The sequence below is a fragment of the Mya arenaria genome, chromosome 6 (genome assembly GCF_026914265.1).
Source record: "Mya arenaria isolate MELC-2E11 chromosome 6, ASM2691426v1".
Taxonomy (NCBI): Eukaryota; Metazoa; Mollusca; class Bivalvia; order Myida; family Myidae; genus Mya; species Mya arenaria.
In genome coordinates this window covers 44,648,933-44,793,111 of record NC_069127.1, presented here as the reverse complement: position 1 = coordinate 44,793,111, position 144,179 = coordinate 44,648,933, and the positions used below count along the sequence as shown (strand labels likewise).

Sequence of the window (144,179 nt, the reverse complement as noted above, 5' to 3'; positions counted from 1 at the left end):
ACGCAAAACGGAAATCCCATGTGACAGCGCTTTACACTAGCATATGTAACTTCGGACAACCAGGGTAGCTCGAACAGTTTTTGGTCAAAATATTATAGTCATGTTTTCAGTAGCCTGTCTAAAAAGCAGGATCGGAGGTAGGAAAACGTATGTTATTCATAATTTATTTTAATCGTTCATCCAGAAAAATGAGAAAACAACCTAATTGTATGCTTTAGACGATGTCACACGACTGACATTGTTAATCGCTCATTATTCAACATTAAAGAAATCGCTCAAAGCTACTGAAAAGTTCAGAGTATTGGGCAAAAATATTGAACGGTCGGACGACCGGAAACATAACTTTTTTTACTCCCTACATCCTGTATGCCGTACAAGTTAACACGACTAAATTTCTAAAAGGGCTCTTGTTAAATGGGCTTCGTTGTCCCATACGATTATAAAATGTGAAGTGCCCAGATAGCCTTGTGGTAGAGTAGAGCATTAGCTTCTGGTTCTAATGAAGAACATGCAAGGTGTTGTTGGGATAAGCAGGGAAAACTATAAGCAGGAATGTTTGATAATTTTATAAAAATTACAATTCAATAACATTTATTTTGCGGATGCCATTCTTTCTTCTACAAAATTGGAACATTTTGGAATTAGATTTTATTCTTTTAAGAAATACCATACTTAGATAGTATTTAACTTGAGAAATTTTGGACTTTCTGAAACTATGGACTCTTAGGTCTATTTGAGACACTACAAAACTATTTGAAGAAGTTGTAATTTTATTTCACCTTATAAATAACTTGAAATGTTCGAGCCGCATTCTTTGTGTAGCCCCCACCCCCAACAGCGGTGGCGCAACATTTTAAGGTGGTAGCGGTTTGATCCGTTTTCCATAAACGTACAGTGACCTTTGAGTGAAACGTAGCCATACCCATTGGGGGACTCGGACCTGCGGAGAGCGACAGCGGCGCTTGAGAACGGGTTGTATCGGATCATCGCAGTAGCAGCGCAGGGCAGCTGCACCTACCGGGGACCAAGGATGGCGCAGTCGGTGGTGCGGTACAAACTCTGCTGTGGGAGACGGAGCTCTACGAGGGGGCAGTGCGCACTGTTTGGAGTAGGTATCGTAGATTGGGGCTGTGGGGCGACGTAGTTTGAGGGTGCGCTGTGACGGATCGGCTCGGTATGGGGAAGCGCTGAGTAAGCCGTTTCTGTTGAGTTGTAACACCAGTGAGAAGTGTATACATGTAATTGTGCTGTAGTGCATAGTGCATTGGTCATATAAATTGAGTAGTATAGAAGTAGTCGTATATAAGTGTATTGTTTGAAGTTGTATCATATTCTTAACGAAATCAAGTGGAATTCTAAGCATCGTTCTAAACTGCCGCAAAATATGTGAGTATTTGGTTAATATTTAAGTGTATTAAAAAGTGCCGTTAATTATTTTTACATGAGAAATAATAGAAAAATACGAAACACTTCAACGTCAGGAGGGGCCGGCCGCCGAATTAGCACTTGGACAGTTACCACGGGAGGTGCTTAACAATTACCGGGAAATCAGGCCAGAGCTCTTTAAGCAGGTTTCGGGTGTTGGAGTCAGCAAGGTCATTTGCTGCCAAGTTTAGTTGCAGGGATCAATGTGACGCGAAGAATGTCGAGGCATACGCGGCACAGCTCAAAATGCTGTAGTCCCACACCGAGATAGGCGAACACAGGAGGAGGGCTTGGTCAGATTTTTGGACGGTCTCGACGATAAAGACGCTAATTTTGATTTTGAAGAATTCCAGAAGGATCCGAGCATAATCGATGACGCGGTATGCCACGTGGTGAATTTTCTGCAAACAAGATATCGTATTGGCGAAAGCTTAAGGGGAAGTCGCATTGTAAGAAGAGCAACTGAAACGAGAAAGCCCCATTTATGGTTAAACCGAAGTTGACGAAAAGCGCGAGATTGAATTTGGTGTAAACCTCAATGAAGGAGTTCTGATGTAAATTATAAAGCGGTTGGACAAGGGATCGTTTCAGCCGAGTAACGTTGGCAAACATATTTTTGAGGGGCGACATCAACTGCGGTATTCATAGTAGACACTTGAAGTTCCTTAATCATGTCAAGGATGCTGGAAGTTGGCGAAGATTAGTCGGCGACACGGACAGATCTGAATGGGCGGAGGATCAGGGTTCCTCAAGAGCGCCTGGGAACAGGGTGGTTCCATGTAGTTCTAGGCTCGCTTGAAATCACAGTCACATGGACCCAGTTGATATTTTCTTAAGCAAGAATGAAATGATACCGGGTGGCGTTGCAATTCCGTTGATGAGCGTCTAGAGGTCTTGCTCGAATCGGTTCGTGGACATATAAGACCAGGGACACATCAACAAGTCACACGCGCTATAGTGTGGGAACGGCTGTTGAGTGCCCTGCAATTCTTCGTTAGGAAGTGATAACGTGTTTCTTGCGACAAAGAGGACAATGACTGCACCCGCTACGCTTTTTGATAAGTGTGCCGCTCAATCGGCGGTGGTAGAAACCCATGAGGTTTTATTTAAAATATATAAACAACTAAAAACTATTTAAAATTCTGTGAGAGTTTGTAAGTTTTAAAGCAGAAGTGTTTACATTCACCGCATTTGTTACATTCACCGCACCGCGTGTTAGAGAGCCCCCTTGTTAAAATGAATTAAACGAGATTTTACCGAAAATAAATATTGTTATTTACCGCATAACAAAAAATACTTAGTTACCGGAAGTAACATTAGCGACATCGATTTTGGACAAGCACTATCGATTGTCGCCGACATTGCATTGTCAGCGACGATTTATCGATTGTACTCGATTATCGTTTCATCACAAATTCATAGTATGTTGATGTCCTAGATTAAATATGCAAATTAACATACCAGGTCTCTGTTTGGAGGGAGAATATATGTATATAAAAGGGTTATGCATGATTTTCTCTGAAGGGATCTGTTGGCCTTGAACATTTCAGTAATATGGCTTGTTTATATTGATCTTTTTTAGACATACATGTTTGATGCTTGATAGGCATACCAATTTTGTTTTCATTGAGTAAGACCCTTTTGGGCTATTTAAACACTGTAAATATCCGTAAAGCTATATACATGTATACAATATTGATATCCCCAGCATGCAAAATTAAGTTATGCATTATCTTTTACCATTGTTAATTTTAACATACAAGAAAATACTTTTATCTACACTTACCTGAAAAATGTGTAGTCATATACCCGAAGTTTGGACAGCGGGTATTATTCGGCCAATTTATAAAAATAAAGGAAGCCCGCAAGATTGTAAAAATTACAGACCAATAACAATTCTAAGTCATCATGGAAAAGTATTCACATCGCTGTTAAATAATAGATTAAATAAATATTTGGAAGAAAATTCTATACTAGAAGAAAATCAAGCTGGTTTCAGAGCAAAATATGCAACGACTGGTCATATTTTTGCTTTGTATAAACTTATAGATCTACTACGTGCTAGAAAGAAAAAAATATACTGCTGTTATGTCGATTTTACCTCTGCATTTGACAATATTAACAGAGTTTATTTGTCGCAAAAACTACTCCAATATGGCATTTCAGGCAAATTCATTCGTATGATATACCATTTGTACACCGATATCAAATCCTGTGTTTCCGGTGATAATAACATACTATCACCATTCTTTGAAAGTAAAAAGGGGGTCCGACAAAGAGAAAAATTTTCACCGGTAATGTTCGCAATTTTTCTGAATGATTTGGCATCCTACCTTCTTAATCTGAACAATACAGGAGTCGAAATAAGTGTACGCAACGAACAAAATTTGGTTACCTATTTAGAAATACTCGCCCTACTTTACGCTGACGATACAGCGCTACTTAGCGAAACTGAAACATATTTGCAAAAAATGATTGATGATTTTGATAATTATTGCAGTACTGTAAGTAGTTTGTAAAATGTATGACTTTTTGATGATGCATGTGTTGTTTAATTTAATAATTTTCAATTATCATGGCCAGTATAAAACTTGTAAATCTTAAATTTGTAACAAAGTTCAAAAGGTCTTTTTAAACTGAGAACAAATGTCTTACATGATAGAAATAAGTTGTTTGTTACTTTTTGGAAATGTAATGCCTTAGCGTTTTACAAATGGAAAAGGAAGCTAGCCAGTATAAAAATAGTCAAACCTGAAGTATTGCATTGTAATGTACTCCCGAACTTCCTTTCCGGACATGTCATCGTCATGGTTCAGAACAGTAGAGGGCTGCTGGTCATCCTCGGGCGGAAATTCCTCGGGTTCTCCCCACAGCTTTGCAAGGTTGTGTAGTACAACACAACATACCACAATCTTACTTACTTTCAGTGGCTTCATCCGGATCTGATTTAATGGAAAAAAAAGATACAATGTATTTATGATTCAACAAGTATAACTTTTACAAAAACAACCATGATTGACATATGTTGTGCATTTAATTAACAATAATTATTAGTACATAGGCATTTGAAAAACATTGGAGTTCATAGAACATTGGTATACCTCTGTATGTAGTATATGAAATCTCCTCTTCAATACACCAAAGGCTCTTTCTATAACAATTCTTGTGGAGCAATGCGCACCATTGAAATGTTGCTGTGCTTCATTTGCTGAAAATACATCATCATCATCATCATCATCATCATCATTATCAGCATCATCATTGTCATCATCTTCACCACCACCAACACCATCACAACTGTAAACATAATTATTATCACTACCGTAATCACCATCGCCATCACCACTGTAATCATCATCCTCATCATCATCATCAACGTGACATAAGCAGCATGATAATCCTCAAAATGCCACAACTACCAAAGCACAACAACAACAAGAACAAACTCCATCATCAACATCACCACCACCAACACCAACACCATCATTATTATAACAAACATACATAAGCAGCTTGCATCAACAATGGTAACTTAGCTGCCTTAATTCTTGGGTATCATAATCAAATATTAGTCCAAATTGAAATAAAAGAAATAAGGATAAAAATGTATGCCATCTTCAAGGCCTGGAAATGAAATATATGCATGTAAATACAATTTCTATTTTTAAGTACAATTAATTAAATTTATTTTCATGAAACAAACATGATTTAATTTCAGTTCATCTCTAACATATATTATATCAGAGTTAAGAAATCAAATAATAATTATAATCAGTACAAGCTCATACATTATATTAGTAAGTTGGAATGAGTACTTCATGAATGTGACATATACTGGTTGAGAAGCAGTTTCCGACGGAAAGCAGTTTCCGATAAATCGCTTTTTCGCGTACCTTCCTTAGATCTTCATAAAGAAGGTACTGCAATTCAACTTTATGGTAACTAGGCAATCTAAAGTTGAAATTCTTACCGAGACACGTAAGAAACTTTTATAATTATTAAATGTTTAATGTTTATTTTTCATTTTGTACACAAAATTGCACGTGGGGGATCTGCACGCGCAGCGTATTGCGCATGCGTGTGAACCTAATTTGCATATCTATGAATAGCTACAAGGTTTTCCTTAATTAACTTATACAAACGATGATCATTGTGTACATATTTGTGAACACTGGTGTCATGCTTGTTTCGCATCTACATTCACTTAAATGTAAACAAACACAAGTTTCCATCAGAAATGAATAAAAAAATCATTGATATTCAGTCTCTGCCTGATTTTCGAGTATGAATTGAATGTCGTAAATTTTAAGGTTTAAATTTTTCGTAAATGCTGAAAAATTAAATAACATTTCTCTTATTACAGTCTTATATTTACTTTATTAAATAAACGGATAATAAAACACACAACAGGCACCTTAAATATGCCCCGCATTCAAATTGTCGGAAACTGCTTCTCATCATAAGCTAATCAGAACAGTGTAAGTACCCTCTTTGCGCCCCTATTAGATACACTTTATGTGACGTCACACATGTAAGAAATATATCGACAATAGCAGCTTGAGCTGTAGTTATATAAAATATTAACAATTTTAGTAGATATTTAAACACGTTTAAATAATTCAATAAAAACGTTTAAAAACTGTCGGAAACTGCTTCTCAACCAGTATGCCTTAATTATATTCAATAACATTTACCATGATGATGTGTTTCCATGAAGTGGAACAATTCCGAGGTCCTAAATACATGGACATCGTGCGTACTGCCCGGCCAGATGGCATTTATGCTTGTAAATACACCTGTGAAACACAAACAATACATTATCATACTTTACAGATTTTCTTTCTTTCAAGATTACCATGCTGTAAACCGTACATAGTACTTAAATAATAGTACAATGCAAATACCCCATATGGTGCCCCTAACATTTATAGAAAAAGACTATAGATAGCTGTTGAAAAATAGTACATGGAATTCAGTAAAAAATACGTCACAACCTCTACACGTTTGAGGTTTACATCAAGTGAAAAAATTAAATCAGCCAGGCATGTTGACTGTTGTAGACTGTAGTGGCGATTCCTGGGATATTTTGTAGGCATCGCCACTACATGATCTTCCGAATAATATTCATACATGGATTCATAAGAATTAAGGTAAATATATTTGTTTCATATAAATCTTACTAGTATAATAAAGTTGCTTTTGTTATTCAGAACTAAATTCATTATACAGTACAATGAAATTTTCGTTACCTCTATGGTCGCAGCTGGCTTGCACGTTAATGCTGTGAAAATGTTTTCTATTGACATACTGCTCCTCGTCCTCACTGGGCGTTTGTATTCTTACATGCGTTCCGTCTACCGCTGATATCACAGACGGGAATCCCCTTATGGCATGAAATCCAGTCTTAGTCCTGTGTCGATGTCTGTCTGTCGTCGGGAATTGAATCGCGCTGTCCTTCATATCATAATTTGTTGCCGTGGTGTCAAGGGTTGATTTCTGCGAGTCGGTCGCTCAAGTCTGTGGCCTATCAGTCGTTCCAATATGTCTATGTTGTGCGGAGTGAATCTATACCGTTTACGTACTTCCTCGTCGTTGTCTTCGTCCGTTTGTCTACCTATCCTGCGAAATTGTCGAAGTCGCCTAGCGTTCACTATGTCAAGGTCGGCCGTCTTTGTTTTGGTTAAATCAGCTAACCAAACTCTTCGAGTCCGGTTAAATTTTGTCCAAAAGTTAGCCGAATCACGCGCTGGTTAGGATAACTTAATTTTTATACAATCGGTTCTCGGATAACTTGACCAAACCAGGGAGATAACTAAAAGATAACCGCTGGTTAGGACTTATCCACGTTTATACAATTGGCTGAAGGAGCGTGTTGACCCTCGGGCTTAGTTTACCGGTCAGTTTAGCAAAACTTTTTATTGTTGTTCTACTCCTAGAAAGCATGTCTCTACATACTGCGATAATATCATGGTAATTTTCCGACGTCAACTTTACTGCCATTGGAACTGAACACAATACAAAGCCTAAAATATTATCTTTGTACATGGAATAAGTACGGACATTTTTACATTTACAGTTAACACAGATTGTCCATCAATTGTACGGTATCAATTACATTCTGTGCACACGGATCGAAGTTATCTACGGCCAGACACGAATCATCGATGAAGTGAACACTACTGTGACAAATGGACCTGAGATAAGCAAATACTGGTTTCATCAAATTTGTCCAAAATCCAGGGCTGCATGAGTATCCCATTACTAGCGTGGTAAACTGCCACTTTTGACCCTCAAAGATAAACCGGACATATTCAGAATCTTGTTCTCTGATTCGAATTGAAAAGTAAGCGTCCGTTAAATTTACAGATGGCAGATAACAATCTTTCCTGATGATGTTATTTGCCGCTTGTAAAGATTCTTTAAATGTATTCTTTCAACATAATGTTCATACTTGAGATTTAGTAATTTTATTGTTAGCAGACTGGTAGAAATGAATTCATTGTTTGAGTTTTCTGATACCTTTTCAATTATTCTACTGTTCAAAAACCTATTTAATTAATTATTGTCATCGTCCGTAAATTTTGGTACATATGTCTGCTGCAGAATGTCGGATAGTTCTATACTGCAACCTGTTATAGTATTAAGTATGCATTTGTCTCTAGTAATTGGTTCCCATACATTGACCTTATCCCCCGTTTTTCCAGCTAGAAAATATTCAGCTGTGTTGCCAAAACGATCATTTATATCTTTACTTACAGATATATTTTGGGTGTACTTGTAGCTGGCGTTTCAACGGACGTTGATATTTCCTCTGTGCTTGATAGTTGCGCGGAGGGTAAGCAGCGAACTTCCTGTTGTTGTATGTTCGGTGCCCCTCCTCTTTTCGATAAAAAAGCTTATTTGGTTGAACTGGTGTTAGTTTTGCGTTTGTTTCTTTCATTTTCTTATATATTCTTCCAGTTTTTCACGAATAGCATTTCTGCCGAGGTTGGATTGTCACATTTTTTGTTTTGTATGCAGATAGCAAATGGTTTTTTATTATTTTGTCTCCGGTATTGTCATCAACTAACTCTTTGTTGCCATCTGTTTTCATAGTTTGAATCAAATTCACAACTGGAACAAGAGTACGGCTTGTTATTTCTGCCCACAATCGTAGGCCTTTGTTTCTGGTTACTTCAAGTTTTTTTGGTCTTTTGTGTGTTCTTTCGGAGATCTTTCTTTTTTTCTTATTTTATTTTGGATCTCAGTGATTTGTTTACCTCCGTGGTCATATCTTATTGTGCTTGATCTCGATGTTCCATGTTCTGAATGAAAAACTGTGACAGGGCATCTCATTCATTCACTTCCCCTCGGAGACCCCTTTATACTTGTCAGTGAAGACTGATCAATATCCTCATCATCCGAGCCTGAATAATCATCATCAAGGCAGATCTGTTTCGCACACGGCGAGGGGTCATCGTTTTATTTGGAGTTTACCCGTTTAAATTAGCTGTCCTTTCATTGCAAGCATTTCATGCTTTCCATCATCGTCTTCATATATCTTGATGATTGGTTCCATTCTGGAACCCGAATCAATGAATGACGTGCTGTTACAACAGTATACTTAAAAGCGTCAAAAACGCTACGTCGAAAGGCAACATTTTGCTTTAAATGAAGACAAAAAACAAAAATAACTTTTCCATTTTTAAACCATTTTCAATGAAACAAAAAGCAATCTATGCCACTTAATTAAAGAGCCTCACTTTCGTTTTATTGCCGGAGTTTGATTTGGTGATTAGTTTCCTCAAACACTTAAACAAACACTCAAAAACAGTAATTCATCAGGCGGCGGATTTGTGAAAAGGTTTGTCGAAGTCTTTTAAGAAACTAAACTCTAAATCAATCAAAATATCAGAGGCCGGAGGCTCTGTAAGCGTGTTTGCCTCTCCAAATTCCATTGTTTCAGAAAAATGAGTGGTTGAGTGATATCTAGGAAGGACTGAGGTCCAACTGACCAGGATTTGGTAAGAAATGGTAAATCATTTTATTCTATTTTTGTACAAGAAATCATAAACAAACTAAGGATAGCATAATAATACATACATAACTGTACAGTAAACACTAATTCGGACCTGCTGTAATTCGGAAAGAAAAACAATCCTTATGGTTAGGATTCTGTTTTTCGGTACACCTTTTTATTAATTATGTGTTCTGGTTAGAGAGCAGTATCCGGTGGAAAGCAGTAGCCGGCAATTGTCATTAACTCAATATTTTTCATGGCAATGGTATGTGTTATTTTGTAAAATGTGCAATTTTGCCTGGACTGTTAAAAACTAAAAAATGCCGGGTACTACTTCTCACTTATCTTAATTAGGTCTAATTGATTGCTCAATTTGGGGCGAGCTTCATTACATCACATAATTGATAATAAACAATTATATTTCATTGAACCCTGGTTTCAAAAAGTATTTTCATAAATAGCTTTTTTAATGAGGAGTCTTTAAAAACCTGTATAAACTGCCTTTCACTGCTGGCCAGCAAATAGTCACAATGTTGTTGTTTTTAAACAGCCAAGTCAACCGCTATTCTCAGCCCGGTCAGGTTTAATTGAAATACATGTATACGTTCTATTTCAATTATTTATTTCAAGTTTGTTCGAAACGTTTTGCAGATCGATAACCATCCAAGGAGAATAACCTCCCGAGTTGGACATGGGCTTCACCCCCCTGCTGCATTTTCACTACACCTTAGTGTGTACTTTGACAGAGCTGTCTTTTGATGATTAATAAACTTACACAACAATTGAACATTCGATTTCTGCCCTAGCACCATGTCCTTTTCAAATTCTAGCCGGAGCACTGTGCATACACAGTGTAGTAACTATAGATTGTTTAAAAACGATTTACCATTTTTACAACTTTTTTTACTTTTTGTCTTGGAAAGAGCATTTTTTTGCGTAAATATTTGCAAGCCAATAATATAAGATTGCTGACAAAAAATCAGATCGTATTTTCATATTTCCGTTCGAAAATTAATGTTTTATGGCCTAAACCGTTACTAACGGTTTAAGAAAAATGCATAAAAGATCAATTTTTGAACTGAAATATAAAGTTCTGCGATCTAATTTTTTGTCAGCAGTCTTATTGTTTTGGTTTACATGAATTTTTGCACAAATTGGCTCGTTCCAAGACAAAAATAAAAAAAGTGTCAAAACGTTCAATCTGTGAGAGTGCAGCTTTAAGATTAATATTTTATTTTGAAATTGTTATTGCCACACAGCTACTTGAATAAAAACACTTCAATGTTCCTTATTACCTTCACACTATATCGTGGCCATATTTAACATTGAAGTATTTAAGTATCTGTGTTTTTTGCTACATTAAAGTGAAACAACTGTTTTGTATGTGTGTTTTCTTATAAACATATATTTTCAACTAGGCGATTTGTAGTGTCGTAAAATTATTTAGTCCTGTAACATTGATCAAGCTACATGACCTCGTATCCTGTAACAATTTAAATTTTCGCAATGACTCACTGTAGGTTTAGCCTTGGACTGAATTTGCATGACATTGAAAGGCTATTTAGTTTTCAAGACTTATGGCAGCTGTCATATTATTTTGTGGTATGCTTTCATGAAATGTTGTATGCAAGTATTAACTCAAGTTCACATTCATGATGGGAGAGCTATCACGGTGGATCGCCGTAAACCGGATATACCAGCCCAACAATGCTATTTTCAGAGGGACGGTAAAGGTTTGACCTGTTTTTGTTATAAATAACCTAACTCAATGAAGTATCAGTTTAACGAGTGACATGTCCAGGTCTACAGACATCAGCACAACGGTGGTGCATGGGTTTAAAACATTAGTAAACTGGTGGTCAGTAGATAGCTCACGGGCAAAGGCAGGGTTTTAACAAAACTATTTTAATTATTTGTCTTATAACGTCAAATAACAAAAATCAGAATCGAGGAGTTTCTTTATTTGTTAGTCAAGTTTCTCTGTTTCAAAGCATTTTAAGAATTTGCCAGCAATACTTGAGAACTTTTCGTTTAATTTCGCAGTGGTAATGTACAGAGGATACATATTTTACTTTAGAAATATTCCAACTTAGGGGCTAGTTCATAAATTGCAGAACAATGCTTTCACAATAGTTTCCACGTTGCATGATAAAATATGAAGTTTCGTTTGTTTGATAAAACTTTACACTTTAATTGATAATGAAACCTTAAATTAAAATAGCCCTGCTTATCATTTTGAAAATTTTGATTTTAAATACCAACTCAATCATAACAACTCGGCCATCTCCGAGATAGATACAGGCCGAGGTGTTCCGATTGATATCAAATAGATGAAGGTTACACGGTACTATTAAAATATCCTTTATGTTTGTAAACCTCCTCCGCAGTAATCTCCCTTGGTGACAGCAAAAATGCCGAGTTTTGAAAAATTAACCTTGAGCTTAATTGTTTGTTTTGAAAATGTCATTCGAAAGAATGAACTCCAGATAATTCCCCTCTGATGTATAGTATTTTTTATCCCCGTTCTATATACTCATATGAGTGAAATGTGTTTCAAAAACATATACAAAATGTAAATCAAGGAATTCACATAACATGCCGGTATAAATAAAAGATGAATTTCATGCTATTTAAATTTATGTATAAGTCCATTGACTCTATTTCATCCGAAGAAACGTATGTATATTTCTGTTATAATTTAGTTTTAACCGGAGGATTAGCTTGGGGGAAAAACAGAATATCTATAATTCCGGGCTTAAACTATTGTGACAATATTATTAACCATAATGTCCTTCGAGCATATGTACACCCATCATAAAACAAAATATTATCATTGAAATAATAACCATTTTCGGTTGTCTGCATGCACGTTTTTCTTCTAATTTCATTACGCCGACTTGATGCTATGCATCAACTTTTTTCTTGTTATGCAGGTAATTGATAACCAATTTCTGTCAACAGGGGCCCATTAACCACTCTTCCCTGATCAGTTTGGGGGTCAGAAGGATATTTATCAGAGAACAACTTCAGTATGATTTCTGCACTAAAAACAATTTATATCATTTACTTAAGTTTTAAACTATTCATGAAAATGAGAAAAAACATAATCATTGATTCCATATCAAAGAAATGAAACATTAATGTAAATAAAAGAAAAATGTTCAGTCTTATCGTTTGATTTAATTTCGAACGGAATAACTTTTTACATGGGATTTTTATTTGTACTTTTCATTAAGATAACGTAAGCTATCTACTTACTACAAAAGTATCAAGATCAACCCAATTATACTCAATGACATGTACAATTGAATGGAATGGATATTTAGGTTTTATAAAATATAATAATATATAATAATTTATGTATTACATGTTTATCTAACAGTGTCAATCAAGCAGTTATGATAAAGTTTGTTATATATGGTTATATGTAAATATTATTTTTTTTTCGCCATTTTCACAAGAAATGAAAATTAATACTTGATACATTGCTATTTTTCACTTTAGGATGATTACGCGTAATTCAACATTATTAAATCATAGCAACATTATCCAAATGCAAACAGTCTCATAATTATAAAGTATAAAGTTGGTAAACTCTGAAGTCATCACTTGGATTGAGGTTCGTATATTTTCCGGTGAAATATTTTTTTGATTAAATTATAATAACTCTTGTTCTTGTTCTTGTTACCAAGTGCAGTGGGAAACGAACCCCAGATGCAAAACTTCCTTACCTAAATAGCGCCCGAGGTTTCTGGACTTTAGGTGACATTATCGAGTTTTAAGTGACACAAGTTGGCATATTACCTACAGGCGGAATCACAGACAGACGGACGACCAAGGGCAAATCTATATGCCCCCCATTTCATGGGGGCATAAGATGTAATATTAAAAGAAATGTAATATTTTAACCATTTGCCAAGAAATAAGGTCATAATTATATTGATGTACTTAGATATTCTTATTACTTTGAAAAAAGTAACACAGCTTACAACCTATTTTTTTTAATCTGACCACTATGTTACCTTGATGTTGAAACTAAACTTTCATAGGTTTCTATTGATACATTAATTGACATTGTGGTCTCTGCTAAAATGCATTTAAAAAAAAACATCATTGCCCACTTTTCATGTGAATTATATAAGCCCTCTTTGTGTTTGTGTATCTTTGTTTATGTATTTTTCTAGAAAATTCATTTCCTAAAATGTAGCTTTTGAAACAGCGCTTAAAATCTTCTTGACTGACACAGATAAATCAACGTTTGTTTTCTTTGTAAGATTTCTCTTGTTAATTTGCATGGTTGTGTGAGAACATTCTTCATTAGAAGAGTGATTAATCATTATACACACTGCATGTAAGCTTTCCATATGATATATATATATATATATATATATATATATATATATATATATATATATATATATATATATATATATATATATATATATATATATAAAAGGAATTATCATAAAACATTGCTACCTTATTTCAATATATATGATACTTGTATTTCAAAGCAGTATATATATCATCATTTGAGAAATGATCACAACAAAGCAATAATGTATCTTAAACCTCTATGTCCGGACTTTTGATATCATACCAGTATATTTGAATGTTATATGACTCATTTGATTTTATTATAATATTTAAAATTATCCAACTACTTCTGATAGTTTGCACTCCTACATGCACAGTTAATGGAAATTTATAATCACAGCAGTCACTGAACTTGTATTACATGTTTCTGTAATACAATGTATGTAGAGCATTTTTCCAGAAGTATATATTTTCTCCATATTATTTTCTCTTTGCGAAAAAGGAAACATACATATTAAAGAATCGTATAATAGGGTAATAACTTATTAGTATTGCGTTTTGATCAGGGAGATGGAACTCGACTCAAGTCAAGATGGACGTCAGTATAGTGGATTTTGGACTACCGTATATAATAATAATAATAATAATAATAATAATAATAATAATAATAATAATAATAATAATAATAACTATGATATACAAAATTTATACAAAAGCATTCGATAATAATATTATTTTAATAATCAAGTTAGCGAAAGTTGAAATACCAAGAAAAACCTAACATAAAATGGCCCAAATCTCAAGACAAGAACAGCTATTACTCTCAAATTAGTCAGGCAAACAGCTCCCAGCAGGGATCGGGTCGATTGGTCAGTTTACAGCTATGGTAGATTAGTTCCACTGATAAGCCCGAGCATCAGCTTGATGCTCAGTAGCGGCATAAACTGTAGGACTGTATAGCCTTTCTATGAACTGAGGATAGTTGTGGCATTGACAAGCCCGCTGTATCTGTTCTTATCATTGTCTTTATAGTTGGCATTATTAGTTAAAGATAGCAAGTGTTAAGGTAACAAGTTACAGAAATATATGTATTTTTTATACATATGTAGATGATTTCCCCCCTACTTACAGTGCTTTGTGATACTTTGTTTCGTAATTAAGTAATTAGTAGAAAGGTATTGTGATGCAATAATGACGCTGACAATTACTGGCCATGTCTAAAGTTCTCGCCACCATTTTCCCTGATTGGATGATAGATAGATATGCACTCCATGAAAGCATTTTTTTTTAAAATATAGGATTTTAAACTATGACAAATGCATAGTTTATCCCCACTAACCAGGAACGAACTATTGGTTCCATGTGCACTGTCATTTTGACGTTGTTTGTATTTGTTTTTAAAGCTGTATCGTGATTTTACGTCATCTATTGATGCGATAATACCGGTAATATTTACTAGCACACGTGTTTTTAAGAGTGAGTATTTTTGGATATGCAGGATTTCGTTGTTAAAATTTTATTATTATTGCATGAACGGTACGGCCCCTTGTGCGTACACATAGGCCTTACTAGAATATAGCCATAGACGTATAGCTAAACGTAGAAAGTCCATTTACGTTGTATTTCACAACCCGTAACATCTTTATTAAAAAAAAAAACAATATTCTAGGTAAAATAACAACATGTCACCGTGATTTTTGTCAATACTATAGAAATACAATATTCGTCATCGTATCCCTAGAGTGTCATCTAGAAGTAAACCATTACACGTTACAACAACCGGTAGAAGGAGGTCATTATATGCTCAGCTCAGACCTAAAGTGTCTCCTAAGGTAACAATCAGTAGGTCGAGGTTTTTATATTCAGCTCAGGCCTAATATGTCCAAGTGTTTTCTCTTAAGTCGATAACCATTAGGCTGAGGTCACTATAATTATGTTCAGCGCAGGCCTTAAATGTCCCTCAAAAGGTCTCTTAAAGCGACAATCAGTAGGCGGAGGTCACTATATGTTCAGCTCAGGCTTTGTTCCCCATGTATGTGTCTCCTTAGGTGACAACCAGTAGGCGGAGGTCACTATATGTTCAGCTCAGGCTTTGTTCCCCATGTATGTGTCTCCTTAGGTGACAACCAGTAGGCGATCATTATGAGTTCCGTTCAAGACCAGAACATCCGTATAAGGGTCCTTCAAGGCGATAACCAGAAGACGGAGGTCATTATGTGTCCAGTTCAAGACTATAACGTCCATTTTAGGGTCTTTCAAGGCGAAAACCAGAAGACGGAGGTCATTATGTGTTCAGTTCAAGACTATAACGTCCATTTTAGGGTCTTTCAAGGCGACAACCAGTAAACGGAGGTAACATTATGTTCAGCTGAAGGCTAGTATGTCCCTGTGTCTTTTATGGCGACAACCAGTAGACGGAGGTTTTTATGTGTTCAGCTCAAGACAAGAACGTTCGTATAAGGGTCTTTCATTTCGACGACCAGTAGACGGAGACAATAAATATACAGTTTAAGACTAGAATGCCCCTTTAGTAAATTGTAGAAGGCGACAGCCAGTAGACAGGTACTATATGTTCAGCCGAGGTCTAGTATGTCCCTTTTATGTGCCTATTTTGGCGACAACCGTTAGACGGAGGTCACTAAATATACAGTTTAAGTCTAGAATGTCCATATTATGTATTGTATAAGGCGATAACTAGTAAACGGAGGCCGTAAGATATTATGTGCCTACTAGGGCGACAACCAGTAGGCGGAGGTCATTGTTCAGCTGAGGTCTCGTATGTCCATATTATGAGCCTAATAGAAAGACAACCAATAGGCGGAGGTCATTGTTCAGCTGAGGTCCCGTATGTCCATATGATGTGCCTATTAGGACGACAACCAGAAGGCGGAGGTCATTGTTCAGCTGAGGTGACATATGTCCATATTATGTACCTATTAGGATGACAACCAGAAGGCGGAGGTCATTGTTCAGCTGAGGTCTCGTATGTCCATATAATGTGCCTATTAGGACGATAACCAGAAGGCGGAGGTCATTGTTCAGCTGATGTCCCGTATGTCAACATGATGTGCCTATTAGGACGACAACAAATAGGCGGAGGTCATTGTTCAGCTGAGGTCCCGTATGTCCATAGTATGTGTCTATTAGGACAACAACCAGTAGGCGGAGGTCATTGTTCAGTTGAGGTCTCGTATGTCCATATGATGTGCCTACTAGGACGACAACCAGTAGGCTGAGGTCATTGTTCAGCTGTGGTCTCGTACGTCCATATTATGTGCCTACTAGGACAACAACCAGAAGGCGGAGGTCATTGTTCAGTTGAGGTCTCGTATGTCCATATGATGTGCCTATTAGGACGACAACCAGTAGGCGGAGGTCATTGTTCAGCTGAGGTCTCGTATGTCCTTATTATGTGCCTATTAGGACGACAACCAGTAGGCGGAGGGCATTCTTCAGCTGAGGTCCCGTATGTCCATATCATGAGCCAAATAGGAAGACAACCAATAGGCGGAGGTCATTGTTCAGCTGAGGTCTCGTATGTCCTTATTAAGTGCCTATTAGGGCAACAACCAGTAGGCGGAGGTCATTGTGAAATTAGTTAAAGGCTATAGCTTCCGTATTAGAGTCTTCCCATGCGACATTATATTTACAGTTTAAGCCTAGAATGTCACTTTAATGCCAGTTGACGGAGGTCGCAATATGTTCAGCTCAGGCTTTGTTCCCCATGTATGTGTCTCCTTAGGTGACAACCAGTAGGCGATCATTATGAGTTCTGTTCAAGACCAGAACGTCCGTATAAGGGTCCTTCAAGGCGATAACCAGAAGACGGAGGTCATTATGTGTCCAGTTCAAGACTATAACGTCCATTTTAGGGTCTTTCAAGGCGAAAACCAGAAGACGGAGGTCATTATGTGTTCAGTTCAAGACTATAACGTCCATTTTAGGGTCTTTCAAGGCGACAACCAGTAAACGGAGGTAACATTATGTTCAGCTGAAGGCTAGTATGTCCCTGTGTCTTTTATGGCGACAACCAGTAGACGGAGGTTTTTATGTGTTCAGCTCAAGACAAGAACGTTCGTATAAGGGTCTTTCATTTCGACGACCAGTAGACGGAGACAATAAATATACAGTTTAAGACTAGAATGCCCCTTTAGTAAATTGTAGAAGGCGACAGCCAGTAGACAGGTACTATATGTTCAGCCGAGGTCTAGTATGTCCCTTTTATGTGCCTATTTTGGCGACAACCGTTAGACGGAGGTCACTAAATATACAGTTTAAGTCTAGAATGTCCATATTATGTATTGTATAAGGCGATAACTAGTAAACGGAGGCCGTAAGATATTATGTGCCTACTAGGGCGACAACCAGTAGGCGGAGGTCATTGTTCAGCTGAGGTCTCGTATGTCCATATTATGAGCCTAATAGAAAGACAACCAATAGGCGGAGGTCATTGTTCAGCTGAGGTCCCGTATGTCCATATGATGTGCCTATTAGGACGACAACCAGAAGGCGGAGGTCATTGTTCAGCTGAGGTGACATATGTCCATATTATGTACCTATTAGGATGACAACCAGAAGGCGGAGGTCATTGTTCAGCTGAGGTCTCGTATGTCCATATAATGTGCCTATTAGGACAACAACCAGAAGGCGGAGGTCATTGTTCAGCTGATGTCCCGTATGTCAACATGATGTGCCTATTAGGACGACAACAAATAGGCGGAGGTCATTGTTCAGCTGAGGTCCCGTATGTCCATAGTATGTGTCTATTAGGACAACAACCAGTAGGCGGAGGTCATTGTTCAGTTGAGGTCTCGTATGTCCATATGATGTGCCTACTAGGACGACAACCAGTAGGCTGAGGTCATTTTTCAGCTGTGGTCTCGTACGTCCATATTATGTGCCTACTAGGACAACAACCAGAAGGCGGAGGTCATTGTTCAGCTGAGGTCTCGTATGTCCTTATTATGTGCCTATTAGGAAGACAACCAGTAGGCGGAGGTCATTGTTCAGCTGAGGTCTCGTATGTCCTTATTATGTGCCTATTAGGACGACAACCAGTAGGCGGAGGGCATTCTTCAGCTGAGGTCCCGTATGTCCATATCATGAGCCAAATAGGAAGACAACCAATAGGCGGAGGTCATTGTTCAGCTGAGGTCTCGTATGTCCTTATTAAGTGCCTATTAGGGCAACAACCAGTAGGCGGAGGTCATTGTGAAATTAGTTAAAGGCTATAGCTTCCGTATTAGAGTCTTCCCATGCGACATTATATTTACAGTTTAAGCCTAGAATGTCACTTTAATGCCAGTTGACGGAGGTCGCAATATGTTCAGCTGATGTCTGGTATGTCCTTATTATAAAATTATGTCTCCTATGGCTTCAACCTGCAGGTGGATGTCACTTTATGATCAGCTAAGGTAGAGTAGTTCCCTTAAATGTACCTATGCCTATTAGGGGGACACAGTAGACGGATGTAATTATTTGTTCAGTTCGAGGCTAGATCGTCCGCATTAAATTCTTCTCAGGCGAAAGCCAGCAGACTGAGGTCATTACATAATACAAAGACTAAAATGTCTTTATTATGCTTTCTATAAGGCGACAAGCAGTAGGCAGGTCTAGATAGGCTCATCTTTGACTCGATATTTAAGATGTTTTCCGAGGACATTTGTTCTTACCTTGTAGTAATATGGTGTGATGTCAATAAATGTTAGGCATTATTCTATTAACATTTTTTCCGTCTGTCCATCAGCAACTGTAGTATTATCATCACTTCATATCCCTTAAAAGGGCCTTGTTATTTTCGTTTAAATGATGCTGTTCATGAGTCCGTACTTATGATACGGCTTTAATGTGGTGAAATGGTGTACACCTTAACTCCAAGTAGTGAGGCTAAATGTTTCCGTAATATTTCTCTTTTTGGTGACAACCAAGAAGCAATCATGAGCCTTAAATCATATGCAAATGGCCAAGTGATGAAATACAATTGCAAATGGTAATAAAAGTTATATCGTTTTATTGGTTTTATACATAATATTTATACCATCAGGTCTCAAGTTATAACGTATATGATAGGCTGTGAATGGCAACACGAGACAGAGGAAGATAGGAAGAGGGAAAAAAATAGATGAACGAATAGAAATAGATAGAACAGACACACTAAGAAGGAAAACAGAGGAATAGAACATACACCTCCAGTTCTTGTGCTTATATACACACACCCACTCACACACAGATAAAAAGAGGCAGATAACATAAAAATGCATAAAAGGTGGACGAAGTACACGCACGCACGCACGCACGCACGCACACACACACACACACACACATTGTTGTGGTAAACAGTAAAAGTACCAGTTTCCTTGTTTGCCTTTAACTTCAATTAATTTAATTCATTAGGAAGACAATTATGCATGGTGTTTATTGTCATATAAACCATGCAAACATGCAACAACAAATAGACGATTTAAGAAAAAACAAATTCTATGCCGATAAGAAAAAACAAATTCTATGCCGAAAAATAGGTAATATATGTCAATGAGCAAAGACAAAATAAATACATTTTTGAAATGTGGGAAACTGATTTCCTGAGCATCGATAAATGTAAAATGATTTCACTGCAAATAATGCACAAAAGATCATTCCTTTAATATTTTTGGTGCCCGGCAATTGTGAGGTTTGGCGCTACTAGCTGGTTTAAATCCTCCTCAAGTTTCACTCTCCGTAAAAAAGGGAAATTACGACATCAATCATGAAATGGATTCACTTTGGTTTGTCCTTTCGATAGCTCTGAAACTCCCTGTCCATGATTACCTCCACCTCCTCCTTAGTGCACCTCACATTTGTTGGACATAAAATATGTAGATAACATAAGGATTAAGACATTCAGAATATAACAGTTATAGTTAATAATATTCAATAACAATAATATCTAATTTACTTTATAACTTTTCATTTCCATTTATATAGAAAAAAAAATCAACCAAATAAAACATTCTTAGTATCAGACTATTTTTAAAGACAAAGGAATACACAGACCAAAACAGTTATTTCCACATACTACTTGAGATATCACTAGAAATTATTCCTACACAATCCATGGAGCCCTTGTTAATGTACACGGATTTACAGTTTAGGTAGGCTAGACAGACAGACAGACAGACAGACAGGTTATAGTGTTTCCTGTATCGACTCTGACAAAGATATTTTCTCAGGATGTAATAAAAATTGCAAAATTATTTTTAATAAATACTGATCCCAAACCCTAGTTTGCATAATTTATCTTAATTGAACATTTCCTCTGCTTTTGCTTTCGAGTACCCTTTCTTCTTGTAAAACATCATGGTTGCCTGGAAAATTGGACATCATTTTAAAAATCAAAAACAATAAGGACCCATTAGTTAGTGACAGAAAAATACTAGATATGATCAATATACAAGACCCTTTAGTCAGATTAAATACTGTCAGTGTTCTGTCAAAACAACATTACTTATCTGATAATCATGAACACTTTACACACAAACACATGTGTAAGACAAGCAATTTCACACTTCTAAAACTAAGACATTTAACTGTACCTGTGGTCAACAAGAGCTTGGAGTTCAATCTCTAACACATATTTCAAAACATTTACAAGTGTTAACTTATAAGAATGATAAAAGCTGAAGAGAATCTAAATTCTAGCAGAGCTCACCTCAGGGACCCAGACATCAAACACATTAGTCAATGTGTTTTATTGTGTCTAGTTTCAGCTCTTCAATATATCCAATGTATCCCTCTACTACACATCAATCTGTGGGGGCATATAATATAATCTTGTATTCCTTTTACAATACCCTTATGCAAAAGAATCAACTTTTTCATAAAGCCCTGATCACACAAGTGTGATAACAAGAACATTTCACAAATAGGATACAAATAAGACACATATATTGCCTTAGAAGGATCAGATAGCATTTTTATTTTAGAACTAAAACTCTTACACAAAGGATAACAAAAGCCAAATCTACCCATAAATGTTATCAAATTCAGTAAGACAAGTCAACAAATGTACCTGTTCATCATCATCATCATCAATAGGACAACATCCACTTTGTTTTATGGCTCTCTTGGCTCTCTGTGACAGCCCAGTGAAGATAGTGTAAAGATTGCTTGCCTGTTTGCCTTGCATAATCTTTAGTAGGTATGCCTGAAATAAATAATATGAGGTTGCTATATTGTAAATATCTGTTTCTTTGGATAGTGTAAACTAGACCTATAAATGAATATGAGTATTATCCCTGCCACACTGAATTAAAAGTCATAAGTACCATATACTATTTTTGGAAGCATTGTGTGCCCTGCACTGTTGTCCGGCCTTTTTCTTATAAAATAAGTGCAAAGTTTCATTGCTGTTTCTCTTAGGCTATTATGCTATTAATTATTTCGTAACGGAAAGACAATGTGATATGTACTTGATTCAAATAATTCACTATGTTAAGCAGGAGTATAATATAGATTCTGTACACATGTATCATGTGTTACATTGGACTTATTATAATTCAACAAATAGCCAAATGGGCTGAGTGTATAATAAACATGTATGTATAAATATGGTATGTACAGTAAAATCAAACAATTTTGGTTCAACATTCAACAGCAGGAGTTGAAATGTAAAACTATGAAAAATTACATTACCTTGACTTCCTTAGACAACAAGAACTGCACTATGGTTTCATTCTTTTCTTTCATGTTTCTTGCAAGGTAGATTTTAAATTGCATTAACCAACCAAGAACAAATATAGTTTGAGGCAAACCATGTTATTCGCTGTGTTTATCATCCAAATATTGTTATAATTTTTTATTGCCATGGCACCTTACACATAACAAAAGCCAAAATGAATCAAGACCATATCCACAAACTTAAGATTAAAGAACCTTCCAGAAGTAATAATACACTTGTGGTTGATGTACGTGAAGTTAGCGGCCTAGCGGCCTAGCGGCGTGAAGTTAGCGGCCTAGCGGCCTAGCGGCGTGAAGTTAGCGGCCTGGCGGCCTAGCGGCGTGAAGTTGGCGGCCTAGCGGCCTAGCGGCCTGGCGGCCTAATTATCTTTTCTATGTCCAAGCAATTGTTAATGCGTTTTTTTTTAAAACAATGATAAATCAAGGTTTTTTATTCATATAGTTACATAGCGGCCTTAAATTGTTATCTATTCAGAATATTTTTCTTTACCTTTTATTCTAAAACAATTTAAAATTAACTGTTTTATGCACAAATTATCACTCTGAAGCGTTTTTCAACTTTTTTTCAAAAAAGTCGATATAGCACTTCAGCGGCCTAGCGGCCTAGCGGCCTAGCGGCGTGAAGTTGGCGGCCTGGCGGCCTAGCGGCCTAGCGGCCTAAAATGGTATCCTATTTCAAACCATGTATACATGCATTTTCTTCTAAAACAATGACATATTAACTGTTTTATGCACAAATTAACACTTTGAAGCTATTAGCGATTTTCAACAGTTTTTTTTAAAAGTGTCGATTGAGCAGTCAGCTATTTCAAAGCATTAAACATGCCTGTTCTTCTAAAACAATGATATATTTACTGTTTTTATGCACAAATTATCACTCTGAAGCGTTTTTCAATTCTTTTCCAAAAAAGTCGATCGAGCAATTCAGCGGCCTAGCGGCCTAGCGGCCTAGCGGCGTGAAGTTAGCGGCCTGGCGGCCTAGCGGCCTAGCGGCCTAGCGGCCTAAAATGGTTTCCTATTTCAAACCATGTATACATGCATTTTCTTCTTAAACAATGACATATTAACTGTTTGGATGCACAAATTAACACTTTGAAGCTATTAGCGATAATCAACATATTTTTTTTTCAAAAAGTCGATTGAGCAGTCAGCTATTTCAAAGCATTAAACATGGCTGATCTTCTCAAACAATGATGTATTTGCTGTTTTTATGCACAAATTATCACTCTAAAGCGTTTTTTTTTTTTTTTCAAAAAAGTTGATCGAGCACTTCAGCGGCCTAGCGGCCTAGCGGCGTGAAGTTAGCGGCCTGGCGGCCTAGCGGCCTAGCGGCCTAAAATTGTTTCCTTTTTCAAACCATGTATACATGCATTTTCTTTTAAACAATGATATATTAACTGTTTTTATGCACAAATTAACACTTTGAAGCTATTAGCGATTATCAACAGTTTTTTTTTCAAAAGTGTCGATAAAGCAGTCAGGTATTTCAAAGCATTAAACATGCCTGTTCTTCTAAAACAATGATGTATTTACTGTTTTTATGCACATAATATCACTCTGAAGCGTTTTTCAACTTTTTTTCAAAAAAGTCGATCGAGCACTTCAGCGGCCTAGCGGCCTAGCGGCGTGAAGTTAGCGGCCTGGCGGCCTAGCGGCCTAGCGGCCTAAAATGGTATCCTATTTCAAAGCATGAATACATGCATTTTCTTCTAAAACAATGACATATTAACTGTTTGAATGCACAAATTAACACTTTGAAGCTATTAGCGATAATCAACATATTTTTTTTTTCAAAAATTCGATTGAGCAGTCAGCTATTTCAAAGCATTAAACATGGCTGATCTTCTAAAACAATAATGTATTTACTGTTTTTATGCACAAATTATCACTCTAAAGCGTTTTTTTATTTTTATTTTCAAAAAAGTTGATCGAGCACTTCAGCGGCCTAGCGGCCTAGCGGCGTGAAGTTAGCGGCCTGGCGGCCTAGCGGCCTAGCGGCCTAAAATTGTTTCCTATTTCAAACCATGTATACATGCATTTTCTTTTAAAACAATGATATATTAACTGTTTTTATGTACAAATTAACACTTTGAAGCTATTAGCAATTATCAACAGGTTTTTTTTTTCAAAAGTGTCGATAAAGCAGTCAGCTATTTCAAAGCATTAAACATGCCTGTTCTTCTAAAACAATGATGTATTTACTGTTTTTAGGCACATAATATCACTCTGAAGCGTTTTTCAATTTTTTTTCAAAAAATCGATCGAGCACTTCAGCGGCCTAGCGGCCTAGCGGCGTGAAGTTAGCGGCCTAGCGGCCTAGCGGCCTAGCGGCCTAGCGGCCTAGCGGCCTAAAATGGTATCCTATTTCAAAGCATGTATACATGCATTGTTTTCTAAAACAATGATATATTATCTGTTTTAAGCAAACACTATCACTCTGAGGCGATTATCAACCTTTTTTTCAAAAAGTCGAACAAGCAGTCAGCTTTTCAAAGCATGTGAACAAGCCTATCCTTTTCAAAAATATGTTGATAATCGCCTCAGAGTGATAGTCTGTGCATAAAAACAGTTAACATATCATTTGTTTAGAAGAAAATGCATGTATACATGCTTTGAAATAGGAGAGCATTTTAGGCCGCCAGGCCGCTAGGCCGCTAACTTCACGCCGCTAGGCCGCTAGGCCGCTAGGCCGCTGAAGTGCTCGATCAATTTTTTTTGAAAAAAAAAACAAAACAAAAAACAAAACGCTTTAGAGTGATAATTTGTGCATAAAAACAGCAAATACATCATTGTTTTAGAAGATCAGCCATGTTTAATGCTTTGAAATAGATGACTGCTCAATCGACTTTTTTGAAAGAAAAAAAATATGTTGATTATCGCTAATAGCTTCAAAGTGTTAATTTGTGCATTCAAACAGTTAATATGTCATTGTTTAAGAAGAAAATGCATGTAAACATGCTTTGAAATAGGAAACCATTTTAGGCCGCTAGGCCGCTAGGCCGCCAGGCCGCCAGGCCGCTAACTTCACGCCGCTAGGCCGCTAGGCCGCTAGGCCGCTGAAGTGCTCGATCGACTTTTTTGGAAAAGAATTGAAAAACGCTTCAGAGTGATAATTTGTGCATAAAAACAGTAAATACATCATTGTTTTAGAAGAATAGGCATGTTTAATGCTTTGAAATAGCTGACTGCTTTATCGACACTTTTGAAAAAAAAAACTGTTGATAATCGCTAATAGCTTCAAAGTGTTAATTTGTGCATAAAAACAGTTAATATGTCATTGTTTTAGAAGAAAATGCATGTATACATGGTTTGAAATAGGAAAAGTTTTCAGGCCGCTAGGCCGCTAGGCCGCCAGGCCGCTAACTTCACGCCGCTAGGCCGCTAGGCCGCTAGGCCGCTGAAGTGCTCGATCAACTTTTAAAAAAATAAAATAAAAAACGCTTTAGAGTGATAATTTGTGCATAAAAACAGTAAATATATCATTGTTTTAGAAGATCAGGCATGTTTAATGATTTGAAATAGCTGACTGCTTAATTGACGCTTTTAAAAAAAAAATGTTGATAATCGCTAATAGCTTCAAAGTGTTAATTTGTGCATAAAAATAGCTAAGATGTCATTGTTTTAGAAGAAAATGCATGTATTCATGCTTTGAAATAGGATACCATTTTAGGCCGCTAGGCCGCTAGGCCGCTAGGCCACTAACTTCACGCCGCTAGGCCGCTAGGCCGCTGAAGTGCTCGATCGACTTTTTTGAAAAAAAGTTGAAAAACGCTTCAGAGTGATATTATGTGCATAAAACAGTTAATTTAAAATTGTTTTAGAATAAAAGATAAAGAAAGATATTCTGAATAGATAACAATTTAAGGCCGCTATGTAACTATATGAATAAAAAACCTTGATTTATCATTGTTTTTAAAAAAAAACGCATTAACAATTGCTTGGACATAGAAAAAATAATTAGGCCGCTAGGCCGCCAACTTCACGCCGCTAGGCCGCTAGGCCGCCAGGCCGCTAACTTCACGCCGCTAGGCCGCTAGGCCGCTTGGCCGCTAACTTCACGCCGTTAGGCCGCTAGGCCCTAGGCCGCTAACTTCACGTACATTTGTGGTTGTGTATTCAACGTTTACTTTCAATTTGTGTTCACATGTAGCATCCAAAGAATTGGCGTCATAAAAATATAATATCATTATCTCTATAGAGCCATCTTCGTTTACTTCCACAATATGTTTGGGGTTCTTGCACAATCCGGATTTTTTATGTGAAACTTAATATAATTTATCAATAAAGGCTTATCTTTTTTTACCTTTCTTTAAAAGCACATCCTTCGGTCTTTTTTGCCTTGAATTCCCATTTCTCTGGTGTTTCTCCATGATGCTCTCTTGATCTTAAAAGGGTCAAAGATCAAAAGCTTATGGGTCTAAACTCTGACACAAAAAAATGATGGTATATCATGATAAAAAGTATTTTTGTACTTGGCACAGAATTTTTGGATGTGTGCTCACCCATAGGATTAATGTACAACAATCATTTTGCATCTGGAACTATGATCTGAAAAATTGGTCAGATGATCAGGATACCCCCTGAATGCCACCTGAACATAGGAATGGCAGACTAATTCTTTGAAAAGAAGCCATTACTCCAAGATTATGGTACACTGCATTTTCCTGCTTTACCAAAGTATGTAATTTAGAAGTTACGCTGCTGACAAGAATAAGTAACAAAGGGCAATAACTCTGTTAATCTGAAATAGAGTTATGGTTCTTCTTGTACACAGGAAATCAACTCATTGTGCTTAACTGATGTATAAAGTTTAATTAAATTTCATCTATTAGTTTTCAAGTTTTCAAGATTTGCTCTGGACAATAAAAAGTACCAAAGGGCAACATCTCTGTAATAGGTTGAAATAGAGTTATGGTTCTTATGCACTGCACTTTCTCTCCTTGTGCTTTACCATTGTATGAAGTTTAATTTAACTTCATTTGTAGGGCATAGAACCATGGAGTACAATGGGGTGTTCATAAAGAAAACGTATGCTGAAAAAACACCAACAGAAACACAGCAAATGGGTCTTACAGAAACATATTGTATAATGTCTTTCTTACCATTAATAACCATGAATCTGATTTTCATTGACTCTGACTCCCCTGCGAAAAAGGTTCATGAAGTTCATGAACAATTCCAAAAGTTCATGAACAATTCCAAAAGTTCATGAACTTCCAAATAAGTTCATGAACTTTAAAATATTTTTTGTGAAGTTCATGAACCAATTATTGAAGTTCATGAACTATTATTGTGATAATTTTTTAGGTCATGAACTTTTGACCAGTTAACTGAAAGTTCATGAACCACAATTTAAGTTGATGAACTTTTGAATAAGTTCATGAACTTTGAAAGATTGTTTGTCAAGTTCCTGAACATTTCATTAAAGTTTAGCAGAACTGAAACATAAGATTCAAGTTAAACAGGTCCGAGGTAAACTGGGAATAGCCGGGGTAATGTGCCGTGTTTTTACCTTTCAGGTGGCCCCGCAGTGCCGGGTGAATGCGGTGTTATTGTCTTCGCTTAAAATATAGCTGGGAATGGGCCTAACCTAGGGTCCCTGGGGTGTGGGGGCATTTGGCGGGGATTTTACTATCTGTTCGCCCCGCAGGACGGGGATTTTAGCCGGGGTTAGCTGGACCAAAAGTCAAATATTTTGATTTTTCCCCAGACCTGTGGGGGCCGTGGTTACAAGTGACTGGTGCATTAATGCTACAACGCCCGCCTCCCAAACTACCCCCCCCGGGCCGGATTGAGAGGGGAATGTGGCGTTTTACCTTTCTTGTTCATCAACTTCGTATACAGATGATCTGTGATTTGTGGCTGAAAGAATATGCTTAACAAGGTGTTGAAAACCAAAAGAAGATTTTCTCATATACCCAAACAACTGGTTCTGAAATATTTTTTGATTGGTTATCCATGCTAGATAGTAATACCATGCTGTACATACTTAATTGATAGGCATTCATAGTCGTTTATATGATTTTTAAACTTCAAAATTGACTTACGTTTTGTTTAAGTAAATGTCTGGAGTCTTTGGTTTGCGATGGCGTCAATGTGCCAAACAGTAGTTTTTAATCTCCACTATTAGACAGTGTGAAAATGCAACACATTGGCTGATAGCTGGTGATATAATTAATAGCTACGATTTCTATCCCCTAGAGTAATTCAAAGTCCATTAATTGTCTTCAAAACTGACAAAATTTGCAAACACAGCGGAATGAAAACAATAAGCCGCCATTTTGAATTGAACCGGAAGTACAGTTCTGCAGACGATAATGGATGAAGCTTTCACTGTGAGGTCATTAAAATGACCACGATGGCAAACTGGTGAGTTTATACCTATCACTTGTAAATTATTGTTGAACTAAATTGGTTTTAACTCCTCACTAATTGTACAACGTTATTCAATGACAATATCAAGTGACTCTAAATTGTAATTTTTGGAAAGAACATGTCAATCGTCAGTTTGATTTTTCTTATAATGAATTATATGTTTTTAATACCAAAAAATCATTAGAACTTATTGTCATTTCGCTTCATCATTTTGAAATGTGTTTACTTAAGTGTAATACTTTCATTTAATCGGAAAAGAGATAATTTAAAGAAGTCGCGAAAATATGTGACAGTTTAGAAATGTGATATGTGACTGCATTCATTAAATTTGACTGGAGACAACGCAAAAACAGACATCGAGGGAAAAGACAGGCCTTCGGGGTCTAATAGTTTCCCTCAAGAACCAGGTAGGTAAATGTTCTTGAGTGATTGGGTGAAGAAAACATGTCATACACATAATACTAATAGTTTATGATATTCACTAAAGTAAATTGTCCATTTCAGATACAATGAAGACGAGTAATACACAACCAGTTATGCAGTTACTCAGCTATAGATGTAGCGAAAGTGAGGATGTCAACTTTCCTGTTACCAGTAGGCCTGAACCCTGATCATGTTGCCACCATACAGAGCCCCAACCCACCAACATGACATGTACAATTTCTGCAGGTGCTCACGAGTTCATGACACTACTGACTAGAGTGACTGGTAAGGGTTTTAGCTAAAATAATTTTAAAAGTTATGAAGTTTTTTCTTGTCATGACCGCGTCAAAGTGGATTTTAATGGAACCAAATACATATTTGACAGAAGTGAGTGTTAATACAAAGTCATTTATTGTTTTTCTCGGGAGGACCCATTTCTCTAAAACATAGCAATTCTACTACGAGAGCAATGCCACTTAACTGTCATATGAATCAAGAACTTGACAGTAAATCACAATTGGTATCACTTTTTACTTTGAGGCTTAAATGTGAATCGTCCTGTACCTACAAATAATACTTGCTAGTTTTGTTTCAACTGCATAGCGAAACTTCAATGTGAACAGCCTAAAATCTCATCAATTCTTTAATCTTCTAAAGTTAAAATGATTTAAAATTGGCCTTATTTAAAGATAGAAGACTTTAATTATGTATTTTAAACTTGCTTCTTATCATCAAAAGCTAAATTCAATTTCATATATTTTTCAGGGAAAACAGACTTAAAATAGAGATGACAACTGCCGGTTGAGAAAGAAAAGGAGGACATGGGCGATACATATTAATGCACTGCAGTATACAATCAAATCGTCTACCAAATCCATGTTAGTTGCTGTGGGCATCAACATTGATACAGATGTAATTTTGGAAACTGTTCAAAAATATGAGTTACACTATCTTTACTAAAGACGAAGTGAAAAACTGTTCCTGTATAGTGAGGGACTGCTTTACAAAAACTAGATCAAGTCAAAAGAAGTTTGGCAAGTCGCAGTGATTAAATAAATTTGAAACTTACACACATTCTACCCTAAAGAAGAAGAACCACCATCATCTACAATGATTACATCATTTGGCAAGGTCTTAGGTGTATATACTCACAGCAGTGTTATGTGTCATAAAAAGTGGAAGTGTTATAAATGGACGAATTCTTGACAAAACCATAGAACTGTCATATTTTATAATGATTAGTCTTGTTTCATTATAACTTCTTAAACCATTATGAAAAACAATGAAGTAGTATTATAAATTAGTGTGTGTTCAATTGCATAACTATTGAAAGTACTTTCATAAGAATATTTATGAAAAAGGTCAAGTTCAATCTGCTTACAATCCACTAATAGATTATTACAGTTGTGATCATCACATTTCTACATGTTTATTGCATAACATTCATAGTTTTCAATTATTGAGTATATTGCTGTGATCAAAGTGAAATTTTGTTGATGAATATTCATGAAATTCATAATATTAATTTGCTGCAAAAAGTTCATGAAAGAAAAATGACCACTTAATATGATGAACACTTAGTTCAGTTACTTTAAGTTCATGAAGTTCTTGAAATTTGGTTCAAGAACTCTAAGTTGAATGACTTTTAGTTCATGATATTCATGAATAAATTGGCCATTTTTCCTTCATGAACTTTTTATTGAACTATTCATGAACTTCATGAACCTTTAGTTCATGAACTTCATGAATAAATCGGCCATTTTTCCTTCATGAACTTTTCATTAACAAGTTCATGAACTATTCATGAACTTCATTAACCCTTTTCGCCAGGGTGCACCAATCAAAGCATCACACTGATGCAAGGGTATCTGAAATGATAGGAGCATGGTTAAAATTCAGACTAAGAGTAAATTTGATTTTCATATCAATATCATACACATGTTTTAAATAGTTGTAAACATTTGCAACATAATTAAGCCAAAAATATGACAAGAGATTACGTGTTCAGTTCTTTGTTAAATTAATGCCCAACATGTTTCCTTTAATTCATTTTGGATTAATTTGGGTAGCAAAATGCCACGCAGATACAAATAACTCTTATCATACTTTTTACCGCATAAAAATTCCTGATGAAACAACATATACCCCAAAATCAAATTAAAAAGTAAACAAGAACCCCGATGTGACAAAACCGTTTTTTTTTTAATGATTGCCAGAAGAGATTCAGTTTCAACTGATTTCTTCTATTTTTTGTAACACAGACCTTGATCCTAGGGGCCCAAACATAGTCCCATGGAAGTCCCCCATAAACTCTTTCTACATATCAAGTTTGGTCACCGTATGTCAACCATAACTAAAGTTATTTAGTACCAAACAGTTATCTATTTTTAGTAACAGTGACCTTGACACTAGGGGGGCAAAGCCAATCCAATGAAAGATCTCCACAAACTTATCCTATATACCAAGTTTGGTCACACTATGTCAACCATTACATAAGTTATTCAGTACTAACCATTTTTTCATTTTCTGCGAAGTATTATGTCGAGTGAATGAAGGGTATAGAAGTTTTTTTTATTAAAATCCCAACTTGCCCTGCTTGAACCTGCCCTAAAACTTTAACCTTAGTTCATTAAGGGGCCATAACTTGTATTAAAGATAATATTGTTACCTTATTGTGTAATAGTCCCGAACAACTGTGTGAATTATTAATAAAGTCAATTGAATAAAGGATAAAGAAGTTATTAATAAATATCCCAACCTGCCCTAAAACTTTAACCTAAGTTCACTAGTCAATCAGGCGCCATAATATGCATAATTGATAATATGGAGTTATCTAACCTCATTATGTGATGGCCTTGAACAATTGTGTGAAACATTAAGTGTATTGAATGAAGGGTATTGGATTTTTAAGTGAAAATCCCAACTTGCCCTAAAACTTTAACCAGACGCCGACGCGAGTAATAAAGTCCTCCTTATTCTTCGAATAGTCGAGCTAAAATCGGACAGGATAAACACTTCATGTTTGTCATCTTCAAAAATGCTAAAATCTTACCAGATCAACTTAGCTCAAGGAATCCACGAATAAAGTGATGTACATAGCTTTTTCTCACATTAATTACTTTATTTTCAAAAAAGAATAACTATACATTTGTAGTTACCTTGATCAGGACTGCCGAAGGTCACTTCATTTTATTTTTTTTTCCAACAGAAACGGCTTCAACAATCAATATGTCAGTTTGTCCAGGCTGCCAAGGGAATCTACTTTTAGAAATGGCTCCAGTGAGGTCCCTCAAGCCAATATCTCCATCTACACCAATCAGATTGAGTAATACATTTGCAATGTCCACCCCAGCATCCTTGTAACTTCCTGTTGTCACAGCAACCACATAGCGTAACACTGAAAATCATGGTTTAAATTTCAAAATCAAAATTAAGATCCAATGAGAGGCTGATAACAACTATACGCCAAATGGCGACATGTGAAAGAGACTTTGACGCAGATAATTATCTTCCATGCAATTGCATTACAGAATAACATGGAGTTGAAAAATACATGAAACCTGCGACACTACGCCTCAGCATGGTTTTTTGAAAATCCTATAATGCATGGTAAAGTTACAGCCCTGATATGGATTAGTCTAAACCAGTCCCATCAACAGTACTCATTTTGACATTTAAGTTGTAAGTGGGACTTTAATCTTTAATGAACAGATCTTGGTCTTTTGTGTGACACTGGTGTACCTTCATGGCAAGTTGTTTGAGAATCGTATAATGCATGGTCAACATACAACCCAGACAAGGATCATTTCAACCTTTGAGCTCTAATCATGACCTTGACCTTTGACATACAGACCTGGGTCTTGTGCGCGAAACTCACCACCTCACCATGGTGGACCTTCATGGCAAGTTTTTAGAAAATCCTATAATGCAGTCAAGAAACAGCTGGGACAAATTTAGTCTGCATTTACGTACGGACACACATGCATGCACGCACAAACACGGAACCACCATTGTGACAACTATGTTTCACTCACCGCAAACAGGCTTGTCAACAAATGCCTGTTTACTAACACTCAAGATTTGTTTGAGCGTTTATACTGTATAAACGCAGTAGAGCACACCAGCAAACTCCAAAAAGTCAACTGATTTCTTTCTTGATACAAAGTTTGAAAGCAATTAATATTAATACCAGTACTTAATACCTGGGAACTTTAAAGCTGCACTCTCACAGATTGAACGTTTTGACAACTTTTTTTTAATTTTTTTTTTGTCCTGGAACGAGCCACTTTTTGCGAAAATGCAAGGAAACCAGTTATAAGACTGCTGACAAAAAATGAATCGCAGATTTTCATATATTGATGTTTTATGCATTTTTCTTAAACCGTTAGTAACGCTTTAAGCCATGAAACATTAATTTTCGAACGGAAATATGAAAATCTGCGATCTGATCTTTTGTCAGCAATCTTTTATCATTGGTATGCAGATATTTACGCAAAGATTTGCTCTTTCCAAGACAAAAAAAATAAAAAGTTGTAAAAACGGTATATCTGTGACAGTGCAGCTTTAAGTACAGTACAAGGAATATTTATACAGACCTGGCAGGCTAGGGGTGCTTTTCCGTACTGCTGGTAGTTCTCTACAGATTGAACCATCAACTTTGTCAAGGGCAAGCCAGCGGTCGACGTAGTACATCAGCTCATCACTGCTATCCTCATCATACATTCACACCTGAGTACAAAGAAGTTTTGATATGACACGTTTGCAAGACAGAGATTAGTAGAGAGGCTAAATAACAATCTCAGAGGTCCTGTATTATTTAAAAAGAACTATGGCCCATTATAGGATTTCAGGGCGATGTATGTTAGTACAAATCACGATTCTCATAATGATCATTATACTTAGTTTGTAGTGGCTTAAGTTAATCAAAAGGAATGCACAATAAAATCAGCAATATCATACATAATCAAGCCTCCAGTCAGGTTTAGAGCCAGAGTTGTCACATTCTAGTCGGATCTTGGTTACTCGGCAAACCTGCCCGGTGCTGATATGGAACTCAGATTCGGCCCCGGGAGTGAATGCCAGAGTCCCAGGGTCTGGAGATGAAAGGTGGAGGGCTGCAGTGTGGCCACTGGTGCCATATATGGTGATTTGAACCTTCTCTGTGGTGGCCGTCCTTTTACCCTCGCTTGTCTTCACAGTCACTGTCCATTGAGCCACCTAATTTAGGATTATTAGTCATAAAACAACTGTTGAATGGCTAGTGAATAAATTCTTATTCCACAATCATGATGGGGTGCATGATTAACTTTTAATCAAAAGGTGGTGATCTACCTCAAACACTCAGTTTTGTTTTGTTTTTGGTAATCTTCGGTTAAAATGATTTTTGAAATTGTAGCGAAATTGGGCCGAGCGATACGTCGTTAAACTGTTGTCTGCTGCTTTTACAGTAAGGCATAGGATTTTGCTATTGTACACTTTCACTTTCATTTTTAATAGATAGAAAACCGCTGTTTTCAATTGTTTTAAAAGTAATATATTTCAGTAGCAAGAATTCTTTAAAAGAACAAGAGGAAATAGTAAGTAGTCATAAACAAATAGTATTTGGATATCTTTCATATGCGCTCAATGCTAAACTTTTAATATGGGGTATGAAATTAGTTTAGAGAGTGAATTTCTCAATAAAAACAACAGCTAATGATACATCATGATCGTAAATTGAAACAAGATGGTTGAATATTAACAATCATGATGCGAACAGCGATTTATACTTAAAATGTTGTTTTCTGAAAATATGAAAATAAAAGGCGAAACCCCTACGGAAAAGACTTAACGTTGAAAATGGACTATTTTAACTGGTTAGGACGGTCCAATGTGGTCACGTGATATCGTGAGTATAAATAAAGCAAACCAGCGGATATTATTCATTCTTGTGCTGGCTCCTGCGAGAGAAAGAACTTGATAAGACAAGGTGTAATATATTTATTGTCTCTAATAGGGGTTAAACACTATTTGTCCTAGCGGCAAATATACATGTTAATTCCCTAGGGGTTTATACCGAGCTATCTATATCAATATAGATATAAGTATGGTATAAACTGTGAACCAAAGAATATTAAATAGAAAAGCGCATCCTTAACAAAAGAAGTTATGAAAGTAAACTCAAAAGTCCTTACCGTACATTGATATAATACTATTAGAACAGTTTTTCAGTGGAAAGCTATGGAAATCGAAAAAGTTGGATAATTTGATATGTGCGTCTATGAAAACTGTAAATATTCCAATCTTTCTTGATTTATCATTGATTGAACGATAATTGTTTTCACTATCCAGTCATTTAAAATAATCATTAGTGCAAATTATTTGGCAAAGTAGCCAAAGAGGAAAATCTTATTTATAACAATTTGAAAGTTAGCCCCGGCACGTTACAAAATAAAAGTTTATAAAGTGTGAACTGGATTTTTTTCTTTTCCTTTGCTGATGGTTGTTTTTTGTGTTAATGACATCTGAATGTTATTACTTTTATTCCCTAAAACATTATTTTTCAATTCCACCTAAGCATCACAAAATTTTCGAAGAGCAGTACACTGCAAAATAAAACAACGTTTCTAACACAAGTACAGCGCATAATCTTTATAAATAAATTTGAGCCTAGTAAGTACCGATCATTCTAAAGAAGTAGCGAAAGTAAACTCAAAAGTCCTTACCGTACATTGATATAATACTATTAGAACAGTTTTTCAGTGGAAAGATAGGGAAATCGAAAAAGTTGGATAATTTGATATGTGCGTCTATGAAAACTGTAAATATTCCAATCTCTGTTGATTTGTCATTGATTGAACGATAATTGTTTTCAATATCCAATCACTTAAAATAATCATTAGTGCAAATTATTTGGCAAAGAAGCCAAAGAGGAAAATCTTATATATAACAATTTGAAAGTTAGCCCCGGCACGTTACAAAATTTGGCGCCCAACGAGGGTCTATTTGAATTTTCATATATATGCACAAACCTTTTTATTTAAATGATACTTTTCGGCATGCTGTTGAACTAGAGTCCTTTTACCGTGCAGAGAAACGGCATAAAGGAATGGTACGGGCTACCACCCATGATGAAGACAAACACTTCCATGTCTCAAATGAGGGAAGAAATTCGACATTTTCGAGCAAAGCTGAACGCTCAAACACAATCGAAATCGTTTCGTAAAAATGAGAGTGGTAGTAGAAGTTATCAGCTTACACCGTACAAGAAACAGTTTTATACTGAAAACAGATCATTTGGTAAACAGTCGAATGAAAGACAATTTGACAAAAAGAAAGCATGTTTTGAGTGTGGGTCAGAACAACATTTAAGGTGGGATTGTCCAAATATTAAAAGTAAACCTTATGACGGAAATATGAAAGCGTCCAGGTGCCAAAGTGAAAAATATTTTCCAGTATACTATCTCCTAATTAGGAGATACTAACTCATAATTATGACTTAATAAGTCCTAATTATGAGATACTATCTCATAACTCGGAGATACTATCTCCTAATTACGACTTACTTAGTCATAATTAGGAGATACTAACTCATAATTATGACTTACTATGTCCTAATAACGAGATAATATCTCATAATTATGAGATACTATCTCCTAATTACGACTTATTAACTCATAATTATGACTTACTAAGTCCTAATTACGAGATACTATCTCATTATTAGAAGATACTATCTCATAATTATGAGATACTATCTCATAACTAGAAGATACTATCTCCTAATTACGACTTACTAAGTCCTAATTACGAGATACTTTCTCATAATTAGGAGATATTATCTCCTAATTATTACTTACTATCTCATAATTAGGAGATACTAACTCATAATTATGACAAAAACGATGGTGATGACGTTGATGATGATGATGATGATGATATTGATGATGATGGTGGTGGTGGTGGTGGTGGTGGTGATGATGATGATAATGATGATGATGGTTGTGGGGATGATTTTGGAGATCATAATGGTGGTAGTGGTTATGATTGTGGTAATGATGATGTTGGTTGTGATGATGTTGTTGATAATGGTGATGATTAAAATTAAGGCTTTGCATATTACTGTCGTTTTTAAGAAAATATTGGACCAGTTGGCAGCCAAGTTGAGCCAAAATGGCAGTTAATAAAAAAAACCTTGGAGTGTTCAAATGACTAGTGCATAAAAACACAATCAATGAAAGAAAGAAGTCCATGATGACCCTATTATTAGTTTGAAATGACGTTGAAAGTATGTACGTGAAGTTAGCGGCCTAGCGGCCCACCGGCTCAGCGGCGTAAAGTTAGCGTCATCGCGTCCTAGCGGCCTAGCGGCGTGAAGTTAGCGGCCTAGCGGCCTGGCGGCCCAAAATGCTATCCTATTTTCTTAAAAACAAAGAAATATTAACTGAGTTTTAAGCACACACTATCACTCTGAGGCGATTATCAACATTTAAAAAAAATCGAACAAGCAGTCAGCTTTTCAAAGCATGTGAACATGCCTCTCCTTCTATTTTTTTATATGTATTTTCTGTTTTTATGCCCAAATTATCACTCTTAAGCAATTATATTTTATTTTTTTTTAAAAAGTCGATCGAGCACTTAAGCGGCCTAGCGGCGTGAAGTTAGCGGCCTGGCGGCCTAGCAGCCTAAAATGGTTTCCTATTTCAAAGTATGTATACATACGTTTTCTTCCAAAACTGTAATAATCGCGAGTTAGTATCTCGTAATTAGCACTTAGTAAGTCCTAATTACGAGTTAGTATCTCCTAATTAGGATACAGTAAGTCCTAATTACGAGTTAGTATCTCCTAATTAGGAGACAGTAAGTCCTAATTATGAGTTAGTATCTCCTAATTAGCAGTTTGTAAGTCATAATTATGAGTTAGTATCTCCTAATTATGAGATAGTATCTCGTAATTAGGACTTAGTAAGTCATAATTATGAGATAGTATCTCGTAATTAGGACTTATTAAGTCGTAACTAGGAGATAGTATCTCCTAATTATGAGATAGTATCTCGTAATTAGGACTTAGTAAGTCATAATTATGAGTTAGTATCTCCTAGTTATGACTTAGTAAGTCGTAATTAGGAGATAGTATCTCCTAATTATGAGATAGTATCTCGTAATTTGGACTTAGTAAGTCATAATTATGAGTTAATAAGTCGTAATTAGGAGATAGTATCTCCTAATTAGGACTTAATAAGTCGTAATTATGAGATAGTATCTCCTAATTATGAGATAGTATCTCCTAATTATGAGATAGTATCTCGTAATTAGGACTTAGTAAGTCATAATTATGAGTTAGTATCTCCTAATTAGGAGATAGTATACTGGAAAATATTTTTCACTTTGGCACCTGGACGCTTCCATATTTGGGATTGTTTCGCAAGAAAAATTACAGTAATATTCCTGATGTGGCATTGTTTTTAATAAATGAATTTGAACATTCTGGCAAGCAACACGGATACAACATGATGCACATGAAGTGCGTTCAAAATGGTTACTGTGTCACGCAAGAGACAATCAGAGAACGCTTGCATATTTTTTTATCCTACTGGCATTAAACATCGACAACAACGTCGTCTGCAGAGAAGAGTATAATATTATTTGAACTTACCTGTGGCATATTGATGGGTACGATAAACTTAAACCATTCGGTATTTGAATACACGGTGCCATTGATGGTTTTTCGAGATGTGTTTTGTGGTTGGGAGCATATAAAACCAACAACGATCCGAAGCTGATAACGGGATACTACACTGAGACGGTAAATATGATAGACGGTTGCCCATTAAGAGTAAGGGCCGACTTGGGTACAGAAAACTGCTATGTGAGAGACATACACATGTATCCGAGAGGTATTACAGAAGATCATGATGTACAAAATTAATATCTGGTCGGTTCTAGCAATAGGAACCAAAGAATAGAAAGATGGTGGGGCGTACTACGAACGCAGAATGTCCAGTACTGGATGGACTTTTCAAGCTGTTAGAGAGCACTGGAAGTTACACGGGGGACCTTTTAGACAAAGCACTGCTGCAGTTCTGCTTCATAGATGTTATACAGGTAATGTCTCAATGTTATTTTGGACTAAATTCATTTAATATACATGTTCATACCAAGTGACTATGCGATAGAAGGCTGTTGTCGTAAGCTTCTAATTTCATATCAACGCAGACATACTAGTTAATATGATATGAGTACTATTTGTTAAATTTGCATCGATGAATTATATAAACAAATACAATTTCTGCGTACATCGTTGTGCATTTAAAGCCTTCGTGTTTATATATCCAGATCGATCATGTACAAGTAGAATTGTTCTTAATGTGTCAATAGCACAAGACGCTATATCAACAGTAATTTGGGTGACTTTAGACCATTTCAGGTTCCCATGATTTCCTCTTTTTTACCATTCATATGGGCAATATGACGATGTTTCAGGTTTTAATTATAAAAATAAAAGAGTTTTGTCTCCGGCGGGAATCTAACCCACAAACACTTCACGGTGAGATAAAACGCTGTCCGACACGTTTACGCCGGCCCGGTAAGCGCAGTTGGTAAGCGCACTAGACTCCCAAACCGAACGTCGTGGGTTCGAACGCCAAGACTGCCGGCAACGGACTTTGCGATGTGTTGATCAAAGGCGTGTGCCTCCCACCTCTGATGCAAACGGGAAGCTGTGGGTCGCTTGAGAATATCTTAGGAAATCACTGGTTATCGCAACTAGGAAGCCGTAATGGCCTAAAAGGAGTTCATAAGGGCGTTAACCCCCTTAAGAAACGGAAGCGGTTACCACTGAGCTAGTGTGCCTCACTTAACTTTTAGCGTAAATTGACATTAATTGATGATGAAGACCGTTTATTGAAAGCATAAAAATGAATTAAAATGAATAAAGTATATGCTGATTAGAGTTTTAAGTCTTTAGAATATACCGATGAGCATAATTATTGGAATATTTTACATTTTTCTTGTTTGTTTTTTTTTACATTTCTTCAAGTGGTGTTCAGTACCTTTAATATCAGTAAATGGGTTCAAGTAGACACAGTGCATTATTCACCTGTGATAACATGTTCTGTGAGTTCAACATGACGGTTTGTTTATTTCCAGGAAGAACTTGATGAAGTTTGTCAACTCTGGAATTGTCATCGCATAAGACCTGTTCGCAACAACATCAGTCCAAGAGACCGCTCGGTTACAATGTACACTTGTCCAGAATTATACGGCGCTCAAGATTACCTGTGCGCAGTACCTCGAGCTAATGTTGATTCATGTTTGGAAGAGTGTGTGCTTAGAAGCAACATTACATGTGCCGCAACTGTTTTTAGACTGTCGGCTGCAAGCCGACAGTCTTTAGAGAGCGGTATTTCAGAAACGCGACTAGTCGCCTGACACGACATATTGAACATGAATATATTAATACACACCACCTGCGTAGCAACAGAACTACTTACGTGAATGTGGGGCGTCAAGTACCTGCTTATGTGTATTTAACGCGTTATTGCCTTTTTTATGACAAACATTGCGTGTTACTCTTAGTATAGTTGTACCGTTGCAATTTGGTGAGTTTTATTGAACAAAATAATGAAAAATAATGAAAGTATAGCATTTACATACGAAGTCATTTTACCCTACATCCAATAGTAAGCTACACCACATGTTTGCACCCCCTGTGACGTCGCACATATCCCGGCATTCAAGACTGACCCGGCAATGAACTTATTTCATGAATGAAAGCTATTAAGAAATAAATCATACGCGGTTAAAGAGTTCATGTCATGTAATATTTTGTGAAATAGCTTTTATGTTTCAAATGATTTTTTTCAGCAGCAATCGAACTAGTGTATTTGTTTGAGTAAATTATTTGGATTATACCTATCACAGTGTGTCAACGTTATGCCTATTGTTATTTTTGACTATAGGGTGTAGTTTTTAAAGTCATACACAATATGGCGGCGATTATGCGGAAATGAAATTGAATGGTATTTCGAATACGTTCTTCTACAAAATAACCGACCTGTATTTAGTGCTATTGCTTTAACATCAATCGAAGCAAAAATGGCATCAATGTAAGCGTCTAAAAATGTTAAATTTAGATGGAGACAATCCAGAAATGAGCTGCCAGGAAGTGATCGATTTCGGACACGAAGGTACATGTACATTAGTCTGAAATAATAGACGTGTTATACGGGATTCTTCCGATCCTTAACGTCTAAACGGTTTTGTGCAAAAAGCGGGGGTGTTTGAAAAATATTGAAATTGTATTAAGTGAAGTATTTTATGGTTGAAATGGATAATAAAGTAAATATTTATATTCATATTTTACCATGGAAGTGCAAAGCTATTTTGCAAAAAAACAAGCATTTAATGCATTAAAACACATTATTTACCTTTTCATTAAAAGGAAAGTTGACTGACACAGACAACAATTATGCCAAGTCAAGTGGAACAACTTGACCCAATCGTAATAATTCGGCCACCTCCGACAAGCTTCGAGATTATACAATCGTAACATCTCGGCCTTGGCCGAACAATCTGAACACCTCAGCCAGTATCCAACAGGGATTGACTATCTCGAAGCTTACCGAAGATGGCGAGTTGTTACAATTGATGGCCGAAATGTTCCGATTGTTGTAAAATTGTGAACTGCAGCCTTGCAGGTGCCCTTCATGTATATATTGTTATGTTTTGACAGAATGAAATGAAGAAAAAACCATCAAACTCATAATTATTTGCTTGATATTACTTTTTGGTTACGGAATTTATATAAAATAACATTATCTGGTAATATTTCTTGTTTTTATGATATGTTATAGATGCAATATGCTTTAACCCGGAATCCCGATTGGAATAACTACCCACTTTTCGTACAAAACAATTTGTGAAGGATTTGCTGTATCAAAAATCGTAAAAAAATCTGTCAACATACAATTATTTGGACTAGAAGGTACATTTAGCTGATCTACATCTCTTAGTCTAAATATTTGTACGTTGACGGACTCTTTTTACGATTAAAAAAAAATGTGTATATATATATATATATATATATATATATATATATATATATATATATATATATATATATATATATATATAGGGCAAATCCTTCACTACAACATCTTCATGTTACTTTCAATTCAGAGTTGATTATTCACTAAAATTATTTCGCATTTTTAATTGTTGTTTAACCTGAAACGTCTCAACCATCAAGAAAGAACATATATGCTTCAATAGTCTAAAAAAAAAGACGTGTTGTATGGGATTCTTCCAATCCCTTACGTCTAATCGGGTTTGTGCAAAACAGGGTGGGGGTTGAAAGATATTGAAATCGTAGTTAGATAAGTATTATATGTTTGAAATAGATATTAAAGGTTTATATACGTATTCTAGTTATTACCATGTAAGTGCAAAGATTTTTTTCACAAAACAAGCATTTAATGCATTTAAACACAACCATTTTACATCTATGTAAATCTATGGACCACAGCCTTGCAGGTGATCTTCATGTATAACAGTTTATATCATTATGTTTTGACAGTATGAAATGAAGAAAAACACTCATCAAACTCATAATAATTCGTCAGCTTTTATTTTTTGTGTACATAACTCATATTTTAGATATATATAATTATCTGACCCGGAATCCCAATCGGAATAGCTACCCACTTTTGGTACAAAAAATTGTATGTGAAGGATATGCCATTTCAAAATTTGTAAAAAGATCAGTTAAGTTACTATTATTTGGACTAGTGCTTCAAGTGTTTGATTTATTGTCTCTATAATGTATAATGCACCTGTCAATTGTAGAGCCAAGCTGGGCTCAGTTTGACAGATCTCCATGCAAGTGTTCACATGGTCGTGGGTTCAAGCACCAATTCAGTAGCATCTTTTCTCAAAGGTTTACTTTAGAACCCATCATTCAGGAGTAAACAATTAAGATTTTTTTTATTAAATATTACAGGCCATGTTCTTTTGTAAACTTTCAGATTGAGAAGTGCCTGGATACAAGGCTAGTATTGTTGACATCATCTGATACAATCAACTGGAACAAAGCTGAAATGGCTGCCTGACCTGACTTAAAAATTGGATGGCAGTACATCAGACTAGAAGATTACAAGTATTGAGGTGGACAAAATAAAACCTGAGCCTACCAAAGCTGACAGATTGCACAAGAAACACATACATGCAGGTATTTACTGAGATATTGTAATTATTTTTTGAGACATCTCATTCATTTAGGAAGTTCAGTTGAAACGAAGTTGGCAAAAAAAAGAACAAAGGTATATACATTTTGAATTCTAATTCAAATGAGAACTTTACTGGCCAGCACAGAATGGTAAAATGCTAGTCTACCAATATAAATGTGCCTGGTTCGAATCAGTAAAGCTGATGAATGTACTGGTTGTGTAGCCAGGATAAGAGTAGGTCTGCACTTGGCTGATAATGCATATCATATGTTTAAGCTGCACTCTCACAGATTGTCTGTTTTACCAACTCTTTTTTTAATTCTTGGTCTTGTAATGAATTATTTTATGCGAATTTCTGAACACTGGACATAACAGACAACTGGAAAAAGTGGATCGCTGCTTTCTTATATTAATTCAGTCAAAAAAGACAACTGAAAATATTGGAATGCTGTTTTCTTATTTTAATACGGTCAAAAGATGATGTTCTATTTAAGTTCAAAATGTTTTATGCATTTTTCTTAAACCGTTAGTCTGGAAGTCTGCAATCTAATATTTTGTCAGTAGTCTTATATCACTGGTTTGCAGATATTTTAGCAAAAAAATAGGTCATTCCAAGACAAAAAATACAAAAGTTGTAAAAACAGTAAATCTGTGAGAGTGCAGCTTTAAATGACTAAATGTTTTGATTTGGCTCAATTTTCACCTAAAATCTTATACATGTGCATATGTATATATTTGTTCTTAAATTTGTAATTTAGATTGGAAGATTCATTCTCTGGAAAGTAGAAAAGGGCATGTTACATACTGTTATCACTGCCATGACAGAAACCATATTGAGGAGCTGGTCCACCTGTAGGAAGAATTGCGCTATTGGTTGGGGCAGCACTATTACCCAGCCATACACCAGCACTTAGTTTGTCATAGGAAGCATTTCTGAGCAGTTATGGAGACCACTAACTATGCAGGTATGTCATAATCAAAATCTTGGTTTATATATTTTTTTATAATTTAGCATCTGTTGAGAAGAAATTTATTTCTAGATTGAAGGCACACACTATAGATTGATGCCCAAAAATATATTTCTTATTTTAATGCATTATCATGCCTAACTCATTTGACTTAAATGATCAAAGCAAAAGAAATGCAAATGATTAATCTGCAGATATACAAATGTAAGCTTTTTTAACTGGGAAAATTGTTGCCACTTGTCTATTAATTAAAGAACACATTTATAATTAATAATGTTTAATCTGTACACAAATCATATGCCTTCTTTGTTTTAATCATCAATGTCAAAGAGTCCAGCATGATAATGGATTAAATTGAAAAAAATGCATTAATTTATATGAACCCTTTAAAACAAAGACATTTCCTAAATCCAATAAAAAATAATTTAATATTGATGCAGAGTTCAGTTAGAATATAATATAACTTTTTTTGCAGTTGTTGCAGTGAAACTTGCGCCAGTGTGTTTTCTGTGGAGATAAAGAGATAGTGTCCAGCAATGAAGACCCAACTCAAGATCTGACCTTGTAAGGCCAATATGAAATAACTGTGTGGGAAAAAGGGAAAAACCTGCAGTCAGGAATGCATGGAAATCATCAAAAGAACAGTGTTAAAATAATCTTGAATAACTTGACATTTATTTTGTTTGACATATTTATTCATGGTGCAGTGAAAACATTCTTTTTTTCTCATGGTTATTTAAATTTAGAATTGATAGGAGGGAACATCACTATGTAGTTTTATGTTCATAGTCAGATCAAAACCCATGTACATGCCCAAATGAGCATTCGAAAATATCAAAACGGTACTTGTTGTATGTAGTGTAAGTTAATTAACATAATAAACAAAAATATTTAATCAATTTCAATTTATTATGCCCCTTTCAAAGAAGAGGAGTATATTGCTTTGCACATGTTGGCCGCTACGTCCGTCTGTCTGACAGTAGACCAAAGCTTTTCCGGGTGATAACTCGACAATTCCTAGACCTATTGTCAAACTTGACATGAAAGTTTGGTTTAACCAGTAGATGACCACTTTTGATTTTAGGGGTAATATGGTCAAAGGTCACAGTGACCTTAAACAGGAAGGTGTCAAACCATACATTTGACTGATAAGTTGACAATGCCTGCACCTATGGCCCTCAAACTCAACATGGAGGCTAAGTCTGACTATTAGAAGATCCTATTGATTTAAAGGGTCATTGGGTCAAAAGTCAAAGTCACAGTGACTTTGAATGCTTTAAGGTTGTACTAATAATGACTGGACAAAGCCTGCACCCATGGCCCTTGAACAACTTGACTTTGGGGTTGGGCCTGACCAGTAGGTGAGCCCTATTGATTTGTCACAGACCATTGAACGCAAAAAGCTTGCCTGTGTGACAACTCGACAAAGTCTGCACCCATGGCCTTCAAACTTGAAATTTAGGTTTGGGGTGACCAGCAGATGACCCCTTTGGATTTGGAGGTCAAGGTCACATCTCCAATATTGGTCATGAAAACTATGTCATTTACTTATTCCCTGCTGCTAAGAGGATACATGTTTATCAGCAAATATCAGCCATCATCTGAATATGAGTGAAAACTGTACCAACTACCCTCATACTTTGAATAGCATAATCTTAAAACTGCCTCAAAGGCATCTTTTGTCAATGAAAAACCAGCTGTCATTTCGGTCCATGCATATTTCATTCAATTGTCCAGATATTCTTGACAACATGGCGCTAATTAATGCTGCAGGTTTGAAATTTAAGATATAAGTTTTTTTCTTCAGCACCATGCAGATTTATTAACACTTTTATAATAAAAACAAACTAGAAAACAAATTTTAAAGATATTAGTTTTTTTCATGGTATGATGCCACAGCACCATGCAGATTTGTTTTCACTTTTATATCAAAGAAAGTAACTCGAGCACAAATTTTGTAGATATGTGGACTCTGTTGATAGAAGTTCTGGCATTTTTAGGCTTGAAAGAGCATCATTTTAAAGTTATATTTTTATTATGTCCCTTGAATCTTGGGTATAGTTTGTATTGTATTTGCATTTTAAAGACATTGACTTCAACAGACCCTAATGAAATGAAGGAATGTAATTGCTTACTGAAACTGTTATAAGCGACGTCATAAATTGAAGCAATTTTAACATAATGAATATGCATTTAACTAATTTAAAGCGGTTCAAAATTAGGAAATTTTAATTAAGAATCTTGTAGGCCATTGGATACATGATTAAGTAGGGCCAATATATTTGTGCTTATTATAATCACATTTATCCTTCTTCATCTACCTTAAAGAGTGTTCATCATTTGTATGAAATCATTTGATCACGTTTCATTTGAAAGAACTTTGCGGTAGTGTTTGCTTGCTTCAGTTACGTCACCGACAGTCTTGCAGCGCTTTCAGCGCTTTGATTGAAATTTGCACCATGATTATGGACGACCATGACCTCCAGAGGCCGGATTGTGGTGATTCGGCAGTTATTCTCTACCAAACACTCCGACGTGAAATTCTCAGTGAAATTAGTCGCACATGAAGAGGATGTTTTCCAAATACAGACCGATTTAAAATTCAGAAAATTAACTTTTTATTATGGTATGTGTTATTTAAATGTTTGGTCAGAATACATTTTATATATTTACAATACATTTATATTTATAGTATCTGTTCTACAAAAACATGTCTGTTTGATATATATACAACATGTACATGTATTTCTATTCGGTTAATACACATGCATTATGCATCGCGCCATGTGTACTGCATATGTGGTTGCTTTGTATTTTCAACGTTAAGGATGCACTCTTATTCCCAAATAAGATTTACATCAATTAATAATATTGTTTTATTATTCCCAAAAAGATGAATAAATGTTAAAAACAAATGGTTCCTACGAAGAAAATCGAGTTCAATTTGAAAGAAATGAGCATAAAACACAGTATTTCTACCTTATGAGACCATAGTAGACCACAGTAAATACTTTAGCATTTACCAATCTGTTCTTTTTGCACTTTCTGCTAATAAATTCACGGTTACAATCGTGTTATCAGTAGTTAATATTTTCCATAAATGCATTATTTAGTAAGCAGTTTAACGTTTATCAGTCAAAATTTATGTTTGTTATACACGTGTACGTATTGATTTTGAATAAGAGTTTCACTTTCAATGTAAGCCCATGAATAAGCACTGGTCAATTAATGCATAAATGTAAAATATGCATTAGTTTTTTCTAATCGTTTTTTTCTTATATCTACAATGACTGTTGATGTTTAAACCGTCATGTTTTGTATCCTGGACCCGTCTTCACTTACGTTTTAAGTCTGAGTTTAAGACTAAGAGTTTGAACTATTACTCCTCAATAAGGCAAAGAATAAATTTAAATATATCAATATTATATGTCGATACAGATGGAAGACGGGTCATTCCATCTTCTTGTGTGTAGAAAATGGATATCAATAGGCTTGTGAAAGCCGCAGGGGAGAATGGTACTCGCCCCGGACATGAATGCTAGTAATTCTCCCATGGATGCAGGAACAGTCTGATCTGAATCAAAAATTGTTATCTGTTAAATATTGATCAGATGCCGGTTAATAGAGGAACAATGAGATTTATTTTGCATAATGAAATATTGCTTAATATTGAATAAATTGTTATGATTTATATATTGTTCATCAATTTTAAGAATTTTTGAAAAACTTGTTTAATCCCTCACTTCTCATGAGGTTTCGGACTTATCGAAAGTGACCGTTCCAAGGCGGTGCCCATTTTCTTCTTTACCTTTGTGTCTATGTATGTTTAACCAGTGTTATATATATAAGCCATTGTTACTTTGTGTTTAATACTATGTGCTCATGTACTGTGACGTGGGTAACTGAAATAGATTGCAAAAGTATTATTAGTGGGAAGATATGAAGTTTATTATTTCCAAGGGTTCTTCTTATAAATTTGCCAATACTGTTGGTCAAAATGCTGTCTGATATTCGGTCAGGCAAAACTGATTTTTTCACAGGACCAACTGAAGAATCACCAGTCAGCACTTTTTTCAGAATGTCTGCCAGAAGATTGAAGTTTAGAGCAAATGAGAATACTTTTTGAGCATGAACAGAACTTGCTATAAACTTTGTGTTTAAATTAGTAAGTCATCAAGAATCTTGACGAATGAAAAAAAATGATACTGTATCATATTATTTTACACAGTCAGCTCTCAATTTTTCATTAATCAATTATCATATTTCAATTATCATTAAATTTAATCACCCCAAGCGCACAGACCGGTATGAAAAGTTCGCGTCTGCGCACCCTCTTCATTAAAGAGAAAATGCCTTATGGTTAGATTTTGATACTGATACATACATAAATGTATTTTGTTTTCCTTTAAATGCCTCCTCCATAATACATGTATTATATTAATATTGCATGACACATTGACATTGATTGAATTTATTGATTTTATAGATAATGACTTAAAAATGTTAAGACTATTCTCGTTCTTTACATAGTAATATATATATATATATATATATATATATATATATATATATATATATATATATATATATATATATATTTCAATACCCTTTTTGTCATGCTTTGTGGAATTAATTATGCGGATTAAACTTGGAAACTTGGAATATTTAGCCAAATTAAGTGTGCATTAGTTTCGATCCGAAACCTCGCATGGTTAAACGTGTCCGAGTACGAATCCATCAATAATAAACAGATTAGTTGTAGCGAAAATGTAACGTTTCCGTACGAGTTATTATGATTTAAACTCTAAAAGGCTCACCTTTTCCTCGATCAATCGATTGATGTCCCTTTCCGGTATGCCCTTACTTTTTAGAAAATTAGTGAATGATGAATCGTCTGGGTCTAACTTTTCCGCCATTTTGGCGTGGTAACACAAAGGGGTGTAATCTTTGTAATACTCCAGCTGTAGCCGATGTAGTAACCGTGAGTTAGTATCTCGTGTTAAGAACTTAGTAAGTCATAATAATGACTTAGTATCTCCTAATTAGAAGATAGTAAGTCGTAATTAGGAGATAGTATCTCCTTATTAGGACTTAGTAAGTCATAATTATGAGTTAGTATGTCCTAATTAGGTGATAGTAAGTCGTAATTAGGAGATAAAATCTTGTAATTAGGACTTAGTAAGTCATTATTATGAGTTAGTATCTCCTAATTAGGAGATAGTAAGTCGTAATTAGGAGATAGTATCTCATAATTAGGAGATAGTATACTGGAAAATATTTTTCACTTTGGCACCTGGACGCTTCCATATACAAAGCTTAATTCACACGATTTTACTAACAAATATAAGTCGCACTAACGAAATTAACATAATTTAAATTTCACTGATACAAAATGAAAGTTTAAAGGGGTAATTCACACGATTTAAATCAAACATTAATAAATAAAAGTAGGCCGAAAAGGTTCAGGCCGAAATGATATCTCGGCCGAATCGACCCGACACCAATAATTTTATCGGTGATAATGCAAGGTACCAGTCTAAATATTTTACGCATGCCGGAGACGACCGAGTAACTACGATCTAGAAAGTTGATAAAACCGTCATAGTTCGGCTATGTCCGTGTTTATTCGGAATTTTTATATTCAAACTTTGTCAGAATGTACCCCTTATTGAAATATCGACAGCTTGTAAAAGTTGGTCACATGGGGTCAAAAACTACGTGACTAGGTCCAATCTGGAACACACTAGAGGCATTATGTTTGGTCTAATATTCATGAAACTTAATCAGAATGTTTCATGAACATCAATAGATATATATTAATATTCAATAAAACCCATTCAGCAGCGTCTTTGATGCCTTGTATCAACATTCGTCTTGTTTTTACTTTTGAATTTCATTGACTGAAACAAACCGTAAATGTGCCTCGAAACTCGCACTCCTCGGGGATATCATTGTGCCATGACCTGACAAGTGAAAATGTCCCCTATTAAAATAATATATTTATTAACCCTAAACTCACTAAAAGCACTCTATTTTTTAATTAAAACAGAATATCAGAATTGGCTTTTAATAAAACAGTTTACCCGCTTGATTAAATGCTTTGTAAGTCTAAACAATATTTACTATAACAATGCTGATAAGGAGATTTCTGTTATTCTATACTTGTAATGCTATACATATGTCGATTTCATAATAACTATTGATGGGCCGATGATCGCCGATAATCGGATATATCGGCAGACATTCGTAACTCGGCGTAGGCGACCTCATCGTTTCATAATCGAAAAAAATGTTTTTTTAAATCTAGTTAATTTCCAACTTTATATAGCGCAGTAACTTAGAGCTAAGGGAAGTAACCGCTACTTTGAGTTTTAACAGTACTTTTTTTGTTTTATTTGCGTTCAAATCGCTTTATGATGGCAGCGACCCCGATCTTAAAAAAATTGATTACCTTGGAAATCGCTCGTCCAGGTGCTGGAAAAGAGTAAATAATTCCATCGAAATGGCAAGGGTTATTTAAGCTCAGATTTTTATGAAACTAGACTTGGTCGACCCTAGCTGTGCTCAAATATTGAAATGAACGTCAAAATCGGTCGATGTAACAACAGGAAATATTTGAAGACTGGAAATATTTGCCGTTTAATTCCAAAAATACTTGAGAAAAGGTTTGCTATTTCAATTTCCAATTATTAGTTATTTTTTAAAGCTAATGCCATCCAAAAACCAATTTGTTATGTCTCATGTTTTCAATTTAATTTTCAAATCCGGTAAAAGTCATTGACAAATGACAAAGCATTTGTATTATACAGAATAAGACACGGTTGACCATCGCTTTCGCCCCAGTGAAAAAGAACTACCCTCGTGCAATAATTCTTCGGACTGAGACAATTATCAACCAAACGCCATGGTCATCCATGTATTATTTTATACAGAACAGAACAGAACAGAATATTTATTAGACTTAAGCATAACAAGCTTATCGTCATAATAGCATATACAAACAAAAAATACATATATATATATATATATATATATATATATATATATATATATATATATATATATATATATATATATATACATTGCTAATTTTCTAATGAGTATTTTATTACTACTTTGCATCAATAAAATATATTTCATCAAACTAATATGAGTATAAAAGTACGTAGGAATATACTGGCGTCTAAGGTCTGCATACACAGGGCATTTAAGAACAAAATGGAATTCGTCCTCAATATCATTTAAAATACACAATGTACATTTTCTTTCATGTCTAGGAATTTTATTATGTCGACCTATCTCTATATTTAATTTATGCGAAGAAAGACGTAATTTAGCCAAAACATTTCTATAGATAATAGTCAACTTAAGTAAACCTCACCATAAAATGTTCCCTTTCTTCATAAACCTTGGAATATTTTTTTTTTTTTTAATTTTTAGAATTATTCAATTTGCCGGAAATAATACCTGTTTTCCGACTGAAGCATTGTTAATAAAATATACCTGAAAACTAAGGTCATTATAAATTTATATCAGAAATGATTCTTTTGAGATACTGTCCGATTTCAGCTGAATAATCGATAATCGGATAATCGATCGATAAGGGTCTCCGATTAATCGATTATGAAAATCCAAGCCGATTGCCCATCACTAATAATTACAATGTAATGAGATGTATTACAGTTTAAATTTAAGGCTGGTAGTTAGGTAACCTAGCCAGTTTAGTAGTCCACCTAGCTGTTTTTGTTACCGAACCTATTCGCTTTCAATGCCTACTATGTTACGAAAATTCATGATATGCATTTCTTTATTGAATATGTTATACAGTATCCTTGCCTTTTATGGCTCAGCACGGTGGTTACCTATTCTGATTTTTTTCTGCCAATTTCGCCTACTTACAAATGACTTCTGACAAGTTAAACATACTATGTTAAAAAAGCTCAATCTGCTACAAGTATGCTATTGCTATGGAGTTCAGTGTTGTATGAGTATCTTTGCCTTGTTATGGCTCAACGCGTAGTAACCCATACTTTTATGCTTGAATGATCGTCTGACAAGCTTAACATTTAATGTCAATGAAAGCCCTTATGCACCATAGTCCTATTGACTTTTTTATTCAATTTTTGGTCGTCAAAAAAACTTTTATTTATCTTTCTACAACCACATCACTATGATTTTTAGGACAAATTCAAAATACTACTTTGTATATCTTACCTAATCGTTTACTCTCTCTTTTTCTTTCTTTTTCTTCTGGCTGGACAGTTTGTCTTCGGGGATTTCCCTTTGTTATGCTACGTTGAAGGTATCACACGACTATTGACTTGGGCACATACAGAATAAGAGTAGGCCTATATTATACTTTACAGCTATCATACAAAAGTCTTATCTGATAAATTTTGTTTGAACTTCTCATTTGGCTGTCCATCATTCTATTGCACTGTGGTGCATTCAAATCCTGGACCGGCATATACAATTAATTCTTCATTAAACACTGACGTCACGGGATCGTTTTTAGTAACCTTTCTCTCCTGTATTATAATGTACAGAGCTTTTTTCAATAAAAAAGACACCCATTATGCAGAGCTAAATGCATATGATGTTCTTTCCTTTACTGAAACTTTGTAAAGAACGAAGACCTACTTTTTCATGATTATTCTGTTCCCTTTAAAAAAGACAGGATGGATAACCATGGTGGCATGCTGGTTTATGTCTCTAGAAAAATCACAGCAATATGCAGAATATACCTTGAAATTCCTTCTGTTGAAAGTAAATGGATTAAACCGCATGTCAAACGTTGAAAAATATCTTTTGAACCTTTTATAGGCCGCCAAACTCAACAGCTTCAATTATTCCCGACACTGAGACATCTATTGGATTAGCCTTTGGCACTGGAATTACAGACAAACTTATAACTGGAGATTTCAATCTTGATGTACAAAAACCTCATCTTGAGGCTAAGATTTTAAACATAGCTTCCCAATACGGACTGGACCAACTTATCTCACAACCAACTCACTTCACCGAAACGTCATCGTCCATCAAAGATCTTTTCCTAACCTCAAATACTAATCTTGTTACAGTATGTGGTGCTGGTGAATCCATCTTAGATCACTTACTTCGCTACCATTGCCCTGTGTTCTGCTCCCTTAATCTATCAAAACCTATTCAACTACCATTTGGACGCTTAATTTGGAAATTTGACCGAACACCTTTGCCGGGGCAGGACATGCGATTTTACAAATGTTAGTGAAGTCGGCAATCAAATTCAAATAATGAAACAACGATAATTTAAGTTTTGTGATGAACATTTTTTTCTCTAGACAATAATCGACATAGCCGTCTTTAGCCGTATCTGTCTTCCATCGACCGTGTCTTTTAAGGCACCGGTCTGAAACTCCGTCAGCATTTGCTGCTACAATAGCTCCACTGCCTCTTAAAGAATGAGTCCCCAAGTTTAATGTTGGAGCGACTAATTGTAACTTTGAAACTATGCATTCTCTAGCGCGGGTATAATTAATATTTTTGTTCTTTTTTAACAGAAAACATTTTTTTGCCTGATCTGCATGCTGGCCTGAATAAAAACATATCTGAACCGACTACTAACCCGGCGCATTTCATGAAACGCTCCAACATAAAAACTGGACAAGCCGATGTCGAACCCTTTGCAATTAAAACCTCTTTTCCCCCACGACAAATGTCTGTTTTGCTCTTCTTTATGCTAATAACTAATTGTTTACTTTCAAATTTAACGTCATTTCAAGTCAGTGCACTAAGCTCATCTAAAACGTAAAAATCCAGCGTTAGAGAGGAGAAACATTGTGGGATCCCTCGGAACTGTCACATCCGTTAATTCAATAAACATGTCACAAAGCTTTATCATATGCTCAGAATTTACAACGTCTTTTTTCTTAATGGGTTTTGAATTTAAACGCACATTCAAGAATTGAGTTTACTACATTATTCTCAGTTGGATCTGTAAAATCATTACAGAGTGGTACCACTTGATGGCATAAAACACTACCGAAATTACACTGGCAGATTTGTTATTGTCTATCAATGATGATAGTTACATTGCAATATGAATGGAATGCTCTGGAATCCTTTCTCTATAAAAAAAAAGTCTAGAAATCCCTTTACTTGGTGGTGATATTTCAAAACGGTGTTATTCACCCTAGCAGCTAAAAGGTGGCTTGCCATTCTGTCGACCACATGTTCAGAATTGTCAACTGAATCGCGCCGGCTTCCTCAGACTTTTGTTTTAGCGTTTGTCTCAAGCCAATACATGCAATACGTATATATCATGATACAACATGTACGTGTTCCGTATTCGCGTATGATTTTGAAACGCGTACGTCAGTCTGTACCTGTAAAACCATAACTAAGAGGTTTCTTCTAAACGTCATGCATATCACAATTTAACGCCAATAATCTAAAACTCAAGGGATCGTGCATAAATATCCCGTCGTTCCCTTTTCCCTGTCAGACTGTGCCTGTAAGGGGAAATTCATAAACATCTTTTACAAAACTTCTAAAACCATGTTTCCCAATAGTGAGTAACGGCCAAAATGGAGCCGATATCCACTTAGGAACAACCATTGTTCCTTTGCATTTTTCAGCAACCATCTTGTTCAAACCTTTAACGATACGATTCAGCGGTGGAACAATGCAATTCATCTCTCCTACCCAGCTTTGCGTGAAGCCATATGGCTTCCTTACCTGGTACCCATCACCTTGAATTGAAACGATCACATTTATTGTTATAATGTGACGCAAATCTATCAACTGTTAATGGTCCCCATTTTGTGTCTAAAATTTTAAAATTATTATCACTTATTGACCAATCATCTGAATCTAAGCATCTGCTTAAATGATCTGCTTCTGTGTTATCCTTCCTCGGAACCCATTCAACAAACACAATGATGTGGTTAACATCGCATATACGATGAATATCAAGACATATTTCGTGTAAATCGTCTTTATTGCTTCCTGAAATCAGAATGTTCTTTACATTTTTGTTATATGTGTAAACCAGAACATTCTTACCCACAAAATTGTGCAGATTACTAAGCATGATTCGGCGTACAGCTTCCAATTCCCGCCAGGTAGAACGTTTTACATTCTCTGCATCAGACCAAGTCCCGTGAACTTTTGAATTTTCTTCTACATCAGGAACTTTAACGTGTGTATTCATTTTCGATAAATCTAAAAATTTAGACTCACAATCGGGAGACTCGAATCCGGGAACATTTCTTTGAGACGTAAACCGAATCTCGCTAACATAGCGAACATACTCACTTCAGGGAGCATATCTCTGAGACTCGACCGGTCTCGCACTATCTGAGCGCACCTGCCAACTTCCGGGAGCATATCTCTGAGACTCAACCGGTCTAGCGCTATCTGAGCGCACCTGCCCACATCCGGGAGTATATCTCTGAGACTCAACCGGTCTCGCGCTTTCTGAGCGCACCTGCCCTCTTCCGGGGGCTATGTTCGAATAAGCAATTATTCTGAAAATGCCTCTTTTCTGAGAGCTAACCATCGCAAACGAAGTCTGTGCGTGAGCTGCAATCCGTTTCGTCATTTGATGACGTCACTTCCATATCAACTAGTAAACCTGAATTACAATTACCATCATGATGGAAATCTACACGTGATCCCTTACCAAAAACTACTTTACTTATCACGAATCCGCCGTAGCCCAAACTGCTTGCGTCTGACCAAAGACTAAACTCAGTGGTTTTGCGGGCACTCAATTTTCCAATGGACAGACTTCCCACACATGTAACACAATCCGGGGCGCTGCTTGCTCGGCTGTGCGATGTGCAACGCCTGTTGTAATCCCGGATGCTGTTCCGGTCGGCGATACGGTCAGTTCTTGTCCGACTTGGCCTTCCTACTGGCTGGAGCTTCGGCCTGGTATATGCGCTTCTCGGCCACACTGTCGTCTAAAATGGGATTGGCCTCGTACTCCGAAACAACACGCCAACCCAACTCGGACGTGTCTAGCAAAAGCACCAGTTTCTGGCGGTGTTTCAGCAATTCAGTAGCTAGAAAAACACAACATAACTGGCGTTATAATGCGCTTTATATGCAGTACTTATTATTTATACATGTGTATATTGACTAATATACGCACTGCTTCCCACATCTAATAAATGACCATGAATGTGGTCACCATTATCTGTGTTATGTACACAAACAAATTATAATAGAAAAAGAAAATTATCGATGTTATGTTTACCTTGAACAATAGCCTCGTTATCAGCGGTTAAATTTTGTGCCTGGACGTGCGACCCTGCAGTTTCAATTTTCCCTAATACCCTTGAATTAATATTGTACTGTTTCTCGTTACTTTTTCTTTTAAATTTAGGAAAGTCAAGTTAAGACGAGGGTTTATCACTTATCTTAAAAATCATCCCCCCGATGCTTCCGAGTAACTCTTGGTTGTTCGTCTTCATCACTTCCATGATTTTTTGTTCAATCCTTTTGTCCATAACATCTGACATTTTGGCCGTCGCCATGTTTCAAGCAAAATAAATGTTGACCGTTTAGATCGCTGTCGAGCGTAGAACTAATCGCCACGAACATTATCCCAATAGCCATTGGTCACCTGACTTCTACACCCGATTAAACCGCGCACTAATATTTGCGCGCCAAAATGTTAAGACAAAAGTTCTGCGCTATACTACTTAACGCACAGAACTTGTAATCATTCGCAGACGCAAACGTGCATACGATGAAGCAAAAGTAACAAACACCCGAACTGACTGGAACTCATACGACATCTTAGAAACCAATCATTACAGACAATTCGAGCAGCACGTTCAAAACACACAGAAAAGCTTGCAAATAAACTCACTTATCCACAATTAACATAACTCAAGATGATGTCCAAACAGTTTTTAAGTCATTAGCTACAGGCTAAGCGACAGGACCTGACAAGGTAAATAAGTAGGACTCTGAAGGAAATCTCAACTGAAATAGTGGTCCACTTTCAAACTTGTTTAATTATTCACTCTCTACATGTCAAATTCCGACACAATGGAAATATATATGCAAAAAGCTACAGAAACATGCTCAGTAGCAAAAAGTTTAAACATAAACCCGGTTTAGTGGCAATGGGCAAACGCCAAAGACATAGAAGACAAATTCACAAATAACGTGTGCTAACGTCTGTGCAATCTTTAAAAAGAACAATCCGCATGAGGTTAGTAATTATCGTCCAATAACATTGCTCTCCGCTATCATAAGTCCCTTGAAAAGATCATTCAAAAATACTTGTTCAACTTTCTTATTTCTACAAACGGGATAACCTCTCTCCAATCCGGTTTTGTACGATTCCACAGTCAATCAGCTGTCTTTTCTCTATCATACACTCTGTCAAGCTCTCGACAAAGGAAAATAGGTTAGAGTAATATTTTGTGAAATTTCAAAGGCTTTTGACAGAGTATGGCACAATGGGCTTTGACATTAACCTGAATCAAAGGGCACTTCTGGTTCCCTACTTCGTTGGTTTTCAACTTACTAATATGATCGCTACCAACGAGTTGCAGGTGTTCCATAAGGATCCATCCTCGGGCCAATGCTATTTATTGTTTTTATTAACGACATTGTTAAACAGGTTCAGTCAGCAATATGTCTCTTCGTGGACGATACAAGTTTATATGTCATTGTCGACGATCCTGTCACCACCTCGCCATCTCTTAATACGGACATTCACAAAATATCCGAAAGAGCAGAAAAATGGTTAGTTTTTTTCAATCCACAGAAAAACAGAGTCACTTATTATGTCACGAAAACAAAACAAACCAATTCGTCCTCCAGTTTTCATGGATAACACATAAATACAAGATGTTACCTCACACTAACATCTTGGTCTCACTTTTTCAATCGACGGCACCTGGACGAAAATATTCGTATTATAACAAAAAAGATATGGAAAAGAGTTCATGCCTTAAGATCACTGAAGTTTACCAAAACAGATGTTCCGTCATTTTATTGCAAAGGCACTCGCAAGGACACAATAATTCACGCATTAGGAATCACTGTAGCAACCTTCGAGAGCATTTGTTTTCAAATGTTTTTTTGTTCCAGATCCAATGTGTCAATGTGGCCAAATCGAATCAACAGAACATGATTTCTTTCATTGTCAACTCTACCACCAGCAGAGACAAATCCTTTCCAAAGTTTCCAACCCACTGAACATACCACTATCCAGACTCTTCTATTTGAAAACTCTCGATTAAAAGAAAATTCAAATAGAACCATATTCAAACATATCCATAAATTTATCTCCGGCACGAAAATATTTTCTTAGATACAAAAGGCCTTCTCGGGATTTCCCTTGAATTCGGACATGACAAATCTAAACTCTAACTTGATTCTTTCTTTCTCTTCTTCCAATCCACTTATCTAATTCGTTTCTAATACCTCCGTGCTAATTCAAAAAAAGAAAGAATGTTACTGAAAATATCTTTTCCCTGCCTCAGATGTTTGCTTTCATTAGTACATCAAACATTTTTCTTGTTACAACAGACACAACTATTACAACCCTTGAACTACATTGCCATATATTTTATTTTGATAAAATGTTGTTTACACTTTTGCATTTAAAAAAATGACAAATAAGGAGAGATGTACAACTATTAGCTATCAGCTATCTCCTCAATCCTTAGTTATAATGTATGTAATGTATGTATTTGCTAAATGTACTTATATATAATAAATATTGTTTAAACCAAGTTAATCAAAAATCACTGTTTTATCGTGTTAAATGATTTTCTTTCGTTTCAACACGGAAACGGAATCTAGTCATTGTGGTCAGCGGATTCTACTGTTATTGACACATTTGAAATTACTGCGCTTCATGACGTCAGAAAACAACGTCGCATGCGCTTTTTGGTGAAATGTACATAAGGGCGTTTTATATGTCATTGTTACAATTATGAATTGTATTCAATGATACTAAATATATCTAAAATAGATTATTTCGCACTTATGCAGAATTATATTTTTAACTAGTTTTATAAGGGGAATTAAAAATGGCCGATTTCGCTTTAGTTTTTGTTTGTTTGTTATACTTTAAACATTTCTGTTCTGTACCATGGATAAAGTTTTTGCCTTTAAAGCGAATGCATTTTAGATACGAGTCCGTTCTACGTCTGATCTTAACCTGCGACTAATAAAATGAAAACAGGTGTTTATAAAAAAAATGACGCGTATACTTAACACCTTTTTCTTAAGGATACTCTCATTTCAGACTTTGCAAAGATGTTCTCGTGAAATGTGAATAAAATACGTGTTCCAATGTCGACACGTCATGAAAATATCCAGTATTGAAATTTTTAAAAAATGTTTTCGGCGAAACGTGTTAGTAATGCGACTTAAAATTGAACAGTTAAGGACTTAGCACGTCTTTCGACTTTTTGAATGTTCAATGTCCAATGTCGTGCCAGCACGACCTTCGTTTTTGAATATCCAATTCGTTTTTGAATGTCCAATGTCGTGCAACACGACTTCCGATTTTGAATGTCCAATGTCGTGCCAGCACGACTTTCGATTTGAATGTCCAATGTCAACTGTTGTGCCAAAACGTCTTTCATTTTTGAATGTCCAATTCGTTTTTGAATGTCCAATGTCGTGCCAGCACATCATTCGTATTTGAATGTCCAATGTCTAATGGCGTATGTTTAGCTTACTTCACACAGCTGAGTGAAAATTAAATAATGCGAGATAAGTTCTGGTTTTACCATATTTAAGGAGTGAAAATTCTTTTTGTCGTAAACACACATACAATGATGAAATTTACACAAGCGTGTTACTCATAGCGCACATAGTAGACGGGTGTTTCGTGTTCAAATTTTAGGCGGCAGTATTTGGCTAAAATCGTATCAATTTTGAGGCACAGTCCATCATCACGGAAAGCAAAAAATGTTTGTTTATGTATGAATACTTAAAATCGACGACGGCTGATTATAATGATCAAACTTATCCGACTTAGAAGCCAAAATTTAATGTCCCGTCCTTTTAAACTAACTAAATGGGAAAAGAAACTCAACATAAAATTAAACTTCAATACAGATGGCGATTGGAACGTCTGCAAGATAGTTTGTGCAGACTGCGTATCAGACTTCCTCAAAACGTTTTCTATGTTTTAAATGGCACATTTAAGGTAAATAAGGTTTCCACGTGGATCATTTTGTACTGAATTGGCCATTTGACACTCAGACGGGATAAATTAAACATAGTATTGTCAAATTTTATATGACTTATATGTTCATACATGAAATTTGTGGTGCATACATCATGTTTGAATCCTGTCTCATGCATATTTATTTTTTCAGCTTGGCATTAGCTATATAACATTAATTATACATTAATAAAATGAAACCTCGAGTGGCAAACAACCCCCTATTATATTCTTATATACCACAGCCCGAAAACCTCGTGCATTCCTACCAAAATCCTTCCGCAAACCGTCTCTTCACTAAAAAGGATGACAAATGGTCATTGTTTGAAACGATAATAACTTTATTTACTCGCCAAGGTCGAGAGTAAAACAATAAAAATAAACTAGCAGGTAAAAAACGTCAATAAAACTATACATAAATGGTTTCTTCAATGAGTATGCATTTATTTATGTTTATCAACATTATAATCTACATGCGGTTTATTATACTAACGAGCCATTCACGAGCTTCATCCCATACAAAATGACTTTTCGAAAATTATACGTTCTGTTGCTGACTCTTTGTTTCATATAAACTATGCCTGGGGGTTAAGTGTGAATACATCAAAGACAATAATAAAGCGTATTCGTAAAGGGGTAGAATACATCAAGATGAGCATTGGCCTCACATCGATGTTGTTGAAAATCTTAACTGTTATTGTTTAAGGATTAAAATTCGACCTTTTGCATTTTATTGGGGTATGGTATGCAATGGGGCTGTTCAAAATGGGTGGAGACCGAAGGACTCCACCAGCATTTCGAACTGCGCCATTGCATACCATAACCCAGTGAAATGCAAAAGGTAGAATTTTAATACTTATATTTACATTTATTTAAATGAACATTTCTGCTAAAATAAATAGATTATTTAAGAGCTTATTCTCTTTTTTCTTTCTCTCGCTGTTCTCAACGGTGGGTAAATTCGAACAGCTACAGCAACCTAAATCTATGAAACAATAAATGCGCAGAAAAAATAGTTCCTTATTCACATGATTAATCTCTATATTTTCAAGGAAAAGTATATTTTAACAACATATTATAACTGTATTACAGCTAGAAAAATACAACTGGAGTTAGGAAAAATTAACAATAACAAGAAAGCAACAAAAATATCGCCACCTACAAAGTTCTCATTATATCTCGCGATAATACGCGATACTATAGCGTTTGTTAGTTACGAGTTTTCAAATTGGAGAGAAATTCCAGTCAATTTACTTGTTGAGCGTTATGTTTAAGGATCAGTTGGTGTATGAACCATGTTGGAATACGGTGTTGGACAAATCAGGAATTGCATTGTCATTTCTTTGGACGTAAACATCGGATGAAACGACAGTTATGCAGGTTGCCAATAATTTTACTACGATTTCATTGAAAAAAAAATAGTAGCGTAGTAAATATGCCCCGCTTATTATTATTATCGCGCCCAATGACAGGACAGACGTATCGAACAAATGCACGCGATTTCGATGGGAAATGCCATCGCACTTTATAAAGAAATAATGTGAAATTGATAAACAACAACCATCGTTAAGGAATGAAGTGTTAATGTAAATATATTGTGATAAATTACACTGGAAGCTTAACATGGAATAAAGTGCATTCGGTGGGCAATGTCATTAAGGCTATGAATACTTTATCATAAGAATGCCCTAAACCTAAAATACTTTGTCAATTATTTGATGCTTTTGTTGGCTCAACATTGAATTATCCCAGTGAAGTATGGAGGTTTAGTGCGTCAACAAGTACGTATAGTTTTAAATGTTGTAAACGATTGCTACTTGTTAAAATAAATACATGTAATGCTACAGTATATGGAGAACTAGGTTGATGTCATGTGAATAAATCTAGATATGTAGGATTAATTAAATACTGGTTTAAAATTTACAAAGTCCGTGTAACCATGGTTATAGCAACACACCATATGTTCCTCCGAAACCTGTATTAAACAGAATTGTTGGTATGCCGCTGATTGTATTGGTTGCGCTTATGGCGCAATGGTTTCCGAGCGTGATTGTGAATTCAGCCAAAGAATGGATGAGACAATAGACTCATGCAGTGTGTGTATACCACGTGATAAATTGCGTCAAAAATGCTACGTCGGAAGGCAATATTTTGCTACGAATAAAGACTTTAAACAAAGATAACGTCACTATTTCTTCGCCATTTTAAATGAAACATAGCGCAGTCTACGCCGCTTACGGAGTCCCGCCTTCGGTCCTTTACGAGAGCTTTATTTAGAGTTTAGTTTCTTTAAACACTTCTTGTCGCGTAATACTACAAACCTTTTCACAAAACGGCCGTGTGACGGAGCATTGTCAAAACATTATTTCGAATCAGGTCTGTCGAAGTTTTTTGACGAAACTAATCATCTTAACAAACTCCGGTAATAAAACGAAGGCGGGGCTCTTTAAGCGGCATAGACTGCCCTTTGTTTGATTTAAATTGGTGTTGTAAAACAAAAGTTCTCTTTGTTTTAAGTGTTCATTTTAAGCAAAATGTTGCCTTCCGACGTAGCATTTATGACGTAATTTATCACGTGGTATACACACACTGTCATGGGCGACTTGGAATCATCGGAAATCCTCGTCAGAGTTGGTTCTTCTACGCTGTTTTGTGATACAATGATAATGTTTGATTTACTATTAGTTTCCATTTACTTTTACTTGGGAATATGAATGTTTATGGTACACATTCAAGGAACCAAATATTTCATATTTAAACAAATACAAATATTTAAGACAATCAGAGTTTTGATGATAAAGTGTATTGATATTTGTTCAATTCAATGATTTTCACTTTGATTGTATGGTAATAAATTTATTAAATTCGTGACACCAACTTTTAACGTTAAACATGCTAAATAAGATGTTTTTGTCTATAAATGTATTGTTTCCAAACAAGTATTGCTCCTTCTCGTAAATATAGGAATATCTTTTGATGTGACATTAATTTGACCCTGAGGTCGCTTGTTTCGAGCCAACAGAATAGGACAATTGCTGTGCTTAGCACGCGTGCTATGACATAAGCATTTCCCTAATTCACGCGGTATGTCTTTACGCACGCGTGGTAATCCCTTTCGTGTGAATGGGTATTATATGTTTAACACTTTATTGGCCATAGTTAGGCCTATTGTCAAAATTGGGTTGGTTTGGGATGTGTTCGGCAAAAAGTAACTTATATTTCTTTTGCAAAATTTCTTCCACACAGATGAGGAAAACAATTTTATTATTTAATCGATAACACGGCATACACTTGTCAACGTATTAACATGAATATTCATAGTTGGTGGCTATTAAAATGAATAACAATAAGTGAAACCATTGAAGCCACGAGAACAGAAAGTCTACACAGATTGGAATCCATCATAGATGAGGCTCCGACTAAAGAGTGGTCGGCAAATTGTATACGACCCTCCGTGTCAGGAAACACAGGGTTGTGCCGTGACAGATAGGTTGTCATTACGTCGATGTCAAGCGAGTCTGAAATTTGTGGTACTCCAATTAATTTCATTGTTAATTATCTATATTTTTAAATCCTAAGTCATTCTATCGGATTTGAATAAGTATTAACTGGTACCAAAAACATTAACTTACTTATTTGGATGTGTTCAATGAGATTATCACTGATCATTGAGTAGCCATCTCCCCCATTGATGGTAAAGTCTACCATGAGCACGTTGTAAATGAGATCATTATCCAGCGCAGAGTACTCAGGAATAGTGCAGTTGAGACACAGGACGTCAAGAGTGACAACTCTCTGTCCCGGATCTTTGCTCAGATCGTACACTACATGGGCACCTAAATATAGAAACTTCTAAAAAAAGTTGGCAAATTAATGTATAGCTCTTTTAAGAGTATAGGTTCAATTTCGATTTTGCCAAGTATTTTTATTGAGATACAATATATAGTTTGATATATGTCAACGTGTATGCACATAGTAATACACAAATACATACATAGAACAGGGGGTCCAACGTGTTTTGTGTTTGCCGAATTTTAAGTGAGGGAATTGTGTGATGCGGAATAAAATAGCGTTGTTCGAATCGATATTTTAGTGTTTTGGGAGGTTATTTTCACCTGGTAAGTAAGTTTTATCACGTTTCACGCAATATAAATACGCTTACCCGGAGGCCACACGTGTAAGCTTCTCTCAGTTTTTTATCCTATGTTTCTAGAGGCATCAACAAAACAGTTATTGAATGTATAAGCTGAGCGATTAGTTGTTTACAAAGTGAAAATAGAAAATTGCGTAAATTGAAACTGCGTTTTTAGTCAAAGTGTACCTTTCTTGTACTTATTTTAGCTATTTATCGTTGAATATTTGCATTTTTTTTTGTTGTTTTCGACGGTAAGTGCACTTACATGGGCACTATACGGCCGATTTTTCTATGTTTAAACACCTTTTATGTTGGGCGAGGAAAAAATATGCAGTTTTTGTGTGATGCAGAATTAGAAACTTGCGTACACAAATGTCATATTCAACATCAACTAAACATTGCCTATACACACCTGACATTTGGAAGAATGCCCCTGGTCTGTCTTGCGGGTCGTACTTTGCCACGGAGTGTTCAAACGCCTGTCTGAGGTGAAGACCGCGCAGTCTGATGAGGTCCACCTGATTCCCAAACGGAAGTATCGTCAACACCTGACCCATCGAGATGTTCCCTATATTTTAATAATATTAAAAAGGCAGCATTGAAAGTTTTTGATAGTGAATGTCGCCTTGCTAAACATTAAACGTACGTATTGGAATACCATATCATATGTGTCTACAAACAGCGTCTTACTTAGCCATACATAATATACATAATTATCATACGTATGTATGTTTACAGACACATATTTATATATCTTGTTTTAAAACACATTCTGAAATCCTCATGCGCTTCGTATATAAGACACTGTAATTGACAAAGCAGTTACACATGATCTTTGAGCCATATTTGAATACCGACGTGCATACCAAACAACCATTCCACTAAAATAAATGAATTATTTTTATCACAGTGAAAGAGGTGTGTCATTACGGTACCTTGCTCGGTCGACGTCCTGCCACCACCGCCTGTAAATGGTTTGTGTCTCGTATTTCCACGTAATACTTCTCTAGTGTTTTCAAGTTTAATGCATATTATGTGTAAAAATCTCACCTTGCTCTGTCGATGCCCGGACGCCGCCCCCAGAAAAGAGTGCTATGGAGGCGAGTGCCCATGTCTCATTGTGTTCTCCTTTGTCAACGTGATATTCCACCATAGCGTCAGTGATCAGATTCCCTGTTCAAAACGTGTTTATTTCTGATATAGCAATGACGGTTGTAAAACGCAGCAAACCAATAATTGATCACAGTGATATTCAGTATCAGATTTCAGTAAAAAAAAAGCTTTAAATAATATGTATTCTCTGCTGGGAATGAAAATGAGATAAAACAACATCTACCATGTGCCCGATAGGACATAGATATATGTTTCCTAAGCCTCATTTCGGATATTTAATATTTTGCATTGGGTTGGGAAAACTGTTTAACCAATGGAGTGATTAACGAGTCATTTGGATATTAAAGACCAAACCACAAACTCTTCGAAAAGTTATTTTTACGTCTTTAAAAGTTTTCGTTTCATATGTTTGTGTTTTCATAGATGCAAAGGTGTTTTAAAGCCAAGCAAAGTTTACGAAATATATGTTATCACAAATTGTCTTAAAGATCATTTCGGTTTAAACGGAAAATGCTTACAAGAATAGGAAAAGTTTGAGGTTTGGGAAAATTTAGGACACTATCAAATCAACAATGTATCTTTTTTGTGGTGACTAACTTTATTTTAGGAAAATTGCTCGCATTTTAATCATCAGAAAGCGAATTAAGGTCACTGTTTTCACTATTTTATTGAATACCTATATATTTAATTCAAAAGATATGTTCAAGATACCACAATAAATTGATGATTGGATAATCTAGAATATTTTGACACATTCATAATGTCAATATCCTTTGCAGTAAAATTCAACAAATCTCTTTTAAATCATTGCAACTTGAAGTCAAATAAAACAACTTGAAACTGAAACGTTCTCATGTGTGGCCTTTCCCAACCACTTTGTATTGTGGAAGACGGACGTTTTGATATAGGCTTTTATACTTAAAACTTTTTTGAATAATTCAAAGCATTGGCTTAAATATCAGATGCCGATGATCGAGTTGATTTTCGGACTATCATCGTTAACACATTCACACACACACATTCACTTTTTAATTTGTCACGGTAACATATCGTTACAACAGACATGTAATAACATTATACAGGCAATTGGGTAAACAACATGACGGAAAAGAACAATTGAGGCAAATACAAATAATATGTACTTGTGTGGTAACATATTAACTAATAAATTTTATGACAATGTCTGTTATACTAGACTGTTACAAAATGTCTATTTAACATTATGTGTAAAGCTTTGTAAACAAACACACCCAAATTCTTCAATGTTCCTTCATTTTTAGTGTTAATAAACTCTATAAATTTGTGCATACTAAGATGTCATAAATAATAGGATGGCAATAAAGAGTTTCGAATATCATTATACAATGGACATTCAATAACAAAATGTTATTTGTCTTCTAAAATATAACATTCGATACGTTTTCTCTCATGTACGTGTATTGGTCTAGCCCACCTTCCAGTCTCTATACATAGTCTATTTGAGGAGACTCGTAATTTTGCTTAAGCTATTTTAAATTTACTTATATTTATTACATCTAAATATGGCTGAGGCTTAAAACAAGTTATATATCTATAAGAATTAGCCCTGGTAGAATCCTGTAATCTTCCATTCCAGCCCTGAATAAACTGGCCTTTAAAGCGTTGTCGGACATTTGCGAGAAAATGTTATCATTGCCAACATCTTGGAAAAGCCAAACTTCATAAAAACCAAGAGAACACAATAAATCCTTTAACAAAGAGCAGCAAGATTTACGATGTGGATAGGATTCCAAGTACCTTTTCAACAGGGTGTAAACGTGTGTCACATATTTATTTTCTTTGGATTTTTAATATTTAAAGATAACCTAACTATGTTATACTACTACCTTCTCACTTGAAAGTCAGTTCGCCCCAATTCACCATATATAAAATCATTTTGTGTATTTATTTTACCCCTAACATTCGTTTACAAAAATGAAGAAAACTCGTTCTAATGCATTTCCCTTTACGAACCCCCAGACCTTACTTCCATAGTTTAAAATTGGAGTAATAAGTTTATCAAAAAGCTTCATTCTTTGACTCACTGATAGATCTGTAAATTTATAAAAAAAAAAAATTATTCATTGCAAAAAATGCCTTTAAGTGCTTGGCCCGCTATACATTTTTGTGCTTCAAAAAATGACCCTGTAGAGGTAAAACAGTACCTAAATATGTAAACTTATTTACGATATCAACAGGGGGTCCAACGTGAAATGTGTTCGCCGAATTTTAAGTGAGGGAAATTGTGTGAAGCCGAATAAAATGGCGGCGTTGAAAGGAATTTCGGTGTTTCAAGGATGTATTTTCACCTGGTAAGCAAGTTATATCAACTTTCTCGCAATATAAATACGCCTACCCGGAGACCACACGTGTAAGCGTCTCTCGGTTTTTTAACCTATGTTTCTAGAGGCCTTTACAAATAGTTATTGAATGTATAAGCTGAACGATTGATTGTTTACAAAGTGAAAATAGAAATTTGCGCGACTTGAAACTGAGTTTTTGGCCCAAGTTTACCATTCTTGTACCTGTTTTAGCTATTTGTTATTTATTTATTGCAGATTTTGTGTGAAGCAGAATCAGAATAAGCGTTCTTTAAAGCTGCATTTACACAGATTAAACAGTTTGACAACTTTTTAATTTAAGTCCTGGAACGAGCCATTTTTGCGAAAATCCATGGAAACCCGCTATATAAGACTGCCGACAATTTTTTTTATTTTAATTCAAAAATTTATGTTTTATGCTTTTTTTTAAATCGTTAGTAACGGTTTAAGCTATAAAACATTATTATTTTAACGGAAATATGAAAATCTGCGATCTGATCTTTGATTAACAATCTTTTAATATCAGTTTACTATTACTTACGCAAATAATTGTTCTTACCAACACAAAAAAATAAAATAAGAGTTGTAAAAACGGAATATCTGAGTGCAACATTAATAGCGTTCTTAAGACACATTTTAATATTAATAATAAAAGAAAATGTGGTACCCGATAAGAACATACCACGTGTTTTTAATGCAAAATTACACACCTGATACACCTGTGTACTATTTTAGCAAGATTGTATACTCTAAAATTCACCATTTTACACTGACCGAAGATAAATTTATCGTATGGGAAGTCCCCACAGCCTCTTTTAATTCATAGACGATGTTGAGGGTATAAACACTTCGCTGCGGTCAAAAACTTAAGTTCACTGAAATACGTGTACCAATGTTAAGGTAGTCTTAAAGGGTCTAGAATAAATAGTTGAGTGGATTATACATTTGCGTGAAATTCCACTATCTATAATCCTGCATTGATAAAAATACCATATACTCTTAACAAATTATTTTAGACCAGGTAGACAACACAAATATCAGTACATTTCATTGAAAGTAAGTCATTGTGCTTTATTATTATATCATAACATTTATTTCATACATATATTTTGTTTTTTAGCGTTGTACCCAAAGATCCATTGCAAGACAACTGCCGGGGTTGGTGGGGTTGGGTATGGGTATGGGTAGACTTAAACTGCTTTAAAACGTATTGTCGTTGGTAAGATAAAATTAGACTGATGATATTGCATTCATTGTATTTGCCGTATTGCGGGACGTTCGTGTTACATCAAGAGTTCTTACATTTATTTACCGAGTAATAATTTGATTTCCGAGTTCATATAGATGAATTGCTGGAATACTATACAAGTAATTTTGCATAACAAATACACGGTACGTTCAAATTTCCTTTTGTTATAATTATTACATGTGTTACAGCTCATGTCTTAATTTAACTTTTATTAACGCATGTATATTCTGATTCTGCTACACACAAAAACTGCATAAAACTTCGTCGCCCAACAGGAAAGGTGTTTAAACATGAAAAATTCGGCCGTATAATACCCATGTAAGTGCAGTAGCGGTCAAAAAGATAAATAATGCAAATATTCAATAACAAATAGCTAAAACAGTACAAGAATGGTAAACTTGGGCCAAAAACACAGTTTCAGGTCACGCAATTTTCTATTTTCACTTTGTAAACAATCAAACGTTCAGCTTATACATTCAATAACTTTTTTGTAAAGGCCTCTAGAAACATAGGTTAAAAAACCGAGAGACACTTACACGTGTGGTCTCCGGGAAGGCGTATTTATATTGCGAGAAAGGTGATATAACTTACTTACCAGGTGAAAATACATCCTTGAAACACCGAAATTCCTTTCAACGCCGCCATTTTATTCGGCTTTACACAATTTCCCTCACTTAAAATTCGGCGAACACATTTCACGTTGGACCCCCTGATCAACAATTTCAGTTTTATAATAAAACACAGTATTTCTTGGTAAGCAATCTCCTTTTCTAAAAAACATTACTTTACTATTCCTGACATTAACAACAAGCTTCCAACGATAACTATAAGATTTAAGTGTATATAAACTTAAATTGCAATTCCTCAATACTTTTTGCAAAAATAACTATGTTGTCTGCGTATAACATAAGAAACATTTTAAAAACATTAAAGTTTTAAGTTTTATTTACAATATCGGAAACACAAGAGCCATTAATTTACTACCGTAACGGGTCAAAACTCATCTACGTCCCAGCATACTCTAGCGAATCTAACCCAATTGCGAAATGAATACGCCATAAGACGAGGACAATGAAAAGTCGCCGTCCAAAGACGGACAAATACACGGCCTGTAAACGCCAGCTCCATCACTTTACGGTGGTGCAAAGAAAAAGAGCTGTTGACACTTCCATGGTGGAGCTGTGCCCTATGTTTACATGAACAAACGTGAGTATGATTTATATTTTATTTGATAATTTCATTTAACGGACATATTTCGGAAATCGGAGAATGTGGTACCGTGTAAGAACACTTCTACTGTAGGCTAGTTACTATTTTGTTTCAATATTGTGCAAACTGTGGTGCCAGGAGCTTTTCTCCCGAATCAGACTTGTGCATATTTTGAGATCTGATTGCATAGCAAGTACATTTCGGTGCTTACACACACCGTAAGAAAATTCTCACGCATGCAAACATAATTGTTATGTATTGTACCTATGCCGGAACACAACAAAACTAATAAGCACTTCTTAAAAAGGAAAAAAATGCACATATTTATAAAAGTGGTGGCGCTGTTGCCCTAGTGGTGGCGCTGTCGAGTAGTGGTGGCGCTATCGAGTATGTTTTGCGTATGAACTAATTTAACAAGTTAACGCTTTTGGAATAAATACTTAGTTGCTATGTTTATCATTCATTGAACATTATGCTGGTTATGCATACTACTTGTGGAAACAAAACTCTTCGCGAATTATCTTAACCTTACTTAAAACTATTTCGAAAACAAACGGCTAGGTGCTGTTAATTTTACCATAGAACTATAAGTATCTACCATGTGTGTCCGGTACGGATGGAAAAATCCGACCCGAGTGCACGCTCGTAGGCCGGTAACGAGGCTTGCCGAGTTACAAGCAACGCAGCGTGACCGAAGGACGGGTTTTTCGGTCCGGACCGGAAAAACATGATTGATGTTTTTTCTTGCAATTCTAAAATTATCAGTTTGTGTAAGAATTGACGTAGAAAACGCACTTTTGTACATTTTACCAAGAAGCGCGTGATTATTCGTTATCTGTTTTAATTAATTGCATACTTATTTATTTGATTGCGCTTTATTGAAATGAAATAATGTACTTTTCATAAACCATACAATAAAAGAAATAAGAAAGTAGTATGCATAGCAGCATAATGTTCAATGAATGATAAACATAGCAACTTTTGTATTTATTCCAAAAGCGTTAACTTTTTATAATACTTCAAGAGCAAAACATACTCGATAGCGCCACCACTACTCGACAGCGCCACCACTAGGGCAACAGCGCCACCACTTTTATAAATATGTGCATTTTTCCTTTTTAAGAAGTGCTTATTAGTTTTGTTGTGTTCCGGCATAGGTACTATACATAACAGTTATGTTTTCATGCGTGAGAATATTCTAACGGGGTGTGTAAGCACCGAAATGTACTTGCTATGCAATCAGATCTCAAAATATGCACAAGTCTGATTCGGGAGAAAAGCTCCTGGCACCACAGTTTGCACAATATTGAAACGACGTAGTAACCAGCCTACAGTAGAAGTGTTCTTACACGGTACCACATTCTCCAATTTTCGAAATATGTCCGTTAAATAAAATTATCAAATAAAATATAAGTCATACTCACGTTTGTTCATGTAAACATAGGGCACAGCTCCACCACGGAAGTGTCGACAGCTCTTTTTCTTTGCAACACCGTAAAGTGGTGGAGCTGGCGTTTACAGGCCGTGAAATAACAATTTTAAAGTTAAAAATTATGGTGGCACACTTCTGCCACCAGATAACCATATAACTAACTAGTTAATTAAGAGGTTAACTAGTTGCGTAACTAGTTAACCACTTAACATTAAGCTGGTAAAATAATAATAGGATGGCAGTTGTAGGCACTAACATGCATTTATTTCCCGTTATGATCTTTTATTTATTGAAAAAAATAACTAGTTACGTGACTAGTTAACCACATAACTAACTAGTTAATTAAAAGGTTAACTAGTTACGTAACTAGTTAACCTCTTAATTACCTAGTTAGTTATATGGTTATCTGGTGGTAGAAGTATGCCACCATAAAAAATCATACCACTTGTCATAAAGTTTAATGGTCAATATGCCATATGTAACACAACGATAAAAAAAAAAAAAAAAAAAAAAAAACACCAAGCATTTGATCGAACGTTTTTTTTATTTATACAATTAAATCAATTTGATCTTTTCCGTTAATGAGGGATTACCATACTATTTATATCATTAGTGTACCTGATAGTATTGTTAAATTTCTCTAAAATCGCAAAGGTGCACAATTATCACCCATAGGAATACCTACTATTTGCCTATAAAACTTCAAGTACAAAAAAAGCACTTTATCAACATTTGAGCAGGTCCAGTAAATATATGTGTCCAAATTGAGCATTAGTGAACAAATGCTTTTTTATCATTTTTTCAATTAGTGGAGTTATTTCTTGGTAAGCAAATGTGGAGTCTCGAAACAAGAACTGCAACATTATATCAATCATATTGAGACGTTTTGTAACGATAGCGGTTAAGAAACTTAATATTGACAAATCTTAAATCATGGTTCAAAAATGGAGGACCACTAAGAGTTATAAACTATGACGATAAAAAAGGTATTGAAGTAGTAATTTATATCAAATATTAAGGAGCAAATTTAACACCAACCCTTGCATGGATTAAAACGCAAAAAAATCCTTTCACAGCAGGCAAGGAAAGCAATTTACAAGAATCTTTATGTTTCAAAATAAGTTTGCTACTTTTATCATGCCGATGCTTTCGAGTTAATTGATAATAATGTATTGCCAATATTATGTTACTCATCTGAAATTTGGAGACTCAAATAGTGTGAGCGTATTGGGAATACTCATATCTTCTTCTGCAAACGTATTGCATGCCTCAATAGAAATGTCGTAAACTGTTTTGCACTTAGTGAATGTGGCAGCCATCCTCCATGTATACATTATATGTCAAGATGCATACATTATTGGATTAAAATTAATATGAAAAATTGTTGTAGATACCCCAAAATGTGTAATAATACGCTTAACTATCTTGGTGAATCAGGAAGATTAACATGGGAAACACAGATCAAGCGCATGTTATATTAGCCTGGATTTGGCTATGTATGGTTGGCACAATTGCTTTGCAATTTAAGTGTTTGATTGCACCTTCATAATGCATATTACTGTCATCCGTACCTTTCCTTCATTATGTTTATAACTGTCATCTGCACCTTCATGATATATATTACTGTCATCTGCACATTTCCTTCATAATGTACATTGTATATTTCTGCCATCTGTAACTTTCCTTCATAATGTATGTTACCGTCATCTGCACCTTTTCTTCATAATGTATATTACTGTCATCTGCACTTTTCCTTCATTTTCCTTCATTATGTATATTACAGTCATCTGCAGCTTTCCTTCATTATGTATATTACTGTCATCTGCAGCTTTCCGTCATAATGTATATTACTGTCATCTGCACCTTCATAATGTATATTACTGCCATCTGCACCTTCATAATGTATATTGCTGTCATCTGCACCTTCATAATGTATATTACTGTCATCTGCACCTTCATAATGTATATTACTGTCATCTGCACCTTCATAATGTATATTACTGTCATCTGCACCTTCATAATGTATATTGCTGTCATCTGCACCTTCATAATGTATATTACTGTCATCTGCACCTTCATTATGTATATTACTGTCATCTGCACATATCCTTCATTATGTATATAACTGCCATCTGCAGACTGCACCTTCATAATGTATATAACTGTCATCTGCACCTTCATTATGGATATTACAGTCATCTGCACCTTCATAATGTATATTACTGTCATCATAAACTAATATAATATTGCAGCACGAGAACATAATGTACTCACTTTTTAACTGCTTTTGGTTCAGCTTGACTAGAACAAGAACAAGATTTCCATATATTTGTTTCTTTTCATTCGAACACATGTTTATAAAAATAAAAAGTTTAAAATTGTATTGGTCAATCGGCATCTAACCCTTGGCCATTTACAATTTGTTTAAACAGTTATATGGAAACAAAACTAAATAAGTGTATTTTTGCAAAATAACTAAATTTTGCAATGGCACTTGAATTTGACAGTAATCGTACCCGATTAATTCAGTAGGTTGGATGGTTGGGAACCCTTGTATAAAGTCTTAATGCAATACAACAATAACCTGCTGAGATAATGACTCATGCACACTTGCATGCAAAACCTTAACCAGAAAGTCGAATAATGAAAGGCAATAATTTGCATTATATGCAAAATAGAGTATTCTAACTTGGTTATTCAAGTATATTTTGTAGATTGGATGGTTGTGTATCATTGTATAAAGTCTCAATGCAATACACCAAGTAATAATAGTAATAGCTGATATATTAACTTATGTGTGCGTACATGCAAAACCTTATCCAGAATGTGTAAGTCAAATAATAAAAGGCAATAAGTTAAATTCGATGCAATGTAGTGTTATCCTACTTGATTTACATTTGAGCACATGTCGAAAGTTTCAATGCAATACATGATGTATTTTCAGAGATAATGTCTTAAAAAGTCGATTACATACAAAACCGTAACCAAAGTATGTCGCGGACGCAAGGGTGAGTGGGATAGCTCTTTGAGCTAGAAATCATTCCTGATCCTTGAAACAAGTAGACTGTACAAAAACTACAAATAATTATTTATGTTGGTAAATTAAAAAAACTTGGAAAATCAATGCAAATGAAACCTTCCAAGCTTTCTTGCAAACAGATTCAAAAGGTGGAAAGAAATCGTTATAAATGCACCAGTGACATTTGACCAGAACGTACTTGATTGCAATTTACATAAAATACAAAACTCACGTGTAAAAACTCAACCGTTTAACTTTATAAATATACTTTAAATACATCTATGAAACACAATAGCCAACCAGCACAAACAGTGTTCGTTCATTCTTCATCAAATTCTCCTCATCCAAGTAGTGCATTGCTATCTTGTTTTATTTTTTTGTAAATTGGTCTATGATTATATTTGTGATTTGTGTCTTTAGATCGACCTCATTATACTAGTTATTTAAACACTAATTTAAGCGTTGCATAAAGCGCACTCTTTTTATACTACATTTTATGTATGAAAATCTCGTTTGGATCACAAGAAGTAGTTTATTTACTTTAGGGCACAACTTCTTTAAGCATATACTTTGGTACCGCATATGAAGGTTAATGCAATTATATTGTCTTTAAATGTATTCGTAAGTAATTGTTTGCTAGTAGTCTTCCCTATCCAGAGAGGCGTAAAATAGGCCTGGCGGTCTTACAGAGTGAAGTTAGCGGCCTAACGGCCTGTCGGCCTAGCGTGAAGTTGGCGGCATAGCGGCCTAGAAGCCTTAACTATATTATGCCAATTTATAAAATTGAAAACAATTGGAAACGACTTAAGGAGAGTAAATTGATGGATATTCTTTGGACAACCATTCCTAATGGTATGAATTCAAAATAATTATTCTAATTCTTCTTGCAAAATATTTTTCTCGCAGAATTAATCTGATTCATATCTGTTTTTAAGCTGTTAAATGTAGCATAGTTTATACTGGTTAATTTATAAAAAAATATATATATTTCAAGGCATTTTTTATGCGTTTTCTTCTTAATTAATGTTTTTATGGACAAATTAACATACTGTTGCGATAAACAGCATTTGTCCAAAAGTCTCGAACTAGTAGCCAAGCAGCCTGACGGCATCTCGGCGAGAAGTTAGTGACCTGGCAGCCTTTAGTTGTTCTCCATTACAAAGCATTTTTGACATGGGGATGGGGGATTGCGACGATTGAAGTGACATTTACATAAACAAAATAAAAATAGTTATATTCTGCTAAAAATAAAACGCCGGGATACATAATTACAGCGCGGAAATAGCCGACCAAGCAAAAACTCATACTCGGACTGCAAAACAAACAATCAATTTATAGGGTTTCGACGTCATTCTGCTAAACATAGAGCGCATTGAGACAAAAAAATGTCTCAAGCACGGTATTTTTGTTTAACTGCGTGTCGTCAAATGTTCATACATTTCAGTGTGGATATTTTACGATGTCAACAAACATTTCATGAAAGCTTCCTTTTATCTTTTGTTGATCCATAAAGTCATCTTTGGTTGAAACTCACTTCACATTCATTGCACAAAAACATACGTGCTTCGCGACAAACATTGCATCACTAAATTCAGATAACAAGAATGAAAACGCTTGTGCGCAAAATATGCATGATTCCGATACTCGTACATCTATCACCAACCTCTCAATAAGCGCAATCTGTTTATTGCTACTCTTTCACTTTTTTTTCCGAGAAACTTATTTATGTTTTTTTGCATATCTGTGTGATAACGTCGTATAAGAACGACCATTGATGCAAAGCATCGAAGGGCGCGCCTTTAAATAACTAGTTTGTAAAATTAACAAATTTCGTATTAAAAATGAATGGCAAACGAAATTTAATAAAAACAAATACATGTATATATCATTTTATCGGTTTAAGTTAAACGATACGCTTTGTTTGTTTTAATAACTGACTAAGAGTGAATGAAGTTAATGACTCTAAGATTAACTTAAGTTTTACCATAAGTGACATGAGATGGCAGTGACTCCAATACCCAGTAAAATCGAGATAGAGGAACACTTGAAGAAACAGAGGAAGATACCGGATATCCTGGTGTGATACCCTTGGTCTTTGCGAAGAGAGTTCTTGGTTGTTTAACGTCCTCGGTGTATAGCACCGATACAGTGGATACAACTTTCCTGTGTTTGACTCGAGTATTGAGTACACATTTTTCTAGAATACTATCATTTAAATGCCGAGCTCAAGGAAAGGGAGCTAGTTGTTCAATATTTAAACGCAATTCAGTTAGACGCGGCCAGTGTTTGACCCCACGACCTTCCGCATCCTCTACCGCTGAGCTATCAGGGCGGTCATTGTTGTGATACGCTTTTTTCAATATTTTATAGGTTTCAATTAAAAGCCACGTGACGGCTATCCTCCAGACGAAGCGTTAATTCAGATAATAACGATACGCTCCTAGATATACCGCAATTTACTTGAATGTGTACATGTATATCGATATATTGAGATATGTATTACAGTTGAACACCGCTATTCCGAACATCGTTTATCTTAAATTATCGCTATTTCGAAAAGAAATTGGTCCTGTTTGTATTCCTTCTTTGTTAAACGAAATTTTTCATTTATAATCCGAAATCGCTATTCCGAAAAACTCGCAATTTCGAAGTAAATATTACGGTCCAGATTTGGTATCATCTCATTGTTTTTCACACCATACTGCGAATGCGGTTGACTAGTATAAATAACTGTTTTAAAAAATTAATGATACACGTGTTTAATGAATTTAAATGTCATAACATGGAATGTTACTGGAGTTTTTTCCAGTGCTTATTACCTTGTTGACACTCTTGTTAAACATAACATTGATATATGTGGAATTTCTGAACACTGGCTCAGGCCACAGAACATGCACCTATTTGATATTCTGACATCAGATTATTGCTACCATGCTGTATGTGATAATGGTGGGTATGAAATATCTATTAATGTGAGGAAGCTGCATTTTTTTTGGACAATTGTGTCGGTTACCTAACATATATCTTGCTGAACAAGTATTTAATCTGAGTAGGCTATGTAGATTTATTGACTGATAACCAGTCCAGGGTACTATTTCAGAAATGTATAGGCTATTGTCAAAATATGGGCTGCTGGATATTCTGTTCAACTATTTACAGACTGGGACATTTCCATCAACGTTTACGTGGAAGGCGATTTTGGATGGATACATAAAAGCCCCAACATTTCAATGTCAATTTCAGAAACTTAGTCAAATCTATTGCCGGCCTTTTGGCCAACGTATTTTAAGGGAGAAAACTGGATCAACCAGGTGGGAAGTTTCCAGAAGGCAACCACAATTATCTCCCTTGTATTGCATGCTGATGTCCTTGATGTGCACCTTACTGTCCAAAAACTTTATACAGCGTTGTTGTAAATGCGATTCATAGACTGAAAGACTTATTGTGCATAGATTGTGTTTATGCTCAACCGTATTTAGCACAAGGATTAAAATGTGGGACTATAAAATGACAAAATGTAACACTACAACATGTATTGGATTGCGGATGGAAAGCCCGGCCAATCAATGCGTACAAATGTTAACACTTGCAGCAAATTTAACAAGTGATGTATATCTTGCAAAAATTATTTGCACCATGTGCAAGTACGATAGTGTTAAGTCGAAATTAGAAAGCCATTAGGCAGTGTTTATCAACACTACAGTTTGCATACCTAGTTACTTCGTTTTCGGACTGGGTTTGCACTAATGTGTGGATAACATTTCATTTTGTGATGTTTTTCGTAATTATATTGATGAAAAACATGTTAAATGATGTATACCTTATAACTTAAGTGTGATGCAAAGGTGGATTCTAGAATTTCGCTTCGCCTAATTTACATCTGAACTGTGTTGTGTGTGTCACTGAATGTGTGTGTATATATGTGTGTGTATATAAGTATCAATGTATCGTTCTGTGTATTTCGAGTGTGATGTCTTTTGTTCTTTATGTATTGGAGGAAAATAAATATCTATCTATAACTCGGGTTTTATTTAGAGCTTATTAAAGAATGGCATTTGAGCACGCGTATGTTACAAACATCGAAGTCAGAAAAAGAGCGATTCATTTGGATGACGAAGTGTGTATATAATTGCTGGTAAACACAACCTAAATATCATTCGAAAATAATATCACATCATTCTTTTAAGAAATAAACCGAACGATGAGTAAACAACGTGTGTGTAATTTCAGCGCTATTAAAACATGCTTTTTATAAACGGGTCACGGACATTACGGACCATGGATATTACGGACCAGACATAACGGACCAGATTTAGGGACATAATTCTTTGATATCATAATTGTAAAAAAATACCAAAATGTAAAAAAAAATCGAGTCGAAAACCTGGTTCGAACCGTCAAAATTGCAGTCCAGTGTCGTATCCACTGTGCTACGAAGGTTTACTCTAACCATGTGGAATATTTAAGCTTACTTGGTAATATCAGGTGATAACATCGACTAGCCAATCACGCATACGAATGAATTATACTAGGTATACAAACCTAGTAATCTTTTTTAATGGAAAAATACGAAAAAACTGCGAAAAATACATTAATTGTAAACTGTGTGGTACTTAAGTAAGTTAGTTTCAATGCATTGTACACATCGATACTAAGTTTATGTCAGTGTTCGACGATTTTTCTCTTTTTTTTTGCTATTTTATCATACGGTGTATCGCCCCTTTAAAACTTTACAACAAACTTTCAAAGGGGAGTAACTGCTGTGCCGTTAACATGTTGTCTGCTACGCTTTTTCCAATGGGACTAGCTGTTAAACATGTTGATCAATTTGTTTTTTATGTTATCATGTAGCGTGGTAAGTAATTACAAAAACAAATATATTTTTTCACAAAGCTTTGATGTGTTTCAAAACAATTCTTCATTTAATTATGACAAAAAAAATGTACGATTAATTAAACTATTTTTTATTAATAACTTTCAGATGCAATTTCTTGCAGAACGCCTCGCTTCAACGATGCGCCAATTACGGTTGATGTCTGCAATTAGCTTAAATTACATCAAAAAGTATCAAATGCCAGCGTTTAGTCAGTGTTACTCAAAATAATAAATAATTACTTAACTGGATAGACAAATACATTTTGCTTTTCTATATAAGAAATACACAACCATTGCAAATTCTATAATAACTGAGCCTCATTTATAAGTATTTCTACCCTGTTGATATAAAATGATACTTGGAACTTTCGGTGTCTGTAAGGTGTTACTGTAACTTTAATTTTACATAAAAAGCTATTTGCTTTCTATTATAACAAACAACTTTTAATACAATCTGAGCTTTGAAAAAAGAAGCAATGTACAAGTATATATCTCAAGAACCAAGTGTAGTGTACACTTTTCCTCTAAGACTGCGCTACGTTTCGTAAAAAAATGATATTACAAACCAAGTGGTATGACCACAATGACTAAGGCATTGCATCTCGTATTGTACCTGAGTTACATTCCCGGAGTCGGCACTGTATAGGGTCGCCCTCCATTTGTACTAGGGTGCGGCCGACGATGCGAGACTTTATAGCCTCTAGGGGGCGCTTCATCTCCGTTAGTTTACGCTCCGTGTCCGAGTCTGTTTTAACAGAAAAGCAATAGCGGATATACAGTGTGTGTAATACACGAATGCGAAACAGTGGCTCCAGCTCTTTTAGGAGCTGTATATAAAAAAGAGCCAATGACACTTCCGAGCTAGAGCAAAAGAACGGACATCATCATAAAACGTAAGTATGACTCGTTATTTTATCTAATATCACAATTATGAGGGCTTATTTGAGAAATTGGGGAATGCAGTGCCATTTAAATATGTTTAATCTTCACACGCATTTCGGTTAAATACGTGCGAAGATTAAACATATTTATATGGCACTGCATTCCCCGATTTCTCAAATAAGCCCTCACAATTGTGATATTAGATATAAAATAACGAGTCATACTTACGTTTTATGATGACGCCCATTCTTTTGCTCTAGCTCGGAAGTGTCATAGGCTCTTTTTAAATACAACTCCTAAAAGAGCTGGAGCCACTGTTTCGCATCCGTGTAATACTTGAAGAAAGCTTGCTTAATTAAGCTAGGATATAACATTCATTGACATTCTCTGTAAGACGTATGATTTAGCCTCGGTACCCTTAGTTGTAAGTTTAAAATCACGCAATTCATTTTCTTTTTGTTTTGTTTAACTAAATCTCAAGTAATATACTAGTATCACATTACCAAAATAGAGTTTAAAACTGAAGTAATCAGCATGCTGACCTTTCGGTGTGTTGGGGTCTAAAAGAACGGGATTACCGGACCAACTCTTAACTTCATTGTGGTCGTCAAACGTGACGTTGATGAGGCCCATATATTTTCCCCATGCGTAAGCCTGTAGCACAAGGACTTTTCGGCCGTCTGGCTGAGTGACCACGGTGGGGTAGGGACCCTCTATCTCATCCTTCAGTTCCGGCCCACCTGATGAGAAAGCGACAGGGTCATTCTGTATTCCTTCCATGACAATGCGACAGACAGAAATCCGGCATGTACAACATATACAATTTGCATGCTAATAAAATAAAGTCAATCATGAAAAATGTTATCTGTCATGCTTTTCGGGGAAATATCATGTTATTTTCACTGACGTTATTTTCACTGCAATAAAAGTATCAATTGATATTTTCAATGCTCTGATAGATTTTGCTTTCCGTTTTGCTTACAAAAGTAACGAATCCTTCACTGTGTCCAGTTGAAATGACGTCACCAAAATGACGTTATGCTTATCACGCGAATAAGGAACCGAAGCATTTTTACAACAAAACAATACTTAAGTTCAAACCGCCTAACAAAAAAAAAACTCGCGTTTTGGGGATCCATCTTGCACACAATTTTCTCATATTGAGTTCATCAAGATTAACAGTCCCAACGCTACAGTCAACTCTGTCGCTAAGTTTACGAATTGTGATACGGGGGTTCTTTTCAAGCAGTCACATTTTTTCGACTTGACGTGACGTTTTCGACTTAGTGCGACCGCTCCGTTGATCGTCGGTAACACTTTCCTGTCCGTCTTGAAGTCGTGCGTATCACTTGTACATTGCTGTTTTTTTTCAAAGCGTAATTTCCATAGGCCTTGAACAACATATGTATGTGTTTGTTTTTTTGCTTTTTTTTTCATTTTAAACACACAAAATAAAGCCGATCTCTGTTCAACGCTCATTTCACGCACCGTTCAAAACAATATGACCGCCATACAGTGAAATAACGTCGAAAATTAACAGTCGTCATGAAAATCACGTCACGTTATGGCGTCACACCACAGCAAAATTTGACACGGGAAGCTTAGAGATCAATCACACCGACAAAATTTATCATTTTCTTGTTTAAATGTTTGTGGGCTGAAGCCAAAATTAGATATACGTGATTGTATTTTTTTAAAATATTTTATCCTAATTTGATAATTTTGCATGTACTGAGACAAAACTTGATGATTATGATAGAGTTAAAGTAGAAAATTATACATTTGTACCAAAAAATAGAATGCAAAAAGTTACCAAAAATCTGGAGGAATTGGAGTTTTTATTAAAGTGACACTCTTATTCATAATCAATACATGCACATGTATAACAAACATAATTTTAGAGTGATACACGTTTAACTACTTCCCAAATAATGCATTAATGGAAAATATTAATTACTGATAACAAGATTGTAACATTGTATGTTGTAGCTGGAAACGCAAAAATATTAAATGATTGGTGAATGCTAAATGATTTACTGTGATCTACTATTGGCTCATTAGGTAGAAATATCGTATTTTCTGCACCATCTTTCAACTTAAACCCGGTATTCTTTATAATAACCATAGTCTTCGACACTAACTCATCCATTTTGGTATATGACAACATTTGTATTAATTGTGGTAAATCTTATTTGGGAGTAAGAGTGCATCTTTAAGGATAATATCTGACCTCATTTCAAATCTATAGATTACAACTGTGACCACAATGGTTTTTAAATTGCTAATTCTCTGTTTAATACTGATGAAGATGTCTACTTTGGAATAACTTATATGTACTTCCAGACAATCCCAAATATTTTTCAAGAGAAATCTACGAAGACTTCTACCATGAAATTGATATATATAGCACATCATATAAAAGTGTGATTTTATTAGAGGATTTCAATGCAAGAACCGGCTCACTGTCTGATATAACAATTGTTGACAACTTTATTTTTGAGCAAGTTGATATAATCCAAATGAAGTCAATGACGAAAATATTACACAATTGTTAACCTCTTCTAATATGGCCGTAAACCGCTCTTCTAGAGATACAGTTGTTAACAGATTAGGCTCCAACCTTATAGAGTTCTGTAAAAGCAATGTATTTTTAATAATGAATGGTAGAGTTTTTTCTGATAAAAATGTTGGTAGTTTTACTTGTAAGAATGCTTCTGTGGTAGATTATATTATTGCCTCTAAAGAATGTCTTAAACTGTTTAGTCACTGTGAAATTGCTGACTTTTGTCCATTACTCTCAGACATTTACTGCCCTATTATCTTTTATTGTAAGTCAGTACTTTTTAGAGATTTAGATCTACATACTCAGAAAGCATACATCACTGGCAAAATGTGAATAATTTGTAACAAACTTAGATGTGCAGAACATAAATGATATTGTAAATGTTCTTGATAGTAGCAATACTGAATTTGATAAGCTAAAATATATGAGGTTGTTTCAAAAATAGGAAATGTTCTTTCTTCATCTGCAAAAAGTACTTTTGGCACTTACGACAAAGATGCTAAGAAACCGATGAAGAAATATCTACAGCAAAAATGATTTGATAATAACTGCAATAATGCCCGTAAAGAGTTTCACAGTAGTAAACAAAATAAAAGTCTTGCAACTCGAATATGAATAAACAATGTATGTTAAATGCTAGTAAAACATACAAGAAAAGTATTAAAACTGTTGTAAATTATATACGTAAATTCAAGAAAGAAATCAGAAATCAATCAAAGTCAATCTCCAAAAGATTATTGGAAATATGTAAATAGTTTAAATAAAAATCTCGAAGCACATCTGTGGATGAAGAAGATTTTAGTGATAATGTTGAAGAACCTACTGCTGCAGATTTCCCAGATATTGATGTATTACATAGATTAGATAACAACATTTCTAAATCAGAAGTTACAAAAGCTATTGATAAGTTGAAAAACGAAAGAGCCTGTGGCTTAAATCAAATAGCAAATTATTACATTACATCATCGCGTCATATTTTTATTTATGTCGATGATAAATGGTTCAATGTTGTGTTTCAAACTGGTATTTTACCAGAATCTCGGCGTATTGGTGTTATACTTTAATCTATGAAAATAAAGGAGAAATGTTGTCCCAAGAAAACTACAGACCAATTACAATCTTAAGCTGATTTGGTTAAGATAGTTACTGCAATATTTAATGAAAGGCTAACAACTTTCATTGAAGAAAATGAGTTGTTATTTAAAGTCAAGCTGGCTTTCGAAAAAACAATAGCAACATTGACAATATATTTATTTTGCATTTATTGTCAGAATATCGTAAGCATAAGAAAAGCAAACTATTATGTGCATTTATTGACTTTAAAAAGGCGTTCGATTCTGTAAGGAGAGAGGGCCTCTGGGCAAAACTATTTAAATATAATATTAACGGGAAATTGTTTAATGTCATAAAAATATGTATAACAACATTAAATCATGTTCACTCTAGAATAATAACAAAACAAAACATTCCAATGGTGTCAGACAAGGCGAAAATTTATCACCTGTACTGAAAATAGTAGTAGTAGAAGTATATGCTGATGATACGGTACTGTTTGCTAAATCTGAAAATGAGCTAATTTCTTTATTGAATATTTTTGCGATAAATGGGAGCTTGATATTAATGTTTAAAGGCAAAAGTTTTAGTATTTGGTGATAGACCAAGACGCAATAGAAATATATTTGTTAATAACAAACAATTTGAAGATGTAAACGCTTTCAATTATCTTGTTGTATACCTTTTTTTAAATAATACACTGTAAACAACATGTTGTAGAGTAGGCTAGATATAAGCATTATTGTGTCAATGTGAAGATTAGAAATCTATGATTACTGTTACCATTATATTGCCAAATTAAGTTATTTGACAATAATGTTGCACCTATTTTACTCTATGCTTGTGAAGTTTGGGGCTACGACGATCTTATTTTGATAGAAGGGGTGCACACTGATTTAATGAAACATATTTTGAATGTTAATAAAGCTCTCCTCATATAATGTTGTATGGTGATCTTGGCCGATACCCTTTAAGTATTATGATTAAAAAAAACAGTTGGATATTGGTATAAACTGACCCATAACCAATACAATATGTCATTTCGTATTTTTTATAAGTTTCTGTTGAAAGATTTTACTGCTCATGAACATTATAATGGATGTTTTAGTTATGTAAACGCTATTCTTGATAAATGTGATTTGAGCTATATATGGGAGAACCAATATTATGTATGCTGCTTCAAAGTAATCCTTGTTGAATCTAATCGAAAGTTGTTTAAAGACCAGTTCAAACAGACCTGGAATAGTGATGTTTTTAATTTCCCCAAATGTACCCATTACAGAATTTATATAACTGAATTGAAACTTGAAAAATGTTATCTTAATGTAAATGTAAATTGTCCAGTCTCCTATCAATTTTAGACTTTGTAATAATCATTTACCAACTGAAAAAGGAAGATGGCTCGGTATATACAGAAACCATAGAAAATGTCAATTATGTACTCTAAATGAAATTGTTTATGAATTCCACTATCTTTTATTCTGCCCATATTTTGTTAATGATAGGTAACGATACTTACCTTATGTAAACATGCATATTACAAATATATTTACTACAAAAAATGTACGTGTTGAAATGATGCTTTGAAGCTGAATAACCTGAACAAATTTCTCAAGCTTTAAAACCCCACCTGGCAACCCTTAACTATAATTACTTGATTTTTCACTAACTGTAGCATCCACTGTCCTTATAAATAGTTTTATCTGTTTATGTACTCAAACTCTTTATAGTTGTACCTTCTTAGTACTACATTTCTAATTATACAGCTTGGTTAATATATATTCTTGTTCTTTTACAAGTAATGTTTATAAACAACAATTTGTATTATTCATGTTGATGACCTCAAAACACATATTTGTATTATGTGATGAGAGTTTAAAAAAAAACGTGTAACTGTGAAACTTAAAGGCAGAGGTTAAGAATATATAAGTTATACTTGGCAACCATATAAAATAAAGAATTGAAAAAGGTAACCTGTATCAATAAATGCAAGTTAACATTAAACTAGCTCATTATTAATCATAATGTAATGCTTGTTTCGGTTCAGGCAGACATTAGTTAAAACGTTAACAGAATTTATTTCTTTATTACATTAAAACTTTGTAACAACTTGACAAGAAAGCTTCTAATTTGAAACACAAAGTCAGCTGGGAGTCAGGTGTCATTGGCCCTGTTCCAGGTGTAACGTGTCACAAAACATACATTAATTTTCTTTTTGAAACTAAACTAAACAACGACATATGTATATAAACAATATGTTTTATACAATTTAAATAAATAAATTATTATTATTAATTTAATAACCATATTGTTCCTTTGTTATGTATTTATATCCAAATTAAATGAAATGCAAAACTGTTGTCGCAAGCAAAATGTAGGTCAATTAAATATTGATCATATTAACAGGGTCAGATTTTCAATGAGGGAATTGCTCCCATTTGTCCAAGATTGGTGAATTTTAATTTAAAAACTATTTTTTATGAGAAATGCGTAATATAATTGTAAACAAATGATATACAGTAATTTAATTCATGTTCATTACTGATAAATATATTTCTAAACATTTTACATTTCATGCTCATTAAAGATTATTTTTTATTTATGTATACTATCTTCAAGAATAACATAGACCGTGCGAATCGTAATCTTTCATCCAAATATAAATACCACGCAAGGTGAAAGTTATTTATAGATGATACTAAGTGAGGTTTTCAGACAGCTCGAAATTACAGACACTTTCTAAATGCAGTTTGAAACCTGGGTAATTAAAACAAATCTTGGTCGCAGACGATACAGTGAAAATATATGATAAGGCACAGGCATTATAAGATGCCGTAATTCAATTAACAACAAGTGAAGCTAAAGTACACAAACTGCGAGAAAGTGTGAAAATATCTGACATTTATGAATTTTCAATGCGATTCAGACAATTTTCGTGCGAGAAATCACGAAAATCGCTCACTTGAAATATCCCTGTCTTAGTCAAAACTCATAATCAAATTTCAATATACACTTCATAATTTGATTTAAATCATTTACCATGATGGAAAATCTGAATTTTAATTAGCACAATATATCCTTCTTGTGACCTTACATTTTAATAAATAAGACCATTACTCTAGATGTCAAACATTTGTGATTCAATTAAATATAAACTTACTTTCCTTGCCCATAAAAGTACGTGAACAAGTAAATATGCTTGGGATTGAACGATTTACATGTGCATTAAAGGGATACAAATTTCGAAGTATAATTGAATCGCAAAATGTCATCAAATTATACACACAAATGTTCTTCCATATTTCATATTTTAAGTATATTGAATATTTTACATTTACTATATACGGTTACAGGAAACGATGCATACATTTGGAGGATAAGATATTCTGCTAAAGGTAACTCGGCTTCTCTTATTTGTCCAAACTTTCTCTCAGTGATAAGGAATACATTTTTTTTAATGCAGTTGTTTCCTTAGTTTAAGAAAATAAGTACAAAGAAAACAATTCATTACACTACTGTTGATAAATGCAAATTGTGGGAGGTCATGGCTGATTGCAACGAGCCACTGATATGCCCTTCCCAATTTGGACACTGATTGTTAAGTCGGGTACCAATCTGCTGGCTTGACTGGCATGCCTTGTCTTGTTTATTTACAATGTAATTATGCTTATGGTAGGCATAATGAGCATGTTTGATTCTTCATTTCAACTATCATTTTTTGAATGTTAACAAAATCATTGTATATGAAATAAACAAAGGGCGAAATGTAAGTTTGAACATGAAAGCCTTCTTTACATAGTATACCTACAGAATTCAACAAGAGACCATTTTTCGGCATGTATAAATAATAAGAAATTTGTTCAGATTACTTGTTTTTATAGTATAATTTTGATTGTATGTCAGAACAATGTTGAAACTTCATATCTAGGCTTATAGTGATCATACTTGATTGCTATGTTGTTGCAATATGATTTTATTTATTGTTAAACTTATGTAAAATATATTAATTATGTTGACTGAAATTTGAGGATGAAAAATGCATACAAATATAGACAGAGAAAATAATTCTACACTTTACCCAACTATTTCCTTAACATTTTGTATGCAGTCTGATATACATGTAGAGGTCCTTAAAAAGATTGTTTAAAGAATGGCCCTGTGGTCTAAAGGGTTGACAGGTTTTCCATATAGAATATAACTAGATCTTTGAAAATCTTCTTCTCTAAAACTGCAAATAACAGCCCTTTGATATAATGATGCATAACATCATTAAGTAGCCCTTTACCAAGCGTGTTTAATTGATGAAGATTGGGTTGAATCTTGTCCCACCCCCACAGGTTGTTTACGACTTTAACTATTTAGGTGTTGTGTTTAATTATACTGGCCATTTTAACCTCAACCAAGGCAATGAATGTTTTATTGTGTAAATGTCAATAGTATGGCTTAAGACCCAAACTATTGTGTCAGTTATTTGACGCATTTGTTGGTTCAATTTTAAATTATTCAGCGGAAGTTTGGGTGTGCACCAAGTCTAAAGAATAAGAAAGCATTCACCTTAAGTTTTGTAAAAGATTATTTAGAGTCAAAACCAATACTTGTAATGCGGAAGTTTATGGCGAATTAGGTAGATACCCGTTATGTGTTCAAAGATATGTACGTATTTTGTACGTATTTTGCCAAATTGGTTTAAGGTTGCTACCACTGATAATGTTATTGAAAATGTTTATTCACAAGCTAAGTATGATTGTGATAAAGGATGTCGTAATTCGGTGTATAACATATATATTCAAAGATATGTTCGTATGTCGTCATATTGGTTTAAGGTTGCTACCACTGATAATAGTATTATTATTATTGTTTATTCGCAAGCTAAGTATGATTGTGATAAAGGATGTCGTAACTTGTTGTTTAACATTACAAATATATTAAATGATTTTGGTTTAAGCTATGTTTATGATGATGTTCACATTATTACCGTTAATACATTTATGACACTCTTCAGATGTAGAATAAACGATGTTTTTAAACAAGACTGGTATGGAACTTTAGAAAAGGCACAGTGTTAGATATGAATAGAACTTTTATGACAAGTCTTGAATATTAAAGTTATCTGGACATTTTGCCCAAAAGTTTATGATTTTTCTTTTGTAGACTACGACTTTCTGTGCTCCCACTTCGTATCCAAACTGGTAGATACGCTAGAAGTAATATTGTATGAAATCAAAGATATTGTCTATGTTGTAATTCAAACGATATTGAAGATGAATTCCATTTTGTATGTGTGTGTCCGTCTTTTAATGATATTAAAAAGCAATATATTAAGAAATGCTATTATTTAAGACCGTCTGTTTTTAAATATTTACAATTGCTGCAGTCTTATAATAGAACTGAGCTTATTAAACTGTGTATGCTGGTTAAGGACTCTCCTAAAGTAAGATCCCCTATAACTAATGTTAGAACTTAATATGGTAAAATGTGTTCATTCTACTTATCCGATTTAGATAGATTATAACAATTACAATAGTAATTGTTTTTATGTATTAACTTTTTGTTTTATTTCTATTGTATATATATACTCGTTTGTACTACATTGTTTGTTACTATGCATACACATTGACATTGATCACTATAAACACGTATTGTTGACGATGTATATTGTTGTACAAGTCTAAATAATCTGTCTCTCTGTCTGTTAATTTACGGGAAATAATTCTGTCCGAATCCGATTACCCAGATTATATTACTAACCGATAGTATCTAGTTTCATAGCCTCGGCCAAAATCTAAACACCGATATATAAATGTATTCAGTTTGATTTAGAACGGGTTCATTTTGAAACTATTTTGCGTATTCTGCTTTTAATATTGCGTTTTGTCACTCGTCGATATTAAAATAATTGCGTTTTCTATTATTTCAATTGCGTAATAACGCAAAACCGCAGCTTATTCGTACTATATTAACCGCATAACTTTACAAATACTCGTTACAGCGCTACTTTTATCAACCTTCTTAATATGCAGAACGCAGTCCGTAGCTACTACAGCAGATTGGTTACTAGGTAAGTTAGATGTAAATGTTAATGTAAATTTGGTCGAAGTTCTAACAGCGCTGAGGCTGATACGCCCATGCGCGCAACATTTTCTAATGACTTTGCCTTAATGTAAACCATAAATACATATAAAATCAAGCAATTAGTATGACTACAACGATTATATTGTGTCTTGAGTTACTGCGTGATCGAACATGTTCCATAATGATTGGATACAAAGTTATTGTCTGCACAAGACATAAACCTACTATTGTGAGTGTAACTTGGGCGATGTACACCACAATCACCCTTTATTGAGACATTGTGCCCCCACACACTGTCTGCAAGTTTAATTATGATTAGATTAACACTAATACGTTATTATCTGCACATGGCTTAATACAGTTCACAGTTTCATTACACACTCAGCACATACAATATGTCAAAGGAGGTAAACACATTTAATACAAATTTAATTTGTAATATAGAATAAATTTAGTATTCAACCAGGCTGTAAGGTTTCTAAATACAGCTAACAAAATTAAACAAAGTACAAATTGGAATCATTGAGCCCCTAAGGGTTTGGATATAAACATATTATTTACGTGTGTTTTAGTCCATACCAGGTGGGGTTTGCAGTGTTTTACATATTGTCATGACAAATTTGCTAACATTAACTAGCTTTGCTTCAGTATTCTCGTTCATTATAGATTTAAATCCGAGAATATTTACAGTATTTCTATTAACATAAGGTAATAATGTTTTTCGTTTGTTATTAAAGTAATGGAATTCGTCTCCAATTTCGTTAAGGTTACAAAAAATACTTTAACGATCATTTCTATTTAGTCCACGCCATCTTCCTTTTTCAACAGGTAAGTGGTTATTACACAGTCTAAAGTTTACAAGGGGCTGTATATATAAGTCAGGTTATGTATAGTAAAGTTGTTTTAGTTTGCTCTGTTTTATATATTCGATAATTATAATAGTTTGGAGATTCGTTCACCTTGCTTTTCAAAGTTTGTATATACTGGTTTCTTTATGAGGTTTCTACTAGATTTAACAATGATTCCTTGGAATCTTCGTAATACTGATTTTGCCAAATATAACTAAAGCCACAATCATCCAAAAAAATCTTATCATTTTCTAGCCAAGGATATGTATTCCTTTTTGTTGTCAAGTCATTAAAAATATTTTATACATTACAGATGAGAGGATATACTGGTTGTGTGTTAACTTATACAAAAACCCTACGACTCGTTTTGCAATCATAATATTTAATGGAAAACGACCAAGGTCACCGTATAGCATTACGTGTGGTGTACTTTTCTTTACATTCAAAACATATTTCATGAAAACCATATGATTTTTTTTCAACTAAACTTAAATCACCATTACCCCACATTTCACATGCATACAACAAAATAGGATAAACGTACTATCAAAAAATTCAAGCTGACAATCAATTGGCAGGTACAGTTTCGTATTTTGAAATACAGACTAAATTGAGCTTTTCTAGCTTGTTCAATGATATGCCTTTTAGCATTAAGCAAACGTCTATTTTTAATAAAAAAACAATGCCAAGATGTTTAAAACTATCGACAACTTAAAATTTCTTATAGATATATCTCTTGCTCTTCTAGGCATGTCTCAAAACCTAAAACTTTTGTTTTATCGACATTAATATCTAGCTTCAAAGTAGTACATTAGTCGAGGAATGAATCTATAAGTGATAATAATTCGTGTTCACTTTTTGCAAATAACACAATGACACTGTCGTTATCATACAACAAAACAACTAGTTTCAAGTACGACTATACATCGAAATCAAAATCATGTATATTAATACTAGATGCATTGTGGGACAACATATAATGCTCAAGGTCATTTAAAAATAGTGAAAATAAAACGGGTGATAAATTTTCACCCTGTCGTACTCATCGACTACATCGAAAGATGTTAAAAAACATTGTGATTTAACAAAACGCATGATTTTATGTCATTTCTACATGTTTTATGACACTGAATAGTTTACCGTTCACATCAGTTTCGACCAGCGTCCTGCACGCCATACAGACTCAAATGCTTTACGGAAGTCAATAAATGTACAACACAGTTTAGATTTCTTATGCTTACAATATTCTGACAACATTTGAAACACAAAATTAGTATCTGCAGCGCTATGATTTCGTCTAAAACCAGCTTGATTTTTTAACAAATGTTCGTTTTCTTCTATGTAAGCGGTAAGTCTTTCGTTGATAATTGCAGTGAACAATTTACCTAAACAACTTAAAGTAGTAATCGGTCTACAATTTTCAGGCAGTTGTATATTTCCTTTCCCATTATAAATTGGTACAATAACTCCAACAATCCAGGAATCTGGAATGAAGCCAGTATTTAGTATTTTGTTAAACAATTTAACATATATAGGCATGCATTGCTCACATGAGCATTTGATATATTCTTTAGTTATATGGTCAAGACCACTAGCCTTTCCGCTTTTCAATTTATTTATAGCTTTTCTAACTTCGGATGTATCTATTCCTTCATCCAATATATTAGTATTGTCTTTTTTTGGAAATTCTATAATACAATTTACTTCGCTATCTTCACCTTCATTCAGATTTTTAAAGAAGTCAAGAAATATATTTTCGTCCAGTTTTACATAATTATACTTCTTGTTTAGGCCATTAACATAGATCCAATATTCCTTTGGAGATTTATTGCGCATACGGCATATTTCATTCATAAAAGATCTTTTGTATTTTTCAACAGAGGTACGAATAACTTGTTTATATTTCTTACGAACATTCAACATGATCGTTTTATCTTCATTACTCCTACTTATCCTGTATCTCCTTTTCGAATTATGAAAATTATTGCGTGCACATTTACAACTATCATCAAACCAGTTTTGCTTTGGAGGTTTTTTTGGTAATATTATTAATTTGCTTATTTTTGTATGTTCCAAACGTATTTTAGCAGCATCAAACATTGTGTTACCAATTTTAGTAACGATGTCATTTATATTTTGTTTATTGTTGGGAATGTAAGAATTGTCCAGCAAACCAAAAATTTGATCAATACTATTTGCATCTTATTTTAACAAAAAATCATCTTTTATCATTTTGCCAAGGTTTAAGTTTCTCTGAACAGTGCTCATTTTGCTCTACATTTCTATAGTAAGATCTAAAACTAAGAACAATATGCGAGTGAAAATCCAACAAAAGAGAACAGAAATCCTCAATATTAAAGTGCCTTAGACACAATATTATAATCTACAACAGAAGAGTTTTTACACGTATATGTTCCAGAGCTAGCGTCTGCGAAAGCTCTTCCGTTCATTATAGCAAGATCATTAATTTTACAGAATTCAACGACAGTAGTCCTAAATCTATGAATAGTAGTATCATGGAAAGAACGTTTGACTTGCATTCGATTACTAATAAGTGAAAGAGACATAGTCTTTTCAAGAAGATCGTTCAAATTTATATCAATTTGATCAAATAAAAAATTGTCAACTTCAGTGACATCAGCTGATTTAACATTGAAATCGCCCATAAGTAAAACGTATTTGTTATTTGTTGTATAGTGCTCTATTTCTTCATAAAACATTTCGTTTATACCTCTAGAATGAAATTTTGGTGTTTACGGGGGTACATAAACAACGCCAAAATAAAAATCTTCGTCAGCATTGAATAGTGATTTAGATAATTTAAACCATAGAACAATCGTTGTATCTGTAGATTATGTAAGGCCAAACATAAAGAGTGGTGGTTCCGGTTACACGAAATTGTTTTCTTTTTGCATTTTGGAAAAAGGTGCTGTTAATCCGTAGAACGAAAATCTATTTTGTGTGGCCTTAATTACGATATACATATATACCTATTTTACATGAATTCACTGATGGTTAGTTCTTTTTTTCATATAACTCATTCAATTGGTATTAAATTGCAGAACAAGTCTGAGTTAAATTCAGGTACTGATAGCTTCGGCCTACAGGACTAGTGGTCATATCGAAGAACGTCCTTCATCCGCTGCAGACAAGCCATTTTAAGGACACGTTTAATGCTTTAACAACAATTTTTAAGATTAACATTTTATTTTCCCAAATTAAAACTGCTCGAATTTCGAATTTGCGAGATAGTTTTCGCCTACATCAGTTTTATTTTGCAAACACTGAGAATAGCAATTCACATGGCATGAATGGGAAACACGCTACGAGTATAATTGAAGTATTAATAATACGAGTAATAATTGTGTACGACACGCTCGTACGCCCGGTTGTTTGTCTGATATTGTTTATCGAAAACACTTGTGTAAGTATCTAAAGATGAAAAATGACACCCTTATTGGTCATTTGCATGGTTGAATGACAACCATGGTAATGTTATCTACTTTAAGTATTAAAGCCCGTGTACGGCAGACTTCATCCCAACTAATGGTGATGATATTGAATGATGAAACTTTGCAAAATTCCTTACTAATAATTTCTGATTATACATTTAACTTATAGAAGTAACTTTGATCCACAACATGTGTATTGGTCTTAAAGATGCACTCGTACCCCCAAATAAGCAGTACCACAATAAATACAATATTTTCAAATTACTAAAAAAGGATAAATAAATATCAAAAACAATGGTTCTTATGAAGGAAACCGTGTCTAATTTGAAAGAAAGGTGCAGAAAACACGGTATTTCCACCTTATGAAATTATATACTTTCAAATCGCCGCCATCTTCCGGTCGTGTTCGGAAAATGCTAATTTGCATAATGTTTGCCAACCGGAAATCACAAAGCGAAACAACAACACACACGAATAGTACAACGCAAAAAGAAAGAAATGGATACATCGCCAGGATCGTCGGTATTAAATATGCTTTTGTTTAGGTAATTGTATTCTTGCAGTTTATATAAAGAAGTAAGAATTTGCGATGTTATTTCCAAATAGTACGTTGGCTTTCATGAACATTCAGGAGATGCAAGTTAATTGCATCCGAACGTGTCCGACAGTCACCAGTTCATGTTCATGTCTAACTGTCTTGCGGTTTGTCATTATCGCAAAGTGTTTAAATGCTGACATAATTCATAATCTTGGTGCATCCTTATAACCTGTATTTTACCGCTGTCTCATTAGTATGCAAGATGGGGTCAAGGGCATTAACGATATCACCCGAACGCGTTTTAAATCGTTTAGGACACACCAGTTATTTAATATTTAAGCGTTTTCAGCTATTAAATACACGGCAACAATCTTGTTACCAGTAATTGATATTTTCCATAAATGCAATATTTAGTAAGTAGTTAAAATTTTATCTCTCAAAATTTATGTTTGTGATATTGATTATAAATATTTTAAAAAGTGTGTGTGCTGTTGTTTTTTTTTGTTTTGTTTTTTTCAAACATATTTTGTTTACGTCTTTTATATGACAAATCCATCCTAAAAGTGTAATAGACCATCGTGTACGAAACCTCGGCAACCCCCAACTGCACACATGTTACTGTAGATGCGTCACGAAACAAGAGCGTCGTGGATAGAACGCCAAAACGCGTGTGTCATTTAAGTCTAACACGGGGAAAACTGGAAAATTAGAGCAAGAGTCATGGACCTAACTTACGTGTAACGAACCCCCAAACTTCATTTAACTGATGGAAACATTACGTTCTTGAACGGTCCTCGATGCATTAGCATTGATTTAGTTTTTTTCAGAATTTATTTATAAATAAAAGGTCTCCCGAGATTTGACTGGAGCAGAGTATTGATTGTCATGGTATGTATCTGTATTCAACTTTCCTATAAATATCAAATATGATTGTCAATTGACTTGGTATTCATGTTAATTTTGAATATGAAATAGTATGTTCATCACAAACATTACCATGTTTATTATCTATCCTTAATCTCATTGCTCCAGTGCAGGTTGGGCGAAAAATTCGAGGCAAGACGGAATACATGCCCTTCCAGACCTTGTATGGGAAATACCAAAATTGCGGCAGGCGGCTGTCGAAAACTGCTGTCTGCAGGTTTGTTTGGCCATTTATTTAATTCCGTTTTTGGGAAAAAGAATGGTTTGAATGCGAATATAGGCATTGCTTCAATCATTCATTATGCGTTTGAGAATTTTTCAGATATTTTTCGAATAGTCCCTTCTCCGTTTTTAGTCTGTCGTGATATTTCAGAGCACATTGATTTTGGAATGCTTGCCGGAGAAGTCAATGGAAATCAGTTAATAAAGAATGGGAAGTGGGAATTATCAGGTTGATTTAAAAGAATAGAATATCATGTAAATTCCAACTATAGTTTCTCTCAAAAAATATTCATGATATTGTGTCATAATTTCTAAATTAATTCAAGATATGTCTAGGAAAAAATAAAGATAAGGCTGTCCTTGAAACCCCATTTGTCATTACAGAACATATCGGAGAAGACAAAATAAAAACATAAAAAATAGAACTAATACCTGTCATCGAGTCGTGCCCGTCACTTTTAAGTCAAATACATGCAACCATTGCCAGAGTAATATTCGTTTTGTTAATGACATTGAAGAACAACGGCAGATTTTAATGATTAAAATGAAGAAATATTAATAAAACGAAAACAACCACCTTTCCATAATATTGTGATACAAACGAGCAATACCCTTCTCAATCTTACAAGAATGTTACTAACTCTGCAAATCAATCCACTCCTAAAGAACATTTTACTTAAGTCCAAGATCATAATATGACAACGATATTAAATACTGTTCTTCCAAAAACAACTGATCCTCAAGTACATAGAATGGAACAAGAAAACAACAACATGTTTATAGATCCTAGAGGTCGAAGATTTAATAAAACAACATTGAACTTCTTCACTATGGTGCAAAATCCAAATACAAATCATATGAAGAACGGGAACAAAATATATGTATTTTACCATCTGACGATCCATTGAAATTGTACGAAATAATCTATAAAACAGTCCCCTGGTATGTTTTAAATAAATTTCTATGGATAAAAGAAGAAGATAAAAATGTTATATCTTTCGATAAAATTACTCCAATGAAACTGTTATTGATGTAATGTCGATTCAAGAAGATTAATTATTTGTTAAAGAAAGTTCGGTTGACTGGCTTTTTGGATATAGGCTACTAATTTCAAAATCTAAATATACTTACATCAGGAAACAAAGAAAGAAAAACTCGCAAAACATGTTTTCCATTTCAAGTTTTAATCATCAACGGATTTCATTTCCCATACACATGTTTCCCTGTTATTAATACAAAGGCAAACGATCTTTACATTTTGTTTGTCATGTCGCTGAACGAGTTTGAAATAACAACTAAGAGTATAGAAGATCCAAAATGCGTCCGAAAATTACAACTTAACAACCCAGTATAATTGGAATATTGAATAAATCCATCTACATGGGATATAATTACAAATACTTATCGCATTCATAGAAAACTTGGATGGCCGTAAAGATGATCATTTGTATCTAACACAAGATTTAAAGATGATAAATAATTTGGCTAAATACAGTCTGGATATTCTATACTCAATGGAATGTTTTCAAACGGCACTTGGTGAAATTGGAGATTATTCTCTTTATGTTAAAATATAATTATTGACGGCAACAAGTGCAGTCATGAGTATTTTAGAGAATCACGGTCAATAGAAGCTACGGCAAACGGTCGCCTCATAAATTTGAATAAAGCGCTGGATTGGTTCCACAGCTGGATGCAGCAAGTTTCTCAACCTTCATTTTCATCCGCTGATAAATACAAAAGAATCATATCCGTCAAAACAAGAGAGGATCTGTATAATCGGTTTTACGGAACTATGCAACAATTCTCTTATGACACAAACGCCATTGTCCCTTCAAGAATCAACAATGACGTAATCGAAACTATATTTTGCCAACTACGTGGAATTTCAAACGGAAAAAAAAACACAAATCAAACTTTCTACCAATGTTTACAAAACATTAATGCAGTTAAACTTTGACAACACTCAGTGTCTAAATCAACAAATGCTACCCCAAGGGGCTGCGATCCATTTAAATTTCATTTCAGTCGACCTTTGAAACACAAAAAAAGATCAAGCAGTACAAGACGTCTTCTAGCCGTGTTCGTGTGGACTGGCCATACAGCCGGGGAAAATTGCAGTTGCCTAACTGCATTTAATTTATACTAATAAGTAACCCAGCAATACTTTTAATTCAAATGCAGAACAATTTTTTATTATATCCATTATTTGCCTGAATAAAAGTTATAAGTTTAATTTTAAGTACACAAACCGTGTATATATATTTATATAGTTTGGATTGATTGTCAGGCTGTACGGTCAGTCAACATGCGCACTGATAACAAGATAAGTTCAGGGGCAACATGAACATACTTCAAATCTATTAATAACCACAAACAAATATTTCGAATGACAAAGCCGGAACTCATTCTAATGGAAAACAGATCAAATCCCCAATGCCTTCTTTTTTCGAAATATTAATAGGTCCCCATTGAACTTTGGGGATCTGTGATTCAAATGCATGTCTATGTTGTCTCTGCTGAAGACATTCGCTTCATTTATTTGATTTTGGATGCGAATGTCTTCATCAGACTTTGAAGTGCCACCCTGATGTCCGTTAAAAACACTCATAAAGGTTGGGGCGTTTCGAGTACACCAATATTAAAATGCTGACCATGGAGTATTGTAACCACAGTTGGCAGTCGAGGTACTAGATACGCCATATTTTGAGCATTTAAACTATATTTAGCAGTTAATGTATTTCCGGCCTTGACATTTATGTAACATCGCACGTGCCATGCCAAAAGTAACGGGTCACGTTTTGAAACTTTAGACTGTAGAAGTTCGACGATCGACGATGTAGTTTTCATTTATTATGTAGACAATCATGCTGTACGACAAGTTCACACGCGCAATGGATGAATGCTTAAACATGTTGTAACTGATATAAAAAAATAAATATAAACACATGTTTAAAATTGAGGGTAGCCTTTTCCTACCCACAATAGGATTAAAAAGTAAGGATGGCTGATGGCGTATGAGGATATATCATTTTTAAACTGTCAAGTGAATGTTGCATTATCATACTGTACGGCCAGTCCAAGCGCAATGATTAATGAACCCATATTAAATACAAAATGGAAAAAGAACTCGACGCTGTCATCTTGAAATTTATCCCAATATTCTTGTGATATAACGTAGAAACAGCTACCGAGAACCCATTTATCACAATTGTCGCATTGTATCCATTCGTTTGTGTTATCGTATTCTTTATGGCATATCACAAGATTCTTCTGTGTCTTCTTCGACAACTGTTTTTGACCTTTTCCCCTTACCCCTTTTCCATTTCCTTGCTTTTTAAGCTTCCTGTCCTAAATTTTTTATAACATCGATTAGTGAATCATTCAAATGTTTCTTATTATGTTTAGCCAACACTTGAATATCATAAGCTTCGCATAGCTTCTGCAAATCTTTTTGTGTAAAATCGGTCATCAGAATAAGAATTATTACCTAATACAGCAGCTTCAAAAAGATAATGTGTTTAAATTTTTACTAGGAGGCTAGTCCTGAAATATTGCACTCAAAGACACTTATTACCTTTGTTGGGTTTTTCTTGCTTTTCATAACCCTTTTCTATATGCCTTTTTTCAAGCTTAATATTCTGTTCAAACGTGCTTATGGCACGTTCAGTGTATTGTAAACATTTAATTGAGTAGGATTTGCTCCTTATCAATTCATTGTTTATTTTAAAATATGAGGCTGTACATACGAACTGGCCTGATTTGCGATCCATGCTATATTTCGAAATAACCTCTTTACACGAATCGATGTATTCTTATGATTTTTAATGCAATTTACGTCAGCACAAAAAGAAGTAGTAGCTTTGTTTTCATCAGTCTTTTTCTAATGAAAGGTGAGCGTCAATTTATTTTTAGAGATATTAATAAAATCTCTTAAAGAGATTTTATTTTATACCCCTCATAAATCCACTCGCAATACATTCCTTTCTTGTGCAATACGGACGTATTCCACTCCTGTGGGGTAACGTCATAACAAGTATCGTTGCGCAATACGGCCGTAGTCCACTCTTGTGACGTCACATCATAACAAGTATCATTGCGCGATGTTAAAATGACGTCATAAAACAAAATAATACGTCGTTAAAATGACATTTATTATGAAAACATGAGGCTTTTAAGTGATCTTACCAGTAATGTATATATAATATGTGAAACTAAATTACCGCATCAATGGCAGAATATGGCGTTTTGAATTTGAATACGCGCTTTTTTCATAATATAATGACGGAAAACTTCGCACGATTTCGTCTTAGGAGAGCGGTAGAAATCAAATTAACTGCTAGCAAGATTACGTAAAAACACTTGGTGCTTGAAACATTACACATCTTATCTTTGCTGAAAACTCATTTAACATGGAATTATTCGAACGTTACATATACTAGAGGCCTTAATATCCAAACTTTGTTAAACACTCGTAACATTTTTCATTTTTAATGGGTTTTTTCGTGTTGAAAAATAAGACAACATTCATCATATAACGTTTCGTAACGTGGTATGGTAAGGTGGAACTAAATTACCGATGGCAAAATAAATTGTTTTGAATTTGCATAGTTTTTTCACAATATGATGACGGAAAAGTTCGCGCAATTTCGTCTTTGGAGAGCGATAGAATCGAGGTTAAATTATGTGAGTTTGCCGATAGGCAACGGCAAAATTAATTCTTCAAAGATTGATATCACTGTTTTTATAAGCTGGAATATTGATACTCCGAAAGCATACATCACTATGTGTTCTAATAACAAATGGCTATGAACAATGGTCTGACCATTCCCGAAAAGCGTCAACCTGAATGAATGAATCTTTATTTCCTCCAATACATGAACAGTTGAACAGAGTTGTATTTACAACCATGAAATGATATATACATATAAATAGTTATATACAAACCAAGGGTACACAATCACTTACAGTAATATAAACGTGTTTTAATAGAGTTATATACAAAGTTCAAACAGAATACATACAACTAAATATGTATTCGTTAGGTTATTGTGTCTGCACAACATTATGTACGTTAAATTAGAGAACCTGTTCAGATTTGTTCTCAAAAGTCCTATACAGTAAGAGCATCCTTCTTGTATAAAAACGTGGAAGGACGACTTATTCTGTATACGGGGTGATAATAATGTCCACACACTGATATAGTTAATCTAGCTCGAAAGCGAAACCCTAAAATAACAAAGCGTGTTTTGCATTGTACCAGAGATTCAAATAAGCATGAGTTCAAATATCAAATAGAAACTATATAACATTACAGCCGGAGCATATTGCATTTGAGTATTGCAATATATACGTTTTTCATTTCGTGATTATCGTTGGTAGCCGTGGCTATACATAGTAGGTTTTGGCATTGATTTTTCAGAGAGCTAGTTGATAGTTCCCTGAAGATGGTGTATCCGTGCTGGATTATAATTTGACCCCACAGTTTCTCTCTGACTGTGGTAATCTCGGGACAGAAACACAATTTATGTATTATGTAATTGTCGTGATATACATAACACTTTTCGCACATTTGCATGAAAGTTGGACCGAGCGCACCAATTGAACGCAGTAACTGTCTACTTATTAACAATAGTCGAGGATGTTTTCTCGCTGAAAACCAAACGCCAGCGGCAGTATTTTCCCTTAGTACATGCACCGGTACAAAACCTAATGATGACGAACGTTCAAACTGTCGTTTCTGTGCAGGTTTCCTGACTTTCATATCAAGTAATTTCTTCCAGATACACTTCGAAGGAAACTTTTCATTGTGAACATAGTCCCACAGTATATCCTCAAGATTGTATTTTCTCATGATTCTATGTATTTCAGGCACAAATTCCTTGGATTGGTTGTCTAGATTACAGTAGCTAACAAGTCGGTAGTTTAAAGCATGTTTTGCGAAATATTTATTCGGAAGATGACACAATTGTCCCAAAAATTGAAGCTTCTTCAAGTCTACAAGAGTTTCAACGGAAACGGTTCCGAGTGAACATAATGCAAAATCTGCATTTGTAGTTTTGGTGAGACCTTGTGTATTATTTTGACACAAAATCTGTGAGACCTTTCTAATTTAATTAAATCCGTTGTAGACATTGTCCAGAACTCGCAGCCATATAATCTTTTGGAATAACGATAGAATTGTATAAAGTCAATGATGTAAGCGGATTGAGGTTCCACTGGACAAAAGCCTTCTATTAAAAAACACAGACATCTACAATCTGAGGAAAGTGATAGTGAGGTGTCCGTGTACCAAGTCTCGTACGAAAACATTGCCGAGTTCGTGAAAGAGATTGATAAAAAAAACTGTGAGTACACCTGACCCTACCCCACCCGTCGCTCCAAACATGACCAAATTCTCCACGGAGGACCTGAAAGCTTTGAGTGCCCTGCTTGCACCTCTTGTTGTCCAAGATATTCGAGCTGAACTTAAACACGAGGTCCTGACGGAAATCAGAGAGGAAATCGCAGCTACGATACACAATACTACAAAACCTCTGAAAAACGAGATTGACTCCTTAAAGAAGGAAAACTCCAAACTTCACAATGAGCTCCAAGTAGCTCGCTCAGAGCACGATGAACTCGCCCAGTATGGTAGGCGGATGTGCCTAGATGTATGCGGCATCCCCGGCGATACCGGTTCCCCAGACGAGAATGTAGAAAATAAAATAATTGACTGTTGTGTCAAAGCAGGTGTCGAACTCAAGGCTACTGACATCGACAGATGCCACCGTAAAGGTAGATTTCGACCTGACGTTAATAGCCAAAGAAAGGTTATTATCAAATTTACAAACTCTAAGGCTAGACAGCGAGTATATGACAATAGAAAGTCTTTCGGCGATCGTGTTTTCGTACAAGAAAATTTGACACCGCTGCGTGAAAAACTAAGTTTCGAAGCCCTAAGTTAAAGCGAGCCGGTGCCATCGAAAAGTCATGGATTTCCGGCTGTCGTTTGCTTGTCCTTCTGAACAAAGAGTCCCGGGGCCGGGTGGTCAGCTCTATGGAACAGATCGAAGCCATACGCGATGGACGCTCACTGCCGGACGCACCCCTGGTCGCCAGTTAAGATGGTCTCGTTCTTTAGAGTCAATGGAGCTGATTCTAATAATATACTTTCTATAAAAACTATACTATAATAACTGTTACATATATTTCAGGGCTGTAAATATTATTGTTTACTGACCTAAATTTATAATCCCGTTTAAATACTATCCCTTACTATAAATCGATCAATATCATGACAATTTACTACCACTGATTAAGGTAAGCCATCCATCATGTGGTTATTTTAAAATGAAACATTACCAGTAGCATTTATTTTTAATTTTTATTCTTATTCTTAATAGAGATGGCTGGATTACCTTATGCAGTGAAATGATCATACTTACTAACCAGTGTAGTGTAACTTATAACGGTTAATCCCTTGTGCTGAATGTATTTGTCAATTACTGATATACTTTGTTATCACAACCCAGTGTATCTTATTATAGCACCTCTACACCACTATGACGTTTATTATAGATCGTTCTATTTGATCTGATTATAAGATGACAATAGGAGACCATGTTTTAAATTAGTTTAGGTTAAACCTACTAGTTGCTTCCCTTGGACAATAATCTGTTATGTTAATATTTCAATGTATATATTTCAATGTATATATTAATTTTACAACATTATTTTTCTGAAGATATGTAAGCATTTTTCCGCTAGAACATACAGTTATTCATCTCCACTCCGATACATAATATGTTACTAACCGATCAATAATTATTCGTTTTCCTGAATTCAAGTAAATATTAGCGGGCATCTCAGTTCACTTTTACTTGCAAGTGCGAAAATGGTTTCACTTGCATGTTTGTTTTTCCCCATTCTTCTATCTTTCTTCGATTTATTTCATCTTTCTCTTTGCTCCTGTTTACTGTTCTTCACATATGTTATCCCTGTGGAAACCGCTTTTGATAGTTGACGTCATTAAGTAGTCAAAGTATGGCGTCTGACATAACCTCTTATAGAATTGCCATAGGGGTATACAACGCAAGACTCTTTAGAACTTCCAGTAAATGTACATTCCGTATAACTCCATCCAAGGACACAATCGCTAGCTTACGTTTTATGCTAATTTATTTTTTGAAATACGTACGTGATGAGATGATAATTTTAAATACAACGTTATCGAACATGGCTACAGTTTTAGCTGGTTTTGCAGTTTTTAAAATATGCACAGGATGTGTATTAGCTGAACAGTCTGTTATTTCTGAAATTAGTTTGAATCTGGCATATTTTAATAATATTATGCCAATCTAATTGATGGTGTCAGGTAATATAGAATCAAATCCTGGACCCGACTCAGACCAGGCTTCGTGTATTTCAATGTTACATCAAAATATTCGAAGTATTCGATCAAAAATGGACTATATAAAAAGTCATTTCATCGACTTTGACGTTTTGTGTTTTACAGAAACACACCTATCAAACGAAGTGAACGACGATTTTCTACACATTGATGGTCATGAATTTATGTTGAGAAAAGATAATTCGTCTGGTGGTTTTTTAATGTACGTATCAGAATACCTCCGACCAGTTCGCAATTATGACTTAGAAAATTATTTACCTGAATCTTTATGGGTTGCATTGAAATATAAAAACGAAAGTTTTCTAATAGGCACGATATATCGTAATCCTCATCTAACAGTTGATTTCTGGGATAGAGTGAACATTTGCCTAGAAAAGGCACACGATTTATGTAACAATATAGTTATTCTTGGCGATATAAACGAAGACCAACTTAACCAATCAAATCGTAAATTTCGAAATATTATGACAATTAATAATTTGCGAAATGTTATAAATACCCCAACTAGAATAACACGCTCAACGCGAACCTTGTTAGACCCAATTGCCGTTTCACAGCACATAAACGTATTAAATTCTGGTGTATTTGAAACTCCTCAACATATAAGTGATCATTATTGTGCTCATGCTTATATCAAAAGTAGCTTTTTGTCAAGCTCTACCATAATAAGAACTACAAACGAGCAGATTTCAATAACATGAACGAACTAATTAGAAATACCAATTGGAACCACTTAAATGAAGGAGATATCGACCAAGCGACCAATCTTTTTACAAGAACATTTATCGAGATAACCGAAAAGTGTATCCCTACTTACTACGCATCTATTCGCTATTCTGATAAGCTATGGTATAACTCCGAAATTAGAAAATTATCTAACAAACGCGACAAACTAAAAATCAAAGCGACACGATATGGCAATTTGTGTGATTGGATTGAATATAATAAGTAAGAAATAAAGTATCAAATATGACTAAACATGCAAAGGAACTATTTTTTAGTAACCTAGAGGACAAAATAATTGAGTTTAATTTATCCAATCCTCGGCTATATTGGAAAACTGTTCGAATGCTTGTGAAACAGAACAGCAACAAGAGCAATGCAATACCTCCATTGCAAAATTCTGATAATTCTTACTCCTTCACTGATACAGAGAAGGCGAATTCCCTGAATGACTATTTCGTTTCAATTTCGAGTATCGACGATGATAATGTGCCTTTACCAGACTTAAACATAAGGACAAATAGTGTACTAAGCCACATCAACATGATTGAAACCGAAGTAAAAGACATCCTCGATAATCTTGATATTAATAAAGCTAGTGGACCTGACGAAATTAGTCATAGAATGCTAAAGAATACCTCATCTTCCGTTTGTATTCCACTCTGCATTCTTTTTAATAGATCGATTCGAGAATGTATATATCCTACAAAATGGAAACTCGCAAACGTTATGCCATTGCATAAAAAGGGTGATCGGACATCCTTGTCCAACTATAGACCGATATCTTTGATAAGTTGTGTTGGAAAGGTAACGGAACGCATTCTTTTCAAACACATTTACAATTAAATGCATCAAAACAATCTTATTTATAAGCACCAGTCGGGTTTTATCCGCGGACACTCAAAGGTTCATCAACTAATAGATATATATTACCAAATCTGTAAATCTTTCAACGACAAACAATCTAAAAGCATTGTTTTTTGCGACATATCGAAGGCTTTTGACAGGGTTTGGCACAGGGGCCTTATTTTTAAACTCAAAGCATATGGAATTTCAGGCTATGTTCTAAGATGGCTGTCTCATTATCTACTGAATAGGTCTCAAAGAGTGTTCATAGGTACATCCTTCTCTAATTTTAAGCCCGTCACAGCTGGGGTCCCACAGGGCTCTGTTCTAGGTCCACTTCTCTTTCTCCTTTACGTGAACGATATAGCTGATACCCTTGAGAGCACAACTAGGCTTTTTGCGGATGACAGCTCTCTCGCCGTTTCATCTTCTAACACAGCTGACATAGAAACTACTATTAATACCGATCTACAGAAAATCTCCGACTGGTCTAGACAATGGCTGGTACTATTCAACCCCTTAAAAACAGAAGCTATATTTTGTTCACTTACTAACCAGCAACGGCCATCTCTCTTGTTTGATACTACGCCGCTAATACTTAGCGATTGTCACAAACATTTAGGAGTCCTGATGGTACATGGCACCATCATATAGATTCAATCGTTAGTTCTGCCCGGAAAATTCTTGGTTCTATGCAAGCCCTAAAATATAAACTTCATCGTAAAACTCTTCATCAAATTTATATATCATATTTACGACCAATTCTAGAGTACGCCTCAGTTGTCTGGGATAGTTGTACAATTTATGAAAAGGAGACCTTGGAAAAACTGCAATACGAAGCAGCAAGAATTGTTACTGGTCTCACACGTTCAGTTTCAATCGCTAGATTAATTAAGGAAATCGGCTGGATTTCATTGTCGGATAGAAGAAAAATGCAAAAGTTAATTTTAGTTTACAAATATATCCACGGTGAACTGCCGTCGTATTTATTAGCACACTTTCCACAAACGGTCAATGATTCTAATCCTTAGAATCTGAGAAACAATGAAAATTTTAATACAATGAATAGACGCCTCGAAATATATAATCGTTCAACGATACCGTCATCCTTGTCATTGTGGAATTCACTAGATATAGAAACAAGACACTCACCAACTCTCTCAATGTTTAAGCGTCAATTAAAAGATCAATTTAGACAACCCCCCATCCCATCTCATTATACTTGTGGAGAACGTCGCTTCTCTGTATATCATGCGCGACTTAGAAACTTTTGCATTGACCTAAATTCCGACTTGTTTAACAACCACCTTCGAGACTCTCCACTACGTATTAATTGCAATGTAGAAGAAGATGCTGAACACTTTTTATTTCGGTGTTCACTATTCACCAACCAGCGATTAAATCTTTTCAGAAATACTCGAAAATTCCATCCGCTCAGTACAGATAAACTGCTATTTGGTTTAAACAACCTTTCAGAAGAGGACAACGTCCTGATCTTTAGTGTAGTTCAACGTTTTATTAAGTATTCCCAACGTTTTAGCTAATTTAACAATCGGTATCAGGAGCTCATCTTCTCTCGATCTCTCTTTCTCTCACATGTCTTTCTCTACAACTTCTATTATAGTATCATGTGGGATTTTTTTTTCACTTAAACAATGCAATATACATTAGATATTACTCTTATTGTTGTTGTTTTTTTTGCTTATAAAACACCTTTGCTTGGTATAGAATGTGACGTTTCGGGAGAGGGCCGTAACTGATGTTGGCATAACTCGTGACCCAATCCCTTTGCATGCTTGATTTTATAATGTCGGTCTAAATATTGTGTAAAATTTGTATTGGTATTGTCATTGTGAAATGTGTTCTCATGCAATAAAATATTATTAAATTAAAAAATAAATGTACTAAGGGAAAATACTGCCGCTGGCGTTTGGTTTTCAGCGAGAAAACATCCTCGACTATTGTTAATAAGTAGAAGTTACTGCGTTCAATTGGTGCGCTCGGCCCAACTTTCATGCAAATGTGCGAAAAGTGTTATGTACATCACGGCAATTACATAATACATAAATTGTGTTTCTGTCCCGAGATTACCACAGTCAGAGAGAAAATGTGGGGTCACATTATAATCCAGCACGGATACACCAACTTCAGGGAACTATCAACTAGCTCTCTGAAAAATCAATGCCAAAACCTACTATGTATAGCCACGGCTACCAACGATAATCACGAAATGAAAAACGTATATATTGCAATACTCATTTGCAATATGCTCCGGCTGTAATGTTATATAGTTTCTTATTTGATATTTGAACTCATGCTTATTTGAATCTCTGGTACAATGCAAAACACGCTTAGTTATTTTAGGGTTTCGCTTTCGAGCTAGATTAACTATATCAGTGTGTGGACATTATTATCACCCCGTATACAGAATAAGTCGTCCTTCCACGTTTTTATACAAGAAGGATGCTCTTACTGTATAGGACTTTTGAGAACAAATCTGAACAGGTTCTCTAATTTAACGTACATAATGTTGTGCAGACACAATAACCTAACGAATACATATTTAGTTGTATGTATTCTGTTTGAACTTTGTATATAACTCTATTAAAACACGTTTATATTACTGTAAGTGATTGTGTACCCTTGGTTTGTATATAACTACTTATATGTATATATCATTTCATGGTTGTAAATATAACTCTGTTCAACTGTTCATGTATTGGAGGAAATAAAGATTCATTCATTCAGGTTGACGCTTTTCGGGAATGATCAGACCATTGTTCATAGTCATTTGTTATTAGAACACATAGTGATGTATGCTTTCGGAGTATCAGTATTCCAGCTTATAAAAACAGTGAGATCAATCTTTGAAGATTTAATTTCGCCGTGCCTATCGGCAAACTCACATAATTTAACCTCGATTCCTATCGCTCTCTGTTAAGGTCACATTGCCTGGCTGCAATGCTGTTAGGCTGCTAACTTCACACTGCCACCCTGCTATGCTGGTATGTTCACGTTGTCAGGCTGTCAGCCTGCTGGGCTGCTAACTTCACGCTGTTATGCTGCCATGCTGCTAGTTTACGCTGCCATGCTGCCATGCCGTTAGGCTGCTAACTTCACGCTGCCAAGCTGCTTTGCTGCAATGTTCACGCCGCCAGGCTGCCGAGCTGCTAACTTCACGCTTCAACGCTGCTATGCTGCTTTGTTCATGCTGTCAGGCTGCTTGGCTGCTAACTTCATGCTGCCACGCCGAAATGCTGTTATGCTCACGCTGCTAGCTGGGCTGCTAACTTCACGCTGCTATGCTGCCATGCTGCTAATTAACGCTGCCAGGCTGCTAGCCTGCCAACTTCACGGACATCATTCAACAGCGGATGAAGTCGTAGATGTAATGTTATCGGATGCATATATTGACCGTTCCAATGATGCGTCACTGGAATACTCACACAGTTGCTTGAATGAAATAAACTCTACCTGCTTTGAAATCATATGACCTGTAGAATATTTAGTTACTTTTAACTAAAAGGTATTCAATTTTTCTTCAGATTTATGAAAGGGGTCACTCTTGACAACTATCTAGCATAAAATAACTATGAATTACAGTTGAACAAGACAGAAAATCTGTTGAAATACAGACAATCACAGTCAAGTTGTTTCTGCCTGGTGCTGATTTCACGGGGCACATTAGTGCCTGTGCCACTCATAATGTGCTCACAATGTATTTGATCAGTTAGGCTATGTTTCAACGCGCCTTTAAAATACATGATTCACTTGAATAGTAGCTACATACATTTTGTGTATTAATAGGTGATGAAACAAGTCAAACGGTAGAAAATGCACGGTCAGAAAATGAATGGTATGCCCTACTTATATCGATTTACAAGTGTATGATACGGGTTTTAAGTATCTTCCACATGTTCCATGGCCAAGAGTGTAAGATAGGTTCATCCAAACCCGAACGTAGAGTGTTTTGCGGAAACGAGGTGGTAGATGTTTTTTCTCCCACCACAGTTTAACAAAATGGAGTTAAAATGATTTTTTTCATTGGAACTGTTTTGTGCGTAGTAATAATAAATGAGTATAGATGTGTGATAATTCGTGGTTGTCATGAATATGCGCGCAGTGATTCAGATTATGTTAATAGTCAAAATCGTTCTTTAAATAGTTCTGAGGAGAGTGCAGCATTATTTCTTGAACGGAGCGTGAACAAAAATATGGTGCCATTTGAAGCGAGAAATAATTAATTAGGAGTTTAAATATAACCACGAGACAAGGTTGCCATGATGCTACAGACGACGGTCTTCAACAAGGGAGGTAATTGTGCGATGACAATAAAAAATAGAGTTCCATACGGGTACTTGTTTTATCTTTGCCCGTGGGCAAGATAGGAATTTCTAGCATGGTCATTTTTTTGGATCTACTTATCTGAGGTGGGAGAAAAGAAAATCTCCGTGCGCTTGTTTCAAATATAGAAACTACGGAAGCGCTAAGTGGATATCAAATTGTCCACATCATGTTATCAATCTTGTGCTGGATTCTGGAAAAGGCTGAAATAATTTTGTTATAACTTGTAGCCCAACTCATTTGTTCTTTTTGTGTGATGTGTTTATAGGTGTATGTATGATTTGTATGGCTTGATGCTAACACAAGAGAACAATACAGTATGCTTTGTTGCTTAATATCGACGTGGCATACTCGTCTTGCGCCTGTCTAAATGTTTTTATCTGACAAATATAGTTTCCAGAAAAAATGGAATCCCACTAAATACCAGTATTTTTAAGGTTAACAATGCAAAATACATTTAGTGTTCCAAAACCTATAGGAAACATTGCTAGTATCGTGTAACCTCCATTTCATTTAATGGAACAAGACAATGTTGAATATTGGAACCGATCGGAAAATATAGAGGCCAAATATCGGACCGATATATTTTTTAAATTAGTATTAGATAGATGTCGAAAATCATATAGGAACAATATCCTTACGGTTGCTGAAAACCTTTCTCCCTTGAGTTTAATTAATTGAATTTGCGTTCATTTATTTGAAACTTGGAAACAAAAAATAAAACTATTTTTAAGTTGCTTTTATAAATGTGTTCCTGTAATAGTAGTAATTTTAGTGTCTTGTGGTTACAGTGGCGAGAAACGTGTTAAATAATACATCGTTGCTAAATAGAAAATAAGAAAATCTAAATATAACAATTATGGAAATGGAGCTACCTCAAAAATTGGTCGTAATTGCGACGTCGCCTCTTGACGTCAAACAAACCATTTTGCAAAACCAACCAAAATCCCACGTTAAACCGACGTGGATATTTGACTTAATTTCACTAAAAAAAATCATTCTGATGGCTGCTGTAATTTTAATACAACAACAATGTACAGAATTGATGTCAGAATGAATAAAATGTGTTGGAATATTACTAAGAACAGAATTTTAAAACACTATGTAACCTGCGTTACCCAGGAAAATCTGACAGGTCCACCACAAACTTCATACAGCGTTACAATATTTTGTTCTAAAAAGTCACTCTCAATGACATTATAACACGTAAATTATACCAAACAATATAAGTAGGAGATTTTCTACGGACAGAAACTGTTAAGCCATTATATGGCTGTGTTTTTCTCTGTGTTCTTAACTTTAAAAGCTCGTGGATCATACTCATACATTTTAATGTAAAATTTCGTGTTTTTTTCCCGAATAATTGGAAAAACGGCGACATTGTAGAGGAAACGAAATACATACATGAAAGCAATACTTACAGGAAGTTATCTTGCACGTATACCTGTTAAGGAACATTTCAGTTTCTGGATTAATTTTATGAATTTCTCACCTCTGGTCGTGTTTACCACCACGATCCAGCATTACCCAACCACTAGCCAACGTTACCTCCACCACTTCTCCTCGTAATGATTAGACACGTTGGGTATGTAACCAAGCGAGCTATAGCGTTCTGTTAACTTAGCTGTCGTGAAATGCGGATAAATACAAATGAATCTTATTTCATAAACATTTTGTTTGAACGGTATTTTGTAAACTCTGCAGTTGTAATAATAGTTTTTATGACAAAAACAAACTTGCCTTATACTCAATTTAGAGAATGCAATATAATTTCTGATCAAAAATAGAACTTTCTTCAACATGTATGCATAAACTATGGAAGCGTCCAGGTGCCAAACTGAAAAATATTTTCCAGTATACTATCTCCTAATTAGGAGATACTAACTCATAATTATGAACAACTAAGTCCTAATTACGAGATACTATCTCATAATTAGGAAATACTATCTCCTAATTACGACTTTCTAAGTCCTAATTAGGAGATACTAACTCATAATTATGACTTACTAAGTCCTAATTACGAGATACTATCTCATAATTAGGAGATACTATCTCCTAATTACGACTTACTAAGTCATAATTAGGAGATACTAACTCATAATTATGACTTACTAAGTCCTAATTATGAGATACTATCTCATAATTAGGAGATACTATATCCTAATTACGACTTATTAACTCATAATTATGACTTACTAAGTCCTAATTACGAGATACTATCTCATAATTAGAAGATATTATCTCCTAATTACGACTTATTAAGTCCTAATTAGGAGATACTAACTCATAATTATGACTTACTAAGTCCTAATTACGAGATACTATCTCATAATTAGGAGATACTAACTCATAATTATGACTTACAAACTGCTAATTAGGAGATACTAACTCATAATTAGGACTTAATATCTCCTAATTAGGAGATACTAACTCATAATTAGGACTTACTAAGTGCTAATTCAGAGATACTAACTCGCGATTATTTCAGTTTTGGAAGAAAACGCATGTATACATACTTTGAAATAGGAAACCATTTTAGGCTGCTAGGCCGCCAGGCCGCTAACTGCATGCCGCTAGGCCGCTTAAGTGCTCGATCGACTTTTTAAAAAAAAGAGTTTATAATTGCTTAAGAGTGATAATTTGGGCATAAAAACAGAATATACATATAAAAAAATAGAAGGAGAGGCATGTTCACATGCTTTGAAAAGCTGACTGCTTGTTCGATTTTTTTTAAATGTTGATAATCGCCTCAGAGTGATAGTGGGTGCTTAAAACTCAGTTAGTATTTCTTTGTTTTTTAAGAAAATAGGATAGCATTTGGGCCGCCAGGCCGCTTACTTCACGCCGCTAGGCCGCTAGGACGCGAGGACGCTAACTTCACGCCGCTGAGCCGGTGGACCGCTAGGCCGCTAACTTCACGTACATACTTTCAACGTCATTTCAAACTAATAATAGGGTCATCATGGACTTCTTTCTTTCATTGATTGTGTTTTTATGCACTAGTCATTTGAACACTCCAAGGGTTTTTTTTAACTGCAATTTTGGCTCAACTTGGCTGCCAACTTGTCCAATATTTTCTTAAAAATGACAGTAATATGCAAAGCCCTAATTTTAATCATCACCATTATCAACAACATCATCACAACCAACATCATCATCACCACAATCATAACCACTACCACCATAATGATCTCCACAATCATTCCCACAACCACCATTATCATCATCATCATCATCATCATCATCATCATCATCATCATCATGAGATAGTAAAGTCATAATTAGGAGATAGTATCTCCTAATTATGAGATAGTATCTCGTAATTAGGACTTAGTAAGTCATAATTATGAGTTAGTATCTCCTTATTAGGACTTAGTAAGTCGTAATTAGGAGATAGTATCTCCTAATTAAGAGATAGTATCTCGTAATTAGGACTTAGTAAGTCATAATTATGAGTTAATAAGTCGTATGAGTTAATGATCGTATTGATTTTTATTGGTTGTCGGAGATTAGAACATGTTCAATTAAAGTGCACTCGTATTTAAAATCAATGCATACACATGTATAACAAACATACATTTTGAATGATAAACCTTTAACTACTTACTAAATAATACATTTATGGAGAATATGAATTACTGATAACAACATTTTAACCGTGTATTTCATAGCTGAAAACTTAAAAATACTAAATGACTGGTGAGTGCTAAAGGATCATAAGGCAGAAATACCGTGTTTTCTGCACCTTTCTTTTAAATTAAACACGCTATCCTTCATAAGAACCATTAATTTCGATATTTATTCATACTTTTCGGTAAATTAATTTAATTGTATTAATTGTGGTAAATTTGAGTAGGGAGTAAGAGTGCATCTTTAAATAGAGATCCAAGAAGTACCTAGTTAAAATGATAAGTTTTATATAATTATTGCTTCTTCTTACCACAGAAAACAAAGCGTTCCATGTCACCTCTGTGCTTATTAAAGCCAAAGTAGCACGTTCCCTTTACGTTTAATGACTCTCCTATACACACAGATCACATAACACTTCACATAACGTACCTTTAGCTTATTATTGCGGTGAATTATCGTTCAAACAATACAAAGTTGAAATACGGTTTACCTTCCGAGTTATTATACAGAAATGTGTGGGAGTGACCGCCAACGATGACATCAATATCCGGCACTTCCGCCGCTACACGTTTGTCCACCCCGTACCCCGCATGACTCAGTCCGATAATCACTTCCACACCGGAATGCTTCAACTCTCGCGCATGCGCACGAACAGTGCTTACCTCGTCTTTGAAATTCACGGTGTCTCCTGTACGTAAAAAGTGTTAAATACATAACATTTCGAAATATTCTTAATTCATTTAGATTTAAATAGAGCTGTTATAGATAAATTCTTCTCTACTAATTATTTAGTAAATTACGTTTTAATAAAGACGAGAGTTTGCACTTGGATAAAAAATATACGCCCGAGGTAAATTAAAGACTTAAGGTTACAGACTTCAAATTGATTTCCTTATTCATATCAATGTAAACAGAAAACTTCAGACTGAAAAATTCCATTTCTAGCGTAGCATGTATATGACAACATACATTCGGGTAATATATATATATATATATATATATATATATATATATATATATATATATATATATATATATATATGCAACTTTATTTAAACAATACAAACTTATGCTTTATAGGTCAAACACCTGTAATACAAACAATCGGTAAACATATCATTAAACTGGCATGACATTAGATGCAAGTGTTAAGAAATGCTAGCGAAACCCATTTAGTCTTCACAAACAGTTTATGTCTATTTGAGAACATACCGGCATTCGAAATAAACGCCGTGTCGGTTGTGATGTAACCGATGATTCCTATTTTCACCCCGCCCAATTCTATCACCTTGGTAGCATTAAACAAGCCTTGGAGTCTTGGCTCTCGGCTCACATCGATGTTTGAGTCGAGAACGGGAACCGCCAAGTTCATTAGGTATGGAACTAAACCGGAAACACCCAGATCAAATTCATGGTTCCCGAGACACTGAAGTAAAGAAAAACAATAATCTTCGTTAACAATTATGGCATCCCTGTAAAGTGCATGATCAACATGATATTCTGGTGGTCGCTACAGAAAAACGCGAATAGCACCACCTGAAAACATCTTAATGAATAAGTTTAGAAATGTTCATAATATCTTTTTTTCAATTTGGTATAAGATTCATATTATGGAGACATAAAAATAACAAGTTTCTGTTCATTATGTCAAAAATCTTTGAAGTAGTAAGAAATGCGAGATTAGCCTGTAATTGTTTGAGTCATCTATTTTAGAGCCTTTATGGATTAAAATTACATTTCCTGATTATAGGCTCTCGGGAAAGTTACCTGTAGAAATCGTATTATTTATTATTGAAGTAATAGGTGATATAATATGATATTCAAGGAGTTCAAGTTTTTTTAAGAGTTATGCCATCAATACCAGGAGCCTATATATCAAGCTTGCCAATGAAATTCCTTACTTCATAAGTCGATATATACATGAAAATATACATTCCCTAGTTTGCTGTCAAGGGTAGATTTTAAGATCATGTTAAAATATATGGTGTTAACATAGTGTGTCTTCTGTACTTATTTGGAAACGTTAATGAATGATAAAAGCATTTAGTATCTCATTAGTATCATTCAATAAGTTTCGATCGTGATGTAGGTAAGAAGGTAATTTGAAAGAGGCATGGTTAGATGTGATTGATTTTATAGTTTCCATATTCGTGTTGTTTACTTGTTTTTGTTTTATAGCATTATTATACAAGACTGATTTACGTTTTTTACTAGTAGTATCACTTTTCTATTATATTCAATCGAGTTTCGAAAATATTTTAACCTATCTCTATCTTTTATTGCTTATTTTATATCATCTGTAAACCAACCAGAAAGAATTATAGATTCCACTATGAATGACTTTAAAGTTCCATCCGCAGATGGATGGTAGAATTGCTCAGTTTAACAATTGACCTTACGACAGGATTTGATTGACAGGTCCTATCAGCCAATCAGAATGCAGGGCTGATAAGCCGTGTTGCTATCCGCCATTTTGTCCGTCAAACTGACCAGAGTCCGTCATATACATGCGCTGGCAATTCCTCGCCTTTTTAAGTATTATGGTAAAAAGGTGTTGTCATGGCACTTGTAATTCGGATACAAGGTAGCCAGGCCGACTAAAGATGGCTTCCAATTCGTTCCGTATTCGAAACCAGCGAGTTATTTAGAAAAATACAAGTGCTGTATCAGACTCTGTGGAAGACCTCATCAACAGCTGAACTTGGAAATTTTGAAAGATCGTTCAAAGGCGAAACGTCTATACGTCTGTACAAAAGTATTTTTTTGAACAAAACTACTAATTTCAATCCGCTCAAAATTTATTTAATACTGAAATTGTCCGTGCATGACCTAAATAAGTGTTACTATTTTTAAACTATAAACATCGTACATTTATGCTTTGGCTTGTGTTGTCAAATCGGCATTAATGGCCATTTAATATCAGGTTTAACATGGACACGATTGATTTCATTCAAGATAGAGGTATTTTTGTTGATACCGTTATGTAGTTTTTATAAACTACTTTGCTTTCAAAGTAAATCCGGAAATATCGTACAACAATTTTTGTCCGAACCATCGCATGCTTCCGAATCTAATCTACTCGTATGGTTCCTATGTAAACAATGGCTTTTGTAGCTGTCATTCCGACACATTTCATAGATTTCTTATTTTCATATCAGCACTTTGTCGACGGGAAATCCAATCAAGAAAACCCTGACCCTCAAGCAGCTACTGTATTTGACCAGCTCACACCAGCTTGGCCTCCTCCAAAACTCAGATAAATATTTGAGCCACCAAAAAAAAAACGAGAACAGATCGGTCTGAATCGTTAAGGTATTATTTTCTGTATAAAACAATTTATTTCACTGTACATTTAAATCATTTATTATGTTCATTAGAACTTGATTCCGCCAAACATGTGCTGTAAAGACTTAGACTTAGTATGAATAAAGAACAAGTCAAACATGTACATATTTTCATTGTTATTCTTATATTTTGGGCCATTTACGTAAATCTACAATATTTAATGATAGTTCATCCAATGTTCAGAGTCCGGATCACATGCACACTCGATTAACAGTATTCTTAAAGTTGCACTCTCACAGAATTCTAGTTTGACACTTTTTGTCTCAGAATCGGCTTATTTTGGCATTCTTTAAATTAAGAACTAATATATAAATCACAAAGCAAACTTCTCCGAGCCAAAATATGATAAATGCAATCAAATCCTGTGTAAGTTGTCAAAGTGATCAATCTGTGAAAGTGCAGCTTTAACAGTGAAAAATAACTTCTGCTAATGCTATATATTTTAAAATATATTTGCCATTGCAATAAAGAGATATTCACCTACAATATCATACATAAACACCAAAGAAATATCAAAGTTTAAGTAATGTTTGCAAAACAACAATGTATTAAATAAATCTGATATTAAATATGCAACAACTGGTGTTATAATCCAGAACTGAAGCTAACATCATAGAGGTACATCCTTCCAAGAATCCATCAAAACAACATGCTGAACAACTTCAAGAACTCTCTTCAAAAGACCACACTTTCCTGAAATAAATAAAAGATGCCAATATTAAAATAAATCAGTTACATGTATTGTTAAATATTTTAATACTAGCTGTAAATGCTACTGCCTTTGATGTTTGCTTCCTACATGTATATCATAATGAAATATTGACAAGATAATAGCTAATGTTTTGTGGTTGTTGTTTTTCTCTGGACAAATAGTCCATTACTTTTGTACAGCAAAGTAAAACTAAATGTTATAAAAAGCTTTAAAATAGGTCCTACCGATTATTTGTAAAACTTGTCATCACTGGTTTTCTCTTGCGGTTGACATTGCCTGGACTGGCAAATATCGTGTGTGTGTGGGGGGGGGGGGGCGGTTTCCGATCTTATGCTAGGTCCCCTGTTGCGGTAGGCTTGTTGAAGACAATAATAAGGGGACTTCCTTATCTCCATCAATCAGAATACTTTAATGGTGTCAACGGTAAATAGCAGGAGACCCTCCACCAGCCTTAACCGGTAAATGGGGGGAGGGTAGTGTGTGTGGGTTAGAACCAGCTGCCCGGTCAGCTTAGTTGGTTAGAGCGCCGGGCTAGTGTTCTGGTGGTTGTGAGTTCGAGCCCCACACCGGGGGCAATTTTCCTCCCAGGTCTTCTTTTACAGCCAGAGTGTGTGAACATGTTCCACAATTTCTGTAAGAACAAAAATCAAAGCATGTGAATGTTTGAGCAATGCAAAAGTTACAGATTGGTATCACCCACGATTGTCACTTGTCAACTATTACATTATTATTCATAAGGGGGAGTGTTCAATCGCTTAGAACTGAAACTTTTTATGCATAACTCCAATAAACCATTTCTGCTCATACTATAGAATACAAGGTTATACTGTATAGCTGGCATGTAACTGTTATTTAATGTCACTTCCGGGTTCCCCATTCGGGCCATTTATGATTTTCTCATATTGTGCGATGATTTAATCTTTGTTTCAACAATACTGTAAGAAGGACCGGTGTTATTAAAAGTTGAACTTACCCGTGTTTTCATTTACAGTATCCGTCACACACACGCTTTTCCTTTGTATCGATGTCAATGTTGACAACATGGCGGCTATCCGATTTTCTCTGACTTGGATAGATTTCACCCCGTCAATGTTAGATATCGTCATTTTCTAAAGATATATCGAGCCTACCGATGTAGCAGCCAGTTACAAATTCCTTTGACTTCTATTTATTTCGCATTGTAATTTCACATTTATGATAATTTGTCAGGAATATCGGAAAGCGAAACGACGCGAGACGCCATTACTTCCTCGTTTGTTTGACGGACATAGACAGAGTTCGCTCCCTTGATATCAGGGGGCGTGGCTTAGAAGCCGCTGTCGTAAGGTCAATTGTTACATGTATATGTATTTTATGTTCAATTGTCTACCTTCCTAGTAAGTTGACCTAGATTTACTAAAGTGAACTATGTTTTTACTCTATGTTTTTTTAGAAAAGCGCTCCAGCTTGAATCATTCGTTTGCAGCTGATGTCTGTATCCGGTCGTTGAGTACTTGAAATTACCATGAAGGCTCTTGTACAGCAAAGGAATTGTCAGGAAAATAAAATATCACATTTAAATAATGTTAAAGTAGAAACCATTGGAGCTTAAACGTCCTTAAAAGTATCAAATTCTCGCTTCCCACATTTGTAAACAACAGACTGGTCGAAGGTTTTCCTTCAATAACTTTTTTATTCTGTAACCTAGAAGCATGAAATAAAAAGCCGAGGTAATTGTAGAGCCGAATGCGCGTCAGTGATATATAAGTTAATTTAAGGATTAAAATTCGACTTTTTGCATTTTATTGGCGTATGGTATGCAATGGGGTTGTTCAAAATGGGTGGAGTCCGAAGGACGGTGGGTGAATTTGAACAGCAACAGTAACATAAATCTATAACACAATGAATGCGCAGAAAAAATAGTTCCTTATTCATGGGTTTAATTTCTATATTTTTAAGCTAGAAACATACAGCTGGAGTTATGAAAAATTAACAATAACAAAAAAAAAAAAAAAAAAAAAATATCGCCACCTACAAAGTCATTATATATCGCGTTAATACGCGATACTAGCGTTTGTAAGTCACGAGTTTTCAAATTGGAGAGAAATTCCAGTCAATTTACTTGTTGAGCGTTATCACGGTGGAGAACCCACGTGACTTATTTGGTAAAGTGCACGGCAAAAAATGTCAACAAGTCTCGATTCAGGTAAGGTTTTTAAAGATAACTTTCTTAATATTTGGAGAATTTTTGTAATTTAAAGACCATAAACCCCGCATTTAAGAGCTCTATCCACGGTAATAAAGAACTTTCTCTAATATCCTAAAGTTTTCCTGAAACTCTTGACCAACTGATTTCTCAGAGTTGAAATCTAAGGCAAAGTACACGGCTTTTGACAAATCTATCGCTTTACTTCATGTTAGCCGTAAATAATTTATACAAAAATCTTATTTTAAGCAAAGTGTATGTATCTTAAAGTTTTCAGCGTGTATTATTGAACTTCTTATAGTTATTTCAAAGGCGAAAATGAACTAAAACCAAATTGATAAAGTACACGGACATTTTATGTTTGATAAAGTACACGGTCGTTTACAACCTTCAGTGTATAAACTCATTGTTTCACTGACTGGTGCTTAAACGAGTTATTATAAATATTTTTTATTATTTCTATTCTTCAAATTTATTATTGAACATTGCTCCATGTTTGAAAAGACGCATTGTAATGGAGTGGCAATGGAAGAATGAACGCGTTTTAACAGTTAGACCGACGGAGTCGCCTAAATGATGGGCTCATTTTCATGAATCATGAAAACATGTGTTATCACACTAAAATTCAGTCCCGTATTTTAACAATATATTCCCAATTGCCATATAAAGGGCTTGAAGTTTTTGTAAAGGGTGTTCCACTTCTTTTTCGTATCGTATATGTAAAACGTGTTTGTATTCATTATACATGGTAAACAGTAACACATAACTGCATAATAGCTCTTCATTTTGTCAATTTTGAGAAAGAAAAGTGTTCTTGTACTTTTAATGTCTTCGATTGCTAACTGATTTGAAAGACTTTTAAGAATATGATATTTGTTTCATTTCAGAATATGACGACTCCGACTTTATACAAAGAATGCGGAATGGCATTTCAAAAAACAAAAACAACATCTAGCAGACCACGATAGAAGGCATTCTGGTCAATTGCCATCGTTTTTGCGGGAAAGTGTTTACACAGACACAGGTTAGTTTTTAGCTTTATTTTTTCGCAGAGAATTAAGAATATACTAACAGTTATACTTTTATTATGACTCCCCTCGTGTAGAGGTTAAGATTTCCCGTCGTCTGACTGTGTTTCAACGTTTTTTAGGGGTTGCGTTTTTCACATAATAATGTGGTCCATGTTTCAGTGGACAGGGTTTTATTAGTTTTATGGTGCTGATTACACGATCAAACACTCACTGCGTGGCAGTAATATAGTGTTTTTTTATAAATTATATTCAAGTACTGACATTTCCAGCATTTATCGCTAACTTGTGACAGTACATGTCTTTTTTATAGGTGCAGCAATCACGGCGAGACAAAGTTGCACGTTTGCAAATATTGTGGCAAAACTGCTCTTGCAAGTCTTGAAGATATACGAAAGACGCGAAAGCGGCCAATTGAAGCTAACCTGTGATGTGTGTGGGTTCATATTGGGTGACACGACCAATATCAGTGACCAGATTTCTACTAGACACAGGGGAATGACACGTCACAAATGTCTACAGTGTCGCTCCGCATTCAAGTTCAAATCTGGACTCAGCAGGCACGTAAAGGCGACCCACACCTAATCAGGACCCATTGAAAGATCACAATGGTCTAGTTAGAACTGCATTCCAGTATGTTGCCGAGTTAAAATAACGTTTTGATGAGTTTAACATTTTATTAAGATAAATAGCAAAACGTACTGTTACCAAATGGTGCTCTTTCAAAATGTTCGTTTGTCTTACAGTACTGAAAAAAACGCTGTGGAAAATTAGTATGAAAACGGATTGAGCATAAAACATTTTCACAAGGTTTAGAGATGCATTGTTGTCATTTTCCCATTGATGTCCTATAAACTTTTAACTGCATGTATCTTATATAATTCAGCAAGCTTTGAAACACAATTATTTTGTAATCACATTTAAGCCTTTAGTCTAGAACATTCTAATGTTCCATGCTCAGCTCTAATCTAGATGTTATAGTCTTAGTCCTAGCCTGTAAGTTGGTAATATAGTGTGCTCTCCATCCTCCTTGCTGTTTCCCATCTAACTCCGAGCCTCCATCTTTACAATGAGTTCCTGTCTGTATTGTTCGAACGACCGCAGTTTTACTGATATAGATCAGATAATATTTGTTCAGACTGAACCAAATAAAAGATTCAGCGATACCTGAAAGGTAATGAGCAATATGCTTTAAATGTGGAAATATATATAAACTAATTGTGATGTGCCTATTTTATTGTTTTATATCACATCAAAATAGGAACATTCATGAAATTTATTATCACCACAAACGGGCCCCTAACTACAGAGATGTTTTATTCGCCGTCAGTCCTGATTATAATTTATAAGTACTAGTAATCATAAATTCCCTATCGAAGTCGGTAGATGGAGACAGAATGCTGTACCACATGTCAATAGAAAGTGTACGTTTTGTAATCTAAACGATATCGGTGACGAACTGCACTATTTACTTACATGTCCATTTTTTAATCCTACCAGAAAACAATACATAAGTAGTCGTTTTTACTCAAGACCTAGTGTCTTACACTTTAGTGAAGTTTTAAATTGTATGAACCCGGATACCTTAAGGAAAACAGCAATTTTTGTTAAAATCTTAGTTAATCACTTTAAACGAATCTGATCATGTACTTTATAGTTTTTCATTTGATATCTCATAACTATATCGATTATATTGTATCCTAATTCAAATAAATGAATTTGTTTTGTTATAAAAAAAATAAATAATAATAATATTTAAACTAACCACATTCCCCTTACTTACTAATTATATTGGTTTTGTATAATGATAAACTCTAAACCTGTTGTGTAGCCGCCATTAACCCACATATTTATACCTGTGTTAACATATATATATATATATATATATATATTGCGTTTTCACATGCTTTTACTTAAATGTAAACTGTGATATAATAAAAGAATATTGAGTTGATTGAGTTTAGTAAAACTATGTGATTTTTTAAGAAATGTATGTATGATTCTTTATTGATCTGCATATTCAAAAGTAATCGAAATTATAATGGCTGACTTTCTCTTAAATCATCCCATAGACTTTCTTTCAACTCCTCATTAAATATGATTGCTAAATATTTAGTTATTTAGGTGTACGTTATAATGCAAAATTTATTGATACCACTTAAATAAAAACTAAACACTATACATTCTGACTTCACGAATAGAAAATGCTTATACAACGATGAGATTGTAAACGGAACTCTACTTTCAAACATAAACTAAAATGACCGTGTACTTTATCATCCTAAAATGTCCGTGTACTTTATCAATTTGGTTTTAGTTCATTTTTACCTTTGAAATAACTAGAAATTAAACAATACACGCTGAAAACTATAAAATACATAAACTTTGCTTAAAATAAGATTTTTTTATGCATTATCTACGGCTTACATGAAGTAACGCGATAGATTTGTCAAAAGCCGTGTACTTTGCCTTAGATTTCAACTCTGAGAAATCAGTTGGTCAAGATTTTCAGGAAAACTTTAGGATATTAGAGAAAGTTCTTTATTACCGTGGATAGAGCTCTTAAATGCGGGGTTTATGGTCTTTATTTCACAAAATTTCTCCAAGTATAAAGAAAGTTATCTTCAAAAACCTTACCTGAATCGAGACTTGTTGACATTTGTTGCCGTGCACTTTACCAAATAAGTCACGTGGGTTCTCCACCGTGGTTATGTTGAAGGATCAGTGGGTGTATGAACCATGTTGGGATACGGTGTTGGACAAATCAGCAAGTGCATTGTCATTTCTTTGAAAGTTAAAATCGGATGAAACGACAGTGGCGGTGGGTGGGGTAACGTGTTTAGCAATGGAAACTTTCGCGGAAGGAAAGCCTTAGTGTTGAACTGAGCTCTTTCTTCTGGACGTTGCTGGATGCACTACAATATGTTATTGTTTCATTTCATCGATTTCATGTTTTGTCAGATGCTTTCATGATTTTTACCAAATGTCAATTCGAATTCCGAAATAAGTCGTCATCATTGTCACTTAATATTTCTTCAACTGTTCCATCCATCATGAAATCAAAATCTACATTAAAATCAATCAAATTATCGTTGCTCATTTTGTTTTAACTGCTTTACTGCAGATCATAGTTTTGCAGGTTGCCAACAATTTTACTACGATTTCATTGAAAAAAAGTTCCGTAGTACATATGCCCCGCCCATTAGTATTATTGCGCCCAATGACAGGAGAGAAGTATCGAACAAATGCACGCGATTTCGATGGGAAAGCCAGTGCACTTTATACAGAAATAATCTGAAATTGATAAACAACAACCACCGTTAAGGAATGAAGTGTTAATGTAAATATTGGCTGATGGAGGAATTGCAATTGGTGATATTACAGAGCATTAGTTATTGCCAAACGATTCGCAAATAATGGATTCAATTTCATGTGACAATCAACATGATTCGATATGTGAAAACTACAGTTTAAAACAAAGTAAAACCTACTATCTATTATGTGGCAAAAAAGATTTGACATTATCATTATACACTTTAATATTGAAAACGAGATGGTTGTAAGCAATCAGTTTCAAATTGAGCCGGGAAAATACTTATTTTTTATTTCAGCTCTATCTGCCTTGCTTCAAATACCTAAATGAAAACATTGATAAGTAATTGGATAGGTGGTATGATTTATATAGCATGTACTGTGATAAGGGTAATGCTATTTTCAAATGTGACTTTTATGCCAAGCTCAGCGCAAATGTAATTATGAATATAGATAATCCATTCCTGAATGTAACATGGGCACTGTAAATATGCGTAATACATGTTTTGGTTCTAAAGATACTTACGTGTCTTGTAACGACTGCAAATCGACAAAACTGGACTTCATATGCATACAAATAGAATAAGTTGATTGTCTTATACACTGCGAAGTTGCCAATGATAGTTGTTAAACATGTCAAGGCAAAGGCATATTATATTTTGTTTGAGATTTAAGTATGATGAGATATCGCTTGATACTAAAGCAAGGGCCATTAATTTGTCCATTCTCCATAAATGTGCATCACAATTATGAGTTCTGCAATTTAATAACATCAAACATTGTCCTGAACGATATCATGAGTGTATGATTAAGGTATGAGCGACACAAGTACAACAAGTCTGAAAATGCTATTTTTTTAAAGAATGCTTAATCAAAGGCAAAAACTCATGTTATACTATGTTCAGCGGGTAACAAAATCCCAGGTGCACAACCTTATCGCCATAACATGACTCTAGGTAAAAAGGTTTCGGAGTTTTGTTCGACACAAGTCAAGAAATGCCAATTTTTACTAATTCAAGGGCATTAACTCTGGTTTAGCGGGAAACAAAACCGCAAGAGCACAACTTCATCACCCAACAACATCCCCTAAGCTTTCACGAGTGGTCATATAGTTTTGGAGTTTTGAGCGACACAAGTCCAGAAATGCCATTTTTTGCAAATGAACCGGTCATAACTGGTTTTACGAATTGAAGCGGGGAACGAATCCCTAGGTGCACAACTTCATCAACTAAAACATCCTGCCAAGAGGTCTTGACTCTAGGTAAAATAATTTTGCTTATTCCAGGGACATAACTCTGGTTTCAAGAATCTAGGTCAATTAGCTTTGGAGTTTTGCATTACACAAGTTTGCATAATACTTACGGACGGAATCACAAACGGACGAAGGGACGCATGGAAAGACAAGGGCAACTATATATCTGTATATAGGGAAACGGCTGAGGCCATTCGAACCAGGACAATATTTGATTGCGGGGGGAGGGGGCGATTTATATTAACAACGTCAGCTTAAATATTGCTGGCCTGAGTAGACATCTGAACCATGTAGAATTTCAAAAAGATTTTATATTATTCATCTGAGTTAAACGTGGGATAAAAGCATTGGCTTATTAAGTAATTTACTGCAATTATACATTTGTTTTCATAATGTACGACCATTTAATTCGAAACCTACACAAAATAATGATGGTTTAAGTGATTTCATAAAAAAGAAAAAAAGTAAAATAAACTGAATATTATTTCACGTAGTAAGAGTTGTTTTACTGACTGTGTAGCATCATGCTGCAATTAAAATCAAAATAATAAGTATGTATTTCACATATGTCTCCGGTAAAGGGGTCACAGATTTGTAATGCTGGAAAGAGGAACATTGCATAGTGTATAATTATGTTTTAAATGAAGAAGAGCTTAAGTTATATCTTATAACCTATTTTTTATCTTCAAAAATCGAAGCACTACAAGTGACGAGTGACTTGGGGATTTGTAAATTGGTTGTCGAAACGAATTTTTATCAAGCAAAGCATTGAAGAGGTGAAAGAAATAGGAGATTATGTTAACATCAATTGAAATCACTTGAATACTGAACATAAATTATCTATTAACTGTTTGTAGAGTGGAAGAAGTGTGGTTTTGGTTTAAAATTTGTGTGACAGTGTTTATATCGTTACAAAATATGTTGTAGAATCGACTTGTCTGTGAATTCTGCATACTATTAGTGATATACAGTTACAAGTTTTGCTATGTAGATTGAGGAATGCATAACGATGAATTGCTTGGTTCATGTTTGAACGAGTGAATCATGTTTAGATTATTGACTTTAAACAATCTATACATCATCCACTCGTTCGCACTTGCAACAATGCAGTCTTTCAGCATTTTCAGTGCTTTGATTATTCATGTGACGTTTTTGTCAGATATTGTAAATTTAGCCTGCGATTCTTAAAAAGGTGAGCTTCTAGGCATGAAAAAGCCATTTCTTTTACATAGGCGAGGTTTTAAACCCACTAAAATCCACTTATCGGTTAAGAGATCTTAAAGCGATCAAATACCATTATGAAATGAGAGTATTATGTACGCAATACGTATATCACGTATATATAGTATATGTGTACGCAATACGTATATCACGTATAAATAGTATATGTGTAAAATGATTTTATAATTATTTTTTCTTCAGATTTCTGGAAGTTAAATCATACAATCTTTGGATCAACTGATAAAATGATGTAATTCATTGCAGTTCTTGTGTAATAACTTCTGTACATTGACGTTATGAAAAGTTTTTATGCATATTTATAAGCCTCATTTACATACCCAACTCCTGCATCGAGAGAGGAAAAACGGGTTGTTTAATCCGTTAAAACGCTATTTAAAAGGATTGATACGCAAACCATTAATTATCATCATATTAGTAATGGATAGTTTCTTATAACTGTTAATTTGTAAAACATGTTTCCAAAAAACAAACATACACATAATCATGTTGTTCTTTAAACTAGGATGTGTAATACAAATAGACAACTAAGGTTCTCACGATAGCGTCATAATTCTCCATGTTAACAAAGGTCGAGGCGGCAGCTCCCTTATACTGGTAAAAAAATAGGGTGCCCGTAAACCGGTCACCGGCGTCCAGAACCAGTGTGTTTGCGTACCGGGCACGAGCATCTGGAGAAAGAAAACAATCGTAGAAAGTTGTATGCGATTTAACAGATCATTATATCAAAAAGACGAATAAACACAGAAATATCTGAACTATGACGGATTTATCACATGACAAAATAACGATATATTATTGGTGTGGACAAAAAAAACACACTACTTTTTCAATCGATGTTACTCGGCCATCTCCGGCGTGCGTAATAACGGAATCGACTATCTAGACTGGTAAGGTACAGTCACAGATACAATTCAGTGGTGACGGATCGATTCGGCCTAGTTATCATTTTGGCCTGGTCCTTAACAACATATCTAACTTCATGGTGTTGGGGCTCGTGAAATCTGGAATTCAGCGTTATTTTGCTTGCAAATTGTTTATTTCACTTACGATTATATAGGAAATGTATTTAGTGGTATCTAACCTTTAAAGAGGCTAGATAGCAGATGGTACAAAAAGCGGCAAATACAGTATTTCCTCACAGCAAGCCTAGAATTGCCAATGCGAGCAAGTAGGAGGCCGATGACACTTCACTTTATATGGTTTAAATAATAAACGCAACAATTTTGTTGCTATCTCATCTGTGTTTTCCCGGTTTAAAAGCGCATGACGATTTCCCAATAAGTTTAGATGTACAGATAAATATACCGACGCTATTTTAAACTTACTGGGATTTACATGGTAGACAAGTAAGAAAGATTCAATACGTTGTAAACAACTATGTCAACTTCATGTAAGGTTTTAACAATTTTCTTTTTCTCTTGCAATTGTATCATCTGGTTAGGCACCCTTTAAAGCTCAACTTAGGGTTACCCAGAGCTACCAATACAATAGTTAATGTTGTTTTTACCATTTTTGCCCCTGACAATAGAATTTTTGACATATAAAATCGTTTCAGTGTTTAAATATGAGAAACTTAGGATTTTATTGTTTTGTAAAATATTGAAGGGCACGGGGGGTCATTATGGCCTGAAATACTTTTTTGCATGATTTAATGTATTTTGTTTTTGTATTTTGGTGGCATTTTTTTCATTAATGAGTCAAAATTTAATAACATCAATACCAATATTTGAGCAACTTAAGAAATACTGTAAATAATTACGTATTGCCAAAACATAAAACATGCTAAAACAAACTTTGACTTTCAAATTGTCAATGTAATGTCATGTCATGAACAGAACATTTAATTAGTTCCGCCACTGAAACATTGTAAAAACACTCTGCTTAGCTCGAAGTCTAGACTAGTCTTTATGGAATAACAGACTATAAGGTACGTTACAAGGTATACTATGTCGTAAAATAGCTCATTGATCTAATGTTTCTTATTTACACATACCCGACTTAATCTGAATCACTGCGCGCATATCCATGACAACCACGAATTATCGCATATCCATACGCAATTATTTTCACTAAGCACAAAAGAGTTCCAGCTAAAAAAATCATTTTTACTTAATTTTGTTTAACTGAGATGGGAGAAAAACATATATCATAGCCGCTTGTGTAAGATAGGTTCATCCCGACCCTCGCGCAGGATGTTTTGCGGAAACTCGGTAAACCTCGTTTCCGCAAAACACCCCCCGCTCTGGTCGGAATGAACCTATCTTACACTCTCGGTCATGGGAGATACTTATAATCTTGTATCTTGTTACAAATCTAGTAATTCGCTTATTTTTGAACAAAAAGTGTTTGACACGTTAAGTGTGCAACTTTTTAGTACAGTATACCTTTAACTGTGAACAATATGTTTCAAGCAAATCAGATCATGCATGTTCGAACTTCTAGTAAAAAGTGTATGGTGTTGGGGGTCATGAAACCTTAAAAATCAGTGTAATTCTGCATGCAAATAGGTCAATTAACTATACAATATATATGAAACAATTTGGAGGTCTGTTACCTATACTGTGCATGCGGATGAGGAGTGGTGTCAATTTATGATCATATATCGGATAGTAGAATATCTAAAATATGCTTCACTTTCACGTTTGAATAAGGGTTATTATTCATCAATAAATCAATTATACCATAGAAGATCTCAATACTTTATATAACCTGATTGGATTGAGAAGAATTGGCAACCGAATTAAGATTTTAAATCGGTTTTGAACTCTGTTGCCGACGATAAACCTTTTTCTAATAAATTTAACTTTATTTCTTTAAACATTCGTACTTTTTCATTTTTCTCAAAAAATGCACAAATACTTCGTGGTTGATAACTTGGAAACTGTTGCTAATATCATGACTACGAAATAACTTTTCTTCCATTCCTGGTCTTCCAAACCAAACTGAAATGGAATCACTGAAGAAATTTAAATATCACCTTTTATAAACCAGTTTCTTCTCGCCTCGCCTCCGTAGCACTGGTTTGCGTGTACCTGTTCCGGGGAGCACTCGCCCGCCCGCGAGTTCGTCTCGTCAAAGTGTGCGTGAACATCATTATTGTGGACAATCGTCAACTGGTAGCAATGGACAAAAGTGACTGGTAATAAGACACACACTAGTAAACATCCTGAAAGTGAAACTATTTTCTGAATAGTTGCCATTTCATAAAGGCGTAACTGAACTAAACTGTTTGTACAGTGTATTATGTAAAAATGGGACTGCAATGGTAAGGTATGAGACCCCAGTGTGACTTGAATCACAGGCGAAGATATAGGTGGTAATCGCGGGATAGTGTTGTTACAAACAGAAAGTCATAACTCAACTATAAGCTTACAGCTTATGTGTTATACATATATTTTATACATTCTAATTATAACACAGTCTTAGAAAAATATGCATCCAATTATCAAAATGCATCTTTTGTAAATATAAATACATACACATTGTAAGATTAATAAGTACATGTAAGTTCCTTTAAGGTTCAATTATTTATGAAATTATATTTTAAAAAAAACAACAATCTTTATGAAAAAAAAATCAGTGCAAACTCACAAAATCTCATATGAAGTGATAATTGTGTTTATATAACCTAGGGGCAGAATTTACTTAATAGCTTCTGACAGGTTTACTTTGTATGGACACTTGATACATATGGTTTACTATCATAAACAAGAATATAAACACAAGTATAATTTAGACAAAAGTATATGAATTTGGGTAGCCGATGTTAGAACGAATTATGATATAAGTGTCTGTTTCTGTGTTTCCTCATAGTCATATCTTAATTATTCCCTAAATCTGAGCCATATGCACTTGTTCATGTATGAACAAATCACACCTTTATAAAATAAAATGTAAAGGTGTATTCAATAAAAGTTGATGGGTTTTTTTTTTTGAATGCTATGAAATACGTATGTTTTAAAAAAAAACAAAACTTTAGTCAAGATGCATACGGCAAATTGAATTTGTACAAGTATGCAAATAAAGAATATAAACGCAGATAAACATTCTGAACATTTTACTGTGTTCGAAATCCTATACGAGTATAGCCTAGTTCTTACACTGTGACTGTGGTTATCTCTACTTTTTGCTGAGCACAAATGCCTACGTATCTTAGATAATTAATTATATGTGTCATGTACCCGCACAACCATCAAAGGTACAGGTACGCTCTGTCCTGTCGGTTACCGTGTATCACCCCCCCCCCCCCCCGTCTTATCTTGGACACAAGACGATTAAAATCGTCCCTGGATAATAAAAAAATGTTGAAAATGAATGGGTAACAAATTGTGTTTTAAATATTTTAGATATGCTATTAACATCTTCATATACTATAGCTCAGTCTGGATCAATCAAAACCTTGCCGGAATGAAACACAATATTCTGTATTGCTTTTATTTAGAGACTTTCTGTTTACAGTAATATACTTAATTAGCAATCTTTTTTATAGTTTGCCGAAACGAAATGCAAGGAACTAAATGTTTTTCTCAGATTAAAGTTATTCAGTCAGAGTACATAGTCAATCATGTAAATATGCACAATACAGTTTTTAGAAAGATAACACCATGTTTAAATGTATTTGCACAGACCGTGAGTAACTGCCAGGCACAAGACCTTCATTGACTTTTCCTTTGGTGTTAAGGCCACACCAAATTAATGTTTTTTGTCAGCGAGCGAAGAGCGAACAAGAGATGTTTGTCAAACATTATGCCCCCCCCCCCCCCCCCCCCCCCCCCCCCCCTGAGCGCCATGTTGTCAGGATTATATGGACAATTGAATGAAATCTGCATGGACCGAAATGACAGCTGATTTGTCGCTAACATTGTATGCCGTTGAGGCAGTTTTAAGATTATGACCATTCAAAGTTTGAAGATAGAGTGTGTTATGACCATGACCTTTGAATCTATGACCTCAAAATCCATAGTAGTCATCAGCTGGTCACCAAAAATCTAAATGTTAAGTTTGAGGGCCATGGGTGCAGGCATTGTCAAGTTATTACACAGACAAGCATTTATCGTTCAAGGTCACTGTAACCTTGACCTTTGATCCAATGACCCCTTAAATCATAAGAGGTCATCTACAGGTCAGACACAACACCAAGTCAAGTTTGAGGGCCATGGGTGCAGGCATTGTCAAGTTATCACACAGACAAGCATTCATCGTTCAAAGTCACTGTAACCTTGACCTTTGATCCAATGACCCCTTAAATCATAAGGGGTCATCTACAGGTCAGACACAACACCAAGTCAAGTTTGAGGGCCATGGGTGCAGGCATTGTCCAATTATCACTTGAAACATTTTTCGCATTCAAGGTCACTGTGAACCTGACCTTTGACCCAATGACTCCTAAAATCAATAAGGGTCATCTCCTGGTCAGGCCCGACTTACATGTCAAGTTTGATGATCATAGATTCAGGCATTGTTGAGATATCACTGGGAGAAGATTTGTTAACTTTTTTTTGCATTAAAGGTTACTGTAACCTTGACCTTGGCCTGATGACCCCCGAGTTTGCTTTCAAGGTCACTGTGACCTTGACCTCTGACCCCTTAAATCAATAGGGGTCATCTAATGGTCAGGCCCAACCTCCAAGTCAAGTTTGAGGGATATGGGCGCAGGCATTGTTGAGTTATCACTCGGGCAACCTTTTATCGTTCAAAGTCACTGTTACTTGACCTTTGGCCCAATGACCCCTAAAATCAATAGGGGCCATCTTATGGTCAGGCCCAACCTCCAATTCAAGTTTGATGGCCGTGGGTGCAGGCATTGTCGAGTTATCACTCAGACAACCTTTTACCATTCAAGGTCACTGTAACCTTGACCTTTGGCCCGATGACTCCAAAAAACAATAGGGGTCATCTACTGGTCAGGCCCAACCTCCAAGTCAAGTTTGAGGGCCATAGATGCAGGCATTGTCGAGTAATGACACAAACAACCTTTTACCATTCAAGGTCACTGTGACCTTGACCTTTGGCCCGATGACCCCAAAAAACAATAGGGGTTATCTACTGGTCAGGCCCAACCTGCAAGTCAAGTTTGAGGGCCATGGGTGTAGGCATTGTCGAGTTATCACATGGACCTTTTACCATTCAAAGTCACTGTGACCTTGACCTTTGGCCCGATGACCCCCAAAAACAATAGGGGTCAGCTACTAGTCAGGCCCAACCTCCAAGTCAAGAATGAGGGCCATGGGTGCAGGCATTGTCGAGTTATCACTCGGACATCCTTTTACCATTCAAGGTCACTGTGACCTTGACCTTTAGCCCGATGACCCCCAAAAACAATAGGGGTCATCTAATGTTCAGGCCCAACATCCATATCAAGTTTGATGACCATAGGTCTAGGCATTGTTGAGTTATCACTCGGACAAGCTTTAAAATTATTTTACCATTAAAGGTCACTGTGACCTTGACCTTTGACCCGATGAGCCCTAAAATTAATAGGGGTCATCTACTGATCAGGCCCAACCTTCATATCAAGTTTGATGACCATACGTCCAGGAATTGTTGAGTTATCACTCGGACAAGCTTTGGTCTACCGACGGACCGGCCGACCGACCGACCGACATACCGACATGCCTGTGCAAAGCAATATACCCTTCTTCTTCGAAGGGGGGCATAAAAATATATGTTTCCTTATATTCAATATAAATAAGAAAGATTGTTCAAAATAATTGCCCTTAAACCCATTTTAATGCCATCTTGAACTGAACCTCTAATGGACATTGGGAAAATGTCGGAATACATACTATTTATTCATCCGTGTTTAGTACAACCATTATATGGATAAATCTAATTTCTTATATGATTAAAACGTACTTTAATATGACGATCATTCATAATAATAAATAACCCTGCTTTTAGTAAAAAGTTTGAAACGACTTATATAAATCTACCTGAATCAGTTTAACATCATATGCAACTGTATTTAGACATAACTTAGGATTGATTTTGGATTTGTAAAAAATGATCACTTACACAGGCATCATCAAACATCAGACTCCATATAGCATAAACTAAAAAAAAAAATTATTATCACAGGAAATGCAATGACATGTGCTTATTAAAAAAAAAAAAAACAAGGGTATTTTTCAGAGTACTTCTTTGGTTATTTAGATGTTTTTATGCACCAGCCAATTGTATATGCCCCCCCCAAGTCCGGAATAGCGGGGACTTTGACTTCCGGTCTCTCAAAACCCGGGTAAAATACCCGACCTGCAGGGACACACTGCTGGTAATATCCCTGCCAAATGGCCCCGCAACCCTGAATGCCTGTGAGGCCCATTCCCGACTATTTTCAATATGAAGACAAAACCACATTCACTAGGCACGGCGGGGCCACCTGAAAGGTAAAAACACAGCCCAATGCCTCTGCTGTCCCCGGTATAGCCCTGGGACAAGGGCGAGGGGTGGTCGGGGCAGTGGTTACAATTGACAAGTGCATTACAATCCCGGATTATGCTGCAAATAAAAACAAAATATAAGGTGATAAACTTAGGCTTACGTATGTTGAGGTTTATCCAGACCAGTGTTTATATCGCTATTTGTGAAAAGATATTTGTTCAAAACTTTTGTTTTGTCAGAATTTGATCAAAAATGAGCTTGATACATCAATTTGGACCAAACAATGACTCATGTTCCAGTTAAGTTGACCTTTCACATTCAGCATCGTCGTAACGAGGTAAAATTTTGGTCCCTTGTATTGTGACTTGAATAAAATAGTACTAAGTTGATCATTCCGATTTCCATTCAAAACGAGTCACTAATTACGCAATATAATCGCTACCAGTCTCAGATAAACATGCTTTATTGCATAATGATTGCTTTAAATAATGATCATTTAGTGCATGAGACAATCAACAATGACTTCAAGCATGCTCAAAACATATTTATTGTCAAAAATAAGATTTGATTTCTAAACTTTGAGCCACATTGTTTATACCGGAAGCCGCCATTTTGATTGAATTTATTGAAACCCATGCTAAACCGATCGATACAGTATAAAAACACAACGCATCGGTAACTTCCCTCTACAAAAACACGAAAACTAGCGTAGAAAAAATATACTTGACTATTTTTAGCCTTTTAATAAATTATTACCTGAAAAAAATCTGCTTGGCGATCAAAATGGAGGTGCGGGCGCACAAAAAAAATAAAAATATTTTTTTTACGTTTTCAAAAAAATTGGAGCGGTAAATCCGCGGAATCAATTTGGTGTGGCCTAATGGTATATAAATTTGTTGTTTGCATTTAACCACAACCGTGTGTACAAAATGCTCCACAGATAATTCAGAGTAGCATTGAATTGGAACCAATCAGAGGCGTTTACTTGAAAGTTGACACAGCAAGTCATTCCTCTGTACAGATCAACGTACGCACGGATAATGGTTGTGTAAAGGTCGCCCATTGTAATCAGTTTATGTATAATACCATCGTGCCAAACAGTATCAAAGTCCTTCCGACAGTCCAAAAATGCAACAAAAACTTGAGACCCCTGCTCACGTGCAAAGAAAATACATTCGCGTAACACAAATGACGTCATCAGCATGCTCTTCAACGAAAATTGTGTCCTTGAAAGCGGGAAGACTCGTATTTTATACTGTGATGGTCCTTTACGATATAAGTAAAAGAATTGACAATAATGCGAGTGTGTATAAGTAAACGTGAATGAAAATTGTTGTAGAACGATATTGTTCTTTATAGTATAAGGGAAACAACTGCTTCACTACACGAGGTGGAAATACGGAGAAGCGTTATTCTTCTTGATCACAGTCGATGGGTTGTGAGAGTACTTTAAATTAGTACTTGCTGTTGCTAATTCCAGATCGTTTGTTTATATTTAAAAGCGAGGATTATAAAGACCCTTTGTATAGCTAAATGCTTTTTCAATGTTTGATTTTAAGCTTGTACCTCGCAAGTATTTTTAATGTTACCACTAAGTAAGTTAATTTCATCTTGAAAACAAGGTACAGTAATGTACGGACTTTATCTAGGACATCGTAAAAATAATATGTTGTGAGAATAGCTATACAGGTAAACACAGGTACATACCATAAACTAACACAGTATTAAAATTAAATCTAAGACAAATATCGTGAACGCTTTGAAAACCCTTTAAACGGTGTGTATTGTTCAATAGGACACAACGAAAAGTTATCGGATTATGGTGAGGGTTATTGGTCACATTTTTACAGTCTGTACATGCAGATTTGTATGAATTACTAATTACTCTCACCAGTAAACATCGGCTTAAGACGCCTTACATAGCACGATGATATGTATAATTGAGGTAAGTCGTTGTTATTTTGGTTTTAAAAGTCATTGCTAAAATGTTTGATGAAAATGCTAGCGCGTTAAAATAATGCGGCTAAAGTTGTAGTTTGTATCACGCATCAATACTGACATTGGGAAGCAACTTTTGTTTTATATATGTATGCTTTGTTTTAAATAGTTAGTTCTCTTTTGAACAGCTGGACCCATCGAGCTATTTTGTTGCAAGATAAGCTTCAGTTTTTATAGTAGGAGGAATTTGTAATAGTAACACATATTTTTGTAAGTACGCATTCCTGAAGGGCGGTGTTTATATCTTTAAAATTACCTTTTTGTAAAATATGTAAATGATGTAATTACCCCCCCCCCCCAACCTTCTGTAATATAAATTTATATAATTATCTTCTTTTGAATTGCTTTGAATAAAATGATACAGTATAACTCTGAGATTGCTTTACAAAACCAGATAAGTGTGGAAATGGAAATGGATCTATCTATCTATCTATTGTCCATACTTGTATTAAGTTTTACAGATGAAAGTGAGTAAAGTGTATACAATTTTTGTTTAATAACTTACCAGAGCTTACACTATCCCCGTTTACGTAGACTTTAAAAAAATGCCTTATTATACCTACTGTATTCCCCGCGTTTGACGCAGTAAAAAATGCTAAATACAACAAGGCATTCTTTTCTTTTCCTCTCACAATTTCCTTTTTCTAGTCCAAATAATTGTACGTTGACGGATTTTTTTTTAGATTTTTGATATGGCAAATCCTTCACGTACAAATTGTTTAGTATCAAAAGTGGGTAGTTGTTCCGATCAGGATTCCGGGTTAAAGCATATAGCGTCTATAAAATATCATAAAAACAAGAAATATTACCAGATAATGTTGTTTTATATTAGTTCCGTACACAAAAAATAAATATCCAACTTCTAATTATGAGTTTGACGGCTTTTCTTCATTTCATTCTGTCAAAACATAACGATATATACATGAAGGGCACCTGCAAGGCTTTAGGGCACAGTTTTAAATCGCTCGGAACATTTCGGCCATGGCCGAGTTGTTACGATTGTATAACGAGGTCTCTCTCGAAGCTTTGTCGGAGGAGGCCGAGTTATTACGATTGTATTGAGTTGTTCCCCTTCGCATAATTGTTGTCTGTGTCAGTCAACTTTCGTTTTATTGGAATGGTAAACAACTTGTTTTAATGCATTAAATGCTTGTTTAGTGCAAAATAACATTTCACTTACATGGTAAAATATGAATATAAGTCTTTATGATCAATTTCAACCATAAAATACTTCACTTAAAACAATTTCAATATTTTTAAAACACCCCCGTTTTTTTGCACATTCCCGTTTAGACGTTAGGGATTGGAAGAATCCCGTATAACACGTCTATTATTTTAGACTATCCTTTTTCCTACCCGAATTAAGGTCTCCGGATTTCACTTATATTTATCGCTAAGATGATTACTTAATTATCCGAAAATATTTGCTTTATTTCGAGACAAGCAATGTTAAATTGAGGTCAATCGAATAAAAGCTTCAGTCACTTATTGTATTTTAAATTTTGAAGTATGTTCACTTAATTACTCCTTTTGGCGCACAAAAATAGTTTTATCCGAAGTTTAAGCCACTTGTAGGTCACTCCATTTTACCATCATTTACTACAAGATCTTGCAATGTATTATCGATATTTCTTCTTATCCTTTTCACGCAAGTGCTATCACCTTGATTTAAATCGCTTCAACCCTTTTGTATCCTTTTATCATTTAACAGTTTTAGTTGTTGTTTTAGTTTTTAAACCTAAATAAGCGATCACGAAAGGTAATTGACTATAGTAGCAGTCAACATTGGCGTTTGATGCAAATAGACAATTGACTATTTCCTACTGAGTGATATCCCTTTTCGAGCAGAGAAAATCTGTGACACCGCGTAAGACAACTAACTTGAATTAAGCTTATTATCGTTTTATTTTTGATAAATAAATATGTTGCGTGTATTAATGTAATATTGTATTTAAGTTTTACGAAATAACTTTTTACATTTAATAAATGTATAAGAAAATTTAAACTTCGAACTGATCGTTTCTGGGATTATCAAATACTCATAATAAGAAAATCACTTTGCAGTTTTGGCTTTTGTCCCTTTACTTATAGGTTCTTGTTCTTTTTTCAGAATCATCTTCCACCCTATCAATATGTACCTCAAATACAACAGGAGACAGGAGTGATTGACGAGGACACAGGAGGCTGGGAGGAGTGCTGAGGAGGCTTAAATGAGTGTCTAGTAGTGTTTTCCCAGCATTTGAGAAACGTGAGGGTTGCTATGTGCGCATGCCTTTAACAAATATACTTGTGTCGAATCAAAGTCAGTGTCCGGCGACATATCGTTGACAGATCTGCATTTATAATGGAACGAAACGAGAATGAAATTCGTCTATATTCGTGCGTCAAATGTAGGTACTTTTTCTTTTCCTGGAGAAATCTGTTGCACCATTTACGAGTATGGCATACCTGCGCGTATTATTCCTACACATGTATATGCTGTGAGCAAACGTTTCAGGATCGGAAAACATTTTTGCTGCATTTGAAGAAAAGACTTGGTACAAACCCGCGCGGTTAATGATGCTACTATAAAATCAAGTGTCATGAAGTTTTCAACCTCAGTGAGTGTTTGGATGACAAGTAGTCAAGTCGTACATTAGTGGAAAAAAATGGATCTATTGGATACACGAAAATATAAGATGAGGAGAAAATTGAAAAGCAGTGCCTCTCGAAACAGACATGAGCCTCTCTCCAAAATGTATATACGGATGGTTCTCCCGGCTGAACAGACGACAGCTATCGCCAAAAGCATGCTTGACCGTCAGTCGAAACCTAAAGGGACTTGGATTGACTTGGAATTACAAAGAATGAAAGAAGCCAGCAAAAAACGAAAAGGCAAAGTGCTCAGTGCGGGTGTTATCGGTAATAAGGGCAGCAAGAAACCTAGAAAGGTGGCACCATCTAGACAGAAAACGCCGATACAAACTTCAGAAAAGTCCGAAAACATCGTTACCATCGGGCAGGTTTAAAGCTGAATGTTTCACTCACTCCTCCTCATTAACGCTTAAGGATTTTGTTGCGATGCACCAGTGTGATATTTGTTTGAAAAGTTTTGGAAGACGCGATAATATGTTGCGACATAAAAGGTCTGCGCATTCAAACGAAGATTCGGATGAAGACGCTATGTCTGACGTTACTGACCAAGAGGATATTTTTGGATCTGTTGATGAAAACGAGTCTGATAACAGCGACGACGACATGTATGTAACCTCGGAGAACTCTTCGGGTATTGATCCTTGGCAAGAGGTTGTCGATGAGGCTTTTCAAGAGTGTCAATCGCAGTATGAGGAGGAAGTGCGTGAAATTATGCAGGATGATACCGACCTTAGTGAAAGCGAAGCCAAGAAGGATGTCTTTGAGGATATGCGAAGTACTTACAGAAAGGCCCTGATGAATAGTTTTAGGGCAAAGCTGATGTGGTTTGACTCTATCAAGCGAGATACCATCTATAAGACCATAAAGAAAACAGTAAATCAACTTAAAGAAACAGAGGACTACGACGAACAGGAAGCCCTAAAGTACGCCATCCTTAAGCGGAGATTTCTGTTCGATAAGGTCTTGGACAGTTACGACGTTCCTCAGTTGGATGCAGAGCAAGAGGAAGAAACAAAACAGTGAAAATCATTCAAAGATACTTAAATTCGTTCGGACTAGAGTGCTTTGGGAAATTATTTATTTTCAATCCTTACACAATGCTTTCACTAAGGTCGGTATCATCCTGCATAATTTCACGCACTTCCTCCTCATACTGCGATTGACACTCTTGAAAAGCCTCATCGACAACCTCTTGCCAAGGATCAATACCCGAAGAGTTCTCCGAGGTTACAGACATGTCGTCGTCGCTGTTATCAGGCTCGTTTTCATCAACAGATCCAAAAATATCCTCTTGGTCAGTAACGTCAGACATAGCGTCTTCATCCGAATCTTCGTTTGAATGCGCAGACCTTTTATGTCGCAACATATTATCGCGTCTTCCAAAACTTTTCAAACAAATATCACACTGGTGCATCGCAACAAAATCCTTAAGCGTTAATGAGGAGGAGTGAGTGCTTTAAACCTGCCCGATGGTTACGATGTTTTCGGACTTTTCTGAAGTTTGTCTCGGCGTTTTCTGTCTAGATGGTGCCACCTTTCTAGGTTTCTTGCTGCCCTTATTACCGATAACACCCGCACTGAGCACTTTGCCTTTTCGTTTTTTGCTGGCTTCTTTCATTCTTTGTAATTCCAAGTCAATCCAAGTCCCTTTAGGTTTCGACTGACGGTCAAGCATGCTTTTGGCGATAGCTGTCGTCTGTTCAGCCGGGAGAACCATCCGTATATACATTTTGGAGAGAGGCTCATGTCTGTTTCGAGAGGCATTGCTTTTCAATTTTCTCCTCATCTTATATTTTCGTGTATCCAATAGATCCATTTTTTCCACTAATGTACGACTTGACTACTTGTCATCCAAACACTCACTGTGGTAGAAAACTTCATGACACTTGATTTTATAGTAGCATCATTAACCGCGCGGGTTTGTACCAAGTCTTTTTTTCAAATGCAGCAAAAATGTTTTCCGATCCTGAAACGTTTGCTCGCAGCATATACATGTGTAGGAATAATACGCGCAGGTATGCCATACTCGTAAATGGTGCAACAGATTTCTCCAGGAAAAGAAAAAGTACCTACATTTGACGCACGAATATAGACGTATTTCATTCTCGTTTCGTTCCATTATAAATGCAGATCTGTCAACGATATGTCGCCGGACACTGACTTTGATTCGACACAAGTATATTTGTTAAAGGCATGCGCACATAGCAACCCTCACGTTTCTCAAATGCTGGGAAAACACTACTAGACACTCATTTAAGCCTCCTCAGCACTCCTCCCAGCCTCCTGTGTCCTCGTCAATCCCTCCCGTCTCCTGTTGTATTTGAGGTACATATTGATAGGGTGGGAGAAGACTCTGAAAAAAGAACAAGAACCTATAAGTAAAGGGACAAAAGCCAAAACTGCAAAGTGATTTTCTTATTATGAGTATTTGATAATCCCAGAAACGATCAGTTCGAAGTTTAAATTTTCTTATACATTTATTAAATGTAAAAAGTTATTTCGTAAAACTTAAATACAATATTACATTAATACACGCAACATATTTATTTATCAAAAATAAAACGATAATAAGCTTAATTCAAGTTAGTTGTCTTACGCGGTGTCACAGATTTTCTCCGCTCGAAAAGGGATATCACTCAGTAGGAAATAGTCAATTGTCAATTTGCATCAAACGCCAATGTTGACTGCTACTATAGTCAATTACCTTTCGTGATCGCTTATTTAGGTTTAAAAACTAAAACAACAACTAAAACTGTTAAATGATAAAAGGATACAAAAGGGTTGAAGCGATTTAAATCAAGGTGATAGCACTTGCGTGAAAAGGATAAGAAGAAATATCGATAATACATTGCAAGATCTTGTAGTAAATGATGGTAAAATGGAGTGACCTACAAGTGGCTTAAACTTCGGATAAAACTATATTTGTGCGCCAAAAGGAGTAATTAAGTGAACATACTTTAAAATTTAAAATACAATAAGTGACTGAAGCTTTTATTCGATTGACCTCAATTTAACATTGCTTGTCTCGAAATAAAGCAAATATTTTCGGATAATTAAGTAATCATCTTAGCGATAAATATAAGTGAAATCCGGAGACCTTAATTCGGGTAGGAAAAAGGATAGTCTAAAATAATAGACGTGTTATACGGGATTCTTCCAATCCCTAACGTCTAAACGGGAATGTGCAAAAAACGGGGGTGTTTTAAAAATATTGAAATTGTTTTAAGTGAAGTATTTTATGGTTGAAATTGATCATAAAGACTTATATTCATATTTTACCATGTAAGTGAAATGTTATTTTGCACTAAACAAGCATTTAATGCATTAAAACAAGTTGTTTACCATTCCAATAAAACGAAAGTTGACTGACACAGACAACAATTATGCGAAGGGGAACAACTCAATACAATCGTAATAACTCGGCCTCCTCCGACAAAGCTTCGAGAGAGACCTCGTTATACAATCGTAACAACTCAACCCACTTTTGATACTAAACAATTTGTACGTGAAGGATTTGCCATATCAAAAATCTAAAAAAAAAATCCGTCAACGTACAATTATTTGGACTAGAAAAAGGAAATCGTGAGAGGAAAAGAAAAGAATGCCTTGTTGTATTTAGCATTTTTTACTGCGTCAAACGCGGGGAATACAGTAGGTATAATAAGGCATTTTTTTAAAGTCTACGTAAACGGGGATAGTGTAAGCTCTGGTAAGTTATTAAACAAAAATTGTATACACTTTACTCACTTTCATCTGTAAAACTTAATACAAGTATGGACAATAGATAGATAGATAGATCCATTTCCATTTCCACACTTATCTGGTTTTGTAAAGCAATCTCAGAGTTATACTGTATCATTTTATTCAAAGCAATTCAAAAGAAGATAATTATATAAATTTATATTACAGAAGGTTGGGGGGGGGGGGGGGTAATTACATCATTTACATATTTTACAAAAAGGTAATTTTAAAGATATAAACACCGCCCTTCAGGAATGCGTACTTACAAAAATATGTGTTACTATTACAAATTCCTCCTACTATAAAAACTGAAGCTTATCTTGCAACAAAATAGCTCGATGGGTCCAGCTGTTCAAAAGAGAACTAACTATTTAAAACAAAGCATACATATATAAAACAAAAGTTGCTTCCCAATGTCAGTATTGATGCGTGATACAAACTACAACTTTAGCCGCATTATTTTAACGCGCTAGCATTTTCATCAAACATTTTAGCAATGACTTTTAAAACCAAAATAACAACGACTTACCTCAATTATACATATCATCGTGCTATGTAAGGCGTCTTAAGCCGATGTTTACTGGTGAGAGTAATTAGTAATTCATACAAATCTGCATGTACAGACTGTAAAAATGTGACCAATAACCCTCACCATAATCCGATAACTTTTCGTTGTGTCCTATTGAACAATACACACCGTTTAAAGGGTTTTCAAAGCGTTCACGATATTTGTCTTAGATTTAATTTTAATACTGTGTTAGTTTATGGTATGTACCTGTGTTTACCTGTATAGCTATTCTCACAACATATTATTTTTACGATGTCCTAGATAAAGTCCGTACATTACTGTACCTTGTTTTCAAGATGAAATTAAC

At 35.1% G+C, this 144,179-nt stretch overlaps 1 protein-coding gene, 3 long non-coding RNA genes and 1 pseudogene across 4 annotated transcripts; 2 read left to right on the top strand and 3 right to left on the bottom strand.

The window, feature by feature from the left end:
* The first annotated feature begins 40,586 nt into the window (after nucleotides 1-40,586).
* Nucleotides 40,587-47,650, top strand: LOC128237511 (uncharacterized). Its single transcript, XR_008261620.1, has 4 exons — nucleotides 40,587-41,421; nucleotides 43,258-43,460; nucleotides 44,217-44,423; nucleotides 44,902-47,650. It is a non-coding gene; the product is annotated as an uncharacterized LOC128237511 (long non-coding RNA).
* An 8,644-nt stretch (nucleotides 47,651-56,294) lies between these two features.
* On the bottom strand, nucleotides 56,295-56,947 carry LOC128237833 (uncharacterized; annotated as a pseudogene).
* A 6,915-nt stretch (nucleotides 56,948-63,862) lies between these two features.
* LOC128237510 (snake venom 5'-nucleotidase-like) lies at nucleotides 63,863-130,771 on the bottom strand. Its single transcript, XM_052953094.1, has 10 exons — nucleotides 130,529-130,771; nucleotides 128,089-128,219; nucleotides 115,688-115,901; nucleotides 114,966-115,163; nucleotides 81,411-81,608; nucleotides 80,600-80,731; nucleotides 65,801-65,923; nucleotides 65,163-65,318; nucleotides 64,248-64,451; nucleotides 63,863-64,133 (listed from the first exon to the last, which is right to left on the bottom strand). Exons 1-10 carry the CDS (start codon nucleotides 130,749-130,751, stop codon nucleotides 63,931-63,933), a joined length of 1,782 nt encoding a protein of 593 aa, XP_052809054.1. The 5' UTR covers nucleotides 130,752-130,771; the 3' UTR covers nucleotides 63,863-63,930.
* On the top strand, nucleotides 116,874-118,663 carry LOC128237513 (uncharacterized). The gene is made up of 3 exons (XR_008261623.1): nucleotides 116,874-117,436; nucleotides 117,634-117,787; nucleotides 118,417-118,663. It is a non-coding gene; the product is annotated as an uncharacterized LOC128237513 (long non-coding RNA).
* Nucleotides 117,874-119,819, bottom strand: LOC128237512 (uncharacterized). The gene is made up of 3 exons (XR_008261621.1): nucleotides 119,506-119,819; nucleotides 118,757-119,163; nucleotides 117,874-118,513 (listed from the first exon to the last, which is right to left on the bottom strand). It is a non-coding gene; the product is annotated as an uncharacterized LOC128237512 (long non-coding RNA).
* Nucleotides 130,772-144,179: the final 13,408 nt, after the last annotated feature.

What these genes read in the sequence shown, in the direction of transcription:
- LOC128237510 (XM_052953094.1), bottom strand. Translation starts at nt 130,751, where the DNA reads ATGGCAACTATTCAGAAAATAGTTTCACTTTCAGGATGTTTACTAGTG. An exon ending in TGGAGAATTATGACGCTATC is followed by an intron (nt 115,902 to 128,088) that starts GTGAGAACCTTA and finishes TCTTTACTTCAG; the next exon opens with TGTCTCGGGAACCATGAATT. An exon ending in CATTGAACACATCCAAATAA is followed by an intron (nt 64,134 to 64,247) that starts GTAAGTTAATGT and finishes CACAAATTTCAG; the next exon opens with ACTCGCTTGACATCGACGTA.